We start from the raw sequence: 117,404 nt of genomic DNA on the forward strand, positions 1-117,404 counted from the left end.
TTACATGGACAGCCAGCCAGCCAGACGGACGAACGGACATCGTTTAATCGACTCAGAAATTGATTCTATGCCGATCGGTATACTTTAAGGTTGGTGTTAGACCAATATTTTATATTTCACGTGAACAAAGTTGATAAACGAAAAATGGGAAAAGGGAACATACTTCATGTGAAGTATTCACCCCTATCGGCAATAACATGTGAAATTTTGTTCCCATGAAATATCCATTTCCCTCGAAGGGAAAATTGCTATCGGGAATATCATGATGAACTTTACATTCACAATAGTTGATTTTGTTCGTAACAGCTGTTTATTGTTTACAAAATTCCATCTAAAAATTTCACAACAAGGGGAATTTTTTTCACGTGAACAAAGTTGATGAACGAAAAAAGGAAAAGGGAAAATATTTCATGTGAAATGTTGATTCGCGATAGGGGTGATTGATTCGCGATAGAGGTGATTATCTTCGACATTTCCAAGATTTATTTTGCTTTCTAAGTTGTTTATTATACAAACAACGTTTACGTTGATTGCATAAATATTCTTTGTTCTACATTCTTCAGTCGCAGTTTCCACGTCAATTTCCAATTGTTTGCAACAATTTTCCTTATAATTTCTAGCTCTCCATTCCCTAGTTAAGCAAAAAGCTTATGAGAATCGGTCAATCTTAAGCAGGAAATGTAAAACTGTGTTATATTTTATAGTTTGACGTACAATAACAAATTCGCAACAAGATAATCAAGGAAATATTGAAAAATATAATGCTCACTAACCCATTGCCAAATATGATCATAATTTATTAAATCCACAAAGCAAATTTTCCAAAAGTGATTAATAATTTTTTCCTGAAAAAAACCCAAATCAGAGGTTAATAAACTTTTTCAAAATTTTGCCACAATTAAAAATATTCATAAATTTCAAACAATGCATTAAGTTATTTGCAAATAAATTTTATTATTATTTGCCTAAATACTCGTGTATTCATAATTTTGGCCGTTAGGAAAATAAAGAAAGAAAAAATTATTCACCTAGCAAATGTTTGGCACACGTTTTGTATATTTTGTAGTCATAATAATAAAATATAGAACAAGATATTCAAAATAATATAAAAAAAGACCACTTATGGAGCTAATAAACCATGACACATGTCGATAATAATTATTTGAACACAAAAACGAAAATGAAACAGCCAAAATGTTTAGCTTCTCTTTTTGTATTGTAAATTCAAAAACACATTTACATTTGGGAAAACAGAATATTGTAATTGCCATCACAAAAACATTCCCACAAACAGCTAAAAGAGACAAATACATTAAAGTTAATTTGAAAATTATTTTGGAATTCCTAAACAAAATTATAGGGATGAGTCACTATAAATAGTAAAAGAAATGTAAACAATTGTAAATAGAAGAATTCACGTCTTAGGAACGTGAACAGTTTTAAGGCACGTGGATTTGTAAAAAGGATTTCTACAAAAGTGATTATTTTCTTTTTTTTGGGGGAGGTGGGGGAAATGTGTTTCATTTAAAGGTCAGCTAAATTGAAAATAGCTAAAGTTCCAATTCAAATTTGCTAATAAAGAACTTAAATTACATAAAATAAAAGTAGATATAAGAATAAAAGTAATTAAGAGCCCAAAAAAGAGAAATCAGTAGGATATGAGCTGAACAAACTATAAAAATTCACATAAAAATTCCTTTAAATAACCCACAAATTTAATATAAAGAAATTAAAATTTATTTTTATTTAAAAAGTACAGTTTATATTACATAAAATAAAAGTTATTAGTAGTCATATAAGTATAAGAATAAAATAAATTTAAAACCCAAAATAATTGAAAATTGACATCAAATCGTCATGTTACGAGTATTAAACCAAACAAAACTAAAAATTTAATACTAAGCCCCATTTTCTTAATGCATCGTTATTTTTTAACCTAAAATTATACCAACAGTTTCTTAAACTTTAAGTTAAGAAATAACTAGACGTAATGAAAATGTGGCTAAATTTACTTAAAAAAATATTGCAGATTTGTGTGTGAGTGCTGTAAAATTGTTCGATATTACTCTAAAAAAAAGTCTATAATTTCATAACATTCTTAATATAATTCAAAACATCTTGATTTAGCAGTATACCCATATGATCGACACCAGCTAAAGCCAATGTTGAAATATTCGAAGATTGATAACCGGCCCAGTGATGACAGGCTTTCAGAGAACGTCTATTTACGGTGCCATCACCAACGCCCATAATTACTTTTGGGGTATCATCGGAAACATCATCTTTTTTGTAGCGTAGTCTTTAAAAACCAGAGCAGCAAGGAATTAAATAAAAAAAAACAGCATTATTTATAAAGAAACAAATTAATTATAACTTAGTTATGTTTATCTTGAATGTGACAGTTCTTTGTGCTTGTACAACTTATAAATTTACAAAGTGTATAAAGCCTGTTAGCTTTTAAAGAGAAAATATGATTTTGCCAATTTATTATTTTTAATTTTATAAAATACTAATAGGGTTTTTATCCCAGGAATTTCCGGTACGAATTTCCCGGGAATTTTGTCAATTTTTCACTAACCGATTCCCGGGATTTTTATTTGGGAATCCCGGGAATTAAAACTGACGAAAATACATAGAAAACAAGTTAGAACTCTATTTTTTTCACCAAAAAACAGTGAAGTTTTTTTTACAGATTTTTGCTTATATATCGGGTTTTTCGTATGAAAAAGTGAATTCATTATTAGTAGAATTTATTTCTTATTGAGTCATTCTAATTTCTTTAAATTTCTTCTTCAAATCCATAACAAAATTGCTTCAAAAATGTATTAAATGATTAAAATGTTCTTCAATTCAGATCTATTACAAAAAGGATTAAGACAATTTTTTCGATTAATTTTGTAAATGATTTAATTTAACAAAAATTTAATCATTAAAAGTTTGAATAAATTCTGTTATTAATTAACTTAAAAATTAATTCAGTTTAAACAAAGGCTATGGAATGAATCTAAAAAATTAAATAGTATTAGGAAGGGATTTATGGAATGAAAGGCTGATATTCTTTAATTCGAAGCTGTGATATTTAATAATTATAACACTAAGTTTTTATATGAAAGGTCGGGAAATTAAAAACCCTAAATAATAACCATGTATGCTTCGCCGACCAATCGTAGTAAAATGAAAATGAACTGAAACATATACCTGTCAATAAGAAATCTGTATTCATTTTATCAAAATTAGTTTGTATATGAATATTAACTAAAACATAAACTTGGCTATAAGTCCGCAAATAGGAAAAAGAACGATTATCTGTGATCGCTTCTATTTTCAAACCTAAATCGATTATTTATATGATAATTAATTAACTGCAACATAAACCTGGCTATAAGTCCGTAAATAATGATCCAAATAGAAAAAGGAGAATAATGTGTGATCAAATCGAAACATAAATGTGGGTATAAGTCGGTAAATAGTGGTCAAAGTGGAACAAAATATAAAAACTTGATTTTTTATATTCGGCTGTGCCGAATCATATATACCCTTCACCAAATTATACTTCAAAATAAAAATTTTAAATATTTTTAGGTTAACAAAATTTTTTGTTTGCTAAAGTTTTTATCATTTTTTGTAAAAAATTTTTTTTCGTGTTTTTTAAAATTTTCTAGATTTAAAAAAAATTCGGATTAAAAAATATTTTTTACGATTTTAACCCATTGTAGGTCCAACTTACTATGTCTTATATACGTCGTTGCAAAGGACTTTGAAATATCTATCATTAGATAACCATATTGTCTATATTAATGACTTAGTAATCAAAACTGACTTAGGTCAAAAATCGAGGTTGTCCTGGTTTTTTCCTTATATCTCAGTCATTTGTATACCGATTTTCTCGATTTTAAATAGCAACCGAGCCGAAAGAATTGCTGTGATATTGATGTATGAATCGAGTATGTAAGTTATTTGGGGGATTCGGAAAGTTAATTTCAACAGACAGACAGACAGACAGACATGACTTAACCGACTCCTCTATCTATAAGGATCCAGAATATATATACTTTATAGGGTCGGAAAATTATATTGAGAAAATTACAAACGGAATGACAAACTTATATATATCCTTCTCACGAAGGTGAAGGGTATAATAAAAGTGGCTAGAAGTCGTGATAATATGTGATATAATAGAGATCAAAAAGTTCGTTATTATGACGTAGTATGACTTAAAAACGCGGGATTTTTTCAAATTATTATATCGGATACTCTATTCCAAAGTGAAGCGTATCCCAGTGAAAGCGTTCTTCTTCGATCGAAACATATAGTAATCGGACGGGGCATGGTCTGGACTATAACACGGGTGAGGCAAAACAACTCTTCCCAACATCTTCATTCCAAATACTTTTTTTAAACATGTGGCCCAGTGTTGTCATGATGGAATATTACAGTTTCATGTCTGGCATATTCTGGACGTTTTTCGGCCAATGCTCGCTCGAAACGAATCAGTTGTGTTGGGCACTGGTTCCTTGTGATAGTCTGCCCAGATTTCAGCTGCTCATAATAGATATAACCAATTTGGTCCCACCAAATACAGAGCATTGCATTAGCGCCATGGATATTTGGCTTTGGTGTACTAAACTATCCACAGTGGGGCAGAATCAAAATTTTTTGGAAATAAACGGCTGGTCCGATCGGAATAAAATTTGAAGTGGGCGTAGCCAAGGAGTATACCCATCCGATTTCAAAGAATTTTATATATATAAAAATCTTGTGCTATTTATCTCTTATAATTTCCGAGTTATAGGCATTTCAAAATTAAAGTTTTAAAATTTTGCCATACTTTGGACCGCTTTTTTAAAAGTATAGAGGCGGACCCTATGGGAAAAATTGTAAAAAATACCATTTTTAGGATTTTCGCAACAATTTTCAGTAATTGCGGGATTCCCTGTGACTAGTTTTTTTTACACATTGTTATTTAGAATGACAAGTTTAAAAAACGTTGAAAATTTCATTGAGTTTTGTTAATAAATAGCACACGCAAGCATGTTTTTTCAAGACGAGCGCTTTCCAAAAATATAAAAATCTTTGAAATCAGATAAGAAACAAAAAAAATGGCACGTTTTGAACCCCATAGCGCCCCTGTAGCAATTGTAATTTTAATATCTTAAACTCAAATACTCCTTGGCTACGCCCACGTCAAATTTTATTCCGATCGCACCAGCCGTTTAGAAATGCCAGATTTATTTCCAAAAAAAAAATCGATTCGCCCCACTGTGCTATCGTGCAGTGGTTTAGAAACGAACGAGGTTTAGAAATGAACGATTGGAGATTTTCAGAATAAAATTTTATGACTTAGTGATTTTTCGTGAAGAAAAATTTTAAATTCGAATTAGTGTAAAATTTTAGGGCACTAAGATATCGTAAACTTACATATATAGATCGAAAGGTTCTTTAATCTATCGATTGATAACTTTTGCCATTTTGCTTCACTTAAATATCGAAATTCCTAAATCGGGGAAAATATGTTCCAAACATTTAGTTTTTTTCATAAAAGAGTCCGCTCTGTCATTATTTAGTGTGAGTTTTACTTCTAGAGTATTTCAAAAATAATATTTATATTATAATTAGGTCTTAGCGTTTTTTGAAATTATTAGATGAAATTTTTTTTTCAAAATTGTCCAAGTTTGGAGGGGGCTGAAGATGCCAATATTCCCTTAAATCAGCCAAAATATGTTGTATCTTTTGAACTCGGTTTTTGTTTTTAATAACTTATATGTAATTTTGGAGGGCATTTATCTGAACATTACAGTGTAAACAATAGTTTTTTTTTTTTGCTTCAAAAATGTCGAACTTTGTACCAACAAAGCGTCATATGCGGGAACTTTGGAGGCACTACGTCATGAAGATTGTTGTCAAATGCAACAAGATATTGCAAAATCATTGAGACCTACGCAATTTCGAAACGATTGCGAGCTGCAGAATTCATACAAAAGCAGGGAAATTGGGTACCATACGAATACGAACGCTCTTTCTGGGATACGCTTCCCTTTGGAACAGAGTATATTATTATATTGGATTGATTCGTTATTGGCCTTAAAAGTTGAGTAGTTTTATTTTTGGATCGGAATCTATATGTTGCCAGAAAGATGGGAAAAGGTCATAGCTAACAATGGACAATATTTTGAATAAATTTATATTGTACAAATAATTCAAAATAAAATTGAAAAATTTTAAAAAATTTCCCATTTTTAATTCACCCAATACTTATGATAAAATTTTAGTAAAAACAAGTAAGAGAGCTATATTCAGCTGTGCCGAATCTTATATACCCTTCACCAAATTATACTTCAAAATACAAATTTTAAATATTTTTAGGTAAACAAAAATTATTTTTTTCCCAAAGTTGTTTTTTTAATTTTTTGGAAAAAAAAATTTTTGAATTCTTATTTTAAATTTTTTTTTTGTTGAAAAAAAATTCAGGTTAAAAAATATTTTTTCCGATTTTGACCCATTGTAGGTCCAACTTACTATGGTCTTATATACGTCGTTGCAAAGGTCTTTGAAATATCTATCATTAGATATACATATTGTCTATATTAATGACTTAGTAATCCAGAAATAGGTCAAAAATCGAGATTGTCTTTGTTTTTTCTCATTTCTCAGCTATTTGTGGACCGATTTTGCTGATTTTAAATAGAAAACTTCTCGAAGGCATGTCTGACAGAATTATTGAAGATTTGGATCCAGAAGATATCTGGGGTCTTCAGAAAATTGATTTCAACAGACAGACAGACAGACATGGCTTAATCGACTCCGCTATCTATAAGGATCCAGAATATATATATATATATACTTTATAGGGTCGGAAAATTATATTGTGAAAATTACAAACGGAATGACAAACTAATAGTATATACCCTTCTCACGAAGGGGAAGGGTATAATAATCTGTTAATAAATTGGGTCCAAATGTGTACACAATAATTTTATTATTATTAAAAACCAATTTTCAAAATTAATTAATAAGTGTTAATATGAAATTTTTCGAATTAAATTTCCTAAAAAACTTTTCTACATCTATCGATTGTTTTAAAATTTTAAAGACATTTGGATTCTAACATGGGTGTGTGTATATAAATGGGGAGATGAACTGGTAAATTAAAAAACCACATGAAAGATGAAAAGTTTAAATTTACTTTAAGTACACCTAAAGAACTATCACTCAAGATAAACAATATATATCAAAAAAAAACAGCACTTACCTCTCCACTGTATCCAATCCATCACCATACAAACAATGCAACTCAACACCTGGGGGACTAAAGTTCAAAGTGTATTGCAAGTTATCTTTACGCATCTCCCACGCGGTGGGATAACCAATATCATTGAAAAAATCTTGCATTTGTGACATGGTGTACACACGCGATGGGGTTTCCACCAAAACCTCAGAACTTTTCCAAAATAGAGGTGATGGCAAAAGCCAGGCTGAGGAGGGATTTGTAATTTGTTCAGCTTTTAAAATTTTACCACTTAGGAAAAACGAATCGAGATCATCACCCATGGCAAAAACTTTTAAAGCTTTTATACTACCCGCCCAAGCGCCGGCCAAACTTATTAGTCTTTCAACATATTTCTCTTTCCATTCGGCTTCTTGTTGTTGCAGAAATACCAATGTCATGGGACTGCCCATGCTGTGGGTTATAAAGGTGACGGGTGTTTGATGATTAGCCTCATAAGTGTCTTCGACTAGTTTCTTTAAATCAATAAAGTATTGTTTATGTTCATCTGTGAATGTGTCAAAGAAACTATTAGTTTAAGAACAAATTAAATATGTATATTCATGACTTACTTGGTGCCTTACGAAAATCATAAGGAGCGCCGTGAAGATTTCTTTTTCTTTCATAGCCCATGTCTACCAGCATATTGGCGATATCTTTGAAATAAGCACCAGCCTTATTGTGTGTAGGATCTATCCATTCTACTACCTCGGGATCACCCCATCCGGGTATGCGTATCTCAACACCGGGTGTGTTGTGTGTGGTACGTGTTACATTGTCATAATACAATTTAACATTATCGACCCAACAGTAGACGGCGGGTATGACTATCAGTTCCAGATTCAACCAGAGATTAAACCAATCCGATTTACTGGCACACCATATGGGCGATGAGGCTTTGTTCAGTTTTGCATCTACTTGACTCCCACCATCGCCGGGAACTTTAGGGAAATATTTTAATTGTTTATTTGCGTTTATTATTTATTTGTTTAAAGTTTTGCGAAATTCAATTGTTATGGATGTTGGTTAGTTAGTTTTGTATGGTTATGAGTATAATTTTAAACATGCTATATGATTTTTTGTTAATTTTTTTAGTTTTATTTTTTATACACTAATAGACAACACAAACATTTAAATATTACGGTGCACTTTTTTAAATTAAATTAAATTAAAAATAAACCGAATTTTTAATAATATACATAAATAAATTATTGCAAATTGAACTCAAAATATGTTAGCAAAAAATAACACTTAAAAGTCATTATCACATTGAAAAAATAGTCTAAAGACTTTAAAATAATTTACTCTGAATAAATGCATTTCATTCATTCTACCGTACATCACAAACAAATTGACCAATTTTTTTGGGTTGGGTAACGAATTGATGTAGAATTTGCTGACACATTAAAGTGGAAAGAATTTTTTATATTGTTCTTTTCGGAATTTCATATGCGTTCATAATTTGAAAAAGTATCAATATGGTTTAGATTTAAATTAACAGAAATTGAATAATTTATAGGTTGAATGAATTCTATTGCAAATTAATTCAACAATACATGAATTCTGTTCAAATAAAAGCCTTGGAATAAAGCTAGGTGTTCAGGGTTGAGCATACCTCGGGACAGTGAATACCGGACAATGATATTATAACACACGTTAGGATATTAGATAGTGTGAGCAATGTTACATCTGTTTGAGCCAACCTGACTTATTCCGGGAATAGGGTCAATCAGATTATTGCGCTATTATGGCAGGATAGTACAAAAGGGATGGTAGCGGATGAACTTATTAGCTTCTAGGAAGCCTACGCCTGTGCTTAGTCAAACAAGGAGTATCTGGCTCCACTAAGCTCTTCTTTGGCCTCACAAGCATTGAAAAAACTCTGAATAAAACGCTCTATGTGTCGGGGAGGGATCAATACATGTTCAGACAATATTTTTGGTTAGGTTAGGTTAGGAAGGGGTGTACACTATGTGCACTTCCACTCGGAGACCTTGAGGTCCATTGTGATTCCCTTCAAATGGTTTGAAAAAGAGGATAGCCTTAGAGTAATAGAAGAGACCAAAGTACCACCTGTTGAAAAGAGAAAGAAAGAAAGAAAGAAAGAAAAAAAAATCGATTTGGAATCGCTGTAGAACGTCCCTTAAATAGCCACCCTATTCCTTAACCTTCGCTTTACCAAAGGTTTTTTATGTACATGGTTTATCAATACCCACCCGGGTGACACTACACTTCTATAAATATATGCGACGAACGAAATTTTAAAAAATTGAAAAAATCTTATAAAAAGTTAAAAATGGTTCTATTAAATTCTCTAGAACTCTAGAATTTGTTCAGTGAGTACAAATTTCATTTAAATCGAAACAAAATTAAAACAAATATTAAACCAATAAAATCGATGTGGTCAACCGGGTGGGTATTGGTAAAGCGAAGGTTAATGAAACCTAGTATGTTGCTTAATTTGCAGCCAGCAACATTACCAAGTTCGTCCAGAAATCTATTTCCTAGCCATCTAAGTCTGTGGCCCTGTAACCTAGGGCAGTTGCACATAATGTGCTCTACTGTCTCTAGCTCCTCTGCATCCCCACACACTCTACAGAAGTCCTGTGTGCCATTATCCCATTTACCCTTAAAGGCTCCTATTGAGCAATAGCCGGTTATCACTCCTACTATAATCCTGAGATTATACCTATCCAACTCTATCAGTGTTCCAGTTGCGTTTGCATTCAGTTTTGGCCATAAGGCCCTGGACACTTTGCAATCTGACCTACTGCCCCAGGATTGATTTGTATAGTCGCGGAATTTTTCGTAAATTAATCTATAGTAGTAACAAATGGGTGGTTTAACATCCCGTTCCCTAGTATCATCATCCAGATCAGAACCATGTCTAGCCAATTCATCTGCTATCTCATTTCCCTGTATATCACAGTGCCCTGGTATCCAACACAATCTTACTGAGTAGTGTACCAATAGCTCCTCTAGAGCTATCCTACAGTCCCCCACTAGGTTGGAGTGTATTAGATGTAGGGTTGCCAGCTGGGCTGGACTTGGCTGGATTGTCCAGCTTTTTTGATGCCTGTCCAGTTTCAAGCTAAAATTGAATTTGTCCAGCTATATAGAAATTTTCGACAATAATAACCATAAATTAAAATTTAAATCCTCTAATTAGTACACAGTAATAACATTACGTTTCATATGGAATTTCTGATTATGATGTCAATGAAGAAGAAGAATGTAAACATGAAGGATTATCAGAAGCATATTAATATTTTATGCAAAACATAATGCAGGAATTCACAGCTCTTGAGAATGACTCTTGTACAGTTTTAGAGTTGCACGATATAATGACCGTACTTATGAATAGTCTTAAATGTAGAATACATAACACATTTTTTGGCACCAAAGTTAACACCATTTTGAAAAAAATTTCGCCTAATGATCATAAAACTTTTAAGACGGAATTATAAGACTTTTTAAAAACAGCGGTTAGCTTTTTAGAAAATAAGCGACCAAGTGGGGATTCCAAGCCTAGGTGAGGACATACAAATACCGTTTTGAAAGATTTTGAAACACCCTCAAAATTTTTTCAAATTTATAACTTACAAATGTATCAAAAAATGTACGTCATTTTAAGTTTTCTTTCTAACCCCGTTAAAAAATTATAATCGGTCAAAAACTGACAGAGTTACTGGTCGTTAAGTTGACGAACATCACTAAAAACGGGTTTTTAGAATAACTTCTGAAATTTGTTTACACAATTTTTATGTACTCAACAAGAGCTATACCTACGCTATATCCACGTTTTTTAAGTTTTTTTTTTACTGTAGCACCGTGTACAATGAATATAAATATATTTTAAAAAAATATTTACACAAAACCAAAGTTTACATTTCTTCGGTCATATTTTTAATGTCCAGTTTTTTTGGATTTGTCCAGCTTTTTAAAATCCAATGTCCAGCTTTTTGCGAATCTGAATCTGGCATCCCTAATTAGATGACACTCCAGAGCCTTTAGCGCCACCTGACTGTCTACGTATATTGTCACTGCAGTCCCTCTATTGACGTGTGCCTTTATCAACTCTGTGGCTTTCCAGATCGCGAAGATTTCTGCCTGGAAGACGCTACACTCGTTAGAGAGTCACTATTTTACAAACCTCTGATGCCCTATCCTCCACAGGGAGTTAAACGGACAGAAGAAGAAGAAAAATAAAGCTTAGGAATTAGTTTATTTTGAAAATTTATATTCAATTCTTCTTTCAAGTGAAAGTGTTATATTCGACTGTGGCGAATATTATTGGGTTTATGACTTAAAAATGTGAAATTTACAATAGATGGCGTATCTTTTGATCGCGGTTTTTGTTTTTAATTACTTATATGTCATTTTGAAGGGTACATATCTGTTATTTATTCTCACTTAGTTATTGAACATTATAGTGTAAACAAAAAAGTTTTTTTTGCTTCAAAAATGTAGAATTTTGTCCCTACAAAGCGTCATATGCGGGAAGTTTTGCTTTACATCTTTAATTTGAAAAACAGTGCAGCTGTAGTACACCGATTGCTCACCAAAACTTATGGTGAATGTGTTCCATCGGTTTCAACGTGCGACAGATGGTTTGTTCGGTTTAGAAGTGGTAATTTTTACAAAGATCACCCAGACCAGCCAAAAAAGATCAAGAATTGGTGTCATTTCTCTATGAAGATTGTTATCAAATTGAAGAAGAGCTTGCAAAATCATTGGGATCTAGACAATTAGCAATTTCAAAAAGATTCATCCAAAAGCAGGGAAATTGGGTACCATTGGATTTGAAACTGAGGGACCTTGAAAGACGATTTTGTATGTCTGAAATACTGCTTGAAAGCTCTAAAAGAAAATCATTTTTGCATCGATTCATTTCTTGCAATGAAAAATGGATCCATTACAATAACCCGTAGAGCATAGACTAACATAGACCCGAATCAGCTGTTTTTAGCAACATGGCGGAGGCAAACAAAAAAAATTTACGAAAAATTAACAAAAGAAAATGAATAATAAACCACGGTAGATTTAAAAGAGAGACAATCATATAAATTTATCTTTCTATATCTCGTCTCACACACTCATCGATTTTTTACTACATTTTATTTTTTCTCTCTCTCTAAGATCTGCCTTAATGGCGGAATTGAAAAAATTTAAAAAAAAATGTAAACAAAACCATACGGTTCGAAATTACTGGTTTGACAGCTGTCAATGGTCTCTTATCTGTAATAATCTGTGCCGTAGAGTAAGAAATGGTACGTGAAGCCCGGCCAACCAGCCGAATCGAAAACAAAACCAAATATATATGATGCTAAGGTAATAATCTATATTTGGTGGGAGCAAAAGGATCCTATCAATTAAGAGCTGCTGAAATCTGGCCAGACCATCACATAGAACCTGTACCGAACGCATCTAATTCGTTTGAAGCGAGAATTTGCCGAAAAATGCACAGAATATGCGGCCAGACATGAAACCGTAAAATTCCATCATGACAAAGCTCGGCTACATGTTGCAATACCAGTTAAAAACTATTTAGAAATAAGTGGTTGGAAAGTTTTGCCTCACCCGCCTTATAGTCCAGACCTTGCCCCGTACGACCACTATTTGTTTCAATTGATTCAGAACGCTCTCTCTGGGATATGCTTTACCTTAGAACATAGTATCCGAAATTGGCTTTATTCATTCTTGGCCTCAAAAGATGAGCAGTTCTTTTGGCTCGGAATCCATATGAATACTTTGATTAAATTTATATTGGACAAATGTTTCAAAATAAAAGCTAAAAATTTTAAAAATCTCATATTTTTAAATCACACATAATAAGTAATTTGGGGGCTTTGGAAAGTTATTTGTACATACAGATATCGACGCCACTATCTACATTTATGGAATAAAAATTAAAAATATGGGGGATTTCATGTCAAGTGAACCAACTTTTGAAATCGATGTCTTCCGATCGGGATGAAATTTGCACCAAGGTTAGCTCTATTGGATAGTAACTCAGACACAATTTTTCAACAACATCGGTCGAGAACTCTCTGAGTTATAGGGGGTAAAATTTTGACAATTTGGTCAAACAGGGGTTTTTTCTTATCCATGTAACTTATTACCTATTGTTCTTAGCAAAATGTGTCCCAAATAGTATAGATAGCTATTTCTTCGATCTTTCGAAAAAAAATATTTAAAAAAAAAAATAAAAAATTTTTAATATTTTTTTTCCGAAATCAAAAACTTTTTTGACTTTTTTTTAAAATACGCTATTTTTTTTTATTTTTTTTTTTTTCTTAAAATAAAGTTTAGATATTTTCCTTGAACACCTACTTGGTCGCTTAGTGGGATGCGAGTGGGATATCTATCAAAATAAATATTTTGTAACTCAAAACATAAAATTTTTGACTTTTTTTGCAAAATCAAAAACTTTGTTGACTTTTTTTTTTCAAAATGGACCCTTTTTTAATCTTTTTTTTTAGGTCAAACAAAAGCTTAGATATTATCCTTGAAGACCCTTTTGGTCGCTTAGTGGGATGCGAGTGGGATATCTATCAAAATAAATATTTTGTAACGCAAGACATACAATTTTTTAATTTTTTTTTGCAAAATCGAAATTTTTTTCCAATATGGGACTTTTTTTTAAAAATTTTTTTTGCTCAAAAGAAAGCTTAGGTCTTTTCCTTTAAGACCTATTTTGTCACTTAGGAAGATGTGAGTAGGATATCTTTTAAAATAAAAATGTTGTAACTCAAGACATTCAATTATTGACTTTTTTTTTGCAAATTCGAATTTTTTTTCAAAATGGGCCCTTTTTTAAAAATTTTTTTTTAGTCAAAAGAAAGCTTAGGTCCATTCCTTTAAGATATTTTAGGTCCCTTAGTGGGATACGAGTGGGATATCTATCAAAATAAATATTTTGTAACTCAAGATATACAATTTTTGATTTTTTGGCAAAATCAAAAACTTTTTTGACTTTTTTTTAAAATGGGCCCTTTTTGTAATTTTTTTTTTTGCTATAAAGAAAGCTTAGGCCTATTCCTTTAAGATGGTTTTGATCGCTTAGTGGGATGCGAGTGGGATATATATCAAAATAAATGTTTTGTAACTCAAGACATACAATTTTTGTGTTAAAACATTTATTTTGATAGATATCCCACTCGCATCCCACTAAGGGACTAAAAATATCTTAAAGGAATGGACCTAGGCTTTCTTTTGAGCAAAAAAAAAAAATTAAAAAAGGGCCCATATTGGAAAAAAATTTTGATTTTGCAAAAAAAAATTAAAAAATTGTATGTCTTGCGTTACAAAATATTTATTTTGATAGATATCCCACTCGCATCCCACTAAGGGACTAAAAATATCTTAAAGGAATGGACCTAAGCTTTCTTTTGATAACAAAAAAAATTTTAAAAAAAGGGCCCATTTGGAAAAAAAATCGTATTTGCAAAAAAAAAAGTCAAAAATTGTAAGTCTTGAGTTAAAAAATATTTATTTTGATAGATATCCCACTCGCATCCCACTAAGCGACCAAAAGGGTCTTCAAGGATAATATCTAAGCTTTTGTTTGACCTAAAAAAAAAGATTAAAAAAGGGTCCATTTTGAAAAAAAAAAGTCAACAAAGTTTTTGATTTTGCAAAAAAAGTCAAAAATTTTATGTTTTGAGTTACAAAATATTTATTTTGATAGATATCCCACTCGCATCCCACTAAGCGACCAAGTAGGTGTTCAAGGAAAATATCTAAACTTTATTTTAAGAAAAAAAAAAAAAAAAAAAAAAAGGACGCATTTTAAAAAAAAGTCAAAAAAGTTTTTGATTTCGGAAAAAAAATATTAAAAATTTTTTATTTTTTTTTTTAAATATTTTTTTTCGAAAGATCGAAGAAATAGCTATCTATACTATTTGGAACACATTTTGCTAAGAACAATAGGTAATAAGTTACATGAATAAGAAAAAACCCCTGTTTGACCAAATTGTCAAAATTTTACCCCCTATAACTCAGAGAGTTCTCGACCGATGTTGTTGAAAAATTGTGTCTGAGTTACTATCCAATAGAGCTAACCTTGGTGCAAATTTCATCCCGATCGGAAGACATCGATTTCAAAAGTTGGTTCACTTGACATGAAATCCCCCATATATTAAACCAAAGTTACAATTTTTAATTTGTGCAACTATTACCCTGACTTCTGACCTTGTCGTAATTCAAAAATTCTAATATTATTGATTGATTTTCATTTTTAATGATATAAATATTATTAACATTACTGTATCAATATTGATAGACAATGGGTATTTTAGCGGTAAGTTTATTATTACACAAAATACACATAAACTATTTAGTAAAGAAATGACGATAAGGGTATTTTATATTCAATTACATTTATAAATACACATTAATGACCATGTAGGAAGCAAATAAACATTTCAATAAACTCTTTCAACAGATAAGTAACTAAATTTATTTACAAGCATTAAGATTGTATGAAAAATAGTAGAATTATTATTTTTATTTACCATTGAAATTGAATTTGCATGTGTATTGTTCGTTTATTATAATAAAATTAAATAATTTACTTAGTTCTTGATATTTGTTTTCTATATAAAACGGTTTTTCCCTCAATTTACTTCATAAAAGTTTTAATCATGGTCGTAATACGATAGATATTATATTCATTGAAAATAAGCTGTAAATTTATTTAAAGTTTATTAATATTTATTTGCATATTTTCTTATAAATTGAAGGTTTTAAGCATTGAATAAATACATAGAAGGAAGGGAGTGAGAAATATCAAGAAAAAAAATTAATCAAAATTTCTCTCTTTTCACACATATGAGTTTTGCAATAACAACATACACACATGACAATACATTCTCGCGAATGACAATATTTGTATTTAATTTAAATATTGAATTATTGTGAAATATTAAAGAATAAAATTTGAATATAGGTTATGGTCATGATACAATAATTGTAGAAGGTAGAATCACTAGGGATATATATTTAGCCCTATAACGTCAAACTTTGATTTTGATTTGTTTTCATATTTTCTTTTGTTTGACGTTACAAGAAATGTATAATTGAGAATTTATTTTCTACTGAGTGTACCTTATATTGTTGTATCATGGATTATAGTCATATTATATTGGTATAGTCATATTATCTATTTTATTTTTTATGAACAAATACGTGAAACACTATTTAAAATGATATTTACAATTTAAAAATAGTACTTAAGTTAAATATAAACTTTAATATTTTGAAATCCTTTAGCATGTTTATCATTGAATTCGTATATACCAAGAAAGACAATACAATGGAAACCTTTTAAAACTATATTCCGTAATTTCAGTTTTCAAAAACATGACCTTTTAATTCTTAATTAAATTTTCAGAATCAAATTAAATATATTCTCTTAACAATTATATTAAGACATTCAGCACGAATCTATTCGTTGTCCTAATTCCTTAGTACTCCAAACGTAATGATTTCATTCCATTAACAAATGTCATATTAAAAATAATTAATTGGATGTAAAGAGCCAAAAAATTATACTTGTATTAAAATAATTAAAACTTAAACCGTTCAATATAAAAATTCTCAAAAATACGTAAATTTATTCAAATATTGTACAAATTCATTAAAATAACATTAAATTAACATTAAAATATTGGCATATTACTCGGTATTTATAAATTTATCCACTTTTTTCGGAAATCCTCTCATTAAAGATTTTATAGTTTATATAAAATCGGACAAAATTCGTGGTACAAAATTGACATTATTGTTTTAATACCACTCCATAGTGGCATGATGCCATATCGGGCCAGAAATATGAAGGTACTCTGAGCTGTTTTAAGAAAGGTAAATGCCGTTTTTGTAGACACTCCGTAATATATATTTATGTGTTTCTCGTGCCTGATGTCACAAATAATTAGCTTCTTTTGCCACAACTGCAAATTGCTTGCCACACAAGAAACTTCATGGGGAATTTTGTTTGTTTTTTGTCCGGTATTGTTCTTGAACATGAACATCGTTCTTTTGCTTCTAAGTTCTTTACCACATTGCGATCCGGAACTTTCTGAATATTATACGACTTCAACCCAGTATTATCTTTAGGTCTGCGCACAAAAGAATCAGAGCATTTAACTTTACGAGCTGCTTTTCTGATAGAAGAGTTCGGTCTCTTCGAAAAAGTTGTTCGGCTTCGTTTGCCTTACCAATATCTGTTAGACCTGTTTTTATTCCTGATCCAGGTTTTCTTTCAATGTTAAAGTCTTCCTTATATTTATTGAAAAACTAATGGACTAATCGTTTAATGCAGTCGTCCGCAGACTTTTGTAAATTTTACAAATTGAAAGTCTGCTTTTACACACAGCAAGTTTACTTGAAGAAAGTCTCTTCGATTCCCTTTTAAACTTGCTCGACCGTTTACATACAGCAAGTCTGTGTTCAATTTTGTATGTCAAAACCTAATAGACGCCATAATGAAAATGAGAAAACAAAAGAGAATTGAAGAGACTTGGCAGTACAAGCAAGTGTGTACCCCTCTTCTTTCTTCTTGCCTCTCTCTCCTATAAACTCTAGACTTGCGCAAGAAAACTTGCCCTGTGTAAAAGCAGACAAATTGTGAACTTTTTTATTAGGTGTATGACTTAAAAATGCGGGAATTACAATAGATGGGGTATCTTTTCAATGCGATTTTTGTACTTAATAGTAAATTAACAACAAAGTTTTTTTTGCTTGAAATATGTCGAATTTTGTACCAACAAAGCGTCATATGCGGAAAGTTTTGCTTTACTTCCTTAAATTTAAAAAAATTGTCACTGAAGCAAAACGATTGCTCACCAAAGCTTAGGGTGAATGTGTTCCATATGTTTCAAGGTACAAGAGATGGTTTGTGCGGTTCAGAAGTGGTGATTTGGACAAGGAAGACAAAGATCGCCTAGGCCAGCCAAAAAAGTTTGAAGACCAATTATTGGAGGCTTTACTCAATGAAGATTGTTGTCAAACTCAACAGGAGCTTACAAAATCATTGGGAGCTACTCAAGCAGCAATTTATAAACGCCTGCGAGCAGTAGGATTCATCCAAAAGCAGGGAAATTGGGTACCATATGAAAGAAGTGGTCCAGACTACTATTTGTTTCGACCGATGCAGAGCGCTCACTCTAGGAGACGATTCACTTCAGAACAGAGAATACGAAATTGGCTAGATTCGTTCTTGGCCTCAAATGATGAGCAATTCTATTGCAAGAAAGATGTAAAAAGGTCATAGCTAACAATCGCCAATACTTTGAATAAATTTATATTGTACAAATGTTTCAAAAGAAAAGATAAAAATTCGATACGTTTAAGTAGTTTTTTATATTATAATAAATCAATAAAATTGCGTTTTTGTTTTATATACAATATTTCAGGACTAAAGTCTAAGTATAAATGCATAAGTCATCTCTATAAGACCTCCGATAATCTTAATGTACTCCCTATTGTGTTGGTGGTTATACAAATCATGAAAATGTATAAAATGTTCTACATACATACATAAATATGAATCATTACTCCAAATGATAACAAAGCATACAAAAAAAAAACCATAAAATTGGATAGCCATAATCAGGGACAGGCCCTTTAGCAATACAACTATAACTAAATTAAAACAAATGTATGAAGACAAACATAAAATGAACAAAACATAAGCCACAGATAAATTTATAAACATTTAATGAAATATAGACGATGAATCAGTGAAAATTTAATACCCATTAAGAGCAGGCAGGCCTTTAAACCAAAACAAAGATAACAAAATTAAAAATATATATTAAAAGTCTAGCAATACATAAGCAAAAGTTAATACATTTTATGAAATTTAATAACATTTAATGAGAAATGCTGATTCTATGATAATTGATACACTTTAACACTTAATACCACACCAGTTTAATTATTTATAACAAAGAAACATTTTAAACAATAATAAATAGAAAACTTACCAAATATCACCGGTGACAGGCGTTTTTCTTCCTTTGGCTTAACAGCAGCAGACTTTTTGCGTGAGAAAGGCCAGAAGCCTTGGCTAGCATGAAATATGGTTAAAAGGATAAAAAATGTCAATAGAATTTGTCGCATTCTTTTGTCTCACACCCAAGTGAACTGACAAAGTTACGAGATCAATAATTTGCTTTTGTTAGATAATATAAATGCTCTAAAATGGAAGTATGTCTGCAATTTTCCTTTTTTCTTTCTAACAAAATATCCTGAGATTCCCGCCGTTTTTAGGAGTCTAATTTTTTTTTCTAACACTAAAAAAATGTTCACTTTTTTTTTGTCTACCAAACAAAGAAATTTTGTTATTGTTTGTTATTTTTGCACTGATTTTTTTAATTTTATTATAATTGTATAGTTGTTGTTGCACTTTAATTGTTTATTTGCGTTGCTCGAATACGATTAAAAACAACTTTATTATTATCAATAATACGACATTGATGGTTGTTGTTCTTTTTTTTATTATATTAGGAAGTCAAGAAAAAACAATAATATCGAACCAGCTAAAAAGAATAACAAAAAACAACTGAAGTTGAGCAGCTGACTAGAGGTCACAGTTGCAGCAAATTTTTTGGCGGCGGTGGGTAGGTAAAAATATGGCGGCGGGTAAAAGCCAATGTGATATTGTACAGTGGTAGGCAATACATATAAAACTTATTCAAATATTCAATAAATATATCAAAATCCCAAAAAATTCTTATGCAATTTGTATTTTTTTAGTGTTTCTTTAAACAAACTAAAAAGTATTCCATATTAGGTTATTGCCAAAACAATGAAAACGAATAATACCGGACAAAATAACAAACAAAATTCCCCATTTCCACGACAGCCGGTTCTACGCACCGGAATGACCCGATTTCACTCGACCAAGGGCTGTTAACTCAGCAAACACTGCTGCTACAACAACTAACAAAATTCCCCAAGAAGTTTCTTGTGTGGCAAGCCATTTGCAGTGTGGCAAAAATAATTTGAGACAGAAATATGTATTACGGAGTGTCTACAAATACGGCTTTTACCATTCTTAAAGTAGCACATATTTCTGGCCCGATTTGCCATCATGCTTCTGGTCCTTAAATGGTATTCAATTTTTTTTCATAATAACTCCAAACGATTTAATTCTTTTAACTATTTTTAATTTTAACCTAGATTTTACTTACAGCGTTTCTTGTTTTCGTACATGTAGACATCATTGATTCTTGGCGCCTTTTTATTTACTTTTTTTCTCTATTAAACAGATTTGTTGTTTTTAGATTTTTGTTTATAATTTATTTGTTTTATTGTTAAAGATACCTTAATTATGTTAAAAAATTAATATTAATAACTACGTCAGTATTATTTAAATGCTCCAGGCATGTATTCACCAAAAGCTGTATTGTCTTGTCCAACGGACTTCGACTTTCCCTTTACACCCTATTCCATACAACAACAATTAATGCAGGAATTGTATCAGGTATTGGAAAAGAAACAAATTGGTGTTTTCGAGAGTCCTACGGGAACTGGTAAATCATTGACACTCACTTGTGCCGCTCTCAAATGGTTGGAGGATCATGAGCAGTTGGTGAGACAAGAGCTACAACAGCGTTTGGAGGCTGTGCAAAAAGAAGTATTAAAGTTGGAAAAAGAATCTCAGGAGGTCTCGGATTGGATAACCATGCATTCCAAAACGTCACAGCAACGCCAAGAGTTATTAGAGTTAAAGGATTTGAAGAAACTTTTGGATGAATATGAGGAGAAATTAAATGAAATTAAAAGTAAACAGAAATTATTGAAACAAACTCGTTCAAAGGGCATAAAAGTAAATAGGGTGGAGGAAACTCATGCAGCAGATATGCAAGATGATGTCAATATTTTACTAGATGATTCTAATTCGGCTGAGCATGAAGAAAGTTTCGATTTGGGTGAAAAACGTGAAAAATACCGCGATGTACAAATATTTTTCTGTAGTCGTACTCATACACAATTGGCCCAGGTGGTACGGGAAATAAAACGTACTAAATATGGCGAGCGTATACGTTGTGTTTCATTAGCTTCGCGTCAACAATTGTGTATACACAAACAGTTGCGTAAAATAAATAATACCGCACTGATTAATGAAAAGTGCTTGGACATGGCCAAAGAGTCCAAGACAAATGTTAAGGCTACATCTTGTGATACCGAGGGTTGTGTGCAGAAAAAAGCTAGGATATCGCAAGAAAAGTCGGGCTTAAATAGCATAACGAAATGTGGATTTAAAAATCAATCATTAGTTCAAGATTTAAGTGAACTGTCATTGGTGGATATACTAGATATAGAAGATCTGGTAACAGAGGGTGAACAGCTACAGGCTTGTCCATATTATGCTGCCAGAAATGCCACCCACTTGGCTCAAATAGTAATGTTGCCCTATCAACTTTTACTGCACAAACGTACGCGCCAACAAAGTGGCATTGATCTTAAGGGTGCCATTGTGATCATAGATGAAGCCCACAACCTTTTGGACACCATCTCACAAATGCACAGTTCAGAATTGAGTTTACAACAGTTGCAAACTGCACATCAACAAATATTGGCCTATAAAATGAAATATTCATCACGTTTCAATTCTTCCAATTTATTGTCCATAAATCAATTGCTGTTTGTAATCAAAAGATTGATAAAGCTCTTAAAATCTTCTAGTGGCAGTGATAACACCAAATCCTCCTTCCGCATGCTTTGTACTTATGAGTTAATGTCCGAAGGTGATTTCTTTAATATCGACCTCTATCAACTCTTGCAATTTTGTGAAAATTCCCGTTTTGCTCAAAAACTTCAGGGCTTTGCCAAACGTTTGGCTGCCCAACCAAATCCAAATGAAAATCAACCTCCCGCCAGTGGCAAATCGGCAGCTATAGGTCTTCTGCAACGTTTGCAAAAGGATCACACGGAAAAGCATCAGAAATCTTCTAAAAATAAACTGGAAGAATTAAATACAAATTCCGATACGCAGCCGACTGTTAAGGAAAAAACTATTTACCCAGTAACATCACCTATTAGGCCGCTAATTGCCTTTTTGGAGTCCTTGTGCGAAAAGTCTGATGATGGAAGAATTTTAATAAATATTGCTGATGAATCTGTTAAGAATTATGAGTCTCAAACTAGCTTTAAGTATATTTTGCTGAATCCGGGAGCACATTTTCAGGATATTGTTAAGCAAGCAAGAGCGGTAACTGGGTTTTTTTTTCTTTAAATTAATTAAATTAACAATAATTTATTTCAGATCATAGTTGCTGGTGGTACTATGCAACCAACGGCAGAATTAACCGAACAACTGTTTCACTCTTGCCCAGAACGTGTACAATTACGTTTTTACGATCATGTTGTACCAGATGATGCTGTGCTACCATTTGTGGTAACAAAAGGGCCCAGAGGAAAAAACTTATGTTTTAACTATGCTCAGCGATCATCTAACGAAATGGTAAGTACATTTTTAAACCTTAGGCTAGTCTAGTCTAGTTAAAAAAACATTAATTTCATTTCCAACTACAGCTATCGGATCTATGCACTGTCCTAGAAAACTTATGTAATGTAGTACCAGCGGGTTTGGTATGTTTTCTACCATCCTACGACTATTTGGATACAGTTTATGCACAACTACAGAAAACTGGAGTTTTACAAAGAATTTCCAATAAGAAAAGAGTCTTTAGAGAACCACGCAACATCACGAGCAATGACAGTGGTACGGGAAGTAGTGGCGAATCTTGCCAAACCGTGGAACAGCTATTAAACGATTATTCCAAGGCAATAAAACACAATCAAGGTGGTGCTTTGCTGCTGAGTGTAGTGGGTGCCAAACTAAGTGAAGGTCTTAATTTTGCCGATGATTTAGGCCGTGGCGTTATAGTTGTAGGCATGCCATATCCTAATCGCAATTCACCGGAACTGCAAGAACGCATGTCCTATTTGGATACTACTTTGGGTCCGGGTTCCGGTTCCGAATATTATGAGAATCTTTGCATGAAGGCTGTCAATCAGTGTATTGGTCGTTCGGTGCGTCATATTAGTGATTATGCCTGTGTGTATTTGTTAGATGAACGTTATGCTCGTGAGAATATACAACGTAAATTGCCACAATGGATTTCGAGACATTTAAAAGTTGCCACCACTTATGGCCAAGTGCAGGGTGGCACTGCTAAGTTTTTTAAGCAGAAAAAGGTGTAATGTATTATTTTTATTATGGTGTAACTTTTTTTTATATTTTTTATGTACTTTTTATATACTCTTATATCATGTAGAATGTAATTATGTTGTGATTTATACTTTTGTATATATTTATTTATTAATTCTAGGAATAAAGTTTTTTATGTTTATTAATAAAAATATTGAACATTTTTTATATAACTGCACAGATTACACAGATATATCTGGTTCCAATAATATGTCAACAGAAAACAAACAAAAGAAAATGTCGAGAAATGCCGATTTTCTCGATTTTAAATAACAACCTAAGTTGGACTATAACTGATATACTGATGTATTTATCATGTTTATAAGTCGTTTGGGAAAGTTGATTTCAACAGACAGACGGCCAGTCGCAAATGAAAAATGTGGAATTACAAACGGAATGACAAACTCCACCACACATGGTAAAGAATTTAACAATCGTGAGACAGTTACTGTATAAACTCAACATTTGTGAGGAAGACAAGATAATTTAATAACAAGAGAGTTTAAGAAATTCCCAAAAATTACTCCCCGGTAGGTTATCAATAATATAAAATTGGAAATTAGTTCTCGACATGTTAGCCGGTGTGCAAATGATGCTAGTCCTCTTATTTCAAAAAAAAAATAACGTACTGCTCGTAAACAATTAGCCAAAGAATATTTAAACTGGTCAGGACAGAAATGGAACACTGTTGTATTTTCGTATGATTCCAAATACAATTCAAGAGGCAGTGATGAAAGAACATTTGTAAGGCGGCCAAAGGGAAAGTGACTGGACCTTAAATACACAAATATGACCATAATAATGAAATGCTACATTATTTTATTTTTATTAATTCTTCATTTACATAACCAATCCCTTAAGGGCCTTATATGTTTAATAAACGCTACTAGCTATATATAAAAACTACAATTAACTGTTCTGTAAACGAATCCGATTAACGCGTACGCTTTTTTAAAGGAATGCACATACATATTTTTTAATGTTCTGTACAAAATCCTGTGATTTATGCAAGGTTGGCAACTGATTACAAATGGTAACAAGTAAGAAATTATGGATGGTCAAGCCCGACCATGTAATACCCTACACTAAGTAAAAGAGCAAAAACATTTTTCTTTTAAAATTTCAATAATTTATATTTTTGAATGATTTTCGGAAGTGGGCCTTATATCGGGGCTATGACCAATTATGGACCGATCACCATGAAATTAGGTCGTGTGATTTATGTCTATATGAAAGTTTACTATGTTGAATTTTGTGAGTATACCAAAATTTTTAAGCGATTTATGCACGTTAAAGTGATCTTCGGAAGCGGGTCTATATGGGAGCTATGACTAATTATGGACCGATCGTAACAATATTTGGTGACATGAATTTTATATATATAAAACTTTTTGGAGCGCAATTTGTGAAGATACATTTATAAATTAAACATTTATGACCGATAAAGTCCAATTTCGGAAGGACATTTGGGGGCTAGGTGAAATAATTGACCGATTTCAGCCAGTTTCAATAGGCTTGGTCCTTGGGCCGAAATAATAATATGTACCAAATTTCATCGAAATATCTTCAAAATTGTGACCTGTACTCTGCACACAAGGTTTACATGGACAGCCAGCCGACCATCCAGCCAGACGGACGGACGGACGGACGGACATTGTTTAATCGACTCAGAAAGTGATTCTGCACAAACGCATTATACCCTCCCCACTATGATGGTGTAGGGTATGAAAAATAAACAATGTTGGTATTTAAATTAAAAATTAGTATTTTCTATTATATCGGTAACGGCAATTGCAGTTATTTCGGAAACGGTAGCTTAGAGTTAACGGTTATAGAACAGCTACGAATATATTGCAATGATGAAAGAGTAGTGGTAAATAATTAAAATGTATGTCATGGAAGTCTTGAATATGTTTTAGTTTTGTTTTTTGAAATATTGGTTGGGTATACATGTGGATTGTGTTGTGATATTATTGTTGAATAATGATAATGGTTTATAGGATTTTCTTTAACATTGAGTCTGATGTAGCTTGTGATGTGACGGCGGATGTCTATTTTTTCTACTGTTCCATCCATTATGATTGATGCAATAGAGGTGTATTTAGCTGTGACATCAGCAGCTTTATTTCCAGCGATTCTGGTGTGACTAGGTATCCAGTATAATTTCATCCATTTGTTTGCTGTATGGGTTATTTTTATTTTTAAAGATAGCTGTTTTATTTTTATTTGTTAATGGAAAATGAATGGTCTGGTAAATAGCATATAATTCATCTGTGAAAACTGATGCATGTTAGTGCAGTACCTCTGAGATTAAATTTTTACCTACTTCGTCTACTAACGCATAAGCAGGCATTAGGTTCCAGAAAATTGTGTAACGCTTCACGATTTTAAATGCCATCCTTGCGCAGGTGCCATGCTAATCATATCTGTATCGTTGCAATTTTAGTATATGTTCTGCCGAAGCAAGAACTCTATTGTTTAAACTTATACAAATCAATTTTATTAATTATAGATTTCTTTCATATCGTAACAATAAAATGTGTCGTTGACGCCTCAATTGTGTTCTTACCAATTAAACTCTGTTAAAACTGCATATTTTTAAACTGAAAGTTTACCTGGCATAAACATGTCTCTATATAAATACAAGACAAATCAGATCAATATTGAATTTTGGTAATTTAAATACCAATTTACAACTAAATAAAACAAATTTTCATAAATATTACTATTTAAAAATATATACCAATCTATTACAATTTCAATGACGCCACCCTGTTGCTTAAAATGTAACTATTCACGGAGAAACGATAACATAAAAATCAAAACAAAAAATTTTACATAATTTCTTTTATTTATATTAATATTTGAATGTTAGTTTATGAAAATCTACTTTTTTAACTTAATTTTGTATTTTTTCGTTAATAAATTAATTTAGTATTTGTTTATTTATGTGGATTTTTTTTGTTTACATTTATTTGAACTAGCAATTATTTGTGACGCCGTTTTTTTTCATATGACTTTGAATTCTAATTGAAAATATCATTGTTTGCCGGTAAAATTTACCACAGTGAAGAAGAAGACATAGCAACAATTCTGTAAATTCGCATTATTTTTGTGTTTTAACAAAAAGGAATTAAAAAAAATAAGAAACTCCCAAGAGTTTGCTGAAACTGTGAAAAATGGAAGATGAGTATTTCAATGTGCCTTTAGAGGATGTGAAACGTGAATTAAGACGCGGAATTATAGAGTGTCAGAAACGCGGCTTGTTGCACAGTGCCAAATGGCTGGCGGAGATGAACCATGGTCTGAGCGATGTTGATATCGATATGAATAGTGAGAAATGTGATTTTAGTGAAGTGGCCTTGGATGGTATTACAGCGCTGGAGTATGATAATTATTATTTGGCCAAATGTTATTTTGATGTAAGAGAATATGATCGGGCGGCCTATTTGGTGCGTAATGCTGAGTCGTGCGTGCCCAGATTTTTACATTTATACGCCACGTATATGGGCTTGGAAAAGCGAAGACTGGACTCGACCACAGATCAGTCAAATCTAAATGATTCGGGTCATGTTAAAGATTTGGCTGACCTGTTGGCCAATTTGAAGTCTGAATATTCCCGAGGGCGTTTAGATGGTTATGGCATGTATTTGTATGGTGTTGTTTTAAAGGCAGTCGATCTTAATCAAGCCGCTCAGGAAGTGCTAACACAATCGATACGTGCCGCGCCCATGTTGTGGGGTTCATATGTTGAGTTGGCTCCTTTAATTAAGGAAAAAGAGAAACTGCAGTCAATGCATTTGGGTGGCCATTGGATGAGACATTTTTTTGTGGCCCACACCTACATAGAAATGTATTTGAATGATGAGGGTTTGAAGGCGTATGAAGATCTACAGGCAGCTGGTTTTCGTAAATGTGTCTATGTGACATCACAAATGGCACTGGCCTATCACAATAAGAGGGGTAAGTTCTACATTTTTTCCATTTTAAGATTTATTTTAAATTGTTTAAATGTTTTTGTTTAGATGTTGATAAAGCTATAGAGATATTCCAAGCTTTACAAGAGGCTGATCCATATCGTTTGGACAATATGGATACTTATTCTAATTTACTATTTGTTAAAGAGTTAAAGACCGAAATGGCTCAATTGGCCCACAAGGTGGAGGGCATTAATAAATATCGTCCGGAAACATGCTGTGTTATAGGTAAATGCTCTAAAATGTTTCAGGATTTGGGTTTTAATTTAATTTTTGGTTTTTCATTAAGGAAATTACTATAGCATACGTTGTGACCATTTCATGGCCATTACTTATTTCCAGAGAGCTTTAAAGTTAAATCCCAAATATTTGGCAGCTTGGACTTTAATGGGTCATGAATTTATGGAGGTGAAAAATACAAATGCAGCCATACAAAGCTATCGCAAAGCTGTGGGTAAGTAAAAAATGTATTTCAACAGAAATTGTTTTATTTATTTTAAATTTATAAATTTATTTTGTTGCTTTTAGAGGTGAATCGCCGAGATTACCGCGCCTGGTATGGTCTCGGTCAGGCTTATGAAATCCTTAAAATGAATCACTATAGTTTGTACTACTTTAAAATTGCCCACAAACTGCGTCCCTATGACAGTCGCATGCTGGTGGCTCTGGGTGAGACTTACGAGAAACTGGATAGATATGAAAATGCCATACAATGCTACAGTAAAGCCTGTGATGTGGGTGATATTGAAGGTATAGCCATGTATAAAATGGCCAATTTACATGAAAAACTGGGGGCACTTGATTTGGCAGTAAAATGCTACATAATGTATTGCGACGATGACAGAGCAGCGGCTGATAAACAAAGTTTATATCATGGCTATATGACATTGGCAAATTATTATGAGAGTAAAGAGGAATATGATAGGGCGTCTCATTATGCCTACAAGTGTTTGGAATCGGATGATGTAAGTAAATATTTTAACAAAAATTGGTTTAAAAAAATCTAATTTTATTGTCAAAATTTTAGCGAAAATCTGAAGCTAAATCTCTACTCAAAACCATAGAAAATAAACGTAAAATAATAATATCGGTGGCTGGAGGACAAGCTGCTGGTAACTCCAACTCAGCTAATAATGTAGCAAATGCTGATACCTCTTCTGATGGTGACATGGATATGGAATTAAGTGAATTTAAATTTAATGAATACATGATGAGTAATCGTCCTAGCACGAGTAGTGCAGCGGCTGCCAATGATATCTCGGTAAGTTTTAAAACTTCAGGTAATATGACAAATGAAGTTGGAACCAGCACACATCAAAGTACACTGGATGTACAGCAACAACATAAAATGTCTGCCACTATCGGCGATGATATGTCTTTAAGTGAAAGTGATATGACAGCAAATACCTCTATAGCCACCAATAATACACCATCAAATATACACTCTAGACGTACATTGGCCTCAACTTCGAATGCCGCTCAGATTATTGTGGAAACAGAGGAAGATGATGATACTCATTCAATGGAAATGTCTTCTATATCAATTGATTAATGAAATTTACAAAAACCTAAAAAAAACCTTCAAAGTTATAAATGAATTTCCTAAACGACGATAAAAGAAAATTATTCCTGTTGTGCAAGATTGTTGCTAATCTTCTAGTTTATTATTATAAATACAAATAACCTTAAGGTATGCCTAACCATTATTTTTCTTTATTTCCTTCATTTTTATACATACATTTATTTATTTTTGCTGATTTTTGCATTTATTTAACCATATTGGTTTTATGTTTGCCTTGAGATCATTTATTTTTTTAAATTAAAATAGTTTTATTAACTATTTTCATTTCAATATCGTATTCTCATTATTATTTGTTTAAGTCTTCTATTAAAAAGTTCAAACTTTTTATATTTAAGTTCCTTTATCGCATCTTTCTTCACTATTTTGATGATTAACATGTGTTCACAGTTATTAATGAAAATCTAAAAGAAATTTAAATAAATTTTTTTTAAAAAAGCCATTTATTTTTGAAGATCTTAAAGCAGTAGTCAAAATTTTACATTTAGACTTGCTAATACTCATTTTACTGTTCCTGGGTAGTGCAAATATTAATTAGTTCATATGATTTGATGTGTTTTACTTTTTCGGGTTGGATGAATTCGATGAATCTTGGCAATTGCAATCAGTTTTTGGTGAACCATATTTTATTTTGGTGGAAAACTTTTTTTGTTGAATAAATTTTCAACTCTTACACCCAGTAACACGAAGGCTGGTTATGTGTTAACTAATATTTATACTGACAGTTTGCATATAAAAATAATTTTAACCGACAGTATAACTATTAGTTAAGGCATAACCAGGTTTCGTGTTAATTGGAGTAAATCGTACGAATTTGTACATTGAAATAGGTTTGTTTACTTAAAATGAGTTATTCATGAGGATTCCATTTACAGAACATAAACATACACAGATGGACAAAAGTCACCGCCATTTCCATTTAGAATGTGTAAAGGACTACCACGTTATAAATATAATTGAAACACAAAATTTTATTTTTTCAACAAAAACAATAATTCGTTTTAATTATACTTCAGTTAAAACAAGTCTTTTTAACTTAACCTAATTTACAAAAACGTAGCGTGGCGGTCCTTTATACATCCTAAAGGGGAAATGGCGGTGAATTTTATCCATCAGTATATGTGAAATATGAAAGCGGTACTCGGATTCGATTTGCAGAACAGGGGGGGAATATCTACATTGTGCCGGTATACAGATGTCAAACAAGTGACCGTCACGACATCAACACCTTTGTATACGGTGATGCGCGTCTGGCCATAGGGGAATTTAACGCACTTTAGCGTTAATTGACTGAACAAATTGACCATTTCCACTTTCTGCACTCCGAGTGAAGATGCTCTCACACGGATTATGGGTAAATGCCTTAGCTCAACAGACATCACAATAGCAAGTCCGACTGCCAACCGGTCTGATTCTAGGAAGCTTTAACGTGTACCATCAGCTCTGTCTCTATTTGGGGGTAGATCAGAGTAGTGCGTTGTTGGTGGAAGATATTGACGAATTCAACTTCTGCACCCCGAATGACATCACAATAGCGAGTAGCAGTTTCTCTAGAGTAGTTTGTCTGGATCGACCACTCGATTTCATCGTCAGCCTAAGTAAAGCAGGCTTTAGAGAATACAACGATCGTGCCTTTAATGATCTGCCAAATTAGAGGAATATCCTTGAAACCGTTACTGCATTAGGGACTCGCAGATGAGATTCCAGGTACCAACCTTGACGATTTAAGGATCGCCCAGCTGAATTGTGATATCTGACGAAGAAGAACGACAGGTTTATAGGTACCATCGTATCCCATCTTGCGGCTTTTCATTAAACACCCTGAGAGAACCTGAAACTATCAATACTCTTCACCAGCTGGGGGGTAATTCCCGCATTCGTATGCTAAATATTGTCTTCGTAGACGATGTAGTCCAAATTCCGACTGAACCATACGAACATTTTGAGAAGATGATTGGTTGTTCAGTGGTCGATTACGCTGCTCCAGTGTGGTCACCTTTTTTGAGTGATACCCAATGCAAACATTTTTAAAGCTTCCAAAATGCTTCTTTAAAGAATGTCACACTCTGCATGCAAATAGTCTCGGAACACCATAAAAATATGTATTAAATGTCGTTTGTAATTTTTTCTCCATTTTACACGATTTGTTGCAGTTGTTTTCGCGTCTTCACATGTAAGATTGCACTGTTCTAGTTATTGGATTATAGTGCCGACTACGGCTTCTTGAGCCTTGAGGGTTCCACTCTAGCGCCATCCTTGTTATACTTTCTGGATTCTTTCCGATAGTATGGCCGATCCACCTACATTTCCTACGTTTTATTTGTGTTAGTATGGGTTTCTCGTTGATAAGGTTCCAATACTAATACTCGAGTTGACGTGAGAGGCTCCATGTTATTTCTCTTCTCTCTGAACATACTTCGCTTATGATGTCATCCATCACTATAGTGATGCTAGGGTGGTAGGGAGCATCATTGTTTTACTCTGGCGTTTGAAATGGTTGACTTATATTCCCTCTGTGAAGAACTGAGAGTTCTGCATCTTCCTACATTGCTCTGATGATTCGAGTTATTTTTTTGGTGTATTCCTATTCTCCTCAATGCTTTCCGTACGGCAGTCCGTCTGATGGTATCGAAGGCTTTCTTGAAATCTACGAACAGTAGGTACAGGGGGGTACGCCATTCTAGGGATTGTTCTATTATAATGCGAAGATAGTTGGCCTGATCTGCGCAGCCCCTGTTTGGCCGGAAACCTGCCTGTTCATCTCGTAGATTGTTCTCCATTTTAATTTGAAGCCATCCCTGTATTACGACTGCTAGTATCTTGTATATGGTGTTAATAAGAGTAATTGCTCTCCAGTTGTTGTAATCTTTCCAGTCGTCACTTTTCGGTAACTTCACGATGTTGTCATTCTTCCAAGTTGGTGGTGCGGTCGTAGAAGTTCAGCTGTGGTTTCGATGTCAACCCGAAGAATTTCAGATGGTATTCCATTTTCGCATGCTGCCCTGTTATTTCTTAACTTCCCGATGGCCGCCTTTATCTCACTTATTCTGGGGGGGGGTTTTGATTGATAGGATATTTTTGCAGTACTGTTGTTTTCAATTTCGTTGTCCTCGGTAGTTGCATCTGTGGCGACGTTACTAATTTCTTCGAAATGTTCTCTCCAACTTTGCGTCTGTGCGATCAGCGACTGGTTGGTTCCTGTTACAATTTCGATTGGTGAGTTTTCTCATATTGTTCTGGATAGACGCTTCTTCTGCCGACATTGCAAGACGTTCTAGGAACTTTCTTTTGTCTCTAACTTGTTTTGCCAGTAGTTGGCTTTCAAAGTGTTGTTGTTGATAAACTGTAGCTTGAGTTCCCTTCTTTGAGAAACCAGGTTCCAAGTTGATATCCAATCTTTTCGTTGTGGTTGCGTTATACACAATGTTTCTTCTGCGACTTGGTTATATGTTGCTGTGATATCTTCCCATGAGTGGTGTTAGTTTATTGGTGGCTGTTCTCGAATTATCGTCGCTAAAGCGTTAGGGGTAGAGCCATTTTCGGAGCTATTTTCGCATGGTTGTTTTTCTTTGCCATTTCAGTTTGATCTTGATTTTGTAATGTATGAATTCCATTAATTTTTCCTATTACTTACCAAATTGTTTTCAATTACCTTTTAAAATTTTCTCAATTTATTTATAAACAAGTAAGGAAGTATGGTCGGTCAAGCCCGACCATATAGTACCCTACACTAAGTAAAAGAGCAAAAACATTTTTCTTTTAAAATTTCAATAATTTATATTGGGGGCTATGAACAATTATGGATCGATCACCATGGAATTAGGTCGTGTGATTTATGTCTATATGAAAGTTTACTATGTTGAATTTTGTGAGTATACCAAAATTTTTAAGCGATTTATGCACGTTAAAGTGATTTTCGGAAGCGGGTCTATATGGGAGCTATGACTAATTATGGACCGATCGTAACAAAATTTGGTGACATGAATTTTGTATATATAAAACTTATTTGGAGCGTAATTTGTGGAGATATATTTATAAATTAAACATTTGTGACCGATAAAGTCCAATTTCGGAAGGACATTTGTATGGGGGCTAGGTGAAATAATGTACCGATTTTAGCCAGTTTCAATAGGCTCTGAGCTTGGGCCGAAAAAAGTATATGTACCAATTTTGATCGAAATATCTTCAAAATTGCGATCTATACTCTGCGCACAAGGTTTACATGGACAGCCAGCCAGCCGACCAGACGGACGGACGGACATCGTTTAATTGACTCAGAAAGTGATTCTAAGTCGATCGGTATACTTTAAGGTGGGTGTAAGACTAATATTTTTAGGCGTTACAAACATCTGCACAAACGTATTTTTATATGGTGTAGGGTATAAAAATACAGGATTTATTTTACAAACTTAAGTAATAACCAATTTATTGCCTTATTCCATAATTAACATTAATATTACTTAATAAAAAAAATCATTGAGCCTTTTTAATGCGTATCACTAAACTAATAAAGAATAAAATTTTCAATACCAATATCCACAAAAGTAAAGCACCAATATCACAACCATAATAATCTCCCAACATGCCCAAATCCTCTAGAAACTTTTGGGGATTTTTGTAATAACAAAAATGCTGGTCACACCTTAAATACGTACGTTCATAGGCATACAAAGCGCGCATGAAACCTTCCAACGAGTAACGGAAAAATGAAATATCACATAAAAATCTCAGAAATGAGTGCACCTCATAAATGCGTATAAAAAAGCCGGAAAATATCATAATGGGTATGGTAACGCCGGGTACCAAAAAGACGCCCAACTGAAATATAGAAAATATTTAATAAGAAAAAAAAATTATGTTTTTTGTGCGAAAAACTCACCTGCATATCAAACATAGAACCAAATACCAGACCTATAAAATGTCCTATAATGGCTGTGAGCAGACATATACCCCAACACATGACAAAACGTTCCACTTCATTAGGTTGTCCGGTCATATAGTAGGCTATAGACATTAACAGTGTGGGACATAGAATTTGTAGGGGCAGGTCTGATACGATTTTGGCCATATAATAGGCTTTTATGGAATACCAGCCATTCAAATATTCCCGAATGAAAACTGCACATTCTTGTGGACACAGAAATATGGAGGGCATGGCATTTCCAAAGAATACAAACATGACCACAAAGAATATAAAGGATGAGTTGGTTAAAGCTTTTGCCCCATCATTACCTATGTCCCAGAATACAATGCCCAGGAGTATGGCCACCACTATGTGCATTATAATACGTAATTGTACAGCAATCTGAAAAGAAGTTTATATATTTTTTAAAGGGTATAGCTTGAGATATCTCTGAATTTCATTTCTTTAGACTTACCATATTCCTACACATCGAAATCATCGATCTCTTCATCAACACCTCAAATTGACGACAAACTGTCACCTGTTCCTTAGGCCTCAATGCACAATGTGAAGTGCAATTTGTTATCGCCGCTAAATTCTTCATATCCACCGATATGTGAGAACTTGAGTTTGTTAAAAGACCCGCTAAAATAATTTAAGCAAAAGTTCATAAAATAAATACAATTTTAAAAATAAAACTTACTAGTTTCCGTGCCATTACTGCTAATCGATTTTAAGATATGTTTCAGTTGATTATTTTCAATAAGTCTATTTAAATTCGGATTATCCAAATCACTGCTGACCTCTAAAACTGTAACAGTCAAAAATAATTATAGAAAAATGTACGCAATAACATATTAACTCTCATTGAAACCCACCAAAATCTGCTGGATTATAGTATTGGGGACACTCAAAACTGGCCTTCTGGAAACATTGAATCATTTGTTCTTGAGCACCGGAATACAAGACTCGACCACCGGACATCACTAAAATATCATCGAATAATTGCATTAAACGTGAACTGGGCTGGTGTACAACACACACTATAAGACGGCCATCTCGGGCCAATCTTCTTAAATAGGTTAAAACCTGAAAACTGGCCACACTATCCAAACCACTGGTAGGCTCATCGAAAAACATAATGGGCGGATTTGTCACCAACTCCACGCCTATAGACAAACGTTTACGTTCACCACCCGATAAATTTCTCACTAAAGTATGGCGACTGCGTTCCATATTAAGCATGTGTAATATATCATTTATCTTTTTTGTTAAATAAAATAGATAATTTATTTAAGTTTTTTTACCATTTATTATTAAATATTAAATACTTGCAATTTGTTCTTTTTCTGGCTGCTTGGTTTGTGTTGACAATTTTAAATCAGTTGATACTTTCAATGTTTCTTGTACCGTCAACAGATCTAACATGGCAAATTCCTGTGGTATATACGAGGACATTTTACGAAACTCTAAAAGATTTCTTTCTTCGCCATTTATAAGAAAATTGCCGCTAACCCCAGATGCTCTGGAAAAATAAAAAGAAATAAAATAAGAAAAATTTTGTGTTGTATGAACGTGCCTTCAACTTACTTGAAACCTGATAGAACATTTAACATTGAAGTTTTACCAGCTCCTGAAGGTCCCAAAATGGCTGTTAAACGTCCGGATTTAAATTCTCCACAAGCATCGTGTAGTATTTTTTTAGCTGCAAGTAAATAAATTGGGTAAGTCATTTATAATTGTTGTATACTACTTTATTAAAATGTTTATAATGAACGAAATCATTTGGATAAAATAATGAAAACTGCAATACAGTGATATTAATAAATCACTGGATTCAAAAATGATAAAAAAAATTTCATGAGACAAGTAAAACTACTCCAAGACAAAATAATTAAAAAGCAAGAGTTTAAGAATTTTCCAAAATTTTCCGGGAGTTTATCAATAATCTAAAATTGGGAAATAGTTCTCGAACTGTTAGACGCAGGGAAACTGTAGGTGAAAAAAAAAATTTTTTGAAAAAAATAGGTGAACAAAATTTAGGTAAAAACTAGTAAGAGAGCTATATTCGGCTGTGCCGAATCTTATATACACTTCACCAAATTATACTTTAAAATAAAAATTTTAAATATTTTTAGGTAAACAAAATTTTTACCCATCCGATTTTTACCCATTGTAGGTCCAACTTACTATGGTCCTATATACGTCGTTGCACAGGGCTTTGAAATATCTATCATTAGATATCCATATTGTCTATATTAATGATTTAGTAATCCAGATATGGGTCAAAAATAGGTCAAAAATCGAGGTTGTCCTGGTTTTTTCCTTATATCTCAGCCATTTGTGGACCGATTTTGATTGAGATGTATCATTCGTGTATGTAAGTTCTTTGGGGGCTTCAGAAAGTTGATTTCAACACACAGACGGACATGGCTATATCGACTCCGCTATTTATAACGATTCAGAATATATATACTTTGTGTGGTCGCAAATGAAAAATGTAGAAATTACAAACGGAATGACAAACTTATATATACCCATGCCAGTCATGGTGAAGGGTATAAAAAATTAACAAGAATCGAGGTAGTCGTGATGTTTTGCTTATATTCTTGATTTTAAATAGCAACCGAACTGTACCCGATATATTGATTATCAATTATGTTTGTAAGTTATTTGTGGACTACGGAAAGTTGATTTCAACAAACCGACGGACATGAATATATCGACTTCGCTATCTTAAAATTTTTAGCTTTTATTTTGAAACATTTTTCCCATCTTAGTGGCTACATATGGATTCCGAGCCAAAAAAACTGCTCATCTTTTGAGGCCAAGAACGAATCTAGCCAATATAGGATACTCTGTTCCAAAGTGAAGCGTATCCCAGAGAGAGCGTTGTGCATCGTTCGAAACAAATAGTAGTCGGACGAGGCTTGTTCTGAACTATAAAGCAAGTGAGGCAAAACTTCCGAACATCTTCATTCTTAACAGCTTTTGACAGGTATTGTGGCCGAGTGTTGTCATAATGGGCGTTTTTCGGCCAATGCTCGCTTCAAACGAATCAGTTGCGTTCGGTACAGATTCCCTGTGATGGTTTGGCAGATTTCAGTGGGACCTTTTGGTCATACCAAATACAGAGAATTACCTAAGCGCCATGGATATTTGGCTTTCGCGTCGATTCGGCTGGTTGGCTAGGCTTCATATAAGATCTCTTACGCTTCGGTTCAAAAATTATCTCAATTATGTTCATTTGTTGTTAATCTGATTGAAATGAGTGAAGTGAAAAAAGTGCGTACTAAAATTATTAAATATTTTCAACAAAACCAAACTTGGTCCTACAAAAAGTTGGCCAAACAATCAAAGGTCCGCCGTCAAACTGATTCCAATGTTATTAGAAAACCTGGTACAGATAGATGGAATGGTCCACATGATGTTTCTAAAGCGAATAAATAGAAAGCATTTTCAAAAGAGCTCCCAACACATCCGGTAGGAAAGCAGTCCGGTTGGCTTAGTACTCGGACTATTTGGTACGAAAAGTTAAAGCCAATGCAGGTTTAAAAACATACAAGGCTCAAAAAATTCCTGACAGGAACTCTGCTAAAAATTTAGAAGCCAATTAATGGATTACGAAACGTAAGTTTCGCAGCTTCCGGGTTAATATTTTTATGTTGCTGGTGCTCGAGGGAACGTTGTAGAAAAGTTTAGGAACCAAAAGCAGAACATTTTCCCAAAAAGTTCTTGGTATGGCAAGCAATATATAGTTGCGGCAAAAGAAGCCAAACATTTGTTACAAAGGTCTCTATAAATACCGAAATTTAGGATGCTTCATTCATAAGACTTCTTAATGTGTCCACATAGTTTTGGCCTGATTTGGCATCCTGTCACTATGTTAAGAAAGGTCTTGAGTGGTAAAAGAACAAGAATGTGGTATTTGTACCAAGTTAGGCAAATCCTCCAAACTGCCTTGAGCTAAGGGGAGATATTGGGCTCTTGTTAAAAGAGAATTGAAGAGCAAAAAAAAGGTGTCCAAAAGTGTGGTAAATTTTAAACGGAGATGGACTACCTACCTGGCTTCCGGAAAAGGCTCATAAATTCATCACTATTGATTAGAACTATAAAAATATTTTTAATTTTATGTTAAGATTTTTTCGATCTCACTCCTTAGTACCCAATTTTTTTGAAATTGCTGCTTGATTAGCTTCCAATGAGTTAGACAACAATCTTCATGGAGTAATGCCTACAATTCTTGGTCTTCCAACTTGTTTGTCTTTCGTGTTAAAGTCACAACCGTTAAAACCGATGGAACACATTCGCCATAAGCTTTGGTGAGCAATCGGTATGCTTCAGCGGAACACATATTTTCAAATTAAAGAAGTAAAGCAAAGTTATTAAAAACAAATACCGTTCTAAATACCGCATTTTTAAGTATAATTTAAACATTTTGAAATACAAATGGACGTTTTTGGAATACAATTACAGTGTACTCTCTCTTTGCGGACATCTCTCTTAAGCGGACATGTCCCAAAAAAATTCTTTGGGATTTTTACAATTTTTCCCTGTTGAGCGGACAACCCTCCTATTCCCGGAAGCGGACACTTTTTTTATACCAAAATAGATATTTTTTCCCCCATAACCGGACAGATTACAGAAATACAACACTGTTTGTTGCATTTAATTCTTAAATCACCATGCTGAAAGCGGTGTTGAGTATTAAAAAATGTTAATGTCATTGAAATACAAAACAAAAAAATTGTGGGACACTAATTTCAATCCAGATAAAAATGGAGTATGTTAAGTACCAAGGCCTTTGCATTGACAAATTGTGCTACGAATGGTATACAGAGAAAATTAATTATGTCGATTTTAGCTGACTTGAAAATTCCAAAAAACGACATAACATAACCTTCCGTGCAAATTCTAAAAAAGCCGATAGTGTAAACCAAGATGATGCCATAATGCATTAGTACTGAAATGATAATTGCTTCCCAAGAAAACCTAGCCAACAAGTCTGAAGATGAAGAAAGTGAAATTGGTAACAAGTTAACTTCTTATAAAGAGGCTTAGAGAGCAACAAAAACACTAAAAGCTTTTTTATCATACAACAGTGACCTTAAATATATTCAGTTGCTAAATAATCTTCAAATATATTTACAAGAAATTGAAATCGAAGGAAAAATTCACCAATCTAAAATTAGTGACTTTTTGTAATTAAATAAAATGGTTATAATATAATAAAAACAATTATTTACTATTCTCATAAGCGGACAAATTTGTCAGTCCCTTAGGTGTCCGCTTATGAGAGAGTACACTGTATAAACTTTTGAAATACAATTGAAAATGGAGTTGTTTGAAATACCTTTCCTTAAATAATTGCAATTACTAAATTCAAATATTATTATCACTTCTTTTCAAAACACCCTTTATTAATATTTAATAATTTTCTAATAAATATTATCATAATTTGTTGTCTAAATAAAATAAACGTTGCATTTATTTATAATCTTATCATTTAATTCAATCGCGACTTAACTAAATAGAAACTATTGAAATAATTTTATAATGCCTTATAAAAACAATTTAATTTTGTGTACAAAAAAAAACAATAGCAGATTATAATAATCTATAATACGTGTAATAAAACGTTTTTATTTAGTGTTAGAAGTACAATCACAATCTATTGGTTATTGTGCGAATTTTGTTTATCCGCATGTTTCAATTATGGGTTGGTTTGTTGTTAAGTGAATAATTCAAACCCTAAAATATAAAATTGTCATACGAAATATTTTATTTGTTTATAAAAACACAAGCTCTAAGTAAGTTGGCTCTAAGTAATTATTTTGCATTGATAGGTTGACACGTTCAGGACAAATTTTTTATTGCACATGTTTGTAATTTTGAGTTCAAATTATAATTACAGTTGCTTTAAATTTAAAGAAAACTAATTAATTATGTAAAATCATAAAAAGTTAATAATACTCCTATCAAATACCTACATAAGTGCTGAAAATGTATTATTGTATATTTTTCTATGACTAAGGGCCTGATTCTGAAGCACGAACGAAAATCAATTGAACATTTTTGTATGAAAAGCATTCAAAAATTCTTTTAAAATTGAGTTATTTTCATACAAAAATTTATAATTTCAGTTCATATTCCTGAAACAAGCCTTAAAACTGAGGGGTTTATTTGAATATTATTTTACTTGACTTGAAAATCAACTCAAAAATTCAACCAATTTAAAGTTGATAACAGTTACCCATATCATGCATATAATATATTTATAATTGTAGTCTAGCCGATTGTTGATTAATGAGTTCTTCAAAGGAATATTAACTTAATTTTTCGATTATATATAAAATAAAACAATTAAGATGACTATGAGTATTTGTTGAAGAGACTAACAGTAAAAGTCTGAATAAGTCTGATAGAAGTTTAGTAGTATTTTTTTAACACAATAAAAACATTCCCATTTAAATACTTATCTACAGGACTTCCATTAGAAACCCAACATTAATCCCTTTGTTATATAACAAAACAAGAGGAATATAATCAATTTAAAACTTTGACAACCAGGATATTCCAATACTGAGATAATTGATAGCTTTTGTCCATAGTACCCCTTTAAATTATAAAATATTTAAACTCAAAGAATGAGATATAATAATACTTGGTTAATCTTTGGGATAGGACTGCATAACAAGATAAAATCTTTAAGAATCGAAGAAGAATCACGGATATTGCTAAGTATCATGACATCGTCATGGACAGAAGACTATCCTGGAACATAAACTCTAGAATAGGATTAGTCCTCTAAAGGAACACTGTAATTAATTGGGGTATTGGTGGCTAAGGTTATCAATTGGATCTTAAAAGTCGTTATTAAATCCATTTTGTTTTATGGAATGAGTGTTGGTTGCTCATGGACTGACAAGGACTTTGTATACTCCAAAATATTAATCGACTATGGGAATATACAGGCAGACTACTGCATATCAAGACCATTCTATGGCATGAAATTTTCGACAATTATTCCAAATGGTGATATATGGCTTAGCGGAATTTATCTCCGTGTAGGTGTTGTGGCGGATTCTTCATTGGAGATTATGGTATAAAATCATAGTTTATACCACCAGACTTTTGTACTTTTGTACGGAAATCTCAGCCATAAAACGTGCAACTACCTAGCTTTGTGGTATTATCGAATATCTGAAGATAACTATTTGTATATTTACAATTTTTTTTTGTTTTCTCGACATCTAGGATAATCGTCGAATGCCTGCCTGGTGTCTCTGAATGTGACAGCGAGATATTCAAGAATAACTCTTATACGGGTCTCTGGGCACTGTGATAATCAGTGCTGCCTAGGGATGCCAATCCCGAAATCCCGATCCCGAAAATCCCGGGATTTTTCGGGATCGGTATTTCCCGAATCCCGGGATTTGTGAAAAAGAATCCCGGGATTTTTCGGGATTAACAAATCCCGAAATATTATGAGATTTTTGATATTTTAGGAAGATTTTTGAAGCACCCAAAATACTTAGAAAGCTAAATTTCAGCATATTTATAATACTAATCTCGCTTCAAATCCAAACGCAGCCAGATTTTCTCATTTGAATCTGGGAGCAACAATTTACACTTTTACGAAATTTATGTTCAAGTTATTTTCTGAAGGGGACTATGGGCAAATGTAGCCCGATTTCCGCAGTACTTTACAGTATAATTTCAGAGTACTTACAACTTATTTTGTGCAAAATTTTATAAGGATTGCCGCATAATCAAGATATTTATGACTGCTCAAACAGTACTCCGGGGGACAATTGTATGGAGCTAGTGGAAATCATGGACCATTTATTTTAATTTAATGCATTAGTTTTTGATTTGTTATATTTTTACTTAAATATATTAATGAAATTAATAGTTTTTATTGTTGAATTTGATGTTTTTGACGTTTAACTAAAATCCCGAAGTCCCAAAAAATCCCGGGATCCCGGGATTTACATTTCTAAAATCCCGAATCCCGGGATTTGTAAAACCCAGTCCCGTTTGACATCCCTAGTGCTGCCCAAGTAATTTATGTTAAATGGCATCGTAAAAACACAGATCAAGAATAATGCCTCTGCCTAATATGAACTCTGCCTCTTACTCAACTATGCACAGTGGGGCAGAATCGAAATTTTTTAGAAATAAATCTGGCATTTCTAAACGGCTGGTCCGATCGGGATAAAATTTGACGTGACCGTAGCCAAGGAGTATTCGAGTTTAATTTATTAAAATGGATCCTACAAATGCTCCAGGTGCGGCGCTATGGGGGCTCAATGTAGAGTACCTTTGACATGTAACATTTTTAAAAACGTGCCATTTTTTTGTTTCCCATCCGATTTTAAAGATTTTTATATTTTTGAAAAGCGCTCTGCTAGGTCTTGAATAAACATGCTTGCGTGTGCTATTTATCTGATCTAATTTTCGAGTTATAGTCATTTAAAAATTGATATTTGAAAATTTGGCATACCTTGGCCCGCTATTTTAAAAATATAGGGCGTAATTTTGGACCGAATGGACTCGAATTTTTTTTGTTAGACAACTAAAAGATTTCAAATCAATATCTATTATGGATCCAAAAATAAAAAATAGTAGATTTTTGCTGTTTTTTGGGCGAAAAGGTGACGTAACTCTTTTTTTATTAAAAAAAAACTTTCTTTAAGAACATATAACAATTTTATGTTTTTCTCTAAGGTATCATTACGGAGAACATTTTGGTATAAAAAAATTTCCCATTTTTTTTAATATGTCGCTTTTATCAAAATTTCTACTTTGGGCCACATGTTTTAAAATCCCAAAGCTGGGATCAGAAAACGGAAAGCTGCTTTAGAAACCTTGATGTGTTCCCTATTTATCGCCAAAGTATTTTCCCAGCCCCGAAGGAAATGTGGACCCTATAGGCAAAATTGTAAAAAATACCAATTTTGGGATTTTCGCTCCAATTTCTAGGAATTGCGGGATTCCCTTTGACCTTTTGACAAGTTTTTTTTACAACTTGTTAATTAGAATGACAAACTTTAAAAACGTTGAAAATTTCATTGAGTTTCGTTAATAAATAAAGATTTTATTACATATAACATATTTATTGAGTCTCTAAAACTAAAATTTATATCAAAATTTTAATAGGATTGCAAATATTAGGAACAATTTGATCCACATTTTCTCCGAGCTTTATTTTTTTGTTTAGATAAGTTAATTTTTGGTCTTGCAAAAAAAATTTCAAGTCAATATCTCAATTAGGTTCAAAAATATGCCACTTTAAAACTCCGTCCTTCAAAAATATTGCACTTTTTCATAGCTATGCAACGTGAAGGGTAAATACTGTATTTATTCCCTAAAAATAAAGAAATAAGAATGCGAAGGATTTCTGGTCAATAAGCTTATCATCTCTCTTGGTCAGAACCTTGAAAGTTCTTCATAATGCTCAAATAGTCAACATTTCTGTAGGATTTCTAGAAGCCATAGAGAGATCATTGAAAGCTTTCACAATCAAAACATTTTCTGATATAGCAGGGTGTTCAAGAAATTATTGGAATCGAAAGAAACTAGTTAAACGTTGTTCCAATAGACTTTAGCTTCCTATCAAAGTCCTTTAGAGACGTTATGTCTTAAAGTTTGTATTTCTTCCTAAGGGACTGGAGGGGGTAACATCATACATACTGACTGTTTTAAAATGAACTTTGGCGATCAAAGATCTTATGCTTGCTGTCTTCATTCTTGAATGAAGCATCCGAGTACACAATGTCTCTAACGGACTTTGATTGGAATTTCAAAGTTTAAATTTTTACCTATGGGACTGGACGTATATGAAGAAAAATTTTGTTTAATTTATTTTATGGGCACGGTGACAAAAAGGTGCCAAATTATAAATATTTTCATGTCATTTAGTTTGGCTGCAATCGGAAATAATTTTCTGCCTCCGGTTTCATGTTTAATCTTTCAAAAAAGGAAGGTTAACTGAATCTTTTTTGCTATGAAATTTTGGCATTGATTTTCTTGATTCTATCTGAACTTTTATGAATCCTTATCTTGTTGTTTTGTTGCACTAAGTTGATGATGCATCACTCACAGCTTTGACTACTCTCACTACCGTTTAAGTATGACAGGGGAGGGAGGGAGTTAGGGAAATAGCACAATTGCTCCGTTTTTTTAGGTGTTCAGTGTGTGCAAAATAACTGTTTCTGAATCACTTTGAAGGTTGGTAAATATCTGCTAAGTTTGATTATTTCAAAAATGTGTCGAGGTCCGTCTTTACAGCTGTGAAGAGATTTTATAGAAAACTACAATATATATTGCAAGAGTACATTGAAGGTGCAACATATCCTAAAAACTTGGAGTCAGGTTCTTTTATCAAGAACCTTTATACATTGCCTGTACTTCCTTCCATCTTTTTCCAATATGATTGAAGTTAGATCTTTTTTTTTCATCGAAGTATAAAGCGGATATATCTGAAACTCTTTGTTGAAAATTTATATTTATCTGTTTTTTTTTTCTCGCCGAAGCTTGTTTTTCTGAACTACTGTTGTGCTAATATTTATGGTACTTATAGACATTTGTCTAACCTTTCTTTGGTCTGTTATAAAAATTCGTTATCAAGTACATTTAAGAAAATCTTTGCACTTACATGCCGAAATATCAAACAAAGTCTGGCTTTCACAAAGGAACTTTTCCAACTTTTCTTTAGGATCGGTTGAGACTTTAAAAGATTTGTACATTTTAAATGATATATTCGTAGCATTACCTACATTATTTTAACAGATACTGTATTTATTGACGATTTCTCCCATATCGAGCTTCTATTTCTTTATATGTTGACTCCTTTTTAGTTTGCCTCTCATATTTATGGTTATGACGGGTCCATTTTAAAATTTCATTAGATCTGCATAGGTATGGTCTGTGCAGTTCAGAAGTGTCTATTTTGACCCGGAAGACAAATATCACCCAGGCCAACCAAAAAGGTTTGAAGACCAAGAATTTGAGGCATCACTCCATGAATATTGTTGTAAAACTCATCAAGAGCTTGCAAAGTCATTGGGAGCAGCAGGGAAATTGGGTACCATACGAATTGAAGCCGAGAGACCTTGAAAGACGATTTTGCATGTCCGAAATGATGCTTGAACGCTATAAAAGAAATCATTACACGCGATGAAAAGGGTATATATTACAATAAACCGAAGCGTTAGAGGTCGTATGTGAAGCACGGCCAACCAGCCGAATCGACACCAACGCCAAATATTCATGGCGCTATAGTAATGATCTGTATTTGGTGGGAGTGAAGGGGTCCCATCTATTATGAGCTGCTGAAATCACAGGGAACCTGTACCGAACGGAACTGATTCGTTTGAAGAGAGTATTGGCCGAAAAACGCACAGAATGAAACCCTATTATTCCATCATGACAACGCTAGGCCGCTGTTAGTTGCGATCGATAAAGAACGCTATCTCTGGTATACGCTTCACTTTGGAACAGAATATCCGAAATTGGCTTGATTCGTTCTTGACCTCAAAAGATGAACTGTTCTTTTGTCTCGAAATCCATATGTAAGCAGAAAGATGGGAAAAGGTCATACATAGCAAACAATGGCCAATACTTTGAATAAAATAAAAGCTAAAAATTAATTTAGCTCTTTTTTTAAGTTTAAAATTTTGCAAAAAAAAATCTGATACACTCTTTATTCAATAATAACCTTTGTGTGAAGAAATTGTTTCAACATTGCTTCGATTCTGGCAGACGTATGCATGAAATTTTTCGATTCAAATCACATTTGGATTTTTACTATTTCTGTAACAATTTCCATTTGGAACGTTATCCATAGCCTGTCTAACTGGTTAAGCCGTTATTTAAAAATTGAATTTCACTTATTATTGTTTGATCTTACTGAATATATCGAGCCCTTAGCGCCAAATTATCGTAAGCGACATATTCTAAATTTTTTTTTTATTGCAAAAATTAAAATTTTATGGACCGACTGATGTTTTAGCGTTCTCAAAATATCAAAATTGGTAATAACTTCAAAATTATAGGGGGTAAGATTTTATCGTAAGTCAATGTTTACATTTTACCGTAAACGAATTTTATCGTAAGCGACACACAGTGGTATAGAAAAAAAGAGGGAAATAAATCTGTAACTTCTAAATGGTTAGATTGTTTTGAATGAAATTTCACATGCGCAAGGTAGAAGTGTTGTTGAGTTTAAGCTTTGAACATGGAACTCATGGGCCTACCAGAGGCGCGACCAAAGGTCCTCAAAGTAGGACACCTCGGGTATGTTACATTTTAAAAACGTTCCTATTTCTTCGTTTGTGGTCCGATTTCAAAAAAATTACACATATAGAATCTTCTCATCGAGTACTACAAAAAACCTCCTCGTAACTATTATCTCTTATAGCTTTGGAGATATTCGCATTTGAAATCTAAATTTTCAACATTTTTACCCACCCTACTCTAGTTTTTTGATAACAGCATATCCAAATATTTCCCGATTTTCTCCAGTTCTCCTTTATTGGACTAACAACATATGCATGTGTCAAATATAAAAATAATTGTTTAAAAATAATGACTAAGTCCAAAGTTATATGCATTTGAATTTAAACAATTTAAAAAGGTGATTTTTCGCTAATTTTTTGGGAAGAAAAAAAATTTGTAAGAGAATGTATAAGGAATTTATACTTTCTGAAAGTTAAGTTTTCATAAAATATTTCAAATAAAAAACAATTTAAAAATTGTTGTTATCGAGGGGACCAGGTCAATTCAAAAACCCCTATTTTTTATGTAAAATTAAACTTTAGGGCAAAAATTCTCAAATCGCATATTCGATATCAAAATATAGTAACCGATTTTAGTTGGCCAATATGTTTCTAATTATTTTGTGAAGGGTTCCAATAACCTCGACCCTGGTATGGATATTATAGCCAAAAAACTAAAAATTCCCATTTTTGGAATTTTTCAAAACTTTTTTGGGAATACGGGATTGCTGATAATAAATTTCAAAATTCGTTTTTATTTTTCCATTTTAAATAGAAAAATCTACATAACTGTGAAATTTCATTAAAAACTATTCATAAATAAAAATTTAATTTCAATTCGAAAAATTTGTATCTATGCAAAAATTCAATAAAAATTATTTTTTGTCATAGTTTTCAATAAAGTATTCCATGAATATTTAATTGTAAAAAGTTATAAATATTTTTGAAAAATAGACAAATAGCTTGTACGAAATCATATTATTATGTCGCATCACAATATTTTTAATTCTATGTATAAATTTCAAAATAATCAAAAAAAAACCTTCTCCTGTAAAATTTGTGTTTTGTCGCTTACGATAATTTGGCGCTAAGGGCTCGATATGCTGCTAAGAAATAAATCACTCAAAAGAATTCACTCTTTTAAACTTGAGCTGCAGACAATGCGGGTTATAGGTCAGTTATTGTGATGTATCACAATTATTATTATCGTTGATTCTTGGAAACAATACTATTACTACTACTAATAATAATAATTACTACTATAACCATTGTATATGCATTGTTCTTCACAATTATTGCACTTACTTTGTTTAGAAACATAATTAATATTGTTGAAATGTAATCTCAAATTGTTGGTACTTGTAAAATAGCCGGATGAAGTGGAGGGCTGGCTGGATGATGATACATGTAAAATATCACCATTAGTATGCACTGTTGTTGATGTTGTAGTTTTCATTGGCATTTGTAATTGATCCTCGTTATCAGACATTTTGTTTAGAATTTGTGTGTTTTTTTTTGTTAATATTTATACAAAAAGATTTATTTGTTTTATTTATTTGTATGAAACAATTAATTATTGAAACATTTTTAATATAATTTTTAGTACTCCCGTTAATTTGCGACGTTAATTTATTTTTCAATTAATTGGTTCCACAATTTCTTGAAATAGTTTCATATTTTTTTTGATAATTTTCTTTGCAATTTACTGCTTTCTTAAACCACCAGCGAGCGTATGGCAGTTTGCACTCATTAATTTAAAACGCCCGAATTACTCATTTATTTTTGTAATTTAAACTCATTTTTATTGATATTTTATACACTCATTTATTTATTTGTTTTTTTTTTTTTTTTTTGTTTATTTAATAAATAATCTTTGTCCAAGATTTAGATAAAGTTCAAGTACTTTATATTGTTTTAATGGCAAAAATATACTATATTTGTTATTTTGTTTATTCATTCGATTGATAACCTAATAAATAATTCGTTTACATGCTTAAATTAGTTGCAATAATAATCTTATCTGTGTTTGATTTTTAAGCTCAGTGTGCAACTTGTCTCATTGACCGTTAAAACTAAACTAAATTGTATTTTGACTCAGTTGTTTGAAAAGCGCTTTGGATTGTATGTGTTGAGTGATTATTTCTACATCATCATGTCAAATACAGTGTTGATCAGTTAATTAGCACTTGTTTAACAAGTAAAAACAAATATTTATTTTTAAAGATTTTTCTTCATGAAGATCGTTTTATATACATATTGGGTGTATGACTTAAATGCGAGATTTTTTCAAGTTTTTAGCTTTTATTTTGAAATATTTGTACAATATAAATTTATTCAAAAATTTGGCCATTGTTAGCTATGATCTTTTCCCATCTTTCTGCCAGCATATGGATTTCGAGCCAAATGAACAGCTCATATTTTGAGGCCAAGAACGAATCAATTTCGATCAATGCTCGCTTCAAACGAATCAGTTGCGCTGATTCTATATATCTTGACAATAATAGACCGCTTATTATTATTATTATTTATTTGGGGTTTTTCGTATGAAAATTTAAAAAGAGAATTCATTATTTATAGAATTTATTTCTTATTGAATCATTCTAATTTATTTAAATTTCTTCTTCAAATCCATAACAAAATAGCTTCAAAAATTTATTAAATGATTAAATTTTTTTTCAATTAAAATCTAGTACAAAAAGGTTTAAGACAATTTTTTCAATTAATTTTGTAAATAATTTGATTTAAAAAAAATTTAATCATTCAAAGTTTGAATAAATTCTGTTATTAATTAACTTTAAAATTAATTCAGTTTAAACAAAGGCTTTGGAATGAATCTAAAAAATTAAATATTAGGAATGGATTTATGGAATGAAAGGCTGACATTTTTTAATTACGGATTAAAATTTTAGTGAATTAAGCTCAAATTGTATTAATTAATTCGAAGCTCTGATATATCATCATAATATTAATAGGCAAGTCGATTTCTTTAGACCCCTTTTACTCTCACATTATACATTGAATTTGGGAAAGAAATATACCATTTTTGAGGGATTTATTCACAGAAGTGCAGAATATATATTTTATTCAAATCGGTTCAGTTTTTTAGAAGTTATAAGCGTTGAAAGATGTTACTAACACATATCCAAAAACGTGTACATGTGAACCTTAAGCTAAAAAGTAAACAAAGCAATGTGTGATTGTCCATTTGTTGTTGTAAATAAATAAGAGAAACAATTAAACAGTTGTGATTTCGCTCTGTTTTAAGTGAAAGTTGTTATAGAAAACAAAGAAGAAGACTTTAGTAATTTGAATTCGCTTTAATAAATATATTTTGAAGGTGTTTTTTTATTTTCTAACTCCCATATGCATAAACAATTTTTAAATTTATAAAACAAAATTTCCATTCAAAATTTATTTTATGAACCTTTGACAAAATTTAAAAAACTGTCTACACATATGGGGGTAAATATGTAATTGTAGATAAGTAAATAGTTATTTTATAATATGTGCAGAACTATAATTGTGACGATTTTCAACGGTTTATCACTGCATGAAGTTTAATGAAAAATGGGACGGATCTGAAAAAATGGTCAGTCGCCTCCCATACAAACTAAATAGTTATTTCTAAAATTTTGTGAACTATAATTGCAAGATTCTTCAAACTAAGTCTAAATGGCTCTTTTGCATAGTTTCGCTGAAATTGTTCGGGATTGGAATAGTGGGCGTGGCACACCCTATACAAAGTATATAATTAATTTCGAATATCTGTAAAACTATTATTGTAAAAGTGTTTAAACTTTTAGCGAATTAATTTCTTATTACTGTGCGGAGTTTAGCTGAATATAGACGGAATTAGATTAGATGGCATAGCACCCAAAATGGGAGAGGTCGGAAAAGGATGTGAGTCACCTCCCATACAAAGTAATAATTGCAAGGTTTTTCAAACTTTGTCCGCATATGTAGCTCTCTTACCATTTTACACAGATTGGCTGAAAATGGTCGGGATTGCATTAGTGGTTGTGGCACAAAGTAAATAATTAATTTTGAACATCTGGAGAACTATAATTCTAAAAGAAGTTAAACTCTGTATCTATCAATTTATTACCAGCTAAAAACGAATTTATTCCTGATCCCTGTTCGATGTTTAGCTAAGCATGATCGGCTTAGTAGGAATGACCCCTCCCTTATAAAGGAAAGTTAAAGTAAAGCTTGATATTTACATAAAAGGTTTAAAAATGGGTGGGATCAGAGCAGTGGAGTGGTATCTCCCATACAAAATTAGTTAGTTATTTTCGAATATCAAGTGAACTGTAATTGAGAGATTCTCAAATTTTGTATGTGTTATTTTCGTATTTCCATTCATATTTTTTAAATTTTACTAGTAAATTTGCTAGTAATAATTATAACACTAAGTTTTTATATGAAATTTGGCTATAATATTCCTAATTTACATTATCATTATATATTTCGGGAATAGCCGGGTACCCTGGAATGTAGAAAAAATGTCCCGATTCCCGGGAATCAAAAAATGCTGTGCTGAATCTTATATACCTTTCACCAAATTATACTTCAAAATAAAAATTTTAAATATTTTTGGTAAACAAATTTTTTTTTCCAGTTTTTTTTTATTTTTTTGTAAAAAAAATTTTTAGAATTGTTTTTTAAATTTTTTTTAAATTTAAAAATGTTTTTTTGGTTTTTTAATTTTTTTTTAATATTTAGCAAAAAAAATTCGGATTAAAAAATATTTTTTCCGATTTTTACCCATTGTGGGTCCTACTTATTTACTATGGTCTTATATACGTCGTTCAAAGGTCTTTGAAATATCTATCATTAGATATCCATATTGTTTATATTAATGACTTAGTAATCCAGATATAGGTCAAAAATCGAGGTTTTCCTGGGGCCGAATTACCGCACTCGCGATCGAATGAACTATCGTATCGAAAAATAATTTCGATATCGTAATTATAACAAAATGTACTAAATTTCATGCTCGATATCGAATGCCGTAATCTGAAATAAAAAAATTACGATCGAGTTTACTCGATATCGAATGCGGTATTTCGGTCCCTGGTTTTTTCCTTATATCACAGCCATTTGTGGACCGATTTTCTCGATGAATCGTGTAAGTTTTTTGGAGGCTTCGGAAAGTTGATTTCAACGGACAGACGGGCAGACAGACATGCCTTAATCGACTGCGCTATCTATAAAGAATCATTAGTTTCGATTAAAAATGGATGGATTACGATAACCCGAAGAATAAGAAATCATATGTGTAGCCCCGCCAACCAGCCGAATCGACACCAAAGCTAAATATCCATGGCGCTAAGGTAATTCTGTGTATTTTTTGGGAGCAAAAGGGTAATATCTATTTTGAGCTGCTGAAATCTGGCCAGACCATCACAGGGAACCTGTACCGAACGTAACGTATTCATTTGAAGCGAGCATTGGTCGAAAAACGCCCAGACATGAAACCGTAATATTCCATCATGTAACAAATGTTATCCAGAAGAGCTCATCTTTTGAGGTCAAGAACGAATCAAGCAAATATCGGATACTCTGTTCCAAATATTAGTCGCACGGGGCACGGTCTGGTTTATAAAGCGGATGAGTAAAACCTTCCAACCACTTCATTCTAAATACTTTTTAACAGGTATTGCAACATGTAGCCGAGCGTTGTCATGATGGAATATTATGGTTTCATGTCTGGCCGCATATTCTGGGCGTTTTTCGCAATGCTAGCTTTAAAGGAATCAGTTGCATTCGGTAGAGGTTCCTTGTGATGGTCTGGTCAAACCAAATACAAAGAATTACCTTAGCGCCATGGATATTTGGCTTTGGTGTCGATTCAGCTGGTTGGCCGGGCTTCACATACGATCTCCTATGCTTCGAGTTATTGTAATGCATCCATTTTTCATCGCAAGTAAGGATTCGGTGCAAAAGTGATATTCTTTTATAGCGTTGAAACATCATTTCGGCCAGATTTCCAGTTCATAATAGATGGGACCCTTTTGGTATCACGAAATACGGAGTAATGGATATTTGGCTTCGGTGTCGATTCGGCTGGTTGGCCGGGCTTGACAATGGATCGTAATGGATCTATTTTTCATAGCAAGTATTGATTCGGTGCAAAAATGCTGCGTTCAAGCACCATTTCAGATATACAAAATCGTCTTTCAAGGTCTCTCGGCTTCAATTCGTAAGGTACCCGATTTCCCTGCTTTTTGATTGAGTAGCTCCCAATGATTTTGCAAGCTCTTGTTGGGCTTGACATCAATCTTCATGGAGTAATGTCTCCAATTCATGGTCTTCATACTTTTTTGGCTGGCCTGGAAGATCTTTGTTTTCCGTGTCTAAATCACCACTACGGAACACATTCATCATAAGCTTCGGTGAGCAATCGGTTGCTTCAGCAGCAATTTTTTCAAATTAAAGTAGAAAAGCAAAACTTCCATCATATGACGATTCGTTGGTAGAAAATTCGACATTTTCGAAGCAAAAAATACTTATGGGTCGATTATGGATGGCAACCGAACTTCAGTTGCGTTGTCAGTTGCCTAAATGGTATTACAGATGGCAACTGGCAGCATCATTTTCTGTTGCCAAATGGCAACCAGAAATTTCTGGTTGCCCTCTGGCAACGCAACTGAAGTTCAGTTGCCATCCATAATCGACACATTAGTTGACAGATAAGTATCCTTCAGAGTGACATACAAGTTATTAGAAACAAAAACTCCGTTCAAAAGATCCAGCATTTTTATGTCACACACCCAATAGTTTTATTCGATCAAGAGAAAATCAAATGATTTGGATACCCTGGTATAATTTCCATTTATCATGCTAAAATGGATGGAATCTTGGATATTTCTAGTTACTATTTTGATCTGCACATGATAAACTTTGATGGTCAACTTTGATTTGACCGATCTTTGGAATGTCCAAAATGAATTACGAATAGTCAAAATGATTTCATCGTATGACAAAACGTTTTCAGCACATGCCTCATATAATCCAATACCATTTTAAGAGCATTTGTTAACGTTATCGACAAGTTGTAACTTATGCTAGTTAAATGACCAATTCTGTATTCAAATTAAAACTAAAAATCACTCAAAATATCGTTAATAGTATAAATAATTTAAGTTTAAAGTCAATAAAACTTTTTGTTGGGTGCGTTTGTTTACTAGTTGTTTTTAACAATAAAAATTTTATTATTTTTCTCTGAAAATTATCATGTTTTTTGGAAAAACTTGTTTATTTTTTTTTCCATTGACTTACAACTGTTTGACCGGTTTAAGAAGTACGTTCGTTCCACTTAATGGTAAAGTGAAAGTGAGTTTATTTTGGAATGCTACAATAATTTACTTGTTTACTTGAATAAAGTACAAAAACACACATCTCAAAATGGTTCAATTAAATTTGAGTGTAAAGTTCATTCAACTACGTATTTAAAGTCAAACTTATGATTTCGTTTGTTTTTTTTTTAAATTAAAATTTTGTTTAACATTAAAATGACCCCTCAATTATTAGTGTGGGAGAGGGAGGGAGTACAATGTTTAAGAATTTGTTAAGAGAGAAAAAAAATCTAGCTCTTTTTTTCTGGCTACCGTTATCTAAATAACTGCAATTACCGTTAAAATACCGTTACCCATATAATCGTAAATTTCATTACAGATATTCTATAAATAATTTGAATTATAAAAATATTAAGTTTTGATTATATTTATTAAAAAAATACAAATTTTATTTTGACCTATTAATTAAATATTTGTAAAAGTTTCCATTGTATTGTCAGTCATGTCCGGATTGTCGTAACCTCCTATGCGCGCCTTTTTACTTCCCATTTTGACTTTTCCCATTCCAATGCTGTCAAAATATTAGAAAACCTTCAAATACCTTCATAAACCTTCAAAAGAACTGAATACTCTTCACGAAGATTGCTTTAAATATCAATGATTTCAAATAAAAAGTTAGTTTTATTATTGTTGGAACAGAGACTTTTCAATTCCTGTAGAATGCAACTGCAGTTTCGTTGTTTTTCAATAAATTACTTATAATTGTTATTGCCATTTTACAAATTATCTTTGGTAATTAAAAATCTAATATAACTTGTTAGTTTATTTACAAGAAAAGAAAGCAAATAATTTATGACCGAACATTCAAGTTATTAATTGTTTCACGTAATACTTTTAAGCTCAAAGTTAACCAGGTTCTAGGTAATTATGTGTTAACCTTTCAAGATCATAAAAAAATGCAATTTAAAAAATTGCAATATATTTAAAATTAATTCTGTAAATAAAGAGATTAACGATAAAAAATAAACACAAATGTTTAACATTATCTGTATTTAACATGCTAAATTAAACAAAAACATTTATAAAATGTAATTAAATTTGTTTAATTACTAAATAAGCATTACTTTATAAGCACGTTTAACTAGGTTTTAAAACACAATTAGAGCAATCAAAATAATTAGTTTAAATATATAGTAAATACATATCAATCTAACTCTACACCTTAGACGTAAATAGAGTAATTATTGGAAACAAATATTTGCAATAAATACCTTGATTGCAATTATTAACAATTTATTTCGAAATGTACGCCTTATAGTGTCACCAGTCTAATAATTCTTAAACCTGTGACAACAAAATGCGTGCTTAAATTTCTAATATTTTAAATCTTAACTTTTATCTTATTCATTTATTGCATGTGTTCGGAATATTAATGCTTTTTATTTGTAATTCGTTTCAACAATTTTCCTTATAATTTTACGCAATTTGTAACTTAATTGGTTTTTAAGTTTATAGCCAGCAAATTACAAAATATACAAGTAGTATATTTTGTAATAAACTAAAAGCTGCTTGAGAATTTAAGTTGCCACATTGAGTAATACTGGTTAAATAAAATAAATCCACTCAAATTGAGAGCATTAAACAATGTTGAGTTAATTTATTGAAAGCTTATTTTACTGTTATTTATATGTTGTGTTACTCTTAAGCTTAGTTTAATTTCAAAAGCTTTAAAAGTATTACAATTGAGTAGGTTTTAATGTACAGTTATTATTTAAAATATCGTTAACATTTAAACCGTTTTAAATTATAAAAGTGATAAAGATATAAAGAGAAAGAAAAATTCCTTATACAGGTAAACCTCCATTTACGCGAATTCGATATAACGCGAACTCTAATTAGCAACCATTTTTTCAAATACGCGACTTTTTTTACACGATTTGTATATAACGCGGCAGCAAACAACAAGAAACGGAAAACACATATGCGAATAACAGATTTGTTTTATGAAAACTAAATGCACTTTGTTTTTATTTTGAAATTGCTTTGTTAATTTTTATGAATTTTTTGTTATGTTTGATCTCTTTAATGCATTGGAATATTTTGTTTTTTTAATTGAAATTTTTTTCTTAATTTTCGATAAGAATTTTTTTTATTTCAGTTTTTTTACTTTACTTTTGTTTTAAGTTTATAAAAGTACAAATAAAATAAGTTTACTTAAAAAGTGGGGTCATTTTAACCCCAAGTGCTATATAGGGTTAATTTGAATTTTTCTGCTGTTTTTGTAAATAATACTAGGCTTTGTGTTATATTTTTGTAAAATTTCATCAAAATCGGCCCAAAAATATACAACATTCCGAACATTTCGAAATCTTTCCAAGAGTAATTCCAAATATTGAAATATTTGACCTTTGACCTTCACGATTTAAGGGTTAACGTTTTCCGATTTTATTAAAAGTTCCAGAGTATATTTAGAATTATCTGGACTATAATATTCTGAATAAGTTTTGCTTAAAATTCATAAGAGTAAGGAAATAGAGCTCATTCGCCTAAAAATTGCCAAATAATTGGTTTTTCTGGAAAATTTCAAAATTTAAATCGCAGGTACGGAAAAACTATAAGAGATATTTTCATAATTTTTTCACATTTTTATTCCCTATTATATTCTTAATAATTCCCAATGAGATGATCAAAAAATTCTGAAATTTGTTAAACAAAATTTTTAAAAATTTGAAAATGGAGTTTTGAAACTGCCGTTAAAAAAAATTTATTTTTTTGTTCATACCTAAGAATAGGTTAGCGATATCCTACGAAGACAAAAACTCATATACAAGTAAATATGGACATATTTTAAGTAAAAATGAGCTTTTATTTTAATATTTATCAAAATATGTTAATTTTGTTCCTACCTTTCATGTTCTAGTTGCCTGAGACACGTTAATGGCCTGGCGAATTTTTAATAACTTTAACATTTTTTGACCAATTTCTGTTTTTTATATCTCATTAGAACGACAATTACGTACACATTTCGATTCTTTTAAATTAAATTGCAAAAGTAATTTTTTAATGGCAAAATTTTTACAAAAACTGAAAAAAAATGCATTTTTTCCCCTTGTAAATGCATCTCAAAATTTCAGAGGGCTTGCGGCACGTCTTATCCCCAACCGATTTACCTAAAATTTTTTCAGGATGATTTTTTTACTAATGTTCACCAAACTGGAGGGTGAGAATGGCCAAAATCCAACTTTCGTTTATTAAGGGCAACCCTAATGTACACTCTGTGCTGCTTTATGATAAAGTAAAAGCCATTTTTGTAGACACTCCGTAATATATATTTCTGTGTTTATCCTGATGCAAATGGCTTGCCACACAAGAATTATTCCCGGTATTATTCTTTAACATTCAGCCCAATCATGAATAAAAAATCCGTGGGAGTTTTTCCCTTTTCACATTTTTAACACTGAATTTGAATAGGAAAAATGGCAAAAGTGAAAAAAAAAACTCCCGCGGATTTTTTATTCATGATTGGGCTGATTACCTCGTCCATCAGCCACATAAAAATCTTGACCCGGAAGTTGTAATAAGTCTGCCAGTACATAAGTTTCATCATCCATCAACCAACAGGTGTATTTTTTGTATAAAATTTTACCTAAATTTTTTCGTTACTTTTTTTTTTTGCTTCTAAGTTCTTTACCGCATTGTGATCTAGAACTTTATACCACTTCAATTAGGCATTAGCTTTTGCTCTGAGCACAAGAGTTTCAGAGCATTTACCTTTACGAATTGCTTTTCTGATAGAAGTGTACGGTGCTCTTCGAAAGAGTTGTTTGACTTCTTTTGCCTTGCCAATATCTGTTAGACCTTTCTTTTTTCCTGATCCAGGGTTACTTTTAATGTTCAAGTCTTTCTTATACTGTTTAATGGTTTTTGAAATAGTATGATGATGAATTTTGATTGAATTTTTTTTTTAAAGTTTTAATTATTTGTTCACGTTCTTTTCTTCACTGTCCATTTTGACCGAAATAAAATTAATGATTTAGAGGGACAACGTTTGAATAATCATACATACATAAATGCTAATAACAAAATAAACCACTAAACGCACAGTTTTGATTTTTATACCCTTCACCATGAGTGGCAAGGGTATATATAAGTTTGTCATTCCGTTTGTATACATTTTTCATTTGCGACCCCACAAAGTATATATATTATGAATCGTTATAGATAGCGGAGTCGATATAGCCATGTCCGTCTGTGTGTTGAAATCAACTTTCTGAATACCCCAAATAACTTACATACACGAATGATACATCAATATCTCCGAAATTTAAAATCGAGAAAATCGGTCCACAAATGGCTGAGATATAAGGAAAAAACCAGGACAACCTCGATTTTTAACCTATTTTTGACCCATATCTGGATTACTAAATCATTATTATAGACAATATGGAATTTTTTTTTCACCAAAATTTTTTTTCAAAAAAAAAAATTTAAAAACTAAAAAAATAATTTTTTTTAAATTAAAAAAAAAATTATAAAATTTAAAAAAAAATTTTTAAAAAAATTAAAATAAAATTTAAAAATAACTGGAAAAAAAATTTACATTTTGTTTACCTAAAAATATTTAAAATTTTTATTTTAAAGTATAATTTTGTGAAGGCTATATAAGATTCGGCACAGCCATTCTCTTTTAACAACAGCCCAATATCTCTCCACTGGCCAGGCAGTTTGGACGATTTGCCTCTTTTGGTACAAATACCACATTATTGTTTTTATTCCACTCAATAAAAATTTCGGTTTTTACAGAGCCCTTTGTAACAAATGTTTGGCTTCTTTTGCCGCAACTGCATATTGCTTGCCATACCAAGAACTTTTTGGGAACATTTTCTGCTTTTGGGTGCTAAACTTTTCTACAACATTCCCTCCAGCATCAGCAATATAAAAATATGCACCCGGAAGCTGCGAACAATTTTCCAGAACATACGTTTCATTCATTATGCACTTCAATTTCCGTGCATCTAAATTTTTATCAGCGTTCCTGTCGGGAATTTTTTGAGCATTGTATGTTATACCAAAATTCTCAAAAAATGTATCATACGACCAAATTTATTGGCGTTGAGTGCATAATTGGTCATAGCTCCTTTTCCGAAAATTACTTTAACAACCATAAAACTCTTAAAAATGTTGGTATCTAAAAACAATTCAACATAAGTTAGTACCATATAGAAAGAAATCTGCCGACATAATTTCGTGCCGATCGGTCCATAATTGGTCATAGCTCCCATACAAGGACAACTTAAAATCATTTATGAAAATTAATTATTAAACTTTTAAAAGAAAATTATTTTTGCTCATTTACTCAGTATAGGGTATTACACCGATCATACTTTCATATTTTAAAATAGTAGTAGACATACTAAATATAAAAGTATTAAATTCATTGCTTGCTTTTCTATAATATATTTGACCAAAATTTAAACATTAAGAAAATTGTATTTTTTACATAAATTTTGCAAAAAGTATTAAATTTTAGTACATTTTAACAAAAAGTAGGAAATTTACTAAAATGTTTAAGGGAATTTTTTAAACATTTTAAAGTATATTTAAAAACATTATTATTTTTCAATTATAAAATAGTAGTAGAAATACTACCATTTAAAAAAAATATTCCAGTTAAAATTTATTCTCTACACTATATTTTCACAAAATTAAAACTTTTAAAAATGCGTATCTTTAAAAAAAAAAAAATATTAAAAAAAATACGAAATTATTAAAAAGTAGTAAATTTACTGAAATTGTTAATGGGGCTTATTTAGTGTATAAAAGTAAAAATTTTAATAGGGCATATTTAGCGTATAAAAGTAAATTTGAAAACATTATTATTTTTCAATTTTAAAATAGTAGTAGAAATACTACAATTTTAAAAAAAATTATTGAATTTTTAGTTTATTATTTACAATATATTTTCACAAAATTTAAACTTTAAAAAAGCTTATATTTTTTAGAAAAATATAAAAAAATACCGAGTTATTTAGTGCTTTTTAATAAAAAGTAGTACATTCACTAAACATTTGAATAGGGCATATTTAGCGTATAAAAGTAAACTTGAAAACATTATTATTTTTCAATTTTAAAACAGTAGTAGAATACTACAATTTAAAAAAAAAATTATTGAATTTTTAGTTTATTATATAGTTTCACAAAATTTTAACTGAAAAAAATGTATTTAAAAAAAAAAATTTCAAAAAATAAGAAATTAATTAGTCTTTATAATAAAAAGTAGTAAATTTACTATAATTATTAATTGGACTTATTTAGCTTATAAAAGTAAACTTGAAAACATTATTATTTTTCAATGTTAAAATAGTAGTAGAAATACTACCATTTTTTCTACACTATATTTCCACAAAATTTAAACTTTTTATATTTTAAAAAATAATATCAAAAAATACGAAATTATTTAGTACTCTTTAATAAAAAGTAGTAAATTTACTAATTTTGTTAATGGGGCTTGCTTATTTAGTGAATAAAAGTAAACTTGAAAATATTATTATTTTTCAATTTTAAAATAGTAGTAAAAAACAAGTAAGAGTGCTATATTCGGCTGTGCCGAATCTTATACTTCAAATTATACTTCAAAATTTTAAAATTTTTAGGAAAACAACATTTAATTTTTTTTCCAGTTGTTTTTTTAATTTTTTCGAAAAAATTTTTTTTCGATTGTTATTTTAATTTTTTTTTGAAATTTAAATTTTTTTTTTGAAATTTAAAATTGTTATTTTTTTAAATTTTAATTTTTTTTTCCGATTTTGACCCATTGTAGGTCCAACTTACTATGGTCTTAAATACGTCGTTGCAAATGTCTTTGAAATATCTATCATTAGATATCCATATTGTCTATATTAATGTCTTAGTAATCCAGATATAGGTCAAAAATCGAGGTTTGTGGACCGATTTTGCTTATTTTAAATAACAAAATTCTCGAAAGCATGTCTGACAGAATTATTGAAGATTTGGATCCCGAAGATATCTGGGGTCTTCAGAAAATTGAGTTCAACAGACAGACGGACAGACAGACGGACATGGCTTAATCGACTCCGCTATCTATAAGGATCCAGAATATATATACTTTATAGGGTCGGAAAAAAGACGAAATATTTAGTACTTTTTGATAAAAAGTAATAATACTAAAATTTTTAAAGGGGCTTGCTTATTTAGCATATAAAAGTAAACTTGAAAACCGTATTATTTTTCAATTTGAAAATAAATACCAATTGTTTCTAGTATTTAATTTGAAAATTTTATCAAACTTTTTCAACCCCCTTTTGTTATTAAAATAAAACCCCTTTAAAATTTAATACTTTATTTGCAAAAAAATCGTATAATTATGCTTAACAAATTAGTACAATTATTTTATCACTCTCTTTATAGTTGTTTTTTTTTATGATTTACACTAATTATTACAAAAATTCTCACATATATAAAAAAATAACTTAAATTATTTATATAAAACTCCCTTTTTTTACAACAGCACAAAACTATATTACAAAATAGAAATATGAAAAATAATAAAAATAAAATAAAAAACACTTTGGCACAATTACTAAAAATATACACAGTAAGAAATAAATGAACTATTGAAAGTATAGTTTTTTTATTTCTTGGAATGTTTACAAAAAACGTTAATAGAAATTTATATATGAATTAAAAGAAATAGCGATTAAATGAATTTAAGATTGATAGAAAAATATTGCAATGATATTGAAAATTGTGTTAAAATTTCCTAAGGTTTTTAATGTTAGTCTTATTTAAATATAATAAATTATTGTAGTAATTACTACTACTGCTCAACCTAATAGACTTGTCCTAAATGTTAGTTTTCAGTTTGCTTTCAGCATTTATAAATGTTTTGAATGTCAAATTTAGGAAACTTTACTGCTGGGAAGCCGAATTTTCGATTTGATATTAAATTTGACATACTGAAGGGAATTTAGTACTTTAAATAAACACTAAATGCTGAAATATTGCTGTTTTTGGGTTGAACTGTCAGATATGTAATTATAAGTTGAATTAATTTAAATTCTACCTTGAAATATACCTAGAATTCTTATATATTTGTGATTGCACAACCGATTTTTTATTAAATTTTGAGTCTATTTTAAATTTAGCAAATTTACAGTTATTTAGAAAATGAAATAAATATTAATTGTTATCATTTTAGGAATACTTTCACTTCTTTTAATACAACGATTAAACTAAACTTAAGCTTGAAAGGTCTTTTCATACAAATTTAATAAATTATTGGGGCCCTGACTTTTAATTTTGCACGTTTAAGTTAACCAGTTACGGATTAGTTAACGTAACCTTGCTTTAAACCAAGTTTATTTATTTCTGTTATTTGTTTAAATTAATATTCGCTTAATTTGTTTAATTTTCTATTGTATTGCAAACATTTTTTTTGGGTTTTTAACTAAAAAAAAATATATAATTCTCATAATTGCTTTAGTAATTCCACTAGCTCTCTCTCTCTCACTCACTCTCTTTCCTATCTAAATAATCTCAATCTAAAGGACATGATATAAAACGATACAATACGTAAAGCTAAAAATAAACAAACTAAAAATATAATGGCCGTTTCATAACTAGCATTTAACATGTCGACATCCTTAAGAAATACTTTCGGTCTCGAATAATGACAATACATGGCATTGCACTCTAGACGCTCGCGATCAAAGCCGAATATAGACAAAACCGAGGCATCTAAACTGTATTTTAGAAAAGATGTTTTGAATATCCACTGCAATGGTTCTGGTGTATGTTTTTCTTGCAGAAAGAAACCGGAAAATGCCAAAAAGGGACAGATGAAAAAGGGTCCCAGTATGGCAGCCAGCTGGAAGAAATAAAAATATTTTTTTTATTTAAAATAAATTTCAATGAATGTTTCCCAACTTACCTTTATATTTAGTGAAGCTCCCACCGCCAAACCTATACTTTGTCCCACTAGGGCGGTTAAAAATATTATCACACAAAATAATACCACACGAAATACATCTCTCGGCTGATCGGTTAGTATATAGGTAATGACTATATAGACGGTGGTGCATACAAATTGTATGGGTATGTCGGCCAATGTTATGGCCACATAATAGGCTCGTAGCGAATACCAACGATTGAAATGTTCTCGTGAGACAATTGGAAATTCTAGGGGAACTGAAAGAAATGGAAATAAATTAAAATGTTTTTTGTACATAAATAGAATAGTATAGAATAGTAAAAAAAAGAGTTGCAACTAAACAATTTCGAAATAAAAAATTGTCTATTGTGCTGTACTGGTTTTAATATCTGTATGGAGATCAACATGTTGCGTCACCTCTCTTGATTGTGCCCTCTAGAAGGGAAATAAAAACAAAAGAGTGTTATGTTCAGCTGTGTGAATTTTATAAACCCATCATGAATATAATTCGGGCACCGATTTAAATGACTTAAAAATGCTGGATTTTTTCAAATTTTTAGCTTCTATTTTCAAACATTTGTACAAAATAAATCTATTCTTTCTGGCAACATATGGATTCCGAGTAGGGTTTTTAATTTCCCGACCTTTTTTGATTCCCGGGAATCGGGAGATTTTTTTCTACATTCCCGGGTACCCGGCTATTCCCGAAATATAAAATGATACTGTAAATTAGGAATATTATAGCCAAATTTCATATAAAAACTTAGTGTTATAAATATTAAATTTCAGAGCTTCGAATTAATTAATAAAATTTCAGATTAATTCACTAAAATCTTAATCCGTTGTCAGCCTTTCATTCCATAAATCCATTCCTAATATTTAATTTTTTAGATTCAGCCTTTGTTTAAACTGAATTAATTTTAAAGTTAATTAATAACAGAACTTATTCAATCTTTGAATGATTACATTTTTGTTAAATCAAATCATTTACAAAATTAATTGAAAAAATTGTCTTAAGACTTTTTGTACCAGATTTGAATTGAAAAAAATTTAATCATTTAATAAAATTTTGAAGCTATTTTGTTATGGATTTGAAGAAGAAATTGGAATGATTCAATAAGAAATAAATTATATAAATAATGAATTCACTTTTTAAATATTCATACGAAAAACCCCAAATAAATAATAATAATAAGCGGTCTATTATTTGCCGAGATATAAGCAAAAAACTTTTCACTGTTTTTTGGTGAAAAAAATAGAGTTCTAACTTGTTTTCTATGTATTTTCGTCAGTTTTTAATTCCCGGGATTCCCGACTAAAAATCCCGGGAATCGGGTAGTGAAAAATTGGCAAAATTCCCGGGAAATTTGTACCGGGAATTCCCGGGATAAAAACCCTAATTCCGAGTCAAAAGAACCGCTCATCTTTTGAGGCCAATAACGGATACTCTGTTCCAAAGTGAAGCGTATTCCAGAGAGCGCATTCTGTATCGATCGAAACAAATACTATTCAGACGAGGCAAGTTCTTGACTACAAGGCGGGTGAGGCGAAACTTCCCAACCACTTCATTCTATATACTTTTTAACAGTTATTGCAACATGTGGCCGATTGTTGTCTTGATGAAATATTACAGTTTCATGTGTGGCCGCATATTCTGGGCGTTTTACAGCCAATGTTCGCTTCAAACGAAACAGTTGCATTCGGTAGAGGTTCCTTGTGATGGTCTGGTCAGATCAAATACAGAAAATTACCTTAGCGCCATGGATATTTGGCGTTGGTGTCGATTCGACTGGTTAGCCGGGCTTCACACACGATCTCTTACGCTTCGGTTTATTGTAATGTATAAATTTTTCAGTACAAGTAATGATTCGGTGCAGAAATGATTTTCTTTTATAGCATTCAGGAATCATTTCGGACACGCAAAATCGTCTTTCAAGGTCTCTCGGCTTCAATTCATATGTTACCCAATTTCCCAGCTTTTGGATGAATCCTGTTGCTCGCAAACGTTTTGAAATTGCTGCTCGAGTAGCTTCCAATGATTTTGCAAGCTCTTGTTGAGTTTTACAACAATCTTCATGGAGTAATGCCTCCAATTATTGGTCTTCCACTTCTGAACCGCACAAACCATCTCTCGCACCTTGAAACCGATGGAACACATTCACCATAAGCTGTGGTGAGCAATCGATGTGCTTCAGCGGCACTTGTTTTCAAATTAAAGAATTAAAGAAGTAGAATGGCAGAATTTGTATTCAGTAGTCAATGAATGAAGCTATTTGTTTTTTTATCGCTGCATTCATTGACGATTTTGCAAATCTCAACTTTGGACTACTAAATACAAATTCTGCCATTCTACTTCTAGTGGACTCATTCAGTACAGGTGACATAGAATTTTGATCTCCATACAGAACAAAAAATTTTTAAAAAAAATTTGGCAATACATCAAATAAACCCAAAAACCATTCGAGTAGAAACATTTTGCGATCGACTCATACCAGCGAGGCCGAAATATGATATCGGGCAAATGTCCACCTCTTGTATGTCGCAGAAGTCTGCTCTCTTCATAACATTTTGAACTATATTTTGTAAAAACGCTTAGCTTATCACGTCAATCCAGACCAAAATTCTATCCTTCGTAAACACGTTCTTTCAAAAGGGCTCAAGAGATTAAGAACGAGGCGGACAATTGACCTCGCCAAATGATCACTGATGTCAACGAATTGTGGCCACAAAAACTAGAGCAAAGAATTCAAGATGATGCGGCCTAACCACAATGCGGTTTGTGATCATACAATAAAAATTTCCCAAGTTTGTACTAAATAAATGTCAAATTATGATAACTCAGTTCTCGAAACTTCAGCATTTGACAGCCAATTTATTGCATAACTTAAAATTTGCTCACACTTTGCATACACTTTGAATGATTTATAATTCTAAGTTAGTTTAGAAATGTTATACATTTCTTTCGGGTAACGAATTATGATCAGACAAGCCCAAATTTCTTTCTGAGAGCTCAATAATTAACTCATATTATTGCACCCAAAAGACTTATTTTCAGTTAGCCCAACGAGAGGGTCGTTCTTGTAAGACATTTTCGGCTGTGCCGAATCTTGTATACCCTCCATCAATATGAGACAATAAATTTTTTTCTGATATATGTACATATGTGTTATAATGGGGGTAGGGTCAATTATGGACTGATCCTCACAAAAGTTGGTAGACAGATTTAGGTTCATATAAAACTTGTTAATTTCCAACTTCATCACGATATTTATTATTATAAGACAATAATTTGTGCAAAATTTTATCAGGATTGCCGCATAATATTTATTAATGTTCAAACAGTATTCCGTGAAGACTGATATTGCACATTTTCCATACCTAACAAACCTTATCAACAGAGGATATTTGTGCAAAATTTCAGCCAGCCATCTTCTTTCGTTTGGGCCCTATCGTGTTTTTAATAGTTAGTCAGACGAAAGGTCATAGCTAGATCGTCTTAGAATTTCATATGGACTCATAATATATATATATATACTTTCGTGGGTGTGCGATGAATATTTCGAGTTGTTTGATAGTGGGTATAAAAATACAAATTTAAATCAAAAAGCTTACAGTTATTTAGTTATTTGCTAATAACGTGTGAAAGAAATACGAACAAATATAAAATTAACGAAAACAGTTGAAAAAAAAATTTATTAAAATTCAAATTGTAACTAATATTTAAGCTTACATACTAAAGTATATTTACAAAAAAAAAATTAGCCTGAATTCCTTCTGTATTTATACTTTTCAGTTCCTTTTTTATTTTCAGAATTAGGGAATCCTCTTTCATAAACTTTTTGTTTCAAATTAGCCCAAAAAGTATCAATAGAACCCTCCAATTGTGGAACATTTGGAGGGTTCATTTCCTTTGGGACAAATTCTATTTTTTTATTTTTCAAGATTTCTATTGTGAGACGCCAAATCTGGCCAAAAAATAATTTTTTGTTTTCGATGATATTTTTCGATAAAATTTTTAAGTACTGGCACACATTTTTCATTGTAAACTTGGGCATTCACAGCTAATCCACCTTTAAAAAAAACTGGTTCACAGCTACTTTCACTTATGGCTAACCATAACAAAACTTTTCCTGGGAACTTTGTCTTAGGTATAAATTTAACTTTTTCGGTGGCGGCGTGACTAGAAGACTCAAAATAATGTTTTGGTTGCCATTCATTTCCTTCAACGGTAAATATGTCTCGTCGTCCATTACACATTTGTACTCTGATGAGCAAGAAAAATAATTTCTAGAAAGCTCCCGTAGTCTATGTTTAATTACCCTTTGTTGAGCTTCGGTGGTAAATGGGGCTGTTCTTTTCTTCCTTTTCTGTACTCCCATGGATTCTAAATATTTCTTAATTGTGTTTTTGTCACAATTATATTTCCTACCCAATTGACGATACGAGTTTGCACTGGCACCTAATACTTCATTTTCATTATACCCTACACCACCATAGTGGGGAGGGTATTATGCGTTTTTGCAGATGCGTTTTTGCAGATGCCCAAAAATATTAGTCTAACACCCACCTTAAAGTATACTGATCGACTTAGAATCACTTTCTGAGTCGATTAAGCGATGTCCGTCCGTCCGTCCGTCTGGTCGGCTGGCTGGCTGTCCATGTAAACCTTGTGCGAAGAGTACAGGTCGCAATTTTGAAGATATTTCGATCGAATTTGGTACATATTATTTTTTCGGCTCAAGGACCAAGCCTATTGAAACTGGCTCAAATCGGTCCATTATTTCACCTAGCCCCCATACAAATGTCCTCCCGAAATTGGACTTTATCGGTCATAACTGTTTAATTTATATATGTATCTCCACAAATTCCGCTCCAAACAAGTTTTATATACACAAAATTCATGTCACCAAATTTTGTTACGATCGGTCCATAATTAGTCATAGCTCCCATATAGACCCGCTTCCGAAAATCACGTTAACGTGCATAAATCGCTTAAAAATGTTGGTAAACACACAAAATTCAACATAGTTAACTTTAATATAGACATAAATCACACGACCTAATTTCATGGTGATCGGTCCATAATTGGTCATAGTCCCCATATAAGGCCCACTTCCGAAAATCACTCAAAAATATAAATTATTGAAATTTTAAAAGAAACATTTTTTTGCTCTTTTACTTAGTGTAGGGTATTATATGGTCGGGCTTGACCGACCATACTTTCTTACTAGTTTTTTCTTTCAATTGGCATATTGTTCTCATATAAGTTTAGGTTTTTTTGAATCCCATGTCCTTAAAGTGCCAAAAAATTTAATTTTTGGTTTTATTTGGGTTTTCTTCACAAAATTTAACAATTAATTTTCGACGGTTCAGTTCGTTTAGTGCCATTTTCGAAACAAATATTAAATTGATCCGAACAATTTTATGTTTGATAAATAAAAAGACAGTACACTTGAATTTACCGTATGTAATTTTTTTGTTAATGTCATGTGTCATTTTTAAATAGAGTGTTTTACTTGTTCGTATTTATTCACCATACGTTAGTGCCAAATTTGAATTAATTATTAGTTTGTTAATTTAATTTTAACCAAAAAACCTAATCATAAATTGTTTAAAGAGGTTTAAATGATTTAAAAAATAATAATTTGTTGGACCAAGGATAAGTTTTGGCTGGAATAGTTTTTACTCACTCTTTATATAATAAACATTTAGTTTAAAAAAAGAAATACTTACATTTCACTAAAATCGATGAAAACGCCGAATACATTATAAACATAATCGAATAAAAACAATAACGAAAATTATTTAAAGCATTCTCCGCCTGATTGCCAATTCCATAATATAGACAACCGATCAGTAAAGCCGTTATTAAGTGAATGATAAAACGTATCGTTGTCAGAGACTTATCGCGCCACAATATTAAAAATGTTCTCAGCAGCAAAATGCCCAGTTGGCGATAGAATGGTGTGGCATAAATATTTTCACTTTTACATAGTTTCGGCGCATCCAACTGTTGACAGCAGCCATTATCGCCATCAGTGCTATTATCGTTGGATTCATTTAAAATGCCTTTACTATTGCCGATGCGTGAGGACATTTCTTTGATGGGTGTTAAAGGTTTGGTATGATGATTGGAGTGATTTGAGTACATGGTGGTGGGACAATGACCATTTGCAGTCGGACTAGACTGGTTGCTATTGATGGCAGGTGTAAATATGGGAGCCATTACAGGGGTCATAAGACCAGCTGCCATCATTTTGTCTGTAAATTGATGAACATAGAATTTTAATAAAATCTCTTTGATTTTTTTATTTTGTTTGCTATACTTACCAACTTTTTGCATGGCTTCCAATTGTTTTTTTCTGGCCGACTTTGTTTGTCTATAGCTGTTATTGCGGCCATTTTCTATTTTTGCTATTAGTTTCTCATTTTGCGGTCCATAGTCATCGGTGGCTATTTCCATTACTGGAAATTTATTTTATAATTACAATTGGTTTTATATTTGTTTTTACATTTTACTTACAATAATCAGCTGGATTATATGACTCTGGACATTGCAGACCCACATCTGCTAAAAATGGCACCAGATTTTGAGTGCCTCCTGAATATATACAGCTGCCTGCTGCTATTGCATACAAATGATCAAACATTTCGAATGTTAAAGCACTCGGCTGGTGGATGGTACAGATGACGGTGCGTCCCTCTAAGGCCAGTTTTTTAAGTAATGATATTAATTGATTGGAGGTGGAACTGTCCAGGCCACTAAAGGAGATATAAGGAAATTTAAATTTTTATTAATAGATATCAAAATGTTGTTTAAAGTTAGAGGAGAAGTATCAAGTTAAAACAAAGAGATCCATCTAGTCAGATTTACAATTTAAGAAAGTTCATATTAACAAATTAACAATTATTGTATTTAATAAGCGAAGGATTGATCTATGTTTGACTGCCTATATTTTCCATATTTGTTTGTCGTTTTTTCATAAACCTTACCTCGTTGGTTCATCCAAAATTAAGACAGGTGGATTGTTTACTAATTCTAAAGCAATGGATAATCTCTTCAGTTGACCTCCCGATAACTGGGATGTTCTGGTATGACGATTCTCATACATTCCAATAGCTTCTAAAATCTTTTTAACCTGTGCCAAACAAAGAAAATATATTGAAATAAGATTATATCTTTCACTATCTACAAATTACTTACCCTTTCTCTCTTGGCACATTTACTCATATGCGTACCGATTTTCAAATTGGCCGAAAAATGCATAGCCTCCTTGACCGTCAAATACGGATGCAAACTAGTATCCTGTGTTATAAATGCCACATTGGGCTTGAAAGCTTTAATATCTCGCACATAATCATTGACCGTTACATCACCGCTATAACCGAAGGCTCTGAAATTTGTTGGGCAAGAAGAGAAAACATGTTTTCGATTAGGAATTTTTGCAGATTCTCTAAATATGAAGGTTACATTACGTATATCCTGAGAGTATATTAAGGCAAGTACTTTTCCCCGCACCCGATGGTCCCACAATGGCGCTTAATTCGCCAGCTTTGAATTGACCCGTTAAACCTTTGAGTATATTTTTGGTGTCTGCAATGAATATGAAAGAGATAGAGAGTTGAAGAGATATTTCAGGTTTATTATGTGTGTGTGAGAGTTTTTTTGTTTTCTGTTATTTCGATTAATGGATTGTTATTACTAGATAATGATAATGAGTATATGATGCATATGGCACAGGCTGTGCTCAATGTTTGTTGGACGGCAATAATTGTGATTTAATAAAAATTGTCTTGAAATAACTTGACGAAAACATTTGTCAACAGCATCCGAACTTAGGCGTTTCGATGCCTGCACAGACTGACAGTAACATACCCAAATTAAACCTAAAACCGACTCCGACTCATCTTATTTGGGAACATATTTTGTAACCTATGAACATTTTACGAAAATGTACTCGTATTTGAAGTAATCGAATGTAAACTAGAATTGCAAAGGAAATGGGCTGCCAACTATGGACTGGGTATTAACCTTCTGAAATCTGAATAAAAATAAATTAAGAGCAATCCCTTAAAACATGGAAATTAATATTTGTTACTGTTCTTAGAGTAATATTTGACAGTTAACATAAATGAATTCTTATATGGAGGAGTAGGAGTTCTAAAAGCTTCTTCTTCTTTTATTTGCAAATCCGTTGTTCGGATGTAAGCGATCATAAAAATACAAGTTTTACAATTTAAAAAAACAAACGTATTCATAGAAATATATGTAAATTAAACTAAATTAAATGTAATTTGTTTATTGCAGTTCAGGAATTATTAACTCTCTATTTCTCGCAGCATTTAGGATATTTAGTCACGATAGCCTGTCCATTCTTGAATATTTCCTAGCCATGAGAGTTATCTTCTGTCTCGAGCACGTCTTCTAAAAGCTTGTCAGTAATGTATTCTTGTCAAGCTTTAATAGGAACCCAATAATTTGCTTGACTATAATTCAAGGCTTGAATTACAATTGTCTCAAACCAGTAACTACGCATTGAGAATTGTATACGATTTGAACTCAGCATTAGCTTTGGCTCTGCACACAAAAGAATCAGAGCATTTAACTTTACCAGTTGCTTTGCTGATAGAAGTGTTCGATGATCTTCGAAAGACTTGTTCTATTTCCTTTGCCTTACCAATAATATTTTTTGCCTTACCAATATTTCCTTTGTTAGATCTTTTCTTACTGATCCAGGTTTTCTTTCAATGTCTAAATGTTCTTTATACTGTTTAATGGCTTTTGAAACAGTGTGACGCTGAACCTTCAGACCTTTTGCTATTTTTTTGAAAGTCCATAGATTTTTTTGAAAAGATTTTAATTATTTTTTCACGTATTTTTTTTTCGCTGTCCATTTTGACCGAAATAACAGTTGAAAATTAATGATTTAGAAAAGATAGTATTTGATACATTTTTAGAAACTAACGTGATTAAACAAATAATAATTTGTTGGATCAAGGATAAGTTTTGTTTGGAATAGAGTGTATAAGTTTTTTCTGACTCAGTCTTTATGTAGGATACTAGAATACTAACTGCTGAACCTAGTTCTAGTTCAGTTCTAGTTCAGTTCTAGTTCAGTTCTAGTTCAGTTCTAGTTCAGTTCTAGTTCAGTTCTAGTTCAGTTCTAGTTCAGTTCTAGTTCAGTTCTAGTTCAGTTCTAGTTCAGTTCTAGTTCAGTTCTAGTTCAGTTCTAGTTCAGTTCTAGTTCAGTTCTAGTTCAGTTCTAGTTCAGTTCTAGTTCAGTTCTAGTTCAGTTCTAGTTCAGTTCTAGTTCAGTTCTAGTTCAGTTCTAGTTCAGTTCTAGTTCAGTTCTAGTTCAGTTCTAGTTCAGTTCTAGTTCAGTTCTAGTTCAGTTCTAGTTCAGTTCTAGTTCAGTTCTAGTTCAGTTCTAGTTCAGTTCTAGTTCAGTTCTAGTTCAGTTCTAGTTCAGTTCTAGTTCAGTTCTAGTTCAGTTCTAGTTCAGTTCTAGTTCAGTTCTAGTTCAGTTCTAGTTCAGTTCTAGTTCAGTTCTAGTTCAGTTCTAGTTCAGTTCTAGTTCAGTTCTAGTTCAGTTCTAGTTCAGTTCTAGTTCAGTTCTAGTTCAGTTCTAGTTCAGTTCTAGTTCAGTTCTAGTTCAGTTCTAGTTCAGTTCTAGTTCAGTTCTAGTTCAGTTCTAGTTCAGTTCTAGTTCAGTTCTAGTTCAGTTCTAGTTCAGTTCTAGTTCAGTTCTAGTTCAGTTCTAGTTCAGTTCTAGTTCAGTTCTAGTTCAGTTCTAGTTCAGTTCTAGTTCAGTTCTAGTTCAGTTCTAGTTCAGTTCTAGTTCAGTTCTAGTTCAGTTCTAGTTCAGTTCTAGTTCAGTTCTAGTTCAGTTCTAGTTCAGTTCTAGTTCAGTTCTAGTTCAGTTCTAGTTCAGTTCTAGTTCAGTTCTAGTTCAGTTCTAGTTCAGTTCTAGTTCAGTTCTAGTTCAGTTCTAGTTCAGTTCTAGTTCAGTTCTAGTTCAGTTCTAGTTCAGTTCTAGTTCAGTTCTAGTTCAGTTCTAGTTCAGTTCTAGTTCAGTTCTAGTTCAGTTCTAGTTCAGTTCTAGTTCAGTTCTAGTTCAGTTCTAGTTCAGTTCTAGTTCAGTTCTAGTTCAGTTCTAGTTCAGTTCTAGTTCAGTTCTAGTTCAGTTCTAGTTCAGTTCTAGTTCAGTTCTAGTTCAGTTCTAGTTCAGTTCTAGTTCAGTTCTAGTTCAGTTCTAGTTCAGTTCTAGTTCAGTTCTAGTTCAGTTCTAGTTCAGTTCTAGTTCAGTTCTAGTTCAGTTCTAGTTCAGTTCTAGTTCAGTTCTAGTTCAGTTCTAGTTCAGTTCTAGTTCAGTTCTAGTTCAGTTCTAGTTCAGTTCTAGTTCAGTTCTAGTTCAGTTCTAGTTCAGTTCTAGTTCAGTTCTAGTTCAGTTCTAGTTCAGTTCTAGTTCAGTTCTAGTTCAGTTCTAGTTCAGTTCTAGTTCAGTTCTAGTTCAGTTCTAGTTCAGTTCTAGTTCAGTTCTAGTTCAGTTCTAGTTCAGTTCTAGTTCAGTTCTAGTTCAGTTCTAGTTCTAGTTCAGTTCTAGTTCAGTTCTAGTTCAGTTCTAGTTCAGTTCTAGGAAGAGAATGGAGTATAGTGCCAGAAGATGGACATTAGATGCATTGCTGCAAAGAGGTTGTCCATTGCTACTGGATACCTGAAACTACGTGATAGTAAGAAACTGTTGAGTTTATGAAAATAGAATCAATGCGGGATAGTAGTGTCACTTATTTTAAATTCAGCAATTTCGACATACCTCAGGCAATTTATTGGGCCAAAACGTTAGTTCCGTGACCTGTCAAAGAGTTCCTAAAATGTATTAATTTTCACTCTCCTATTTAAAGTCTCTTTCGAATAAAGTCTCTACTCCCGGGAAACCAATTATGGAAACTGTCCTGCTTCGGGATATAAACGAGTTTGTTAAAGAAATATCAATGAAATTTATCGGTCGATTATGGATGGAAACCGAACTTCAGTTGCGTTGCCATAATTTTCGGGAAATGATAGTCATGAATTTTCGGGAATTTCTTCTAAAAGTTACAATTTTCATATTCTTTTCGATGGCCAAATTTGTTGCTAATTGAATCATTTCATTATATCCATATATTTTTTTGGTTCTAGCAACAGGTAGTCAGTTGGCAAAGAAGTATTACGTTTGAAATAACCGATTTTTTCAACGTTTGAAATAACCGATTTTTTTTCAATCAATGAATCTAATTCAAAGGAATTATTAAGATGCCTAACTTTTAGGGATATTCAATGAATATTATTCATATTTAGAGAAAGTAATAACAATAATAGTGGTTCAAATTTGTTTATCTACAATCAGATCTTAAAAATGTCTCTATCTACGCTTGTTTTATAGATTTAACATAGTCGAAATTCTTAAGTTGTTTAATTAGGCAAAGAATTTATGGAGTTTATACTGATTAAAACTACGACTGCGACAATACCGATAAAATGTCACTATTAAATTAGAAACCCTGTGATGGACCAACATTTATTTTATAGTTTATTCGAAAAAAATTTCTGGTATTTGGTTTAATTTAGTGTTAAAAAATGCCCGGGAATGAAACACTACTAACTTCCTCCCGGGAATGAAAAAAGTCCGGAAAATTAGGAACCCTAATCAGTTGCCATCTGTAATACTATTTAGGCAACTGACAACGCAACTGAAGTTCGGTTGCCATCCACAATTGACCCATAAATTGCATTGATATTTCTTTAAAAAAATCGAGCAAGTTCGGAATATTTTCATTCAGAGTGTTTAATAGGTGCAAATTTCACATCTCCTACGACAACGTCATGTTAAACAGCGAAGACCTCTTCAAATGAAGAGTAAAAACTTGGACCGGTTTCGATCCTCGAAGAACAAATCAAGTGATTAGTTCTGTGACAGGGTCATTCCCTCTATGAAAAACTAGGAATTGAGTACGTAGGTGTTATGACTGGATATAATGATCCTAAAGGAAATGAGCAGATGGTGTGGTGATAAAGAGGAGGATACTTTTAGCTTTATCTTGTATTAGACTTATTTATGCATGTATTTCTTTCCTTGGACCGACTATACCCATTTTCAATACCAAACATAGTTACAAACAGAATAGTATAGATCTTTATAATCTTATGAAAATAAAACCGATAAAAGTCAAGTCAAGGGGTGAATACAACATTATTTGAATGATTTCTCGAAATTTATTTTCTAATATTTCTCCGACAAGGAAATCAGTTTATCAATAATCCGTAAATCGAATTATTTTTATTGAGGTATGTGCGGATTTTTAAGTCCCTCTTTAATTGACCACCCCCTGTAGGTAAACACTGTATGACTAGTTTGAAATACGTCTATGAACTTTGGCCATTTATTGCTAAGTTTCATATTGTTATTGTTTTTTAATGTTAATGCATATGTTTGTAAATAAATATATTATTGTTATTATTTTGTTTGTATATTATTAAAATAATACATTTTTTATGAAGATTGCTGCTTGCTTATCAACAAAATTACATTATTATTATTTATGCCGCAATATGATTTGTTTGTAATATTTTATTCATTGCTATTTTTTTTGTTGTGTTATTGTTTCTACTTCATATAAACAAATAGTATAATGGATTTAGGTTAGGGAGGATACAGGGGAGATGGGGAAAGGCTTATTTGAACTTAACATTTTTAAGTACAATTGCACTTGTTCTTTTGTTTATTTATTGCATAAATTCAATTACTTTGTGTTGGTTTTTAAAATAAATAAATTATTTATCACATTGTTGGATAATTTGAAATGTAGAGCATTTACAAATTATTTGGAATTTGTGGATTATTTATGGCTTAGGTAAAAAACATATAGGAAGAGGAAAGATGTAGGCATATTCGAGGTGGTTTAGCATAAGTGTTTTAGACAAGTATTCATAGTAAATGGATCTGTATTCAGAGACCAGCGCCGTCCAAATTCAATGATGGTGGCTGCTGTGTTTAAAAATGTCGGCGTTTTAAAATCATGATTCTTAAAATTTAATGATTCACACACATCAAATTTACTAGAGAAAGTCTTGAGTTTATAGCCCAGAGAAAAAGAGGAAAATCTTTCCAATCTCCTCTCCTCTATCTTCCACAAAATTATGACTTGACGTGTGTGAATCAGGGGCCGAATTACTTGTGATCGAATTAACTATCGTATCGAAAATTAATTTCGATATCGTAATTACAACCAAATGTACTAAATTTCATGCTTGATATCGAATGCCGTAATCTCAAATAAGAAAATTACAATCGAATTTACTCGATATCGAATCCGGTAATTCGGCCCCAGAACTTACTGAGGAACTCTTATGCAAAATAGCTGCTATTTTCAATCCGACTTAAGCTGAAAAGTTTTCAGTCGTTCGCCGCACGTCTCTGTCTGTATCTCTTTACTGTCAAACTTTTCTATCTTAGCTCCTCGAGCAGGAAATATAAAAAAATGGAAATATTTGTTAACTTTTTTTAATTCTTTCATGACAGTAATAACTATTAATCCATTTTGTCGTGTTATTATTGCTTTCCATAGAATTTCAATTAATAAATTTCTTTAAGTGTAATTTAATCATTAATGAGTATTATCGGGGAAATAACAATATTTCAGTTTTTGCCATGTGATTAACCATAAAATTTAATTCTTTTTTTTTTTTGTTATTAATCAATAATTGCAAAAATATTAACACCTTATTGGGCAGCTAGATTAATTTATAAATTATTATAAATGTATAAAGATGTTGTTTACTTATCTTTGTCAATTTAGTTTTATTATATTATTTAAATTTATTTATATGATTTTAATTAATTATGAGGCATCAATAATGTCTTTGTGTTGAATTGTTGAAAAGTAAATCAATATAAATTACTTGAAACTATTTTCATTAGACAGCAACTGTCAAATTAATAATTGTTAATTAACAATGAACTATTATTGAATGCGAATACGTCTACTAATACGATTTTGAACACTTGTTACTCATTTCCATTTATATGATTGACATTAAACTGTTTGGAAATTCGATAACAGTTGACTTCTCAATTAAACAAACATCAATAAAAAGTGTAATATAAAATAGTAGACGTTTAAGTTTTTTTTTTATAATTTATATGCCTAATTAGCAGGAATTTCTTTTTATAAAAAGGTGTTTGAAAAAGAGTTTAAACATTTGAAATTGATGATGCAATCCAAAGATATAGTGTTCTTTCAAATTGTATAATTTTAATTACCTGAACTGATATAATTCGAGGTATAATTTTGAGTTCCTTATTTTGCGATCTACAATTTCCCATAGGCTTTCTATAAGATTGACATCTATCGAATGGAATTACACAATAAGCCCCCTGGCGACTGGGCAGGCCACTTCACAACACGTACCTCATTCGGTTGTATCCACTCGGTTGCAAACCTAGAGGTGTCAGTCATAGTATCTTCTATGATATGAATTGGTTTCATAATTGCCCTGAAAATCAGCCCCATTCAATAATATTGCCACCGCCAAACATGACTCTTTCCCTTCGGCCATCTTACAAAAGTTCTCCCATCACTGCCTTTTAAATTCTAAAGGGTCTTTCATTAAGCAATTTCTACCTTAAAATTTAAATAAAATAAAGGGTGTGTTCGTAAATTCAGTATGATTGCATCACTACAGCAAATTAAAAGTTTAGCGTTCGAAAAAGCATATTTGCGATTATTGCTTTACGTCAAACGTTATTTAATGCAAATTGTTGGCAGTGATGCCGCAAATTTGTGCAACCAATGCATCATTAAGTTATATGTTGCAAAAGTTTCAAGGTCGTGGCATCAGTGATGCACAAATTTACTGCATTTACGAACACACCCAAAGTTTGTTTGAGATATCATAGACATTTTTTATTCGTTGGCTAATCTATGCCATTATGTATTGAATATAACATCGTGCAAATGTCCGCTGCGAATTCGCTGTGGTTTTCTATGAATCTGGCGCATAAGTCAGGCTGAATTCGACCAATGACATGGGTTATATTAGCTTTGATGGTCGCTGTGATTTGTGGTTTATTCGCATAGACCTGCGAAAACCCCACAAGAAAAAATCTAACGGGGTCAAATCTAAAGGGGTCAAATCGCAAGATCTCGGTGGCCAGTTCACATCAACTTCACGTGAGATGACCATGCTATCAAATCAAATTGCTCGTGCTGAATGTCCAATGTGGCATGGCCATTTTGGTACGTAACACCGCAAGGAAATACTTCTGTAACTTATAAACGGTTAGTCCGCAAAGAGGAAGTGTTGTTGATTTTAAGTTTTGAATTTGGACCTCATAGGACCACCGGGGGCTCGGCCAGAGGTCGCCAAAATAGGATACCTACTATGTTAAATTTTTAAAACGATACTATTTCTTCGTTTGTGTTCCGATTTCAAAAAAATAGAATCTGGCACTACTAGGAGATATTCCCATTTGAAAATTTATTTTTTAAAATTTTTACCATTTTTTTATAACAGCTCCCGATTTTCTCCATTTTTCTTTTATTAAACAAATCATAACTGAGTCCAAAGTTATATCCATTTGAATTTAAAAATTAAAAAAGCGATTTTTCGCTAGTTTATTTTGGGAAAAAGTACTTTTTTTTAAGTTATCTAAAAAATTTCTAAGAAAATATGTAAGGAATTTATACTTTTTGAAAAGCTAACTTTACATAAAATATTTTAAATAAAAAAAAAAATTTTAAATTTTTGATACCGAGGGGACCAGGTCCATCCAAAAAAAACGACTATATTTTATGTAAAAATCAACTTCAGGCTTAGATGGCTTAATATGTTCTTAATTATTTTGTAAAGGCTTCCGATAAACCAGACCGGGATATTATAGCCAAAAAACTAAAAAATCCCATTTTTGGAATTTTTCAAAGCTTTTTTTTGGAATTACGGGATTTCTGATAACAAATTTTAAAATTTGTTTTTATTTTTCCATTTTAAATCTATCCCAATAAGCACCCAATAAATTGAAATTCAAGTATTGGAAATTTAATTGGAATTCAACTTGAATTTCAGGCCCTTTTTCAAGTATATTTCAAGCTATAAAATGTTTGAACATATTTTTGTTTTTTGTCAAACAAATAATAAATATTAATCAATTTTGTAAAAAAAAAATTTGAAATATTTAAAATCAATGTACAAAAAACTGCACAGCAGCACAAACAATAAATAAGCAAGTCTTCCGTCAAAATAAAACAGTGAGTAAAATGGTAATAGCAATATCAAATTAATAACAAATTGTTTCGTCATCACACAGAATGCAATATATTCATCTAGCGCTCACAAATAGTCAAAAATGAACAGATTCCTGGATAAATATTAATAAACAAGCTTTCAAGAACGAATCTACGAAGTTAAAATTAATTTTTTCAATATATTTGCTCCTATTCTAAATTAAGATCAAATTTATTTATATAAGTTATTTGACATTCATTATTAACTAATTATTAACTGACCTTTTAAACTTTTTAATATATCTTAAAAAATAAAAGTAATCAAAATAATAACAGATTAAAGTTTGAATTCAATTACTATTTCGACATGAATTATACATTAATTAAAAGATTGAATAAAACTGTATTTCAGAGCATGAATTCAATTTTAATTCCTACTTGAATTTCATTGTAATTCAAGGCTGGAATTCAACTGTATTAACACTGTAATGTTCGACTTGAATTCAAGTTTCCTTTTCACTGGAGAATGCTATTGAAATCAAGTGTAATACAACTGTATTTCAACCCTTGAAGTTTGAATGTATGACTGGAATTCAACTTGTTTTACACTTGAATTCCAGCTAAAATGCTTATTGGGTATAACTGTAAAATTTCATAAATAAAAATTTTATTTCAATTTGAAAAATGTTTATATTTGCAAAAACTCAATAAAAAGTATTTTTTGTCATATTTTCCAAAAAAAAAAATATTCCATGAATTTTTATACCCTTCACCTTCGTGAGAAGGGTATATATAAGTTTGTCATTCCGTTTGTAATTTCAAATTTTTTTTTCACAAAAAAAAATTCAAAAAAAAAAAAATTTAAAATTTAAAAAATTAAAAATAACAATTGAAAATTTTTTTTTAAAAAAATTAAAAAACAACTGGAAAAAAATAAAATTTTGTTTACCTAAAAATATTTAAAATTTTGAAGTATAATTTTGTGAAGGGAATATAAGATTCGGCACAGCCGAATATAGCACTCTTACTTGTTAATTATGAAAAGTTATATCGCTCAACAACGTCATAATTCAATAAAAGTCGTTTCGAGAAAAACGACTTTGAATGTTTTATAACATTTTAATATTTCTTAAATAAATTTAAATTTTGACGTTTACAACGAAAAAAACACTCGCATACAAAAAATAATTGACTTTTTTTAAAACTTGTAGTTTTATCAGTTTTAAAAAAAGTCAATTATTTTTTGTATGCGAGTGTTTTTTTCGTTGTAAACGTCAAAATTTAAATTTATTTAAGAAATATTAAAATGTTATAAAACATTCAAAGTCGTTTTTCTCGAAAAGAATGGCGAATATTTTGTATTACTCAACCGGATTTTGAGTTATGACGTTGTTGCAGCAAATGAGCGATATGTATATATTTTTCAAAAATAGACTATCCATGTCTACCTTATGTTTTTTTACGTGTCAAATTTTTGTTAAACTTGAATGCCTAAAAAGTTTTCATAATATTGTCACTCACTGTACGAGTATGTCTTTTTCTCACTGACACAGAATTAGTCACGTGATAGGTTCCTTGGTTGTCTAATATCATTCTTCATATTTTGCTAGTAAAGCTCAATATTAAATTCTACCTCTCCAAATATACTAATTTCTTTATAAAACTCCTTATATAAAAAATATGAAAAAAAAAAACATTTTCGCTTAGTATTAAATCGGCTATTGATCTTTTAAAAGTGATTATCTCTCCATGCAACTCGTGTAGAAACAACAAATTATATTCGCTTAAAGCTAAAAAACATGATTTAGAGGAGTCACTTTATCGTATCGTACTACTTACTACTCATAGGTATAAGTATAAAAGGAAATCCAAATCTTATCTCGTTGATTAGTACAATTTACTATTATTAATATTATTTGTTGTGTTTTCTAAATATTTAAAACATTTTAAGGTTCTCAGGTGTTAGTACATCATAATAACAGGTGTTTTCGACTTTTTGCTTTTTATTACAATTATAAAATTTGGCATTAAATGAAACATTGTTGTATTTTAATAGACCTACTGACAAACAAATTTTAATTGCTCTATTTGTTACTATCTTAATAATCCATTTATTTTTTTTTTTGGTTTTCAATGTCTTTATTGTTCATTAATAAATTTATGACACAATTTATTTGAAAAACAAACATATGGTATTTTTCGTATTGTTTCAGAAATAAAAGGGATTTGTTCAAATTAAAACAAAGTATGTAATGATTAAATATTCGGTGATTAAGTTTAATCGGTTGCTATGTTTATTGTTGTCTGAAACTATATTGAACATAATTAATATTTTATTTTCGTTTTGCAAACAACATTTTCAACTTTCAAGCAAGTACATATCGCTCAGTTAATGGAAGATTGTCATAACTTAAAATTTCTAAATATGTCTCTTGTAAAACATCCCATTGGCAAGACATAACATCAGATTCTCCCTCCTCAAAATTACACATTTTTTTGCTTCAGAACTACATAAAAATCACACCAGACCAGTCCAATACACTAGCAATTGCTCAAAACGTAGTCGTCCCATAGTCGGGTCGTGACCGATGAAAAGAGGTTTAATTAAACAAGTAAGAGTGTTCTATTCTGCTTTATTGAATCTTATAATACTAATCTAAATTTTTCGAATAAACGAGGAAAATATATTTTTTATTCGAAAGAATAAAATTGTTCAGTTTAGAAGAAAATAATATTCGATTAATAATTGTCGAATACTCGAGTATATTTATTTTCAAACTAAAATTTTCAAAAATAGTTTATACATATAAATAGAAATATTAAAGAAAAAAGTATCAAATAAACAAACCATTGTTAAACAATGATGTTTATCATTGGACATTTTATTAGAAACTCTGTAGTTCTTACATTTATTTGTCATTTATTTCAAAATCAGAACATTATCAAAATTAACTAAAACACAAAAACTTGTAATTTTGAAATTTTAAAGATAATTTGTTGAAATTTCTGTTTTGGCTCAAGGTCAAAATCATATTGAAATCTGTTCTTGATTTCACCTAGCCCAATATTAACGTTCTCTCGGTAGTAGATTAGATAGTTCATGAATATCGAGCCTTTAGCGCCAAATTATCGTAAGCGACAAAACACAAATTTTACAGGAGAAGGTTTTTTTTTGATTATTATGAAATTTATAAATAGAATTAAAAATAATTTCGTTCAAGCTATTTGTCTATTTTTCAAAAATATTTATAATTTTTAACAATTAAAAATTCATGGAATGAATACTTTATTGAAGAATATGACAGAAAATGTTTTTTATTGAGTTTTTGCAAAGATACAAAATTTTCAAATTTTTATTTATAGATTTTTCTTTTGAAAATGGTAAAATAAAAACCAATTTTTAAATTTGTTATCGTGAATCCCGCAATTTCTAAAGAGTTTTGAAAAATTCCAAAAATTTGATTTTTTTTAGTTTTATTTTTTGGATGGACCTAATCCCTTCGTTTTCAAACATTTTTGAATTTTTTCCATTTGAAATATTTGATGTAAGGTTAGTTTTTCAAAAAGCACAAATTCTTAGAAATTTTTTAGATAACTTAAAAAGAAAACAAGTAAGAGAGCTATATTCGGCTGTGCCGAATCTTATATACCCTTCACCAAATTATGCTTCAAAATAAAAATTTTAAATATTTTTAGGTAAACATAATTTTTTTGTTTTTTAATTTTTTGGAACAAAATTGTTTGAATTGTTTTTTTTAAATTTTAAAATATTTTTTTTAAATTTAAAAATTTTGGTGAAAAAAAATCGGGTTAAAAAATATTTAATCCGATTTTGACCCATTGTAGGTCCAACTTACTATGGTCTTATATACGTCATTGCAAAGGTCTTTGAAATATCTATTATTAGATATCCAAATTGTCTATATTAATGACTTAGTTAGTAATCCAGATATAAGTCAAAAATCGAGGTTGTCCGGGTTTTTTCCTCATATCTCAGCCATTTGTGGAACGATTTTGCTGATTTTAAATAGCAAACTTCTAGAAAGCATGCCTGACAGCATTATTGAAGATTTAGATCCCGAAGATATCTGGGGTCTTCAGAAAATTGATTTCAACAGACAGACGGACATGACTTAATCGACTCCACTATCTTATAGGGTCTTCTCACGAAGGTGAAGGGTATAAAAATTACTTTTTCCCAAAAAACTAGCGAAAAATCGATTTTTTAAATTCATATCTATATAACTTTAAACTAGGTCTGTATTTTTAAACAATTCTTTTTTTATACCCTTCACCATAAGTGGCAAGGGTATAATAAGTTTGTCATTCCGTTTGTAATTTCTACATTTTTCATTTGCGACCCCACAAAGTATATATATTCTGAATCGTTAGTTGGACCTACAATGGGTAAAAATCGGAAAAAATATTTTTTAACCCGAATTTTTTTTTTCACCAAAATCTTTTTTCACTAAATAATAAAAAAAATTTAAAAACTAAAAAAAAAATTTTTTAAAATTAAAAAAAAAAATTTAAAATTAAAAAAAAAATATTAAATTTAAAAAAAAAAATTAAAAAACAATTTCGAAAAAACAACTGGAAAAAAATTAAATTTTGTTAGCTAAAAATATTTAAAATTTTTATTTTAAAGTATATTTTGGTGAAGGGTATATAAAATTCGGCACAGCCGAATATAGCTCTCTTAATTGTTATTTGACACTTTACATTTCTTGTTAATCCAACAAAAGAAAAATGGAGATAATCTGGAAATATTTGTTATCAAAAAACTGGAGTAGAGTGGGTAAAAATGTTAAAATATAATTTTCAAATGCGAATATCTCCTAAGCTATAAGAGATAATTGATACCGAATTGAAGAAATAGAATCGTTTTAAAATTTTAACATATGTACCTGAAGTGTGCTAATTTGGACACCCCTGTTCGAGCTCCTGTTGGGCCCATGTGGTCCGTATTCCAAATTTAAACTCGACAGCACTTCCTCTTTGTGCAAGGGAAATTTCATTCCAGCCAATCTAACTATTTAGAAGTTACAGATGTGTCGCTTATGATAAAATTCGTTTACTGTAAAATGTAAACATTTACTTACGTTAAAATCTTACCACCTATATAGTTACTAACAATTTTGATATTCTAAGAACGCTAAAACATCAGTCGGTCTATAAAATTTTAATTTATGCAATAAAAAAAATTTAGAAAATATTGCTTACGATAATATGGCGCAAGGGCTCGATATATTAAATATCCTAGAATCATAATAAATCATACCAAAAACTTGTTTTATGGTTCAAATTGGTCCATAATTGACCATAGATCCCATATAAAGCATATTCTTGATTGGTGGAATAATAAATAATAGCTGTATTGCACATTCAAGTCGGAATACTCTCTAATCAGAATCTTTCGGGGCAGAGTTCAAAATCAAATTAAATAGATTCTCTTAACAATTACATTAAAGCATTCAGCACAACTCAATTCGTTGTCTTAATTCCTTAGTACTCTAAACTTATTCGGGGTTGTCATAGAATCCAATCATTGTCGGAATCGGTTTTGAAAACGACAGAAAAAGTACATTGGTCTTGTGAAATCGAAAGTTATTGGTTTTATATTCGATCTAGAATTAAATTCTTTATCGATTAAACAAAAATTACATTGGATTTCATAAGTCAAATGTACCTTTTGTGTCATTTTCAAAACCGATTGGATTCTATGACAACCCCAATTAAATTCATTCTTTATAGAATTAATTCCAGTTTTCTTTAATTCATCATACAATTTTTTGAATGATTAAATTTTTCTTGAATTCAAATCTCTTTTTGTAATAGATTTGAATTGAAGAAAAAACAAATAAGAAAGTATGGTCGGTCAAGCCCGACCATATAATACCCTACACTAAGTAAAAGAGCAAAAACATTTTTCTTTTAAAATTTCAATAATTTATATTTTTGAGTGATTTTCGGAAGTGGGCCTTATATGGGGGCTATGACCAATTATGGACCGATCACCTTGAAATTAGGTCGTGTGATTTATGTCTCTATGAATACCAACATTTGTATGCGATTTATGCACGTTAATGTGATTTTCGGAAGCGGGTCTATATGGGAGCTATGACTAATTATGGACCGATCGTAACAAAATTTGGTGACATGTTTTGTGTATGACAATTTTGTATATATAAAACTTATTTGGAGCGCAATTTGTGGAGATACATTTATAAATTAAACATTTATGACCGATAAAGTCCAATTTCGGAAGGACATTTGTATGGGAGCTAGGTGAAATAATGGACCGATTTCAGCCAGTTTCAATAGGCTTGGTCCTTGGGCTGAAAAAATAATATGTACCAAATTTGATCAAAATATCTTCTACTCTGCGCACAAGGTTTACATGGACAGCCATCCAACCAGACAGACATCGTTTAATCGACTCAGAAAATAATTCTAAGTCGATCGGTATACTTTAAGGTGGGTGTTAGACTAATATTTTTTGGCGTTACAAACATCTGCACAAACGCATTATACCCTCCCCACTATGGTGGTGTAGGGTATAACAATTAAACAATTTTCTTCAATTCATTTTGTAAATGATTAAAATCAAAACAAAACTGAATGAAAAAAATACTTTTTTTATAACAAACACAAACTTTTGCGTTTTGCTTGTCTGCAGTCTGGGTGTAGAGTCTCTGACGGGAATCGAACCCGCAACCCTCTGATTAATATTCCAGCACTATCGACTGGCCTTTCCTCATTAAATTGACCCAATAAGTTGGCATCCGAAAGAAACAATATTTAATGAGCAGACGAAATGCACTTTTTCCATTTTCTCCACAAGTCACGAGGTAGTCTGATATAAATGGCTGTCAAACATAAACTAAATGACGTAGTTTGTTCAAATTTTGACAGGAATCAACTGTCAGATGCCTGTTGACAGGAACAGTGTTGCCCTTTCAGTTAAGAGGTGGGAAATTAAAAAAGTCATGGACTTATTGACCCGCCCTCTATCATATCGTGCTCTGGGTTAATGGGAGATTGAATCATTCAAAGGTTTCTGTTATAAATTAATTCCATTTTGAATTAATTCAACGATAAATGACTTCTATTTTAATAAAAGCCTGTGAATGAAGCTAAATAATTCGATTTTGGGAATGAATGGCTGACATCTTTTAATTCTGAAATTATATTTTAGTTAATTAAGCTCAAATTTAATTAATTATTTCGAAGCTTTAATTGAGTTTAATTAAGTTGTTCTTTTTTTTATGGGGCATTTTTGCTTTAATTTAAAAGAAGTGTGTCAAACATAATTCTGTTTTTTGTTGAATATAATTTTATTTTCAGAAACATACCTCGTAATTTTACTAATTAAATCTTCCTCTTTATTTAATGTGACAAAATCCGTTTATGAAAGAATTTCATCACGGATGTTTCTATTAATTGTGTGTTTCCTTAAAACAATAATAGCAAGTATAAAATCATCAAAACCGGGTAATTTTGTTCAACATTTTTATACAAATCCAGCAATTAACTAAAGATTAAAACGTATTTGTCATGTACTCGTACATACGTTGTTAACTCACTTTAACAATTAAGTATTAATGTTTTTTTGTTTGTGTGATAAAATAAAATGTACTGCATTAATGATAAAGAGAAATATACAATTTAGTTTTTAGTGATATCTACACTTTTGTTTTCATAATTAATTCATAAATGGACACAATTATACTGGAGGTGATTAGAACAAGGTCGTTAATAATCTGATATTTGAAATTTAAATAATTTAAAATAAATATGCCAGTCTCTCTAGAGATTATGAGTTTGAAATGAAGATATAAATGTCATTTAACGATTGGTTTTTATACTTTGAGAGTTATAAATTATAACCAAAAAAATGTTTTAATAACAATTTTCATGCAGTTAGAATTAGATCTGTTTTGATATAACTTAGCAAGTGAACTATTTTATCGTTTAAAGGAAGTTTAAATTGTTAACCGCTTTAATGAACGAAGTCTTTATTAATTAATCAGTAAGTTGTAGTTTAAACGGTCGTTAAACCTGACTTTTATTTTATTTATTTACGATAAACTAGATTTAGATTTGTTCTGGTTTAACTAAAGTTATGCAACTAAATCTCTAAAAACTAACTCTTACAGCTGTTTTTAAAAAAAATGTTTATTACTCATTAATTCTTACTTTACTCAAACGCCCCGTGGTATTCAAACGATATTTTAACGTGATGGACATTAAAATTTGTATTTGACACTACGACACGTATTGAAATTAATAATTATTATTTAGTAATTTGTTTTTGCCTTTTTGTTATTCTTAATTTTTTGTTTTTATGCATTCAATGATTGTTACGAGTTGTACACAGAGAAAACAGATTCGTGATAGGAACCGAATTTGTTGTCAAACGAATGATTCGGTTGCACACATAGAATTTTTCGGTTTTATAAACAGAAAGTCAGTTTATAAGGAAGAATTTCGGTTAAAGCAATTAACCTTTGGCTACCCCTTCCAAAATTTTATAGCCACAACTGTAAAATTCGGTCACTAAGGTAGAATCATTCGATTGACAACAAATTCGGTTGCTATCACGAATCAGTTTTCTCTGTGTATATTTTAATTTATTTATTTTGTTTTTGCCGTAAATTTGTTTGTTACTTACTCTTTATAATATCATTGTAATATCCATTAAGGAAATTAGTAATATGATGTTTTTTTTTTGTATTTGATTATTATATTATTTGGTTCAAAGTACAAACAAAAACAATATTATATTATGTTCAAGAATACGAATTATTTTTTATTGTTTTTATATGTATTTTAATCTAAACCCCACAATCACGTATGGGAAATAGTAGAGTGGGTTGACAAATTATATGAGTATTTGGTTTTTTTCTTTCTTACTCAAGAATCTTTAGTGTACTTAAATAATAGAAATTCAGGAAATAAAAGTTTGAAATTGCAAAAGAGAATAATTTCTTTAATATAAATTGAAAGTCTTCAAAATGTTTTTTGCATAGATATACATATGTAAATTGCAGAACGTGGGGTATATGAAATTGTAAATGGAATTATAAAGGCTGGAGAACGGACTGATGCCATTACATAGATGTCTATCCAAATCAGACAGGTACCAGAAATGTATAAAAGGAATTATAGTGTTTGGAGAACGTAGAGACACCATTAATTGTGTATACATCTCCTAAACAATGAGAGTTAAATAGGAGTACCTCCTAGATCAAGATTCATCCAAATTAACCGGTCTATCCGATAGTTGAATATATGAAATATAGAGCCTTAAGAATTAAAAATGCAAAATTTCCGAACATTTAGTACACAATTCTTAACACATTTCCTATTAGCGTCCACAAATTAATTTTTCATATTAAATTAAAAATTTAAAATAAACCGTTTAACTGGTTTTTTTTAAAGACAATAATCCAAACCGGTTTTTTCAAAAACACACTTTTTCGGTTAATCCGGAAACCGGTTTTTTAAATTTGCCGGTTTTTTTTGGATACTCTACTTCTGGCCCATGATTAATAGTGTTCACCACCACAGAACACCAAAAAAATATTCTACCTCAATATTCATTGCAATTTAAACCCAAATAAGTCTATAAATACTATTTTTTGAAACGTGATCTTTGCAATAGTAATATTACCTTGGTCCGTTTAATACATCAAATCAGGAGAGGATTCAAGGTTTGAAAAAAGGAAATTTCCCACCAAAACCGAAAAACAATAACATGTGAAATTTTGTTCCCATGAAATATCCATTTCCCTCGAAGGGAAAATTGCTATCGTGATATTCCCATGAACTTTTCATTCACAATAGTTGATTTTGTTCGTAACAGCTGCTTATTGTTTACAAAATTCTAACTAGTTGTCAAACTCAACAAGAGCTTGCAAAATCATTGGGAACTACACAATCGCTATTTCAAAACGCTTGCAAGCAGCAGGATTCATCCGAAAGCAGGGGTACATTGAAATACGATTTTGCATGTCCGTAATCATGATTGAACGCTGTAAAAGAAAATAATGTTTGCACCAAGTCAGAAAATGGATACATTGTGAATAACCGAAGCTTAATAGATCGTATGTGAAACCCGGTCAACCAGTCGAATCGACACCAAAACCAAATATCCATATCCAAATTAATGTAATTCTCTGTATTTATTGGGAGCCAAAGGTTCCTAATTATTATGAGCTGCTGAAATCTGACCAGACCATTACAGGGAATCTGTACCGAATGCAACTAATTCGTTGAATGCTTGCATTGGCCGAAAAACGACCAGAATAAGTTAATAAGAATGAAGTGGTTGGGTAGTTTTGTTCAGACCCTGCCCCGTCCTACTACTATTTGTTTCGATAGATGCAGAAGGCTCTCTCTCACTTTGGAACAGATTATTTGATATTTGCTTGATTCGTTCTTGATCTCAAAAGATGAGCAGTTGTCTTTTAATTGTTTCAGATTTGTGTTTTTTGTTAAAATTTTAAAAATTCGTCTGTGGGTTATTCATTAATTTTTGTAAATAAGGCACAGTTCTTTGTTGGTTTTTACGAGGAACTCTATGATTCTATTTAAAAGGAAACACTTTGGAATTACAAAGTATTGAGCAGGTATCAACCTCACTCTATCAGTTACCGTAACAACTCATACAATTCTCGGATACGGAGAAGTCGTCGTTTTGTGATAAGCTCTGATGAGTAATTATATGGTTACGATACTAAATGTATATAAGATGTCTTTGGTTTTCATAGCAGGGACTCCAATACCACTGGACAGTAGAGCGGGTTGTTTTGGGGTAGTGGAATATTTGTGTAGAGTGCTAATGTAATCATTCACGCGCAGTAACAAGAATGTATGGTTTGCTAGAGTAGATATCAAAGTTCCAGAAGAGGATTTGTCATGTCTAATATAGTCCTGGATTACTGTCCATTTCTATATGAGAGGTAGTTAGTATACATAAGATTGCTAAATTTGCACTGCCTTAAGTGGATTCTTAGAGATTAACTTATAGTTCTTTCTTTCGTTCTTTCTCCTACGCTAATCCTTATTTTTCCAAATTCTGTTATTCTAGGTGGGATCTCATCAAACGATTTCCAGATTATTTCTGGAGTACCTCAAGACTCCGATATTTCTCCTATTCTATTGCTTATTGTTCTAATACAGAAATTCTGAAAAAAATTTAAATCGATTTTTAGAGATCTAATCGTACCACTTCAAGATTAACTTATTTGTGCCGCAAGGCTCTGTTCTATATTCTAAGCTAATGCTTATTTTTTCTAAATGACCTTCAATGTAAAACCTCCAACTTCTTTGGCAAATGACAGCAATATTTGTCATTTATATTCATTCGAATAGACCTAGCCTATAGGAGATTGGAGCATTGATGCTAAACATGATGGTTGTCCTATTCAGGATCTTCTAAATGGGGTCTTGCAAATAGAGTCGATTTCAACGCTCGCAAGACTCCCACAATTGTCGGAGATTGGAGCAATAATGCAACACATCTATGATTCTCTTAATAGGGATCTTGAATATGGTCTTGGGGTCAACACTCGTAAGACTGTAGGAGATTCGGACAATGAGGCAAAACAAAAATGGTTTTCTAACTTATGGTCTTGCGACAATCTTTGAATGGTGTAGAGTAAATAGGGCTAGACTTAATGTTATATTTTGACACACAAAGGCGGTTTAGATTATGTTGTTTTAAATATTATGGAATCAGAAGCTCTTGATGTTGATAATATAGTGTGATGTCCGCTGGACATCACACGCATTTAAGTGCCTTGGTGTTTTAAAACGATATGGAATACTCCATCTGATTTTGTTTCTAATTGTACTCATATATTTGTGGTTGACAGTACAGGAAATAATCGTTATTCAGTTGTACTTTCCGTATGTGGAATAAACTTCCTTTTGAAGTCTTTCCTGTCGCTTTCAATGAACGAAGAAAAGAGAAAACTTTGATATTAATATTTGATAATTTCCAGCCTCTTAATTGAAAGCGCAACACTGCTTCTGTCAACAGACATCTGTCAATTTAATTGATAGCAGACTAACTCGTGACTTGAGGAGAAAATGGAAAAAAGTGAATTTCGTCAGCTCATTTAGCATTATTTTTTGCGGGAAAAAACCATCACTCAAACCAAGGCTATGGTTGATAAATAATATGGGAACTCTGCACCATCAATTTTAATGGTAAAAAGAGGTTTACTGAATTTCGTTGTAGCCGTACTGGCACGGAAGGTGCCGAACGTTTTGGATACCCAGATGATGTCTCTACACCCAAAACATTTGAAAAAAATTTACGATATGGTTGCTAAAGATTGTGGAAGCCATAGGCATCTCACATGGCTTAATGGTTTCCATTTTAAATGATCACTTGGGTATAAGAAAGCTTTCCGCAGAAAAATGCTGCAGTTTCCATGGAAAAAAAACAGAATTATGATACAAATTAATAAACTCCGCATTATAAATGGACGCTTACTGACAATTGACTCTCCAATATACTACTTATTTTGGGTAAAATAACTACTTTCTAAAGTGCACTGCAGACAAGTTTAAAGTGGATACACCTTAGATTACTTAGATACACTAAAGTGACGATTGACTTCATGCTACATTTCCTGGGATGTATAAAGTAAGCAATTGTCTTCGCTCTACATTACAAAGATCCCATTCGTGTTAAATGACCCAAAAACATATAAATTGATGTCAGCAAAGTAATTAGACATTAGTGGAAATTACAATAAATCTCCATTATGAATGAATCTTTAACTATATATAGAAACACTGATGTAATTCTGATATAATTAAGATGATCTGTATGTTTAAATAATTTGAAATAAATTGTGTACTCACCTCTTCGAAAAAATCCCATACGCGCTGTATAGCGTATATTTTCAAAACCAATATTCAACTTTTTACTCGTTCTATGTTGTTCGTGGGGAAATATTGAATTGGTTGTGGTGGTGGTTGTTGTTGTTGTCGTCGATGTTGACGGTGTCGTTGAGGAGGTAGAATTATTTGTTGTTCTAGCAGTTTTAAATGTATCACTTGACAAACTGTCATTATCCGTTTCCATCGAAGGCGAGGAAATTTTTAAATGTAGATTTTTTGGTTTTCTAGAAAATAATCTTTTGGTGTTTGATATAGGTGTGGTCGTTGTTGCTGTTGTTGTTGAGCGCGGTTGGGGCACAGACGTGGAGTTGCTGTCATTGTTGTACATGGTTAAAATATTTAGGGTTATGACATCAGTGTCACCATCACTGTCACCTTTAGCTGAACTACTATTATTGTAGGTGTTGAGAGACTCAGTGGTGGGTATTGGAATATATTTAGATTCGGCCATTTCTTTATTTCTATTTTTAATAAATATCTGAATTTTTGTATATATTTTTGGGTATTTTTCTTGCTTTTTAATTACACATTTACAAAAGGAATGTTAAATATTTTATACATTTTCTTTAAACGAAACAGCACTTTGTTAATTATTATTTTTTTGTTTGCTTTTATTAAGGATAATTTTTTGTTGTTATTTGTTTTAGCTCCGTGAATGTCTGTGCGCTTTTTTATATTAAATTTAACATTTCAGTCTGCAACATGATTCATTCATTCATTCATTCAGTAACTCACTCATTCACTCACTTTACTTGTCAGTCTTTTAGTTTGATTCCTTTGTTGTGTTTAGCGGCTGTCGTCGTCGTATCTGTAAAGATTTGTTTCGTGTTAATTACTGTTTGTTTTCTTAATTTTATTTAATAATTTGTTTATTTGCTTTTGTGTTATTGTTATTGTTGTAGCAAAACTATTCGTAAACACTGCTCAGAGCGAGATTGTTTTGCTTGTAACTGCTGTCAGTTGTTTAGTTTAGTTTGGTTTTTGTTGTTATTCTTATTGGTGATGCCACCCTACAGTTAAATAACGGTATTTTAAGTTAGAGTTGCAATTTAAGGCGTTTTCCTTCCTAAAAGGATATGTTGGCTTTTAACACTTTCTATAAAAAAATATTATTGGGTGTATGACTTAAAAATGCGGAATTTTCAATAGATGGCGTATCTTTAAAGCGGTTTTTGTTTTGAATAACTTATCTGTAATTTGCTCTCAATTGTTATTGTTTATTATAGTGTAAACAAAAAGTTTTTTTTTTTGCTTCGAAAATTTCAAATTTTTTATTTGCGGAAAGTTTTGTTTTGCTTTAATTTGAAGCACACCAATTGCTAACCAAAGCTTATGGTGAATGTGTTCCATCGGTTTCAACGTGCGAGAGATGATTTGAGCGGTTCAGAAGTGGTAATTTTAACACGGAAGACAAAGATCGCCCAGTCTAGCCAAAAAAGACCAAGACTTGGAGGCATTACTCCATGAAGATTGTTGTTAAACTCAACAAGAGCTTGTCAAATCATTGGGAGCTACTCAAGCATCAATTTCAAAACCTTTGCGAGCAGCAGGATACGATCATGGTTATCATACGAATTGAAGCCGAGAGACCTCGAAAGACGATTTTACTTGTCCGAAATGATGCTTGAAGGCTGTAAAAGAAAATTATTTTTGCACCTAATCATTACTCGATCAATAGCCTTAAATCCAATAAATCACCTTTCCATCCAATAAATCACTAATCAATTTCTGGGAAATTTTTTGGGAAAGGGAGATCTTACGAACCCAAGTAACTTGCGTAATATTACTTTGCTCTGCATTGTCAACAAGGTCATCGCACCGGTAATCGCCAAAATGATCTCCATTAGGGTGACACCAACATTAGGACAAGAACAGGTGAGATTCAGACCCCACAAGTAAAAAAGTATCCTTGTTATCGTCGATCAGTCTGTGGAATGGCGATCATCACTCTATATGTGCTTTAGATTTCGAGGTGGCCTTCGACAAACTAAACCACAGTGTGATTTGGAGCGCATTAAGGTGAGCGGAATGCTAGCTGCCGAATAAAACACGGTAAAGTGCTAAGTAGAACTGTAAAGGTTAAAATCGGTGCTCTGCAAGGCTGTGTATTATCACCACTTCTGTTTAATATAGTCCTAGAAGTGCTCTCCAAAATGGCAAGGGAATTACATGGGGACTGCAAGGTCGTTTGAATGATAATGACTAATGACAAATCTGCGAAACATGACAACAATAACAGATGTGGCTGGTCTTAAGATAAATACATCCTCCTAGTAAATGCGACATCCCAAGAGTTATTTATGATTAGCTATACTCAAATAGAAGACGTCAGCCATGTTTGCTACCTTGGGAGCATAATTTAAAAAAAAGGCGTGTCGTCTTCTCTTTCCCAGCTTACAAAGTTAACCTTTTTTAACACGAATCTAAAATTCAATATTTTATATGGTTGTGATGGATTGGCCATACATTGAGAAGGCCATGAAATGACATCAAAAGAGATGCAATTGAGTGGAATGCACAAGGCAGCAAATGAAGGGAACGACCAGCTCATATCCGGAATGGATAAGAGCTGGAGCGAAATGAGAGCGTTGGCACAAGTCAGGAATATTTTCAAATAATTTATTGAGGGATATTAGGATCATATATATTACTTGCGATGAAGCATTTTCCATTACGATAACCCGAAGCGTAAGAGATCGTACGTAAAGCCAACCAGTCTAATAAACACCAAAGACAAATATCAACGATTGGCCATTATGCAATACCTGTTAAAAAGTATTTAGATTGAAGCTTATTTGTTTCGATACGGGATACAATTCACTTTGGAACAGAGTATCCGAAATTGTCTTGATTCCTTCATGGTCTCAAAAGATGAGCAGTTATTTTGGCTCGGAATCCTTATGTTGGCAGAATGATGGGAAAAGGTCATAGCTAACAATGGCCAATACATTTTTAAGTCATCCACGCAATATTTTCAGAATTTAATTAATTATGTTGTAATTTTTTGTTGTTAATATAAGTAAATATCAATGAAATACTAAAAAAATACAATTGAATATTTGGAAAAGTTTCATTGAATATTTGGAAAAGTTTTCACTGTATGGTCAATCACTCTATATACTATTGGATAAGTCTTTTCAATACCTTTAATTTGGAAAAAAAATTCAGCATTGGGTATCCATTAGGATATCCAAATTATTCGATTTTTCTTTTGTTCGAATAAAATAAATAATTCGTATAAGAGATTTTAATTTGTTCGAATAATTCGATTACACATTTAAATTAATCAAATTAAACGATTAATACATTTTTTTTTAAATAATTTAAGAGATTAGGTTTTTCTCTTTGTCAAGTCATAACATCACATTTAAAGATCACTTTGTTCATCAATTTCAACGTATCAATGTCGTCCTCAATATCAATTTCGTCAACATTTTCAATACCACATTTATAATTACTTTCTTCTGAGCTAACATGTTGATTAGTATTATTTGTTAAAACTAAAGTGTGTCAATAACTATAAAATATATAGCGTATTTAATACATAATTGAGATTCTGTCAATATTTCAGCACCATATTTTTGCAAAACGGCTTCACCGTCAAATGTGGACACTAAAATTTCTGATCCATTTCAAAATCAGTGTTTTATGCTAAATAGCTAAAATTAATTTTCAGAATCATAATTTATATATTTTGTCTATCGGACCATTCATCTACAATGATTGAAAGACTCTTTTACTTTAGAATTGTGTTGGCATTTATCATTTAGATTTACTTACATAAGTATCTGCTTTTTAAACATGTTACTTTAACATTTAAATTTTTAATTATGGAAAAATTAGAAATTAAATAATTTTATTCGATTATTCTACATAAAATTATTCGATTATTCCAAGAATTATTCGTCCATTATGGTAATAGAAATACTATTTAGTATAAGTTTTACGATTGAACCCTGTTACAGTGAATGCTTTTTCATGGTGAGAATTTATTATCTAAAGATTTCGTGTAAAAATATATTTGTATTATAGGGTACTTTTAAAATGCATCTACATACCTCTGCTACGCAACCCATACCATATTGCAATTTTCCTCCATGGTTACGAGGGAATGAAATTCATGTGTACACAAAATATATCTCGTAGTAACTGAACCACAAAACAGTGCAATCAGGGATGAAAAAGTTGTTACTTTGATACATTTTTTAATACTATTTCATACAAAAAAGTACCGTAGTAATCTCTCAACTTATTTTTATTTATCAAGTCTGACCGCTAAGCTACCATTACCCCTAAAATACCCTTTCAGTTCAACTACTGTTACCGCTAAGCTACCGCTACCAAAATAACTGCAATCACAGTTACCGCTATCGTTACTGATATTCAATAAATAATATTAAATTATAAAAACACATTTTTAATTTTGATAATTCAGTTTTATAGAAATCCAACTTTGTCTTGAACGCGGTTTTGTTTTTAATAACTTATATGTCATTTTGAAGGGTAAATATCTGTCATTTATTCTCACTTAGTTATTGAACATTATTGTGTAAACAACAAAGTTTTTTTGCATCGAAAATGTCGAATTTTGTGCCAACAAAGCGTCATATCTGGGAAGTTTTGCTTTACTTCTTTAATTTGAAAAACAATGCTGCTGAAGCACACCGATTTCTCACCAAAGATTATGGTGAACGTATTACATCGGTTTCAACGTGCGAGAGATGGTTTGTTCGGTTCAGAAGTGGTGTTTTTGACACGGAAGACAAAGATCGCCCAGGCAAGCCAAAAAGCTTTGCAGATCAAGAATTGCAGGCATTACTCCATGAAAATTGTTGTAAAACTTAACAAGAGCTTGTAAAATCATTGGGAGCTACTCAAGCAGCAATTTCAAAACGTTTGCAAGCAGCAGGATTCATCCGAAAGCAGGGAAATTGGGTACTATACGAATAGAAGCCGAGAGACCGTGAAAGATGTAAAAAAATCGTGTATATAACAGTATTTTCTATAAAAAATCTTGTGTATAACAGTATTTTCCATAGAAAATCTTTTGTATAACAGTATTTTCTATAGAAAATCTTGTGTATAACAGTATTTTTTATAGAAAATCTTGTGTATAACAGTATTTTCTATAGAAAATATTGTGTATAACAGTATTTTCTATAGAAAATCTTGTGTATAACAGTATTTTCTATAGAAAATCTTGTGTATAACAGTATTTTCTATAGAAAATCTTGTGTATAACAGTATTTTCTATAGAAAATCTTGTGTATAACAGTATTTTCTATAGAAAATCTTGTGTATAACAGTATTTTCTATAGAAAATCTTGTGTATAACAGTATTTTCTATAGAAAATCTTGTGTATAACAGTATTTTCTATAGAAAATCTTGTGTATAACAGTATTTTCTATAGAAAATCTTCTGTATAACAGTATTTTCTATAGAAAATCTTCTGTATAACAGTATTTTCTATAGAAAATCTTCTGTATAACAGTATTTTCTATAGAAAATCTTATGTATAACAGTATTTTCTATAGAAAATCTTCTGTATAACAGTATTTTCTATAGAAAATCTTGTGTATAACAGTATTTTCTATAGAAAATCTTGTGTATAACAGTATTTTCTATAGAAAATCTTCTGTATAACAGTATTTTCTATAGAAAATCTTCTGTATAACAGTATTTTCTATAGAAAATCTTCTGTATAACTGTATTTTCTATAGAAAATCTTGTGTATAACTGTATATTCTATAGAAAATCTTGTGTATAACTGTATTTTCTATAGAAAATCTTGTGTATAACTGTATTTTCTATAGAAAATCTCGTGTATAACTGTATTTTCTACAGAAAATCTTGTGTATAACTGTATTTTCTATAGAAAATCTTGTGTATAACAGTATTTTCTATAGAAAATCTTGTGTATAACAGTATTTTCTATAGAAAATCTTGTGTATAACAGTATTTTCTATAGAAAATCTTGTGTATAACAGTATTTTCTATAGAAAATCTTGTGTATAACAGTATTTTCTATAGAAAATCTTGTGTATAACAGTATTTTCTATAGAAAATCTTGTGTATAACAGTATTTTCTATAGAAAATCTTGTGTATAACAGTATTTTCTATAGAAAATCTTGTGTATAACAGTATTTTCTATAGAAAATTTTGTGTATAACAGTATTTTCTATAGAAAATCTTGTGTATAACAGTATTTTCTATCATAGCTGTAACTTGTGAATAAAATACAAAATATAAATATTTTTTATATTATTTTAGTTTTTGTTTCCAATTATAATTATTTATTTTCAAAATTATTTATTAGTTAAATAAAATATTTGTCTAATTTATTAATAATATTTATAGTTAAATTTATGCATATTTATATCTTTTAAAACCAAATAAATTATAAATAAAATCATTTTATATTAGTTTAATTAAATTATATTGATATTTTTTTAGAAAATAGTAAAATTTTATATATTCAAATAAAACAAAGTTGAATAAAATTAAAATTTATTTCATTTAGATACAAATAAAATCAACTAATTTCTTTGAAATATTTATTCAAACAAAATACAAAAAACTAAAATTATTCAAACAAAAAATGATTGAATAGAAATAATTCTAATAAAACTTTAGAAATATTTTTATTTCTCACAAATTTGAAACAAATAAATTTATTTTTCCAAAAATTACTGAATAGAAATAATTCTAATAAATATTAAAGAATATTTTTATTTCACAATAATACTGATGTAAAATGTCTCTGATTGCATTCTGAGTTGAAAAAGTTATTTTCGAAATGAATTACAAATTTGTTTCAGATTTAACTTGTTTTTTCTTAGTTTGGGAATGGAAAAATTCCGGGAAATTGGAAACCTAGTTCTCTGATATCTAATATTATATTTTTAAAAACTACTACTTAATCATTGATTATCACTAGAATATGGACACAGATTAATGGTTTCAATTGGAGGGGTATTATTAATTTAAATTGTGAAGAACAAAATTCATGAATTATTTTTAAAAACTGTTTTTAAAGTAACTAGTTGTTCAAAATGATCGTATTACATGGCATTCCTCCTAGGGCTATTTAATAACCCTGCAAGTGAAATTAGACGTTCAAAATATCGTTGAATTATTTTTGAGCATTGTTTTTGTTTATTTATAGCAAACGAAGGATCTTTTTTATAATCCTCGGAAGAAAAATCTTTATCGTCCGAGCTCATTTTCACAAACAAAAATATTTTTTTATAAAATTTTTCAAAAATTTGTTGTTAAAATATTTGACTTTATTTACACAAATAAAATTATTCAAAGAAAATTTCTATGAATAAAAAAGTATTCTAAATTTTTTTGTTGAATATTTAAATATTTTTCTTTTTTTTGGAGAAATAAAATTATTCAAAGAAAATTGCTTTGAATACAATCTATCAACAAATTTTCGAATAAGTAAAATAATATTTTATTCATAACTAGTTGAATAAACTAAATTAATATTTAATTTTTACTATAAAAATATAATTTGAAAATAATTACATGTTTTCATATTGATTAGAATATTTTAAAATCTATTCATTATATAATAAATAAAATACAACTTATTGTTAGTAAAATACAAATACTATTAGTATAATTTTATAAATGTTTATTAAAAACTTTTAAGTATAATTTATTTAATATCGTATTCTATTGAAATCAAATAATATTTAATGCTTTATATTCTAAATAGATATATATTAATTAGTATCCTATTTTGAATAATATAGAATGATTTCAATATAAATTTATTTTTTTAAATATAATTAAAATTCAAAAATAATTAAGTTTTTGGAAATATTTTGAATAAAAATATTCACAATTTACAGCTATGTTGTGTATAACAGTATTTTCTATAGAAAATCTTGTGCATAACTGTATTTTCTATAGAAAATCTTCTGTATAACTGTATTTTCTATAGAAAATCTTGTGTATAACAGTATTTTCTATAGAAAATCTTGTGTATAACAGTATTTTCTATAGAAAATCTTGTGTATAACAGTATTTTCTATAGAAAATCTTGTGTATAACAGTATTTTCTATAGAAAATCTTGTGTATAACAGTATTTTCTATAGAAAATCTTGTGCATAACTGTATTTTCTATAGAAAATCTTCTGTATAACAGTATTTTCTATAGAAAATCTTATGTATAACAGTATTTTCTATAGAAAATCTTGTGTATGACAGTATTTTCTATAGAAAATCTTGTGTATAACAGTATTTTCTATAGAAAATCTTGTGTATAACAGAATTTTCTATAGAAAATCTTGTGTATAACAGAATTTTCTATAGAAAATCTTCTGTATAACAGTATTTTCCTTTGAAAAGGTTCTATAGAAAATCTTGTGTATAAAAGTAGTTTCTATATAAAATCTTATTTATAACTGAATTTAATATAAAAAAAAATCTTGAGTATGTATAATAGTATTTTCTACATAAATGTTCGTATGTGTATAACAGTTTTTCAATAGAAAATATCGATATAATAGTATTTTTAATGACGCTTCGCACCACATAATTACGCTAATATAAAATAAGTTAACATTTCAAGTTTAGTACTCTAGGGGTAAACAAAAGTACTGTATATTAAAATGTTACCGAATAAAGATTTTATTTTCCATCCCTGTACAAAATACTGCAATTTTTAAAAACAAAGCAGAAGAAGAACATTACATTAAAAGAGCAAAAAGAGTAGAGTATTGAAAACAATGTGTATGTACATTGAAAGTATGTAAACTTATTTAATCATTTGTTGGGTTCGTTTGCTTGTTGACTGGGTTTTGTTGATGGCTTTGTTCGCTTAATAGACGAAACGTGAATGTTTTTTTGTTTTGTTGGTCTTTTTTGAATGCACTCGCATGTTATCTGACTGCCTCAATTTGGTGCAATAATGGACAGGTAGGGTCATTGTCATATGAATGGTTTTGAAATGTATATTTTCGAATAAATTATGTACATATGTAGTTAGTAAATCATGTTAATGGATGATGATTATCTTGTAAAGAAACTAGAAAAATGTAGAATTTTAGAAATATTTCTCATTAAGAGTAAGAATATTTTTCGGTTTATTAATATTCATTATTTTAATTTACTTTCAAAAAAGTTAATTAAAGAATTTTTCAGTTTATTATGTATGCTCTTCGTAATAAAATCAGACTATAAAGACTTTGGCATGAATCAAACATGCAACTAACTCCGAACGAAGTTTTTGTATTAATATGTACATATAATTAATTTTATTTTAAGCGGTCATTCGTTTCAAAGCAATTAAACCATTAAAATTATATCAAATTCTTAATAAATGAACAAAGAAGTACTAGTAATTAAATGTGGTTAATGATATCTTCTTTGTTCATTATAAATTTAATAATTATTATCAGCATGATTTTTCAGATTTAATTAATCTTTCATATTTTATTTCATTAATACATATATTTTCCAAAAAAATCCTTTTGTAATTGTTTCTATCTCTCAGAGAGAGAAAAAGAGGGAGGACACAACCTGATAAGTGTTGCCAGAAAAGGAAAGTGGTATTAATCTAAATTAATGTTTTTTGTTGCTAAGAAATCTTAAAGAATCCCCTTTTAACAATTTTGTCTAGGTCAAAAATAAAGGGTGTCTTAGTAAAAGTGCACTTTTTAAATTTAGTGTAATTTTTTTTTGTGCAAGTGGCAACTTTTAAATTGGACAGCTGTCACATATGTTTATTCCGATTATTAAAAATGGAGCGCTTTACGAAAGACAATTGCGTTATAATTGTGAAAACTTATTACAAAAACTTTGAAAGTTGTACTGAAATCTCTTCGAAGAATTATCAATCGAGAAAGTGCACAAAATTCCGCGGTAGTTTTTTTCCCTTTTTATTTTTTATAGAATTTGAATAGGAAAAATGGGAAAAGAGAAAAAACTCACAAGAATTTTGTTTCATAATTGGGCTGAATGTGTCAACCATTCGTCGGTTATGGACCATAGGACTCCTGTACGTCAACGTACCGGTCGGTGTCTTAAAAACATTGATGCTGTAAACGAGAGTGTCGCCTAAATTACACGCAGCAAATTTTTACAAAAGTCCTCCACCTTCATGCGTACAAAATTCCGCTTACTCCGGAGCTCAAGCCAGCAGACCATGTAAAGCACCGGCAATTCGTTCAATGGGTAATGGAGCAAAGTGAAGTCAATAGCAATTTTTCGAAAAAAGTAATGAAGCGAATTTCCATCTGAATTTGGGCTTAATAAATCCTCATGCAATCCAAGAGAAACAAATGCACCCACAACGAGCAACTGTATGGTGCGGATTTTGGTCAGTTGACTTAACGGCATTCGTTACAGGAACATGATAACGGATTAGCAACGATATCCAGAACATATTATCTCAATGAATTCTGATGTCAACTAGCCACCAAGAACATGCGATTTAACGCCGTTTTTTCTTTGGGGTTTTATGAAATCTCAGATTTGTACGAATAAACCAGAAACAATCCCTGAGCTCATATCCGAGATCCAACGCGTCATCGGTGAGATACAGCCACATCTCTGTGAAAAGGTCATGGAAAATTTAATGAAAAGAGTAAAGACCTGTCATCAGAACAGTGGGGGCCATTTGACGGATATTTTATTCCATACTAAATCGGAACATGTCTTCTTTAAAATGAATAAATACAGTCTTACTGAGACACCCTTTAATAACAATTAGGCCCCATTTTTGTCAAAGTTTAGCCATTTTTTAAACTCATTTCAAAATGTTGAATTTGATTATTATTCACGACTAGTGAATACACATTGCTTTATCACACATTGTAATTCATTGAAATCTGTTCATATTTGTACAAGTTACAATCTGTACAAAGTTTTCCTAACCAGAGGTGGTCGACTTTGACACCCTGTCACAAATTAAATTTTCTTAAAGAATCTCCTATACGATTTGTTCATACATTGATTTGTAATCGGAGCAGTAGTCTGGAAGATTCAGATTTATTACCCCTTGTTTGTGATTAACCCCACCGTGTGCCACTATTAACGATGTCCTATCATCCTATTTTTCAGAACGTATTTCAGTACATAGAACAAATTCTAGCGGGAGGAACGACCTGTAGCTTGATATTTTTTTTTGGCCAAAAATATATATTGTTTAAATTATCCATTTTAGATTTCCCTAGTTTTAAAGATAATTTAATTAATTTTCTGGCAACACTAATCTTTTTAAATCATTCATGAAATACAAGGAAGAAGAGAATTCTCTTTTTTTCAGTTCAATGAAAACTCGCTCTTCCATCTTTGTATTCGTTTCTGTTTTGATTCTGTTTACGTTTATTGAACTGACAGGCAAACAACAAAAACAAAATAAAATAAACAAATAAGTGATGTCGTTATTGTTGTAAAATTTATACTAGACACGGCATACACACGTTCTCAGTCAGATGATACACAAAATATCACAACAAAAAGATACATCTATCCATCAAATATACATAAGTACCCAGCAGTTATTGGTGACTGTCTCGAATTAGTGATTTTACCTATAACTTAGGAGGACAATTAGTTACATAAGTAGTTATGTGACTCATTATTTTAATACGTGCATGTTCTAAGCAGGGGATTAATTGACCCTTTTTGATTACAATGAGTCTGTCTGCTAGCTGGTCTAAATTAGTCAACGCATTGTTTTTACCGGTTACCGGTTACATAGAGTCAGCTACATAACTAGTTAGTTTAACATGAACGGGTGCTAATTGACCTCAAATAGTCAGTTAAAAAGACATATCATAGACAGTCCAATAGCCCAGTTTGTACGAATTACAAAAATTAAAAAAGTGCAGTACAAAGTAAACGTTTAAAGTGACTACACTCTAGATTACTTAGAGACACTTATGTGCCAATTGACCTCACGATGGATTACCTGGGATGTATAAAGTAACCAGTTCAATTCTATGCACTACAAAGAGCACATACGTCACAAATGACTCAAAATATATAAATTAGAGTCAACCAACTGATGTGACATAATAAGGGATACATTGACAACTTGCTTAACTGCTGGGTATCTATGAGTATGAACATCGTTCACACTAGTACCGCGATATTTACAAACATTCTCACACATGTGTTACTATTATTCTTATTTAACTGTGTAGCTTCTTTAAGCTTTAGTAAGTTAGAGATAATAAAACTGTCAGATACATAAGATGCAAAATAATCAAGTAGTCAGTCTGACTCGCAGATTAATCTAATTTTTCTTTCAATCGGTTTTTTTTTGTTCATAGTCAATCAATATACATAACTATAAACGATTCAATTTGATTTTGTTACAAAGCAAATAAACAAATATTTAAATATTTATATTTTCAATAATCAGTAATCTGTTTATCAATTATTTATAAATTGATATGTAGTATATAAATAAATAATTGTGATTGTTGTTATTTATATTTCCATACATAAATATGTATGTATAGAAATACATATATCATGTATTTAATCGCTTGAAAAATATTGAATTTTTTTTTTGTTATACATTTTAAATAATTTATATTTGTTTCAGAACAGACATTGAATTTTCAGTAAAAATTAGCACGCGCGTGTTTTATTAAACATTTTACCAAAATAGTCAAATGTATTAAGTTTGACTATTTATTCGTAAAATATAATTAGACATTCTGAATGAAAAATAAAATAAACATTTTGTTTGTGTACTAAAATAGGTCTAATGGGTACGAGGGTGGTGTTGAAAGTTGAGATTAATGTTTTTAATTACTTCTCTCCAGATTTTATAACAAAATTTCCCCTGAGTTGATTTCTCCCAACTTATGTATTTCATTGACAGGCCATCAAGAGGACATTTAAGGTATTTTTGTTGAAAAATACTCTTCAATGCGACATTTGTTTAATGTTATATTAAATGTTAAGGAATTTGTGTTTACTATTTTAATAAATTTCCTCATTTTTGCATTAACATAAAATGTGAGAATCCATTCGAATTCAAAATTACAGTACATATAATACAGTCTCAGCCATTTCACGAATCTACAGGCAATGATCTTACAGAATCACATGACACATTTTCTATATGGGTACTATAAGATATTCGGATATGTACTGACAGTAAACCTTCAATCAAATCTCTCTCTGGTGTCTACACAACATGCAGAACTAGTCGAATCTGTCTCTCGTCTACAAGACGACGAGTTCAATTATTGGGTTGATGTTCCGCTTTCATGTTAAATGTCATTTATACAGCGTGAACTGTGTGGATTTCTTCGGTCTAAATGGTCTACTTTGTCGACAAGCTCGTAATGGAAGCTTACATGGCCCGTATACGGCCATCGTAAGTTGTCATGTGATTGCACAGCGAAAACAGTTTTGGTTGTGATAACCGAATTTTTCGCTAATTGAATCATTCAGTCATTTTATCTGCTGTGGCTGACAAATTAAAGTTCCGATGACAAAAATTCGGATATTTCAATTGTAATTCTTCTTTCTCAACTGACTGTATTTTGCAAGAACCGAAAAAATCTGTAAATATAATCATTCACCCTTATCGTGGTTGGCGTAAACGTCTTACGCCTACGACAGTTTAGTACTAGATTAAAGAAACAGTTTTCATTTTATCTTTAATCTAGTACGAAACTGTCGTAGGCGTAAGACGTTTACGCCAACCACGATAAGGGTGAATGATTGGATTATATTCACAGATTGGCTTCAATTTTGGTCATCACAACTCTATGCGGTTATGGGTTATGGTAGCCGTGTTGACTGGGCACTTGTCAATAGTTGCACATGCTATTAGATTAAATATTCCTTCTAATGACTTCTACAGAAACTGTCCCGATAGGAACGAGGAGGAAACGGTGGAGCATCTATAGGGGACTGCGACAATGCGAAGATACACCCCGAGTCTCTGGCGGGGATCGAACCCGCAACCCTCAAATTGTTAGCCCAGCACACTATCGTCTAGTCTATCACTAGGTCACTACCTTACGGATCTATCGAGGATGATATTAAGAGGATGCATACGTTCATTCATGGACTAGGTTTGTGACAATGGGTAGTCCTTTCTGCACGATCTAAAGGATCCATCCAGAATGGATATTAAAATGATGGATTTGAGTGCCTGGAACATTATCCTTTAGGGTATCACAAAGGGACCAATTCAAGGTCCCAAGTAAGTTGATGTAACTGGCTGTTGTTATGGATGGCAACCGAACTTCAGTTGCGTTGCCAGAGGGCAACCACAAATTTCTGGTTGCCAATTGCCATCTGTAATACCATTTAGGCAACTGACAACGCAACTGAAGTTCGGTTGCCATCCATAGTCGACCCATAAGTTCAACTAAAATGGATGTATGACTTAAAAATACGGGATTTGCAATAGATAATAATTAATTGTGATGAAAAATGGATCCATTACGATAACCCGAAGCGTTAGAGATTGTATTTGAAGCCCAACCGAATCGACACCAAAGCGAAATATCCATGGCACTAAGGTAATTCTCAGTATTTCGTGAGATCAAAAGGGTCCTTTCTATTATGAGCTCCTGAAATCTGACCATCATAGGGAATTTTTACCGAACGGAACTGATTCGTTTGAAGGGAGCATTGGAACAGAATATGCGGCCACATATGAAACCGTAATATTTCATCATGACAACACTCGGCCACATGTTTCAATACCTGTTGAAATGTATTTAGAATGAAGTGGTTGAGAAGTTTTGTCTCACTCGCTTTATAGTCCAGAGCGTGCCCCGTCCAACTATTATTTGCATCGATCGAAACAGAACGCTCTCTCTCTGGGATACGTTTCACTTTGTAACAGAAAAAAAACGGAAAATGACATTTGTTTCCAGTGTTGCCAGACAAAGTTTACCTTATGTCCCCAATCTGAAAGTCGATGTCCCCAAAAAATCCCCATTTCAAAATTGAAATCCCCAATTTTGTCACCATAAAAAAAATTAAATTATATTGTTAATACTAAATTTTACTATGTTGAGTTAAACAAACTAAAGTTGCAATCTGGCATAATAACATACGACAAGCATTTTTACATCTATTTACCTCATTGTCAGTTTTCAAAATGTTGATTCATCGATTTTGGAACAAATTGTTTGGAAGATGTCATTTTACTTTGAAACCTGCCAAAGAATTCTTGATGTTTATCCGATTTTTGTATGAATTAGTTTTTATAACTCCTTGAGAAATCAAGAGCTTTATAATATTCGATTTTTTATTCCAGAAAAAAGAATCGCGCACATCCCCATTAACAAGTAACAAAATGTCGAACACGACCAAATCATAATCAAATCAACCGTGTGTGGCCAGCTTAAGTTACAGGTCGACGATAAGTTGAAGAACATCATTGAAAACTTTTTTTTTTGAATAAATTCTGAATTTGAGGATGTTTTTGAAATTTTTTGACATTTTTTCACTTTCGCACAGTGTAATTAACATTTAAATACGAAGTCAAAAATTGGCTCCTAGAGAATGATTCAGCTTTCTGTGTTTAGCAAGAATTTAAAACTATTTAATATCTGTGAACTTTTGATGAAATCCTTTTTTAATTTTTTTATTATCAAAGTAGTGTCCTGAAAACGAAAAATCTTTGTGTTTTTTATGTTTTTCATCAAATTCTGAAGAAATGAAAGAAATAAAATATGATTATTTAAACAAAATATAAAACCAAATAGATTAGAAATTGAAATGTTTTTCAATAAATAGCTCTTCTGCTTTATTACAAGGCCAAGTACTCTACATTGTGAATACCGCTAATGTCTAAAAATGTAAAATCCCCAAAAATGGATGTAAATCCCCAAATTTTGTTAAAATCCCCAAATCCCTCCCCACGAAATTCTGTCCCCAAAAAAATCCCCAAATTGGGGAAATCCCCAAATTGGGGACAAATCCCCACATCTGGCTACACTGTTTGTTTCTACAATTGTCATGTTATCTCTTTTGTGAACTTAAAACTAAACGTAGCCAGATTTCTCAATCAATAAGAACTCAATGTTAGCATTTCCTGTAAAGTCATTATTGGATTATTTTAAAACCAATTTAGTCATACGTAATGTAGTTATGGGAACCGACTAGCTATCCCAAATTTAAGATCTAATCCAAAAATTTCAGGCTCTTTACAAATACACCATAAGATATTAGAATATCCAACACTTGGATGTAAAGGGTGATTCATTTAAATGTTTTGTTTACATATGTTTTCCATTATCATCCTTCCGAGTCTACTATTGCTAATACCAGCAAATTTGAGTCTCCACTCAATTCTTAGATCGTAGATAGATCTGCGATAACAGCAGCTACAACATTTCTTGTGTAATTCGCGAGATACTATTAGCAATGCTGAAAAGATTGAACGAAACTTGGACCTTCCGAATTGGATTGAAATTATCTTTAAAACGCAAATGACAGACTTCACATAGTCGCAAAATAATAAAAAAATTTGGGGCTATGTGAAGTCCAGTCTTTGTCGATAAGCCAGCTACGTTTCAAGACTTGGAATATGTCCAATTCATATGGATTTGCATCATCGTCCTTCCGAGCCCACTATTGATAATACCAACAAATTTGAGTCTCCACTAAACTCATAGATCGTAGATAGCCATCAGCTACAACATTGCTCGTGTAATTCGCGAGATATCGGTAGCAATTCTGGAAAGAGTGAACGAAACTTGAACCTTCCGAATTTTAATGAAATTATCTTTAAAAAGTGTTATTTCTGGTTATAATATAGATTTTTCTTTGGGGTTATTTCCAAAGTCTTTGTCAATAAACCAGCTAATAAGCTAGTGTAATTCACGAGATACCGATACCAATGCTCGAAAGAGTGATGAAAAATTTGACCATCCGAATGGAATAATTACAGCGTAGCCGCGGTCAACATTTGAATTAAATTATCTTTGAGAAGTAAAAAGTTAGAGATTGTTCCTACGGATCATAAGAAAGATTCCGATATCCAATTAAAAGAATACCTCTAAATGAATAACCCTTTACGTTTGGTAAAGGAAGAGATCGAAAGAATTTGCGTAAAAATACGTTCACAAACTACAACTTCGTTCGAATCGGCTTGCAAGATTGCTACACGAATTAATTGTCACATAAGCCTTCGTAGAGGCGATCTATCATCCTGCAAAATTGAGGACCTCTTGTTCAGTCTTAATGCTCAATTGTGAGCAATATTTTTAGCATCTAAGAAGTAAAGCCAGACTATATATTAATAAAATCACTATCCCGTCCTGATATCAGTATCAGTAATGTTGGGTTTATCTAAATCCTTTGTTTGTATGATATAATTGTTGATTTTTATCGAACTTTTCTTTTTTTTCACTCGTATTCATATTTGATAATAATTTTCATAACAATTTTTATTTTTTTGTTTTGGTAGATAAAATAATATTTGATTTTTCCACTTTGTGGTTATGAATTTGATAATTTTCCAAATACTCACTCACTGCAGTAGTTATATTTAAAAATTTCTTGTTACTTGTGGTTTTATTTTTCAGGAAACAAAAACCGAATTTAACTTTAGACAACCGTTATTAGATAATTCATGTTTTAAGGTGAATGTAATTTGATTTTTTTTTAGTTTTTATCGAAATTTGTAGTCAAAGTATAGACAATAATTTAGTTATTATTTATAGACTTTATAAATTGATGTCTTTTTTACTATTACTCGTTATCATTAAGTAAATTTTATTTTGTTTTTGGTTTATTTATGAGTATTTTTTTTAAGTAATTTATCGTAGTATTTATTAGTTGTTGTTTTTAATTTATTTTCATGTTTTTTCGGTAGTATGTATTAACTTTTGTTTAAAATCTTTAGACTTAATTTTATTCAGGTGACGAATAACGTGTCGATAACATTTAAACCCAGAACAAATTGGAATATTTTTTTTTTAAAAAAATTTTTGTTTTTGTTACGTGAATTTTCTTTCTTCTTTTGCGATTGGAAACAATGTGTTCACAAAAGCATTAAATGCTTAAATTAACTGATTATGGTTTAAAATTGTTAACTGTTTTGGTATTTGGCTTTAATGACGGCTGAAATCATTTTATGATATGATTACATATTTATTAATACTTATTTTTTCGAAATGATTATTATCATTAAAACTTTTGTTGTTGATTTTGTTATAATTCAAATTTCCAAATGCTACTTTATCTCTACTTAATAATTTTAAGCAACGATCATAAAATATAAAAAAAATATATATAAAAATTCTCCCCTACCTAAACACTTATGTTTGTTGATTTGTACTCTATTAACTCACTGCCGCCACTCACTCACTCACTAGTTCACACTCACGTCTTTAAACAAATTTTCTTTTATTTTCGTAAGAAATTCAGTAGTCAGCTCGAAAATTAATGAAAACAAAAACAAAAACCGAAAGATAACAAAAACAAAAACCGAAAGATATCAAAACAAAACAGAAAATATGTGTGAAAAATAAAAACAAACAACGTCTTTACACTCCGAAGTCATACCACAAACTAAATAATTTATTTATTTTTACATTTATTCATTTCGGCCATATGTTTTTGTTTGTTGGTTTTTGTTGTCTACCACTCGAAAAGTCTTCCTTCTTTTTTAGCTGCTCCTTGTTGTCGAACGACAAGGTAGAGAAAGAGAGCAAAAAAAATATCAAAACAAAATCAATATTCATGATCGTTGCTCATTAAGTGTTGCTAGAAAATCTTGTCAATAATTCTGTCCATATTTCGGTAGGTCAAATACCCAAAAAGTCCAACAAATGAACAGGGGTTTCCTTGTCCAGATTCTTTAAATACACATTGGTATCGGACCAAGCTCATAAATTTCAGTTAAATCTTCCTACAGTTTGATACATATTTTTTTCATATTTGAAAATATGAAATAATCAAAATGAACCGTATCTGGAAAATATATGGAGCCATGAGGTCTTCAATATATCCAAAACATTTAAATAATACTGATTCGATTCTCTAACAAAAACTATTCTGCATGCTCTTCTGAAAACCGTGGTCATTGTCTTCGCAGACCATGCAATTGTTTCGGATTTCAGAAAAGTGAAATCAGCCATAAGTTTTATATTTTATATAATACATGATCTTTGAAATGTTCGCAGTATGAGTGACATTTATATTATGTTATGGTTAATATAGCGACTGATTTATGAGCCATATCTATTTCGGCTATACACATATGCCCGTCTAGGCATGTTGTGCACTCTTGAGGAAATGTTCTTCCGGAAGCTTAAGAGGTTAAGAACCTAGTTTCCCTAATATAATTTCATAGTGCTTTCCAATCAGAATACCTATTTCATATTCGAATGGCAGGAAATTGGCACAAGTAATCGTCCTCGTCCTCGACTTCACACTCCCTGCTGATCATATTATAGACCGATACGAGTCTTCAACTCTGTGTGTTCAGTTAACACATTAACTTATCTTCTGAGTGTTGGCCTATTTATGTAGGTTCTGAATCTCTTTTGTCCTCTTTAGATTTGGGATTTCCGAAACGATATTGGTCGTCCTGCCAACTGTAGAGTTCTGCCAGTCTCTGATGTGTTTGTTCATCGCCCACTCCTTTAGTTCATCTTTAAACTTTTGCAAGATTTTAGATTAAAGGTACCCATACGTGATCTTGTCCATCTTTTCTGTGGGATCTATATTATCTTAAGATTTTCGCAATTAAAAACATTTCGAGATTTAACATTTTATTTCCTATAACCGCTTGACTATCTGTAAAACTAAAGGGTATTTCATTAAGCGATTCCTATCTTTAAATTCAAGTAAAACAAAGTGTGTGTAAGATATTGAACTATGTTATTTGTTTGAAATGCATCGTGCAAATGTCTACCGCAGCTTTGCTGGGTGGCGAGTATCCCAAATTAAAAAAAAAACTCCACAAGAATAAGTCTAACGGGGTCAAATCGCACGATCTGGGGGTCAGTTTACATTAGCGCTACGTGAGATGACTATGAACTCAAAACGCTAGAGCAGAATGTCCAATGTGGCATGATCTCTGTGTCACGTAGCGCCGTCCTTTTGAAAACAAATGTCGTTGGTGTCATCCAATTCAGGTCAAACAATGTTGGAATCATCGATCAACAATACTCGCTCTGTTGACGATAATGGTCATTCCCAATGAAATATAGGCCGATGACCCGCCAGCTCAAAGTTCACACCAAACAGTGACTTTTTCAGAGTGCATTGGCCGCTCTTGGATCCATTTATCCAGACTAGAAAAATTTATTAAATCGTAAATATATACAACGGTTTCTCAGTCATCGAGAGTTTTATCTTGCAGAAGAAACTTCCTGTTGTCGCGTTTCAAAACGTAACAGGAAACTGTATTTCGTAGATTTTCCGTGGAATTTTGTGTAGGTCGTTCTTAGTTGTGTATTGTACGAAAAACATAGATTTGTGTTGGAATTAATACTACAAGATCACCAGGTGACTTATAGTGAAATTGAATTGAATTTGACATTTTTCTCACAGGAAAGAACATTCTACAACAACAGATCTGTTACAGCAACAACAATCGTCTAAGAAAAGGCTTTAAATAGACCTGTTATTCTTCGTGATTCTTATGCACTCAAATTCAACGAAATGTATTCGGTCACGCATCACTTCGAATCTAATGGTTGCAGTTTTTTTTCCGAAAATACGGATATGCCGCCATTATCAAATTGACACGATGTTTCGGGAATACTAGAGGGCCAAAATTCGGTCACGAAATGGTCGCCATTATTTGGAACGTTAGATTAGTATTTGTTAGCCACAAGTGTTTAAGGAAGTATAGAGCATATAACGCCATTTACTATTCTTCACAACAACAATGTGAGCTCTTACAGGATCGTCCAAACAATTTAATTTGAGAGCATTTATTCCAGTGAAATTTACACTTAATTAGGGTTCCTAATCGGGAATATTTTTCGGGAATTTCTTTATAAAGTTGCAGTATTTTTTCTGCACAGATAAAACAGATTCGTGGTAATTCTTTGTTGCCAAATTGCGATTATATTCATCGGTCCATATTTTTTCGGAAACAGTCTCCAGGCCGGTATATTGGACCATGTTGGAACATTTTACGTCCGGCAGTTCTCAATAACTCTTACATATGGTTACAGCAAGAAAACAAATAAAATTTCAAATAAGTCAGTTGAAGCAGCGACATCATTGGGAAATTTTTTATCGAAAACATATTTGGCATTAGTTCTGACATTTTGGTGATTGTCAATATCAGGAATAGCGGACAATGAATTGCACATATCGTTACCTTAATATAGAAATGGTCCCGTCATATATCATATTTAGCCAAAAAATATCGACTTAAAAAAACGCGAGTTAGTGCCGATATTAAGGTAACGATATATGACTATAGATGGTCGAAAGGTCAACATATTTTGATTTTGGAGTTTACGGCATATTGGACTGAGTATTAGCCAGATTTTTGGAACAAAGTTCATCAATAGAGTGTAGTCATTGTCTATGGTTTCAGCCACAAATCCTACACCATCTGGTAACTCTCTACTAACTATCACTTTTGTTTTATTACAGTATCTCTCTCTTTCTCTCACTCTCCTACACTCCTAAATAAACACACAAAGTAAATAGATTTTACGAGTTGATTCGTAGTCAATACTCGTATTTCTTATCATTTAAATTTGCACTAAACATGTGTTGTTGTAAAAACAAAACTATACTACCTACTTAAGAGCACACTACTACGACTACTACGATTTAAATACTCGTAGTAGTACGAGTAGCAGGCAACTAGTGTTGTTATTACTTGTACTTACTCATTTAATTCTACACATGATAATCATACGTACATATGTAGATACAATTGTATAGTTCATATGATTATGTTTATTGTTGTTTTGAATTTGCTGTTGTTGTATTTTATTACAGCTGATTTCGTTCAACCACAATGAATGTACTCGTACTTAGTCAATTACTTAATCCCATTCGAATGACAGACAATATTTGCTGACTCTCCGACCGATTCGACTCTTTATTATTGCTCTATACGAGTGTGTGTGGTTTATGACAACTTATTTGGTGGATACATTTTAAAGTTTTTGTGATTGTTTATTTTTTTTTGTCAAACTCAGCTAAATTTTTCGTTGTTTTTACAAAATTTCGATTTGAGAATGTATATTTTACTGTGTTTGCAGCGAAGTTTCTTTGTTAATTTTCGTTTTATATTCTTTTTTGTACTTCATTTTACTACTGTATTTCTTTTGAACTGTTGGACTTGTTTTCTGAAAGGTTTATCACTTCGTTCTTTATGGTACTCTATTGGACAGTGGTAGTGAGTGATTAAAATTGGAAAAACATTTTAATTTTATTAGCTACGCCTGCTTTATTAATAATTTTAATATAGTTTCTCAGTGTTTAAGGCAATTATTAAAAATCTACTAGATATCGGACCGTACCCATTCCTAATTTCTTAATATTTGGTCATATAAAATTTGAAGTGGCGAAAAAATTTGAAGTTCTCTTTGGTTTGTCTTTTATCGAGGTTCATAGTTGAAAATTTTACATAAGAATGGTGTAAAATCTATCAATTTCAATTGTATGTAACTTTTTAACAGCTTAACCATTTTTTGCTATCTCACAGTAAGTAATGTTTAATTTAATCTAGTTTCAATATATTTTCCTAGAAATAATTTTCTTTTGAACATAGGTTATTAAAACAAACAAAAAATTACTTGAACAATAGATATAATTTTCTAAAGATTTTTCTCAAATTTAAGCCATTTTATGGTTAACAAAATAAATCATATATCAAATTTTTCTATTGAAAATGGAAAATTAGAAACAAATTTTCAAATTTATTATCAGCAATCCCGTAATTCCCAAAAAAGTGTTGAAAAATCCCAAAATGGGAATTTTTAGTTTTTTGGCTATAATATCCATACCAGGAAAGGGGTTATACCCTTTACAAAATAATTAAAAACATATTGGGCCATCTAAAATCGGTTACTATATTTTGATATCGAATATGCGATTTGAGAATTTTTGTCCTAAGGTTGAGTTTTAGATAAAAAATAGGCGTTTTTTTAATGGACCTGGTCCCCTCGTTATCAACAATTTAAATTTTTTTTTTTCATTTAAAATATTTGATGATTAATTAGCTTCTCAAAAAGTATAAATTTCTTATACATCATTTTAGAAATTCTTTGTGATTACTTAAAAAGAAAAAAATCTTTTTTTCCAAAAAATTTGCGAAAAATCGCCTTTTTAATTTTTTTTTAAATTCAAATGCATATAACTTAGGACTTAGTCATTATTTTTAAACAATTCTTTTTCTATTTGACACATACATGTGTTGTTAGAACAATAAAATTGGAGAAAATCGGGAAATATTTGGATCCGCTCAAATAATTGGAGTAAGATGGGTAAAAATATTGAAAATTTAATTTTCAAATGTGAATATATCCTAAGTTGTAAGAGATAATTGATAGCTACGACGATGATCAGAACACAAATGAAGAAATAGGATCGTTTTAAAAATGTAACATACCCGAGGTGTCCTACTTTGAGCACCCATGGTCGCGCCCCTGGTGGGCCAATGAAGTCCAAGTTCAAAACTTAAACTCGACAACACTCCTTCTTTGTGCATGTGAAATCGGACTTACGGTTTAGATGTTACATATTTATTTCCATCTGTTTTTTAGTGTCGATTCGGCGGGTTGGCCGGGCTTCACATACGATCTTATACGCTTCGGGTTATCATAATGGATCCATTCGGTACAAAAAATATTTTCTTTTATAGCGTCCAAACATCATTTCGGACATGCAAAATCGTCTTTCAAGGTCTCTGGTCATCAATTAGTATGTTACCAAATTTCCCTGCTTTTGAATGAATCTTGCTGCTTGCAAACGTTTTGAAATTGCTAATTGAGTAGCTCCCAATGATTTTGCAAGGTCTTGTTGAGTTTGACAACAGTCATCATGGAATAATGCCTCGAATTCTTGGTCTTTACACTTTTTTGACTGGCCTGGACGAACTTTGTCATCCGTATCAAAATCACCACTTCTGAAACGCACAAACCGTCTCTCGCACATTGAAACCGATAAAACACATTCACCATGAGCTTTGGTGAGCAATCGGTGTGCTTCAGCGGCACTTTTTTCAAATTAAAAAAGTAAAGCAAAACTTCACGCATATCACGTTTCGTTGGTACAAAATTCGACATATTCGAAGCAAGAAAAAACTTTGTTGTTTACACTACAATGTTCAATAACGAAGTGAGAATAAATGACAGATATGTACCCACAAAATGATATATAAGTTATTAAAAACAAAAACCACATTCAAAAGATACGCCATCTAATGTAAGTCCCTCATTTTGAAGTCAATAAAACAAAATAAAAATTATTCATTATTATGGTACTCGTATTGACAAAGTAATGGAAATTCAGGTTTCATTTTTACAAATATTTTCTGGCCCTTTTCTCAGTATTTTTAATAAGTTTAGTTTTATGTGTTAAATTCGTAATTTAATTATTGATTAATTCATAGGATTCATAGGATAGGTCTACTTCAAATGTATTGAATTCATTCCATTAAGAATTCATTCTTTATATAATTAATTCCTTCGAATTGAATCATTAAAATTAAATGCTTATTGGGTGAATTTAGACATAATAAGCATTTTTACTGGAATTCAAATTGAAAAAAAGGATAATTTAAACCTTGGGTCCAGTGTCAAACAATTGAATTATGGTTGTATTACACATCATATCTATAGCATTCTGCAGTAAAAAGGAAACATGAATTTAAGTCACATGTTATTTATTTGAAAAATATTAAATTTGTTCAAATACTTTTCAAGTTTAAAACATAATTATATTTGCACTCCAACCAAATTCCAACAAAATATTGAAGTGTTTGAAGCTTTAGTACTTATTGACTCAGTTTTTTTCAATTCATTTTGTAAATGATTAAAAGCAAATACAAAAAAAAAACACACGAAGAAAAAATATTTTGATTCAACTTGTATTCGATTTTAATTAATAAAAATTTAATCATTCATAGGTTGAATGATGAATTCTGTTTTGAATTGATCCAGCGATGAATGAATTCTATTTAAATAAAAGCCTTTGAATAAATATGGAATAAACGGCTGACATTTTTCATTCAGAATTAAGCTCAAATTGAATTAATTCGAAGCTTTGAATATAGTTTTCAAACAAGTTGCTATTGCATTATCACTCACTGTATGTCTTCATTTGTCAGATTTTGTTAGACTTTATTTCAATAGGACGTTAATAAAACTCTAATAAAAGTTTAATTAAACCAAGATTTATTATTGTTTTTAAAACATTATTAACATTTTTGTATAAATTGACCACTGTATACAAATAATTATTTAATATAGTAAAATATCAATTTATATGTATGTATGCACAATTTTAAGTGCGTATTTCGTAGATCCCATCCCATTGGATACATTCATTTTATTGTTCAATATTTGTAACTAGCGCACCATTCAAATAAAAAGTATTTCATAGATTCTTCCATATTTTTTAGGTCAAATGAACATATAGTTTATTCTGCAGACAGCAATCTGGTTTGACATGTTGTTTATTTATTTACATTTTTCGTTTGTTTTGTTTACAAGTTTCGTCTGTGAGAGCAAAACACAAAATCTAACAAAGAAAATTGAGAGATTTGAATGTAAAAAAATGTACTCTATTGATTTAACATAAATTCAT

General features: G+C 31.2%; 5 protein-coding genes and 1 non-coding gene across 7 annotated transcripts; 2 read left to right on the plus strand and 4 right to left on the minus strand.

The window, feature by feature from the left end:
• Nucleotides 1–1,714: 1,714 nt before the first annotated feature.
• LOC135952372 (phospholipase A2 group XV-like) lies at nucleotides 1,715–19,810 on the minus strand. The gene is made up of 4 exons (XM_065502272.1): nucleotides 19,255–19,810; nucleotides 7,837–8,205; nucleotides 7,250–7,772; nucleotides 1,715–2,299 (listed from the first exon to the last, which is right to left on the minus strand). The coding sequence occupies exons 1-4, from the start codon at nucleotides 19,388–19,390 to the stop codon at nucleotides 2,080–2,082; spliced, it is 1,248 nt and encodes a 415-aa protein (XP_065358344.1). The 5' UTR covers nucleotides 19,391–19,810; the 3' UTR covers nucleotides 1,715–2,079.
• A 58-nt stretch (nucleotides 19,811–19,868) lies between these two features.
• LOC135952370 (ATP-dependent DNA helicase DDX11) lies at nucleotides 19,869–23,629 on the plus strand. The gene is made up of 3 exons (XM_065502269.1): nucleotides 19,869–22,487; nucleotides 22,542–22,739; nucleotides 22,811–23,629. The coding sequence occupies exons 1-3, from the start codon at nucleotides 20,658–20,660 to the stop codon at nucleotides 23,480–23,482; spliced, it is 2,700 nt and encodes an 899-aa protein (XP_065358341.1). The 5' UTR covers nucleotides 19,869–20,657; the 3' UTR covers nucleotides 23,483–23,629.
• Nucleotides 23,630–25,852: 2,223 nt separating this feature from the next.
• LOC135952772 (U6 spliceosomal RNA) lies at nucleotides 25,853–25,959 on the minus strand. Its single transcript, XR_010576134.1, has one exon. It is a non-coding gene; the product is annotated as a U6 spliceosomal RNA (small nuclear RNA).
• Nucleotides 25,960–26,547: 588 nt separating this feature from the next.
• Nucleotides 26,548–29,157, plus strand: Cdc23 (cell division cycle protein 23). The gene is made up of 5 exons (XM_065502270.1): nucleotides 26,548–27,452; nucleotides 27,515–27,694; nucleotides 27,756–27,920; nucleotides 27,995–28,431; nucleotides 28,494–29,157. Exons 1-5 carry the CDS (start codon nucleotides 26,669–26,671, stop codon nucleotides 29,016–29,018), a joined length of 2,091 nt encoding a protein of 696 aa, XP_065358342.1. The 5' UTR covers nucleotides 26,548–26,668; the 3' UTR covers nucleotides 29,019–29,157.
• A 4,283-nt stretch (nucleotides 29,158–33,440) lies between these two features.
• On the minus strand, nucleotides 33,441–48,276 carry LOC135951250 (ATP-binding cassette subfamily G member 4). The gene is made up of 8 exons (XM_065500865.1): nucleotides 47,535–48,276; nucleotides 35,539–35,653; nucleotides 35,284–35,473; nucleotides 34,827–35,211; nucleotides 34,652–34,759; nucleotides 34,424–34,593; nucleotides 33,925–34,350; nucleotides 33,441–33,863 (listed from the first exon to the last, which is right to left on the minus strand). Exons 1-8 carry the CDS (start codon nucleotides 47,716–47,718, stop codon nucleotides 33,519–33,521), a joined length of 1,923 nt encoding a protein of 640 aa, XP_065356937.1. The 5' UTR covers nucleotides 47,719–48,276; the 3' UTR covers nucleotides 33,441–33,518.
• A 12,594-nt stretch (nucleotides 48,277–60,870) lies between these two features.
• LOC135951248 (ATP-binding cassette sub-family G member 1) lies at nucleotides 60,871–110,158 on the minus strand. Of its 2 annotated transcripts, none has more exons than XM_065500863.1 (10): nucleotides 109,923–110,158; nucleotides 91,620–92,466; nucleotides 69,954–70,071; nucleotides 69,682–69,871; nucleotides 69,471–69,616; nucleotides 69,001–69,239; nucleotides 68,808–68,942; nucleotides 68,211–68,738; nucleotides 62,478–62,734; nucleotides 60,871–62,414 (listed from the first exon to the last, which is right to left on the minus strand). In XM_065500863.1, exons 2-10 carry the CDS (start codon nucleotides 92,107–92,109, stop codon nucleotides 62,070–62,072), a joined length of 2,448 nt encoding a protein of 815 aa, XP_065356935.1. In that variant the 5' UTR covers nucleotides 92,110–92,466; nucleotides 109,923–110,158; the 3' UTR covers nucleotides 60,871–62,069. The 2 variants fall into 2 exon arrangements, with proteins under 2 accessions (XP_065356935.1, XP_065356934.1); XM_065500862.1 differs by lacking the exon at nucleotides 109,923–110,158 and adding an exon at nucleotides 109,141–109,295.
• Nucleotides 110,159–117,404: the final 7,246 nt, after the last annotated feature.

This window comes from Calliphora vicina, chromosome 2 (assembly GCF_958450345.1).
Source record: "Calliphora vicina chromosome 2, idCalVici1.1, whole genome shotgun sequence".
Classification (NCBI taxonomy): domain Eukaryota; kingdom Metazoa; phylum Arthropoda; class Insecta; order Diptera; family Calliphoridae; genus Calliphora; species Calliphora vicina.

What these genes read in the sequence shown, in the direction of transcription:
- LOC135952372 (XM_065502272.1), bottom strand. Translation starts at nt 19,390, where the DNA reads ATGCGACAAATTCTATTGACATTTTTTATCCTTTTAACCATATTTCAT. An exon ending in CCTGTCACCGGTGATATTTG is followed by an intron (nt 8,206 to 19,254) that starts GTAAGTTTTCTA and finishes ATTTCCCTAAAG; the next exon opens with TTCCCGGCGATGGTGGGAGT. An exon ending in GGATTGGATACAGTGGAGAG is followed by an intron (nt 2,300 to 7,249) that starts GTAAGTGCTGTT and finishes TGGTTTTTAAAG; the next exon opens with ACTACGCTACAAAAAAGATG.
- LOC135952370 (XM_065502269.1), top strand. Translation starts at nt 20,658, where the DNA reads ATGTATTCACCAAAAGCTGTATTGTCTTGTCCAACGGACTTCGACTTT. An exon ending in TTGTTAAGCAAGCAAGAGCG is followed by an intron (nt 22,488 to 22,541) that starts GTAACTGGGTTT and finishes AATTTATTTCAG; the next exon opens with ATCATAGTTGCTGGTGGTAC. An exon ending in AGCGATCATCTAACGAAATG is followed by an intron (nt 22,740 to 22,810) that starts GTAAGTACATTT and finishes TTCCAACTACAG; the next exon opens with CTATCGGATCTATGCACTGT.
- Cdc23 (XM_065502270.1), top strand. Translation starts at nt 26,669, where the DNA reads ATGGAAGATGAGTATTTCAATGTGCCTTTAGAGGATGTGAAACGTGAA. An exon ending in GGAAACATGCTGTGTTATAG is followed by an intron (nt 27,695 to 27,755) that starts GTAAATGCTCTA and finishes TTTTTCATTAAG; the next exon opens with GAAATTACTATAGCATACGT. An exon ending in AAGCTATCGCAAAGCTGTGG is followed by an intron (nt 27,921 to 27,994) that starts GTAAGTAAAAAA and finishes TGTTGCTTTTAG; the next exon opens with AGGTGAATCGCCGAGATTAC.
- LOC135951250 (XM_065500865.1), bottom strand. Translation starts at nt 47,718, where the DNA reads ATGTCTGATAACGAGGATCAATTACAAATGCCAATGAAAACTACAACA. An exon ending in CAGTAATGGCACGGAAACTA is followed by an intron (nt 34,594 to 34,651) that starts GTAAGTTTTATT and finishes AAATTATTTTAG; the next exon opens with CGGGTCTTTTAACAAACTCA. An exon ending in TTTCGATGTGTAGGAATATG is followed by an intron (nt 34,351 to 34,423) that starts GTAAGTCTAAAG and finishes ACTTCTTTTCAG; the next exon opens with ATTGCTGTACAATTACGTAT.
- LOC135951248 (XM_065500863.1), bottom strand. Translation starts at nt 92,109, where the DNA reads ATGGCCGAATCTAAATATATTCCAATACCCACCACTGAGTCTCTCAAC. An exon ending in AATGTGCCAAGAGAGAAAGG is followed by an intron (nt 69,617 to 69,681) that starts GTAAGTAATTTG and finishes TGTTTGGCACAG; the next exon opens with GTTAAAAAGATTTTAGAAGC. An exon ending in ATTTTGGATGAACCAACGAG is followed by an intron (nt 69,240 to 69,470) that starts GTAAGGTTTATG and finishes TATCTCCTTTAG; the next exon opens with TGGCCTGGACAGTTCCACCT.